Source organism: Saccostrea echinata, unplaced genomic scaffold, assembly GCF_033153115.1.
Source record: "Saccostrea echinata isolate AGI-Se365-2 ecotype Australia unplaced genomic scaffold, CSIRO_AGI_Sech_v1 ptg000009l, whole genome shotgun sequence".
Classification (NCBI taxonomy): Eukaryota; Metazoa; Mollusca; class Bivalvia; order Ostreida; family Ostreidae; genus Saccostrea; species Saccostrea echinata.
In genome coordinates this window covers 26,780,008-26,924,186 of record NW_026889758.1, presented here as the reverse complement: position 1 = coordinate 26,924,186, position 144,179 = coordinate 26,780,008, and the positions used below count along the sequence as shown (strand labels likewise).

The 144,179-nt window shown below is 35.0% G+C and overlaps 7 protein-coding genes across 7 annotated transcripts in view; 5 read left to right on the top strand and 2 right to left on the bottom strand.

Moving 5' to 3' along the window:
- The window catches only part of LOC133182600 (cyclic nucleotide-gated cation channel alpha-3-like), an 11,706-nt gene extending 4,649 nt beyond the window's left edge, over positions 1–7,057 (top strand). Inside the window, exons 8-22 of the mRNA XM_061317447.1 lie at positions 690–789; positions 872–936; positions 1,032–1,110; positions 1,621–1,739; positions 2,129–2,221; positions 2,322–2,418; positions 2,743–2,851; positions 3,150–3,187; positions 3,280–3,389; positions 3,662–3,731; positions 3,883–3,938; positions 4,037–4,185; positions 4,328–4,386; positions 5,259–5,294; positions 6,278–7,057. Of these exons, the coding sequence (XP_061173431.1) occupies positions 690–789; positions 872–936; positions 1,032–1,110; positions 1,621–1,739; positions 2,129–2,221; positions 2,322–2,418; positions 2,743–2,851; positions 3,150–3,187; positions 3,280–3,389; positions 3,662–3,731; positions 3,883–3,938; positions 4,037–4,185; positions 4,328–4,386; positions 5,259–5,294; positions 6,278–7,057 (1,960 nt within the window). The remainder of the gene's footprint in view (positions 1–689; positions 790–871; positions 937–1,031; positions 1,111–1,620; positions 1,740–2,128; positions 2,222–2,321; positions 2,419–2,742; positions 2,852–3,149; positions 3,188–3,279; positions 3,390–3,661; positions 3,732–3,882; positions 3,939–4,036; positions 4,186–4,327; positions 4,387–5,258; positions 5,295–6,277) is intronic.
- A 3,674-nt stretch (positions 7,058–10,731) lies between these two features.
- LOC133182125 (glutaredoxin-related protein 5, mitochondrial-like) lies at positions 10,732–12,977 on the bottom strand. Its single transcript, XM_061316852.1, has 2 exons — positions 12,655–12,977; positions 10,732–10,973 (listed from the first exon to the last, which is right to left on the bottom strand). The coding sequence occupies exons 1-2, from the start codon at positions 12,914–12,916 to the stop codon at positions 10,804–10,806; spliced, it is 432 nt and encodes a 143-aa protein (XP_061172836.1). The 5' UTR covers positions 12,917–12,977; the 3' UTR covers positions 10,732–10,803.
- Positions 12,978–13,156: 179 nt separating this feature from the next.
- LOC133182124 (uncharacterized) lies at positions 13,157–35,308 on the top strand. The gene is made up of 23 exons (XM_061316849.1): positions 13,157–13,332; positions 13,654–13,742; positions 15,098–15,167; positions 15,427–15,511; positions 15,676–15,806; positions 16,101–16,236; positions 16,569–16,687; positions 17,035–17,159; positions 17,361–17,526; positions 18,900–19,084; positions 19,860–19,967; positions 20,367–20,489; positions 20,593–20,657; positions 20,856–21,002; positions 21,174–21,375; positions 25,634–25,680; positions 25,849–25,890; positions 25,999–26,185; positions 27,452–27,587; positions 28,412–28,518; positions 29,021–29,145; positions 29,288–29,404; positions 32,835–35,308. The coding sequence occupies exons 1-23, from the start codon at positions 13,236–13,238 to the stop codon at positions 32,998–33,000; spliced, it is 2,775 nt and encodes a 924-aa protein (XP_061172833.1). The 5' UTR covers positions 13,157–13,235; the 3' UTR covers positions 33,001–35,308.
- Positions 35,309–39,352: 4,044 nt separating this feature from the next.
- On the top strand, positions 39,353–50,533 carry LOC133182123 (DNA replication licensing factor mcm5-like). The gene is made up of 15 exons (XM_061316848.1): positions 39,353–39,546; positions 39,688–39,814; positions 42,306–42,434; positions 42,532–42,704; positions 42,824–42,979; positions 43,267–43,348; positions 43,441–43,700; positions 44,035–44,215; positions 44,412–44,552; positions 44,781–44,957; positions 48,741–48,856; positions 48,941–49,069; positions 49,190–49,332; positions 49,578–49,705; positions 50,175–50,533. The coding sequence occupies exons 1-15, from the start codon at positions 39,392–39,394 to the stop codon at positions 50,274–50,276; spliced, it is 2,199 nt and encodes a 732-aa protein (XP_061172832.1). The 5' UTR covers positions 39,353–39,391; the 3' UTR covers positions 50,277–50,533.
- Positions 50,534–75,953: 25,420 nt separating this feature from the next.
- LOC133183532 (steryl-sulfatase-like) lies at positions 75,954–78,689 on the top strand. The gene is made up of 2 exons (XM_061318477.1): positions 75,954–76,213; positions 77,197–78,689. The coding sequence occupies exons 1-2, from the start codon at positions 75,955–75,957 to the stop codon at positions 78,654–78,656; spliced, it is 1,719 nt and encodes a 572-aa protein (XP_061174461.1). The 5' UTR covers position 75,954; the 3' UTR covers positions 78,657–78,689.
- An 897-nt stretch (positions 78,690–79,586) lies between these two features.
- On the bottom strand, positions 79,587–138,870 carry LOC133182122 (tubulin-specific chaperone E-like). Its single transcript, XM_061316847.1, has 14 exons — positions 138,865–138,870; positions 91,689–91,799; positions 91,316–91,400; positions 86,143–86,343; positions 85,692–85,883; positions 85,332–85,434; positions 84,867–85,039; positions 84,550–84,679; positions 84,287–84,436; positions 81,320–81,473; positions 80,844–80,909; positions 80,281–80,340; positions 80,059–80,147; positions 79,587–79,686 (listed from the first exon to the last, which is right to left on the bottom strand). Exons 2-14 carry the CDS (start codon positions 91,795–91,797, stop codon positions 79,591–79,593), a joined length of 1,608 nt encoding a protein of 535 aa, XP_061172831.1. The 5' UTR covers positions 91,798–91,799; positions 138,865–138,870; the 3' UTR covers positions 79,587–79,590.
- Positions 92,263–132,192, top strand: LOC133182120 (apoptosis-resistant E3 ubiquitin protein ligase 1-like). The gene is made up of 19 exons (XM_061316846.1): positions 92,263–92,518; positions 100,246–100,417; positions 104,032–104,231; positions 107,543–107,820; positions 111,233–111,467; positions 114,859–115,022; positions 115,260–115,428; positions 116,465–116,598; positions 116,686–116,763; positions 118,740–118,881; positions 119,099–119,211; positions 119,335–119,410; positions 123,637–123,749; positions 125,557–125,736; positions 126,126–126,251; positions 128,890–129,078; positions 129,292–129,378; positions 129,637–129,812; positions 131,236–132,192. Exons 1-19 carry the CDS (start codon positions 92,278–92,280, stop codon positions 131,336–131,338), a joined length of 2,976 nt encoding a protein of 991 aa, XP_061172830.1. The 5' UTR covers positions 92,263–92,277; the 3' UTR covers positions 131,339–132,192.
- Positions 138,871–144,179: the final 5,309 nt, after the last annotated feature.

The following is a 144,179-nucleotide window of genomic DNA, read 5'->3' as shown; positions in this document are numbered from 1 at the left end:
ACAAACTGTTTATACCTATGTTTTCTACGATAATTTATCTATACAACCATATATGGCATGCTTATCTTTATTTTCTTTAGTCTCCGTAAACAGCGTCAAAACTCTGCTCGTCGAGTGGAAAAATCGAATTCAACCATGAAATGGTATGTGCTAATCCCGCACAGAGAACAAAATTAAAAAATGAGTGGGTTTAAAAATTCAAATCCAGTGTTTAAATATTGCACGAGTAAATAGAACTTGTTTACGTCTGATTTTCCCTGAAAACATTACGATGTTTATCCGATGTAATTTTAGTAACAGATTTTTAGCCAATCAAAATCTCTGCGGGATTAGCACATACCATTTCATGGTTGAATTCGACTTTTCCACTCGACGAGCAGAGTTTTGACGCTGTTTACGGAGACTAAAGAAAATAAAGACAAGCATGCCATATATGGTTGTATAGATAAATTATCGTACAAAACATAGGTATAAACAGTTTGTCAGTGTATTTCCTCTGAAAGTGTAAATGAGTGCGATTCTGGGGGAGGGGAGTACTCCGTGTAATTCGGAGTTGGATACCTTGTGTTATTATTATACTATGGTTTAAAAATTTATTACCGAAACAAGTGCCTGTGTTTTGATCACTGTTCATCATCAACATCATTTTTCTATTTTTAATTGATTTTTTTTAATATATATTTTTGCAGTCGAACAAGTACCCCAAATCGAATACGAGCAATAAAACTCTCGCTGTATCTCTGGCTGGTCATACATTGGATTGGCTGTGTTTACTACATGTTATCAGAGGTAAGCTGATTCTGGTACAGAAAATGCACCAAACACTGTTGAGAATTTTAAATTGTTTTAAATGTGCTTATTGTATTTTCAGTTTGAAGGTAGAGGAAGCAATGAATGGGTCTACCCTAGTGGAGAGGAATTCGATTCCTTCATCAGGTGACAAAAATTTCTCTCACTGTGCCAAAAATAAAATAAAATCTATATATATAATTTAGACTAGTTTTATTTATACATTTTCTCATTTTCTTAAGGAAATATATCCGGTGCCTGTACTGGTCGATGTTAATCTTAACCACTATAGGAGAACGCCCCTCCCCTTGCACTGATCTGGTAAGATGATTTAGTTGTAGTAACTTCAATACATGTTCATTTTCTTGAAATCAACGATGCACCAATTTTCCGAGGAAGATATTGGAAATTAATTTTTCTATAGAATTTTGACATCTATCTATAGATGCTTTAGTGTATTTAATTAAAGTATTTAAAAGGTGATACAAGTTTGCGTGTAATTCAATAAAAAAGAATCTACATTTTATAACAATTCTAGGTTTTTCCCCTTCTCCCCTCGGGGTGATTTTTTAAATAGAAACTGACGCTAAACATTCTCCACTAAATCCTGAAAAGATTTAACGAACAAATCCAAGGAATCCGGGATCATTCCTTGATTCTTTTTTTATTCAGTCTCTTTAAAAGACGCTGTTTTACATATATTCATCATTTGCAGGATCAATCTTTTTTCTCACTTTTTGTAAATTTTGAAGGCAATGCCTATCAATATCAAATTTTTCAGCAGTTTATCTCCCTTTTGTGATTTTTAAAATAAGTATTAAATCTCACCAGGAGTACGTATTTACGGGGATGACCTTCGTGATTGGAGTTTTTGTATTTGCTGCTGTAGTTGGCAACGTTGGTGACGTCATCAGCAACATGAATGCATCAAGACAGGACTACCAGGCAAGGTAAATCGAATGTGCTCTTAAAAAGTGTAAATGATTTACAATTACAAACTTAATATAATTAGTATATGATTCTGTAAATACATGTAGTTATAGAAGAAGTAATATCTGAAGCAGTTTAAGTTAGGGTTCCGCATCAAGATGCCGGTGCCCCACCGTAATCCGTCTGTCTCTGTACCGCTAACAATTTTATGTGACGCAATAAACTTGCTTACCTTCCCAGCTACAGACTTCATATATTCAATACATAATTTTAAGGGAAAAAAAATATAGCATACTGCGGGCCCTGTACAATTTTTTAGGTTCTCCAATTAACCTAAATGTACTATAGTTTATTAAATTCGCACAGCTGTATATTATTCGAAAATAATTATCGTAGACACTTTACTTAGGATGGATCAGATAAAATTCTACATGAACCATCGACACGTTCCCGAATCTCTGCAAAACCGTGTGAAGCGATGGGCAGAATATTCCTGGACTCGGTAAGTCAGTACTGCCTTCGTGAAAGTCAGCTGAACTAAGTAGATTTTTGATAATGTGATTAACAAATCAATCTCTTTAATAATGCGTTCATGTCCACAGTACACAAGCCATAGATGAACCACACCTGCTGCAGCTTCTACCCGAGAGACTGAGGACAGAAATAGCCATACAAGTCCATCTCAAAACACTGAAAAAGGTGTTTTCTTCTTTAAATCTTCTAGAGTAATTTATTATTTAAATTTTTTTTCTTGTTTATTTTTACTTCTCATATTTAAACAGTTATTGTAACATTGATTAATGCAGTTTTATGTATATTCTTTATGAATAAAAAAAAATTAAAAAAAATCAAAATGTGTGTGCAAAGTATACTAAATTACAGTATTTTAACAACAACAAAAAAAGATTAAATACATGTACTTTTAAATTTCTCTGAAAATTGTTTGATCAGTCATCGTTCCGCTATAATATTTATGCTTTTAATAAAATCTTGATAATAAAAAAAGATATCACACCTGAGCAGGTGAAGTTGTTTGAAGAGTGTGAGGAGGGATTGTTACGTGAACTTGTCCTGAAGCTGAAGCCGCAGACTTTCTCCCCCAGGGACTACATCTGTCGCAAAGGCGAAATAGGTATCAAAGCTGTAATGGGAAACAGGTCATATTTTAGTGTACTACTTTAGGCCTGTTAGGAACATAATAGGCAGGCAACACACAAAGAAAACTGCAAGAAAAATACAACATTGTAATAATTATCAATTTCATAATCATCAAAATACAATTTTTATTTTACATGTATCAACAATTCTAGCTCGCGTTATAAATTATTTTATTAATACAAATATATACGTATATAAATAGTATAACAAAAATAAAAAGGAATAACCAGTATTGTTTCCAGAGACTACTGGTTTTTTTCTCGATTTTCTAGGAAAAGAAATGTTTATCATAAACCACGGACAAGTAGAAGTACGTACATGTAACATTTTCTCTGTTAAAGATTTCAACAAGATAAACACACACAGCATAAATATACTAATATTCAAATTTTCTCACGATAGATTTTAGTGCCCGGGCCTGAAGATGGAAAGAAAATCGTCGTGTCCAAATTAGTAACTGGAAATTATTTCGGGGAGATCAGCCTGCTGAAGCTAGATGAGGGTCACAATAGGTCAGAGAGTTATCAATACAGACTAAACCAATCACTCTTATGCTTGTGATATTTGCAAAAAAAAAAAAAAAAAAAAAAAAAAAATTAAATTCTCTCAGAAAATAAGCATCCTCTGACCTAATCTTGCTTAAATTGCGTAGTAAAGTAAAATGACCTGAAATATTCACGCCTCGTTTAACATGCTTTTGTTTATCATGTATTTAATCAAGAGATAAAATGAAACACTGTGGTTCCCTTTCTGCACATGGCTCTATCAGGTTCGTTACTTTCAGGAGAACGGCGGACGTGCGTTCGGTAGGATATTCCGAATTGTTGTGCTTATCTAGGAAAGACCTTACTGCAGTAAGTCGAATTATAAGAAAATTCCAAACACATTTTTGATCGATATGCGTCTCTCTGTTCCTTAATTAATGAAAGACAACAAGAATAGTTTGTTTTAGCATTTCTCTATATCCGAGTCAGTGGATAAGATTCTTTCATTCCTATGCTTTAGGCATTAGCAGAGTATCCTGATGCGAAAAGAATTCTGGAGAAAAGTGCTCGAGAAAGGTAATTTTTTTTATACAGCATCGCTTATATAAAAAAATCTTATAAGTACATGTTTGACCTTAACTATATTAAATCAAGTTAATTCATTTTCATGGCAGAATGCTGAAAACTAAAACAGTAACGAAAATCAAGGACTGCATTGAAGAAGAATCAAAGCGGCCCATCAGAAAGGATAAAAGCAGAAAAAGGAGGGACTTCTATGATGTTGTCAAAACCCCAGAGTTCAAAAGTTTGGCAACAAAACAAGGTACAGATGCTAAAGTTAATTTATTTTTATTCTGATGCCCCAATTAAGGAAAGAATTAGATCATTTGTACCACTTTGTATTTATACACTTAACACAATATTTGAAGAAGAGAAAAAATGAATATGTCTCCTTATTTTTCCAGTTCCTGAAATGGACGATTTGCGGAAAGTAGTTGCAGATTTGAAAAACCTTGGAGATAAGGTAACGAAGCTTTTTTTTAACCAAACTGAAAATATATTCTCAAATTTTATTTATCAATTTCTTTTGTATGTTTTAAAGGTGCTTAGACACAGATTTGAAGTTAATATTTTCTCAAATTTTCTGTATAATATCACGACTTATATATTGCAATAGCATTTCACACGAAAATATAATTAAAAACTTATTTTATCTAGAAATTATTGGAACTACGAATTCCTGGGCGCGTTTGATTAACACATCCTTGCACTTTCACAAATTTTATCTTTATCCTTAATATTTAAGAAAAGAAGCGATTTTGTTGTGTATTAATGAAAAACATTACATCGATCTATAATCCAGAAAATTCAGAGTAGAAATGTTCGAAAGCAAACCCCGTCAGCCCGTGCTCAGTGTTGTGTACAGAGTTTAACAAATTGAATACACCCGTGAAACGTAAACTGTTTTTGTGAACAGGGCACGAGCTCTGTTATTGTTAATGTTTACGATTCACCGGGTGTGTTCAATTGTTAAAGTCTGCACACACCACTGAGCACGGACTGACATACTGTGAGTGGGTTTTGCTTTCGAACATTTCTACTCTGAATTTTCTGGATTATAGTTTTGATATTTTTCATTAATACACAACAAAATTCCCACTTTTCTTAAGTATTAAGAATAAACTTAAAATTTGTGAAAGTGCAAGGATGTGTCAATCAAACGCGTCCAGAAATTCAAAGTTTCAATAACTTCGAGATGAAATAAGATTTTTATGATATTTTAGTATGAAATGCTATAGCAACATATAAGTCATGAAATTTTACAGAAATATTGAGAAAATATTAACTTCAAATCTGTGTCCAAGCACCTTTAAACATTGATATTTCTACTCATAGATTTCGAAGCTACAAGCTGAAAAGGATCGTGATAAGGTAAGTCCACATGCACTTGTATTATATTATGTAAGCATCTGGAAATGTTGCGCCACTTGTATTGATATACCATAAAGTCGAGATCAAGATGATAATATTGGCGAACAAGGCGTGTAAAATGCCTATAGCTTCAAATACCAAAATTTTCATATTCATTTTGGGAACTAATTAGTAACTATTTAGAAAGTTCTAATTTTTGAAAGGTATGAAATTATGACAAACAAAACTTTTCTGCGGAAAAATTCTCCCGGCAAAAATTAATTAAAGGAAAAAAGAATGGGATCTCTTGGATTTGAACCAAGCGATATAAAAATCCCGAGTACCAGTTTTTATCCTTTGAGACTGACACGCTTTATTTTGACCATTACATCACATAACTCATAACGGTTATTATCATACCTTTACTGATTTTTCTCATACATAAAATTAGATTGGTAGATGTGAATGATTCCCTAGAAATCGCTGTGAAAAGACTAATCGCCGTTTTACCGTTCGTTAGTCAAATCAAGTGACCTAATCCCTGCTTCGAAACGTGTATCGATATAATAAAACAGATTTAAGTTTATTATAGAGTTTATTATTAGGACTATTTCCCTCGACTTCGCCTCAGGGAACTGGGATCTTGCTAACTCCCTCAATAATATATTTTGGCATTTAAATGTTGTTTGTGATATGACCCTTGTCTTGGGCTTCAAATATTCCTTGGAAAGATACGAAATTTGTGTCATAAAAGTGTATTTTCAAGGTATAAAGTGGATCCTTGCTCCATGTTTGTGTAAAGCAAAAAAAAAAAAAAAAAGTTTTAACATTTGTGAGATTGTTGAAAATTGTGGCAATTTTACGTAAAGTATACATCAATTTTTTAATTAAAGTATGAAAGAAAATTGTATCATTATTGGGATTAAATTTTTTCACTTTCTTATTTGTCGAACCATAGTCTTTTTTCTCAGCTTGTTCGCCCACCTTCTTTAATTTTGTTTCAGATAATAAGATCACTTAAAAGAAAACTTCAACAAACTGAGAGAGAGCTACAAGAAGCATATGACAAAATCACCTGCTTGGAACTGGCCCTAAATCCTCATCAGCAAAAGAACTGTCCTTGTGATGACGAGTTCTGCATCTCACCTACAAATCAAAATCCAAATATGCGTTTGGAATCTCGCAAACACAGAGTTAACACTTGTTCTCTAGAAACATTACCAACTCAGGACTACAGGGAACCGATTGCTCGGTTACCAATATCTTGTTATAACTCGACAGGGATTCAGACCCTCCCTGCAAGCTACAGGGTACCACATATAAGTAGGGAACTTCCTAATTTGTCTTTATTTCAATTGAGACCAAGAAAAGGCACCTCTGAATCTCGTCAGCAAAATGGGTCAAAGGAATCCCATGATCCCTCTGTTGCAGAGGGATCTAGAGACGTGTCTGACCAGATCAGGACCAGTAGCGGATATTCTAGTGACACAGAAACAATGGCACTGCTTCTTCACACCAGCAGAAACACAAGACTGGAGTCATCTAGTGACCAAAGTGAAAACATTCCAATTAGTACTTCGAATTTTGAAAGTGATAGCACTAGTAGTGACAGCACAGACGACAAGCAATCTTTTTTCTCTCGGGATTTAAATGGAATTGCTTCCTTGAGACAGATTGAACACAAGGCACCGAAAGCTGGCAAAACTGTAGAAAAAATAAATTATCTTAATTCAAGTAATAAGAGAAAGTCTATTACCGTAAGAATGAGAGAGACACCAGTTTGAAGTGTTAAAGAATTAAACTTGAATTGTCATTAAATGAAGTTAACTTCCTTCTAGATCTCTTTCATTTGTCACTATAAAGGAAAGGATGCAACTCATAAGTAATGTGCTTGCTAGTGTTTCAAAGAAAAAATTTGAAGTGTCTTTATAGAGATGGAAAATATTTTCTTCAAAGTGGGAGAGAGAGGGGACAAAAAATGAGAAGCAAAAAAGTACTTGAAAAATGATAAGCGCCCCCCCCCCCCCCGTGCCATTCTTGTGAGTATGCATAGGAAATATGGCTAAGTGACAGGAATCCAAAGCTGAATATCCAAGGTGTCATATATTCCTAGCTTTGGCAGATTTTGCTGTGTATTGGGTTTTTGCCTTCTACTGTAAAGTAAGATCAGACAGTTTGTGAGGCAGCTCCCTTATTTATTGACCAATTTCTCTGAAAATTGGATGGGTTTCTTCTCAAATATGTGTTCAGAAAACCGTATTTCATATTTTTGATATCTAGCCTAGTTTTGGAATTACTGAGGGAAATGTTAAATTAGGCTAATAAATTGGTTACATTGAAGTGCGAATGGCTGTAACTTTTGAATTAGAAGATTTATTAAAAATCTGAGATACAGTTTTTAAGTTCAATCTTTAATCTACCTTGAGGAAAAATGACCACTTTGGAGGGTTAAATACAAAAAAGTTGATTAATAAAATATTTATACACTAAAATTTACGTAATATTTAAATAATTTTTACAGAAGTTATTAATTAAAGTTTAAATTAGGGTGATTAAATAGTAAATTTAACAAGCTTTCAAATGATATATACTTTTATTATGTTATCTTTGGTAATGAAAGAATTACATGCAAATTAAATTCTGGCATTTGGAAACCTTTGGTGTATCCTTGAGTATCAGTTTCATTTGAAATCGGATACAATTTTTGAAAGTGTCCTATTTCTCAATAAATCTTGTGCAATTAATATGAAAATCACATAAAATTTGTCTTCCTACTCACGTGACAGGTTTCTATCGAAATAATACAAATTCAACTTTGTTATGTACTTCCTTGAAATCGCAGACATGTGATTGAATTTAAGCCATTTTTACACTGCATTCAGTATTAATTCCATTAAGGACATAGGATACTCATGTTATAGAATTTTGTAACAGTTTGTACAAGCTTCATTAATGCTAAGACACATTTTTATCGCAAATTTTTCTTATCAACCAGCCTTTTTTTCATTCTCGCCAAAGAAAGCGTATATGGTGTGTAATCTGCAAAAATCATGTGTACGAAATTTTCCACAATTTGGTCCGCTGACCACAGCTGGACAGACTTTACAAAGTTAAGCACATAAGAAAATGTTACATTGAAATAGAATTTACAAAGTTACGCACGTAAGAAAAGATGACATTGAAATACCTTGTCAAATTGTAATATTTAAGCCCACTGATCCTAATGGTAACTTTTACCACGTTATAAATAACATAATCTTTCCTCTTGTGGAATTAGAAAATAAATAACCTGACTTTGATAGGTACCTCTTGATAAGTTTCTGAGTAAGCAGATCCATCCCCATGCGCTTTTTTGTATTTATTTTTTTTTTTAATTTTATATATTTTTATTTATTTATTATTCTTATTATTTTTTTTTTTTGCTTGTCAACTTTTCCTTGGGACGAGAATAAAGGGTCTGCCTCTAGTAATCTTGAAAATAAATCTGCTCTGCAAGGGCATGAAAATAAATAATCTGACTCGAGAAAATTTGCCACCACCCCCCGCCACCCGACAAATGACTCCCTCTTGAACGACATGAAAAAATATGGATTCTATAGGCCTAATATCGGTAGTACATGTAATACAAATACCAAAACCACCGCATGCATCCAACATCACTTAAGAATTATGATACAGTACGATTACACTCTCTTTTATTATCATCATGTATTTTGAAAGTAATACATGTAGTTATACAAGACTATAATTCACATCTAGGTAAGTTTAAGCACTGTGAATTAGTTGTGGAATGCCACTATTCAAATGGGCATCATATGAAAAATGTTTGCAACTCTTTACACAACAAATGCCTTATTCATTCTCACTTTGGACAAATATACACACAAATGTTAACAAGAGGCCCATGGGCCACGATGCTCACCTGAGTCACACTGGCCCTGCTGTATTTCAACACAATTTTAAAAATTCCCCTTTTATTCTTATGTAAAACTTCCTTCTTTCCTCATATTGTGGCCCCACTCAAAGGGCCATGAAATAACCTAACATGAATCAACACAACCTGGGCATGCTTCAATATCTTATTACTTATGTTCTCCAGAAATAAACATGCACTAGGTGAAAACAGCTCCCCGATTTTAGCCTTACTCTAAACCAGGATCTATCATTTAAATCCACAACTTTGGAATGTTTCCATATAAATGCAATTTAGAGTGGTCATGCTATTTTTAAAACATTTTTTCCACTTTATCATCCCATGAATAACTTCAATCTGCCCTTCCCTCTACAAGTAAGAGCCTCAATTAACGTCCCTACGCTCCTTATATACCTCGCCCAAGTCAAAAGTATCTTGCTGTGAACCTCTAGCATGCTGGAGTACCTTACCCCCATACTTTGATTTGAACAAACTTGTATCTACACTGAGGATGACTGTATCTTATTAGTCCCCTACCAAAGAAACCAGAAGGGACTTAAAGGTTTCCTCCTAGTCTATCCATCTGTCTTTCTGTCCCACTTGGTATTAAACACTTTTTTTTTAAATGCTTGCAGATATTGAGCTGATTTTTGCTAAGCGAGTGTATCTTGATGAGTTACAAATTAAGTTTGCATTTAATTCTGCTTTGATGGAATTGCAAACCTTTTTAATTTTTAAGGATTTTCTGCATTTTTCCTAAACGCTTGCAGATATTGACCTGATTTTTTGTATGTGAGTCTACCTCTATAAGACTGAGTTATAGATCAAGTTTGCAATTTGTTCTGCTTCGATGATTTTTGATGGAATTACAACATTTTCAATATTTAATGGTAACCAGATTACAATTGCAGATAGGAGACTAGTATTACTGATGCAATACTCCAAGAATGCTTGTTAATATTACTTATCACAGTCCTCCTGTTCTTCATTGGAAGAAAACATTTTTTACCATATATTCCTATGTAACTATGATTTGAACATAAGTATGATTCAATTGAACAAACTTGTGTTTGAATGACGTGTGGATAACTGCATGCATCTTAATATTTATATTCCTGTCCCTCCTGTTCTTCAGAAGATTTAAAACATTTTGTCCCATATTTCCCTTGTAAAACTTTGATTTCCTATGTGGTTTCACCCTATTCCCGGACTCAATGATTTGAACAAACCTGAATTTACACATGCCAAGAAGCTTCATCTTGTGTGGCCTAGTGATTCTTTGGAAGATTTTTAAATAACCCCTACACAAGTATTACTTTTTTTAAAAAAATTATCTCCCCTTGATAGAGGACATGGCCCTTCATTTGAACAAATTTGAATCCCCTTCACCAAGGATGCTTTATGGCAAATTTGGTTGAAACTGGTCCTGTGGTTCTGAAGAAGATGAAAACTTTATGACGAAAACAACAAATTTTGATGAGGAAAGCTCACTTGAGCCTTCAGCTTAGGTGAGCTAAAAAAAAAAAACTGAAAACCAATCATATCTACATTAAAACATATTTATATTTCATTTTTAATTTGTGGCAAAGCAAAAAATGGCAAAAAAAGAGATAAGAATTATGGGTCATCTTTTTTGTCTAAAAGTGCAGATCGTATTCCAACTTTTTCTAGTTCTTCAACTAATTCTCCATTTTTGTGCATTTCAAGCATAAGATCACAGCCTCCTACAAATTCGCCATCAATGAAGACCTGGGGAATTGTAGGCCAGTTACTGTATTCCTTTATTCCTAAAAAAAAATACAAAAACAAAGTAATTATCATAAATATAAAAATCAGGCATCATAAGTGATGTGTTCAAAAGAGGATAAAAAGCAAAGCATTGTCTCTGATTCAGTCATTCTGGACTGAAACCTTGTGTGACAGTTTTGCACTTTGAGAATTAGCAACATAAATTCAGAAATGGTGTAAATGTCAACTGTAGAGTTATAATAAAAAAAAACCTTTGTAGACAACTGGTTATTTGGACTGACAAAAAGGCAAGAAGGCAAAATAAGTAGGTCCTAAGTGAAAGTCCGAATCTTATATCACAAAATACAAGTGAAAAGTATATATATAAATATATATATATATATATATATATATATATATATATATATATATATATATATATATATATACATATATATATATATATATATATATATATATATATATATATATATATATATATATATACTTAAAAATATCTTTTAATAATCACCTTTATACTTCAAACTGCATGTACTAATCTCCTTCATTAAGGCAAGCAATATTATTCTTTTCAACATCCTTCATCAGTCTTAGTATACTCATTAATGAAAATGAAATGCACTGATGCAGCATTTTCATTCAGTTGCAGTAGTTTAGACAAAACAAAATTAGTGAATAGCTAAATCAAGCTACAATGTATATAGCTTAACAGGTCCAGCACAATCTCTTGATTTAGCTGGACATATAGCTTTATTAAGCTTTTCAAAATAGCTTCGTAAAGCTAAAGTTTAATAAAGTGATTGTATGCTATAGTAGCAAGATCTTCTCATTTGTGGAAAATATCCCTCATACGTGAGATAAAATACATCCTCTTGAGACACATTTTTTCTTGCTTTTTTTTTTGGTGTGAAATTTTTTTGGAATGCATAAGTCCTGCAAGATGATGCTACCAGGTCCAGCACAATCTCTTGATTTAGCTATATAGCTTGATTTAGCTATATAGCTTTATTAGGCTATTCAGAATAGCTTGATTTAGCTATTTTGTCACACTTTTTACTTAAAAATGTACAAAAAGTCGCTTAAAAATGTACAAAAAGTCGCATATTGGTGCAATAATATTCAACCTTGAACTTTTCTGAAAACAATGCATGTAAAAATCACTCATCAAATTGTGTCTCCTTGAGAGACTTTGTACTCAAAGTTCTAAAAGTTTTGGCGCTATATAACGCAATTGATTTGTGACCATACAGTTACTTCTTGAATAAAATTATAAAGGAGGTCAGTTATGGTTAACAAGATAATTGATTGATAATATTTCAGCACAATTAGAAGCAATCATACTTATTCATGCCTCAACGCACATAAGGTAGTGTACAGTTACTCAAACAATGGAAAATCATCTTTTGCTTAAAAGTATTCAAGTGCTGCAAAGTTAGAACTGAATTTGATATGGGTTGCTTTCTTGATAGTACATATATATATATGAATGGTCAAACACTTGCAACTTTTTGTCTATTTCTTACAGAAAACATTTTTGTGAAAAACTGAATATAAATAGCTTTATCAAGCTATTTTGAATAGCTTAATAAAGCTATATAGCTATTTCAAGCTATATTAGTATATAGCTAAATCAAGAGATTGTGCTGGACCTGGCTTCTACCATACAGAGAAATGTAACAAAACATTCTACTACCAGCAATCAGTAGAAAAGACACTAACCTTGTCGAAGATTAGCGTCATCGAGGACGTTATATGAATCATAATCCTTAACACCATGAAAATTGAATATCTGCACTACTGCGTTGCTGAAGCCACACTGTGGGGCTGCTGGAGTTCCCTTCATAAATACAACTAGTTTTTTATTCTTAACAAGTCCGTCAATATATTCTTTACTTCCCGTATCAACAGAAAACCGAGCTGCCAAGATTCTGGAAAATGATAAGGTACCTCTAGAAATACTTTTTCGAAATACGTTCATCATTGTGCAACCTTGCCTGCCTCCGACCTAACAACACTTCCGTATTGAACATCCGCGTTCCTTGATATAAGATAATCCCAATTAGAATCAAATTTTAAGTAGTATAAAGTAGGGTATTTCAATTCATTTTTATTTATTACTATACATTTGACCCCACTCTTCGATTTTACAAAAGAAAGATGCTTACTGCACTGTCCAGTTGGGTTTACGTAGGAATAAATGTTGCGATATGCTCTACATACGATGTAAACTTCCGGTGCCGTATGCATCGGCAAACACTTGTGTTTGCAAAAGCAATACATGATATACCAAAGTCAAAAGCATGTCTTCTAAATCAGAAATAATAGAAAAATTGAAGGAAGCGGTAACAAATGCGAGAACAGACATATTACGGTCCATCATTTCTGCAGTCGAGAAAGGTATGTACATGTGGCAGAGTTCGAATTTTCTCAGGAGTTGTCAAAGATTGTGATACGGATATGATATCTCTATCAGTAATATCGAAAAAGCAGAAAAAATGAAGTTAAAAAAAATTCATGGTAACTACAAATGAAATAAAGAAACGGATTTGTTCTGCTGACATAAATCCATGCTAAATGATTAATGGGTCAAGTCAGATAATATATTACATGAATAACTGTTAACTGTAACTTTATTTTTTTTAAGATGACTTCTCATCTTATACTTTTTATGACATTGATAAAAAAACCTTACTAATATGTTTTTAAATAATATTTTAGATAAAGATTTATACAGCCCAACATTGCTGAGAGACATTTTAAATGAAGTATGTTGTGAGGAGGGAACACTACTTCATTTATCATCAAAGGTATGATTTATCTGAGAAATACAACGGTGCTTGTCCCAACAGTTGCACTGTAAAGCATATTATATATTGTGAATTTGTAACGAAAATGGTCACATTTGCGACCAAAAAATTATTTTGTGACTAGAAATTGAAACTTACTCACAATTTCATGACTGAAAAAATTTGGGCATTATTATTAAATTATTGACAACAACCATTTGATAGGTTAGGTATGTAGAAAGCATGGCAAACAGCTGGCAGACTTCGTCTCAATACATGTAGGTGTCCACCTTATGCACATAACAATCAAACTCCAGCTTGCATTTCATTGATCAATTTTAAGAACAATTACGACAAGCTAACTTTTTTTTTTCAGAAATGAGCAATTATAACATAAATTAATATTCATATATGTAACCTGAATAATATTTGTTAGGATAATTGTGAAAATTTTGTAAGATTTTGTAATAAGGCCATCTTTAAAAAAATGTTTGGTTGCCCTCTCCTGACCAACTGGCTAAAAATGGCCAACTCAAAACTTTTTCCAACCTCCAGGAAACAATTATTTTTCTTATGAATTCTGGAAAATAAATTTTGAAAATTCAGCATTGAGGTTGAAATTTTCTGGAGAAAAAAATATTTCTCACCTACCTACCAACCCAATTTTTTCATCCTGAGTTTGGAGAGGGCAAACAAACATTATTTTAAAGTGGCCTAATGTTCAAAAATATGTACAAAATTTTGTACTGATTTACATAGAGAAGGGCATAAAGAAAACTTACAATTTCTTTATATTTTAGGGATTTATTATTTATGTCATTTCAATCAAAAGCAGTCAAAGAATATATATCAATTCATGCATCAATTTTTTGTTTGTGTTATTTATCCTTAGTTCTAGGATCAGATCGTTCTTCTGTGACCTTCTGTGACCTTTGTACAACTATAGTGGTGGTTGACCATTGTAGTTAATGACAACATTGATTTTATAAGTGGTTCCTTTAACCTAGCAAATTGTTTAGTTACAGTTATAAGTAATCTTTGATTTAATAAAGACATAATCGTGACGATACATATTTTGAGCATCTGTTCCTTGTTTTTTATAATATACTTTAATATGTTATCCACAAAATGTTTTCGCCATGGGGATCGAGTGAAATACTTGTTGATGATGACCAGAAATTCTGAAATGGCAACCCAAAAATATTTTTAGGTCGCCATTTAGTGACCTGATAGTATGTGTGACTTGGAGCACTGATTTAGTGAGAACAATGTTCCATTTATATTTAAAGTAAATTGTGAATAGACTAGTGTATATGTTAGCCAATGAACTGATGTATGCTATATTTACGTGAAAGTTTGATTAAAAAATTTTACAGCTTGGAAATGTGGATATAATACGGACACTTCTCTCAGCAAATGCAGATCCAGGGATTCATAATGAAGCTGGTATGTGGTTTGAAAATATAACCAATTAAGCAGTTGATCCTTTTAAAATGTACAGTGCTACTGTGAAAGATATACCAGTAATTGCAGATTCAAACATGTCATGTTGGATTTTTCAAAAGCATTTGTTAAAAGAGAAAAGATTAAAATTCAGCATTGGCAGGTTAAATCTATTCACACATTTAATTTTTGGAGGTAGGTCCTTTTGCTTCAGAATTATTGCTTACTTACACCAGGTTTAATGATGTTTCTTATATTTTAGGTAAAACTGCTTATGACTTGGTAGATGATGAAAATGTTCGCATGGTTTTCAGTGAAGAACTTCTTCAAGCAACAGCACAGTCAAAGTAAGCATCTAATTTTAGAAAAGTAATAAAAAATTAAACTCAGTTTTAAAGTTTAAGATTAAGCAAACTCTAGATACTTGTATTTCATAATAAAGCTTTAATATTTGAATATTACTTTGCATGTAGAGTGTAAAGTGTGAGGTGACTTATATTTCCTGTTACAGACTAGGACGGGTTTGTCAGTTGTTTGCCTCTGGTATTGATGTCAACCTGATTGACAGCGAAGAAAGTCAAAACACCCCACTCCACTGGGCAGCTTCATTTGGAAACAGAGCTGTAATACAGTGCCTTTGTAGTATGTAAAAGGGATAGAGTTTGTTATCTGTCAGTGTATAAATGAAAGGTGTACCTTGTAAAGACAATTTTCCATTTGTGTAATTTGGCTTGTATAAACATTTCTTGAGATACTTGCTTCAATGTCAATTTTGTCATGTTCAGTTCTTCAGCTACTAAGAATTAAGGGATTCACTATTTTTTGCAAGTTAAACATTTTCTTATTTGTTCTCCAGTTGTGAACTTTCATACAGTAGATTATTAAAATTCAATCAATTGGCAATACGCTTTACTATTTTTACTGGCTTTTTTGTAGCTCGTGGTGCTGATGTAAGAGCTGTGAATGCCAATGGATGTACACCACTCCATGATGCTGTGAAAAGAGGAGATGCTCAAGCTGTTACAGAGTTACTCATGCATAACTCTGACCCCATGGCAAAGGTCACATGTGGGTTAGTGAATTTCTCTTAAAAGTTTATATTTGATAAGGAATCTTAAACTTTTTACTGTCTTGGATAATTGTGCTTATACATTATAAATAACTTTTCTTTTTTTAAAAAAAAAATCTTCATATGTGAAAGAATCTTAGGCTTTTTCATTGTTTGTGATAATTGAATCTTTATTAAATTTGACTGAATTTTTCACCTTTGTAAATTTAGAGAATAAGGGGATTTGGGAAGTAAAGTTGTAGAATTCATGTGCCTCACTATGTCATTTTGGATTTAAGACAATGGCAATAAAGATAAGCATTTTCCTTTTATTCTGTTGATTTGACTTTGTTTAGGAAAGATGAGGGTAAGACAGCAATAGACCTAGCAGCTGGAAAACCTCAGGTTCTTAAGGTGTTAACTAATCCCCCCAAGCCTCTCCATGAAACTGACCACACAGCAGGGACACAATCAGGTAAGAAATGGTTCAGCGAGTTGTTAACAACCTCTCAGGTGTTACTTATGAGTAGGAGGTTGATAACAATGATTAATATGAAGAATCAAATCATGAAAAAAAAAATGTTTAATGATGGTGTTTTTTTTTTTTGAGCTAAATTTATTTCAATTTGTGTAAAGAGCTTTTTTCCCTCATTAACAAAATACATGTAATCTCTAAAATTTAAACTGTCCAGGTTGCAAATAAAAGATTAGTCATTTTTCATTGCTAATAAAGGAATGGAGAATATTTAGAAAGTTGCATTTTGAAATGAGCAATTCATTTTCTTCTTGTAAAGAAATCATACGGCAGGTGTTTTATTCCAGGACTTCAGAAGTTGACAATCAGGGCAGACAGTGCATCAGATACATCTCTACAATCCCCAGTGCCAAATGGAGATGTAAATGGACCTCTGTCACCCACACCTCAGCTTAAAACACCCACATTTACAGTATGCATAGATGAAAAATATTTTAAACAGTATAAAGTATTGGCTCCTATTGCTTTCATTACAAGAAATTTGCACTATAATGTAGAAAGTGTAAGATTTTGCTTAAATTATAAAATTCAAGATTACCTTATAATTCTTTAAAGAATGGCTTTAACTGAAAATGTCTCAGTTCTTTGTCTTACTAGTATTCCTTGTTTGTAGAAAAATATTTCATTGGATTCCACTCTTCAACCCCCTAAACCAGTAGTGACTGAAGAGAAATTAGGATTATTATGGCCTCAGCCCCAGAGCATCATTCAAAGGGATGGCAAACCATTTACACTGGACTATCAGCTACCAGTCTTTGTTTCTACAGGTCCTAATGAAAGTAAGTGATTATTAAATAAGGAAAGAGATTTTTCCACACTGATGACATATTGCATTGTATTGTCTCTTTGATATTGATAGAATTTATTTAAAGGAGTGATCCAATTTAGTTCAACAAAAGTAATATACAGGTAAACTTCGTTATCTCGACATCGACGGGACCATCGGAAAATGTCGAGATATCCGAGGTGTCGAGATATCAGAGTTGAGACTTGACGTCCAAGATTTCATTGTAAAGCAAAACAGACAAGCTTATTATATGTACATGACTTTAATATAGACTGTAACTCAACATATTTCAGAATTCCCTCTATTTTTATTAAAAATCTAAGAAGTTATTTTAAAAATCTTGTTTACGTGTTCCTTATCGAAATCTTTCTAAATTCACAAACTTTCAGCACAAAGTTACAGCATTGAGCTGCATTCGAGTGTAACTTGCCTTTTCGTCAGAACAGGATACGAAATGCGCTCTATAAACTTCGAACCGTATAAAGTCGACATCCGATATACGGTAAAAAAAAATAAATGCGGATTATATTTTTCTTATTTCATTCAGAGAGAATGTACAATAAAATTTTTTTTTTAAAGAGATTTGTGTATCTAAACTAACGCAGTGATGTTACGGATGCACGAATTACGACTGATTCTGACAATCGTGTCGTTAATTGGATTGTTTCCTGTTAAATATATTTTAACTACAAAATATCATTAAAACCTTTTTTTTAATTCCTTAGTATGAATTTTTCAGTGTGTTTTTGTTATTCATTGTAATTTAGTTATCTTTTTCAAATTTAAAAGTTATGTTACGTTTCGATATAAATAACATTCTGTACATTTACGCAGAATCGTGTAGATTTAGCAATGATATTACTCAAGCCCAATTAACTTCTCGAAGACGCCGAAGGGGCTTGGGATTCACCTACAAACACAGTCTATGAAATTAATTAAGCAGCGTGCAGTCAAAACAGGGGTGTGAAAGGTGTGAAACTTTGACGACGTCGAGATACCCGGAGTCGTCCGTGCGTGACGAGCGACCCTATCTGACAAACTGTTAGGTTCAATAGAGCAGAAAATTGCCGATGTCGACATATACCAGGTAAATTTTGCTCTTGGGACTGTAAATATACGTCGAGATAACCCGGGTTGTCGACATTACCGAGGTCGACATATCAGAGTTTTTGCAAATCATTTATATAGTAAATACTGCCGGGACCGCGGAAGGATGTCGACATATCCCAGGTTGTCGACATATCCGATGTCGAGATACCGAAGTTTACCTGTATATTTCATTTGGTAGTCATGTAATGCAAGATGTACATGTATAAGATACCAAACATCAGATATCCTGGGATTAATGAGCATATTTTTTTGTAGGTTCCAAAGATGTGCTGAAGATTTGGCAGACTAGAAAATCTGCCTTTGAGATGCTTAGTCTACATGTGACAGTAGAAGTATTTACTCTGTTATCTAACAATTCCGTTCCACACATTATGTGTTGTGTCAACAGCCGAGTGTGCCCAGGCTGTGCTCTGTATAAACTCACAATTTCATCAAATCAGGTACTTCAATGTATATAAGTAGTGTGATTACAGTATTGGTGGAAGGAAGGTGAACTAGAGATGTTAAATTGCATTTATAATGATTTTCAGCTCTTGCTTTACATGCAGTGGAAATTCGTTATCTCAAACACTGATATCTCAAATACCCTGGATATATTGAAGTGATTTGGAAGTCCCAACCTCTTATTCTTTAAGTATCTTACCTTGAATATCTTGAATCCTCAGATATCTTGAAGTTTTTTTCTCAGTTCTATTGAGTTTGAGATATCGAGGTTTGACTCTCTGTATTTATCTATAGATTTTAAATTTTATTTTTATCAAAATTGTTACCATGGCAACTAAAACTAGTATTTGAAAATGTTGCTTCATCTACAGCTTTGGGCAGATTTTAATAAAAAGAATGTGTATATCACAAAAGTCATGTAATTTTTCTGCAAATCTTATCAGTAAAAGTTCTTACACAAGATAATGATATTGTAGAATAATCATTAAAATTACAGAATTTAAAATGTACTATGTCATACATGTTTTGTGTGTAATTTTTTATTAAATAAATTTTGTATAGTTTGATACATTTTGCAACTATTTTGTAAAAAAAATATATAAATATATACATGTACATATATAATTATATATATGTAAGGAAAAAAGATAAGAAATTGCAAAACTTTCAGTATTAAAAAGAAATCAAATGATATATGCAGTAGTGACATAACAATTGCTGGAATATTGAAAATATTACTTCATGCATGTGTGTATATGTTTTACATTGCAGGTCAAGATAGTATGTAGTGATGTACCCAGCTTGCATTATGCGATAGCTACGGTCTTTCAATTATTTTCACTGTATAAGGATGAGAAAATACATGTTCCTCCTCTCCTTGTAAGTTATTTAATCATCTAGCGTTGTAAAATGTTTCTTTAATAAAAAATTAATGCTTAGCCAAAAGCTATTGTAAACCTTTTTGATTGAAATCTCTTTACATTTATCTGCTGTTTGTTTGTTGTCTGTTAACTTTTCACATTTTCAATGTCTTTAAAAAAACATCAATTTTCAATCACACTTGCTACAGAGTATTCTTGGGTAAAAGGAGTTCAATTTTTAGTTTCTACACAATAGAAAGGTTAAAAAATGATAAGAATATACTAGCATGCTTAGGTCACAAAGATGGGAAGTGTGACATCATCATTGTGATGAATAAGAAAAACTGTGACTCAGGTGAGTGTTATAACCCAGAGTATTTTGTATAGTATTAAGTTAGATTTTTGAATTTCACTTTAGATAGATGATTGGCCAGACATTCATTACAGAGGAATACTACTTGATATTTCTCAAGGGAGACTACTCATGAAGAATTCACTCAAATACGTCATAGATTCACTATCTCTGAATAAGATTAACATGGTATGTTATTTTTTTTCTCCTATCTTAAGAAATGATGGCCACCAGTTTTTCTATGTAATGTAATATAAACTGCATTTTGATACTTTTAACCATATTCTTCCAGATTCAACTTTACTGTAGATTTACAAAGAAAGATGAACCTGGGTGGCAGGCCCCTTACTCTAAAAGGTTTGTATCTAAGGGAGAAAAAAATATCTATATATCAGATCTAAGTTTAATGTAAGACTCCATTCCATTGTTTATTATAGTGTTCATAAATTTAAAACAGTGGAGTGGTTGTAAATGCCTTCATATGAATCATATTGCCAGTCAGGTATTTTCTCTTAAGTTGCATGATTTCATTTGATATTGTTTTCTGTTTTACAGCTGTATCTGTGATTTAGATAGTTACTGTAGTGACAGAGGTATCCAGGTGGTTCCTGTTCTAGATGTGGTGCCACAGATTCAGTTTGAAGACCTGGATGACCTTTATTCAACACTCCAGGATTTCATTGCCACTTTCCAATATGCTCAGTAAGCCCCTAGTAAAATTTGAATAAGATACAAGAGAAGGCAGAAGGCATCTTTTTTGTATGGCACATGTACCATGAATCTTCTAAAAGCTGTACTTGCCACTTTCTTTTTTATATCACCTATTTGTAGGTGTATCACAGAGAATTCTTTTTGACATTTTTTTTTACACAGATTTGTCAGCCTTGGTCCTAGACTGAGTAGCTTTGTCCTGGATGCAGATGATGGTAGCCTGGATACCAGTGATTCTATAAAGCTGCTCCCTCTCCAAGGAGACAGAACTATCCAGATCTGTGGCTATCCTTTACATGGACTGGACACCAAACTGTTGTTTGACATTCCACCCAATGTCCTTATCAGTGAATATGGAATAGAGGTACCTATGCATACAGATTTTTAGGTCACCTGAGTTTACTCAGGTGACCTATTGCTATCTGTTTTCGTCCGTCGGCGTGCGTCGTGCGTCGTCCGTCGTCCGTCGTGCGTTAACATTTGAACATTTTCAGCTTCTTCTCTGGAACCACTGAACCAATTTCAACCAAATTTGGCACATAGCATCTATATGTGAAGGGGAGTAAAAATTGTGAAATTCATGACCCCTACCCCCCTGGGGCCTGAGGGGTGGGGCTAAAACCATCAGAATTAATGCAATCTTTAAAAATCTTCTTCTTTACTCCTGGGCATCAAGCAGGCAAACTGTTGGCATGAATGTAATAAGCATTGAGCCCTCTACCTAAATTGTGAAATTTATGGCCCCAGGGTCAGGGGTTCTGGTGCTAGGGTGGAGCTCTGTTGAATATGTAGTGAAAAGCATTATTCTTAAAAAATCTTCTCCTCTGCTCTTGGGTATTTAGGAAACAAACAATATGTATAGTTATGATGAGGAAAGGTGTCTCTTCTAAAATTGTGAATTTCATGGCCCCCGGGTCAGGGGTTCTGGTGTTAGGGCGGGTATCTTATGATTATGTAGTGAAAATGCATTAATTATTAAAAAATCTTCTCCTCTGCTCCTGGGTATTAAGCCGATGAACTAAGTACATAATTATGATGAGAAAGAGTGCCTCTTCCAAAATTGTGAATTTCATGGCCCAAGGGTCAGGGGTTCTGGTGTTAGGGTGGGGCTCTGTTGAATATATAGTGATAATGCATTATTTCTTTAAAAAGCTTCTTCTGTGCTCTTGGATATTGTGAAAACAAAATAAATACATAGTTATGATGATGAAAGGTGCCTCTTCCAAAATTGTGAATTTCATGGCCCCAGGGTCAGGGGTTCTGGTGTGAGGGCAGCGTTCTGTTGAATATACATGTATAGTGAAAATGCATTATTTCTTCTAAAAATCTTCTCTAATCCAGGGCAAACAAACTGAAGGCATAGTTATGATGAATAAGGGTGCCTATTCCTATGTTGTGAATTTCATGGCCCCCTGGTCAGGGGTTCTGGTTTTAGGGCGGGGCTCTAATGATTACATAGTAAAAATGCAATAATTCTTTGACAATCTTCTCCTTTTCTCCTGGGTAATAAGCTGATGAACTAAGAGTATAGTTATAATATGTAAGGGTGCCTGTTCCAAAATTGTGAAATTCATGTCCCCTAGGTCAGGGGTTCTGGTGTTAGGGTGGAGCTCTGTTGAATATATAGTGATAATGCATTATTTCTTTAAAAATCTTTTTCTTTGATCCTGGGTATTTAACAAACAAACTGATGCATAGTTATGATGAGTAAAGGTGCCTCTTCCAAAATTATGAATTTCATGGCCCCTGGGTCAGGGGTTCTGGTGTTAGGGTGGGGCTCTAATGATTACATAGTAAAAATGCAATAATTCTTTGAAAATCTTCTTCTTTTCTCCTGGGTATTAAGCTGATGAACTAAGAGTATTGTTATGATATGTAAGGATGCCTCTTCCAAAATTGTGAATTTTATGGCCCCTGCATCATGGTTCTGGTGTTAGGGAGAGCTCTAATGATTACATAGTGAAAATGCATTAATTCTTTGATAATCCTCTGCTCTCTTTCTGGGTATTAAGTAAGCTTACTAAATGTAAAATTATGAGTAGCAAGTGTGCCTCTTTCGAAATTGTGAATTTCATGGCCTCTGGTTTAAAACATGAATCCATTGTGGCGAAGTTGTTGCATGATACTCAGGTGACCTATAAGGCCCGTGGGCCTCTTGTCTTTTTTGGTTTTGAAAAATTACCTTGTATTCATGTCTCTAACTTTCATAATTTACATTTGTACATGTACGTATAATAATTTTGTGTACATTAAGAGTAAAAATTAATTTGAATTTCATACTTGATGTAGAAATGTATTAAATGGAAAGAATGTGTTTATTTGTACATAGACACATACATGTAGAGGTAACGAGGCATGGTGTTATCGAGTACTGAACATCGTGTGCGATACTCCTCTAACATTATCAGAGAACTGACAAACATACTGAGAATAGTTCTCTTACAGTCTCCAAAATATGAAATAAATGTGACACAGTGTTTATCTGCATTGTTTAAAGATCTCAGTTTTAGTTTTTTAGCTCACCTGAGCTGACAGCTATAAAGTGAGTGTTTCTGATCACTATTTGTCCAACATTCATCCATCTGTAAACTTTTAACATTGTCAACTTCTTTTCAAGATCCACTAGGGCAATTTTAACCAGTTGGCACAAAGAATCCTGGGGTAAAGAGGATTCTAAATTGTTCAAATAAAGAGCCAGCCCCATTCCAAGGGAAGATAATCAAGAAAAGGCAAAATAGGGTGGGGTCATTTAAAATCTTCTCAAGAACCACTGGGCCAAAAAAGAAATGAAACTTATGTGGCTTAACTTAAGCTTAAAAGATATAAAATTTAAAGTGTGATTTATTCTGATTATCATCTAGTTAATTACTAGATGGGTAAATAATATGTTGGTGTTGTCTTTTGTTTTGACCTTGAAATAGGCAAATGAAAAATATTTATATTTGTCATGGATAATCTATCTTCCAACTCAAAGCAAAAATGTTGGTAACCCAGTCAATATTTTCTTTTAGTCATTTTGTTCTCTTTCTGTTTCTTAATGATCCAGAGAATCAGGTAGGCAGAAAATCTGGTGATGTAAATTGCCCTTTATTTACATTACTAGATCTGCAGCGTTATGGTCAAAGACTAAGATATAAAACCATAATGCTACAGTTCTGCAGCTAAGAATCAGGATATTTTGAAGACCATGTTAAGTGCTGTTAGACTTTGAGTTTGTCAATTATTTATTTTCCAAAAGCATCCTTGAGTGAGTATGATTTAATTTTGCTCAGATGAAGGGCAGAGTCTTCTTTCAAGGGGAAATAATTAATAATTAGTAAAAATTTAATGGCATCATTTGAGAGTCTTCTTCAGAAGAACCACTTGTCCAGAAAAGATGAAACATAAGAAATCTTCATTACATAGTGTATATTTTTACATAGCCTTAGGAATATATTTTGGGGAAAAAGTCTTTAAAAAGTCTTCATCTCAAGAACAACAAAGCCACAATTAGTCTCATTAATGTGGAACCATTCTCAGGTATTGTAGATTCAAATTTGTTCAAATCATGGCTCCCAAGGGTAGCGCAGAGCTTCAATATGGGGATCAAAGTTTTACATAGGAATATAGGCAAAAAATCTTTTAAAAATCTTCCTTTCAAGAAAAGTAAATCCATGATTAGTCATATTGATATGGAAGCATCCTCAGGTAGTGTAGATTCAAGTTTGTTCAAATCATGACCCTCTGGGGTAGCATGGGCCACCATAGGGGGATCAAAGTTTTACACAAGAATATATATGAAAAATGTTTTAAAAGACAAAAAAGATATGTTTAGTCATATTGATATGGAATCATACTCATGTAGTGTAGATTCAATTTTGTTCACATCATGAACCCCAGGGGTAGGAAGGGGCCACAATAGGGGATCAAATTTCACAAAGGAATATTAAGGAAAAAAATCTTTAGAAATCTTCTTCTCAAAAACAGCAAAGCCATTTGTTATATTGATATGGATGCATCCTCAGGTAGTGTAAAAGTAAAATTCAAGTGCCCCCCCCCCCCCCCCCCCCCCCCCCCCCCGTAAACTTTTAAATACTGAACTGATTTGTGCTTTTTCCTAGCCAATGTGCTCAGTTGATCAATGTGGCCCATGGGCCTCCTGTTTAAATTATGAGTCCACAGATTAGGGTTAGACCAAAATCAGGGATCCAAATTTTATATCAATAAAAAAAAACTTCTCCAGAGTGGCAGGACAATGTTGATTGTATTGATATTGAAGCATCCCAATGTTAAGTGGATTCCACTATGATTAAAGAATAGCTTACTTTGTGACTGGATTTTGATCCACATTATGAAGTCATCATTTATATGAAATTAAAGAATGAAATTTAAAAAGAAAAAATCTGGTGATGAGAACAGCAGTTTAAAGTGACTCTGGTGAGTGATGTGGCCCATGGGCCTTTCATTTTGTACAATAATATTTGGGGGGTTGATTTGCAGGTACATGTTCTTAAAATGATTACATGTACATCAATTATGAGATCATTTTATCAAATTTTGAATTTACATGTACATGTATTTCAGTTTTGGCCATATTGTCTCTAGTGGTTTGTTGTTTCAGTATATTTTAATCTTTTTTACAGGCAGATTATGAATTTAGAAGATTCTGTACACCTCTTTCAGAGAAAGGGTATTGTTGATTGTATTTTTTGCTTTTTTTATTCTTGATTGAATACCTTGAAGTTCAGATTAATTTTATATCCTTCATAGAGAAGACCACCAATTTAGATATAAAATACGGAGAAAAACATTTAAAAAAAAAATGAATACAGAATTCAACATTTGCACTTCTTTTCAGAGTGGGATTTTTCCTTTGTCCTGGAACTTCTGCATGGAACAGGTAAATTATCCATCTCATCTTCAGTTTTGCTGTGTTAGAAAAGTCTTGTGTTAAATAACTTAGTAAAAAAAACTCTTCAAATTATGATAATGGTTATTTCTTCTACAGTATTGCAGGTTGTCCAGAGGCAGCTATCAAAAATATATACAATGCTGTGAAGTGTGGGGTGACACATGGGTGTACTGGCATCGTGGCCTGTGATTGGTCAGGAAAAGGACACCTGAATAGTCATCTTTTCTCTTGGCCAGCATACATGTTAACATCTGGATTATCATGGAATTCCAACTGTCACCAGGTAGTCATTCATGCCTAGGTTATCTGAATCTCTAAGGTGATATACAGTAAAACACAGTTATAGCGAACATGCTTATAATGAATTTACAATTACGGGGAAGTGATTTTCTTTCCTTAATGATTTAAAACATATTGTATTCTTAATGAATATAATGAATTACGCTTATAACGAATTAAAATTGTTGGTCCCTGGCACTTCGCTATAAGCTTGTTTTACTGTACTGCTCTTTGTTCTCATACATTGTCACATAATATGTGTTATAAGTAAACTAATATGTCAACTTTTGATCATTTGTACATATTAGTGTACATATTTGGAGTCAAGATTATGCTGATTGAGTCCTTTTCACATAATCACTTCAATAGAAGAGCCAAAACATCTCTTGAACACATTTTTAGGTAGGGATTGCCACTTTTCAACTGAAAAAACCTTTAAAATCTTATGACGAACAGCAGGACCCTGATTAATCCAATCAATATGCAGGCATCCTTATGTTGTACAGATTTATAATAAAGGGAGAATTTTTATTGCAAAATCTTCTTTAGAAGAATAGCAGGGTAAAAGGAACTCAGGTGAGCATTGTGGCCCATGGGCCTCTTGTTTTCCTTCTTAACATGCACGAATCAGTACCCTTTAAGTTAATTAAGTGCAATCTTCCTCTTCAACTGTTTAATGCAATCATGATTCGTGAAAATGACAAATACACTGTATAAGTTTAATTCATTCATTAGCAGGTGCATAAGTTAGCGAACAAGAAGCAGCCTGAAAGGCGCTAAAATATGATTACCTTATAAATAAGTATTTTTGCAGTAGATTTTAGGGGTAGTGCAAGGATAAAATCAGGGAGGACTTTTCATCTACCGGGTAGTTTATGTTTACTTCTTCTGCGTAATAGGAAGGCAATGTTAAACATAATGATATTAAAGGATCCCCATGATGTGTTAATTCAAGTTAGGTCATTTCATTATACTTTGAGGCTAGGGTGGGGCTAAAATATGGGCTAAGAATATTTCATGTGAATAAAGATGGTTTTTTTAAAATCTTGTTATGAAGAGCAGGACAGCCAAGGGATCCAGGTGAGCATTGTGGCCCATGGGCCTCTAGTTTTATTTTAAATTGTAAATTACAGTTTTTCTGGGTCTGAGGTGGTAAATTTGTTCTGATAAATGTATATTGTTACATGTGGGTTGTTGTAGAAAGTGATTGGTACATGATTTTAGTGTTCCAAAGAATTAACTGAATTTTAATGATGATTTTTATTTACAGGACTTTCTTTTCGCCAACCTAGGAGAACTGATGAATCAACATATGTTTTGTGATAAGAAATCCATAGCAGGTCAGGTCATAGTAGAACTTGGCAGAGCAGAAACCTATCTCATCCGATGTTCCAGGGCTCAGACAGGTAAATTTAGGTTATTCTAGAACTGGACAGAACAGAAATCTATCTCATCTGATGCTCCAGGGCACAGATGGGTAAGTAAGGCAAAGACTCCTTTACAATATATGCATTACATACAAATTTTAATCTAATGTATATCAAATGAGTTGAAATATGAAGGAAATTTGTGGAATATCTGCTGGCAGACATTTATCTTTCAGACAAAGTGTTTAATTGCTTACTTCCAATACGTACTAGTAATTATACCCCCGCTCCTTTGGATACTGTTTTACCCTTGTGTGTCTGTCTGTCTGTAACAAATTTTCGTCACAGTTTTCTCAGCAACTACTCATCGCAGATGCTTGAAATTTTAGCACACACTTTGTTGAGGCATGCCATATGGTGGGATTCCGGTGTCAACTTTCTGTTTATCTGTGCATCTGTCCATACCATACATAACAAATTTTGGTCGCAGTTTTCTCAGCAACTACTGACTGCAGATGCTTGAAATTTTAGCACATTCTTTGTTTAGGCATGCCATATAATGGGATTAATTTTTTTTACAAATCCGATGTCAACTTCCTGTTTATCCATGCATCTGTCCGTACCATACATAACAAATTTTGGTCACAGTTTTCTTAGCAACTACTGATTGCAGATGCTTGAAATTTTAGCACACTCTTTGTTTAGGCATGCCATGTAGTGGGAATCATTTTTGTACGAATCCGATGTCAACTTCTTGTTCTTCCTTGGGTCTGTCCATAACTGAACTTGTGTACATTCACATCAAAGCGGGAGTATTATTAGTAAGCATTGGCTCACAGACTTCTTGATTTGGTCTGTTTTAGCTGGAGATACCCAAAGACTTCCTGATGCATTAGGATCTACCCTTTTTAAATTCCTGATGGCTCCTGACACTGTTTCTATAGAGCACCTGTCTATAGAAGCTGTACAGGTTAGTTCTAACACTCCAGCCAAACAATGTACAGTCAAACCTCCTTACCTCAAACTTGATTGGACTGTGTAAAAACTGAGAGATATCCAAGGATTCAAGATATTGAAGTTAAAATACTTGTAGAAAAGGTGGTTAGGACTTCCAACTCACTTAGACATATCCATGGTATTCGAGATACTGAAGTTTGAGATACCGAGGTTCAACTGTACATGTAGATTGTACGTTATGAAACAAATTTTCCATTTTAATCAAAAAGGGATTGCAATTCATGAATTTATTTTTTCACAAGGCAGAAAGCACTAATATAACAGAAGTATAAAGAATCTTAGATATCGTTTTAAAATGATATTTTAGCTTCTTTTTATCTCGGGTGTATTCTTTGAAAAATACTTGTACTAAATGTGTAAATTTTGTCTACAATGTATACATGTAATTGCTATACAGATTAAAACATCATTATACCACACTTTAACTGATCATTTATCATTGTATTGCTGTTTAGCGAACTGTTCGTCATGTCAAAAAGTGTCAACAAGAACTGAATAACGCAGATCTTCAGTGTCTAGACAGAGAAGAAATAATAGCTGAGATAAACATGGCATGTGAACTTATGTTACTGGCCACTAGGTGAGCTGTTGGGAGTTAATATCTAGAACGTACACTCTTTATTAAATGAACACTGAAGTGAAGTTTGACTGTTCCTACAAGTTTTATTTATCCGTTTCATCTAGCTGGATCAATAAAGATTGTTTTTTCATCATTTCTACAGAATATGCCGTTCCCTCCTGATTACTGGGAAGAATCCCAGTGGAACTGCTGGGTATGCTGCTATCAATCTTGGTATAAACAACCTTACTGCCACTGTAAAGACTGACATAGCAAACAGGTAAGTTGTGCATAAAATCTAGGCAAATACCTTCTTGTAAATTTTAATATGAGTGTTGGTAGTGTAATGATATACTGTAAACTCATAAATTAGCACACAATCTTCGTCATCACCTAATTAATGTTTAATCATTAATTTGCACATGTAGAATCAAGCTTCTAAGTATTTGTTTTAAAAACAAAGTGTTTACTAAGCATACAAAAAACAGCATGAACTGTGCAAAATATCTACTTCTAAATTACATGTACATATGTTTTCAGTACTCGAGACAACAATATATCCAGATTTATTAGGTCACCTGAGTCAGTCTGGTGACCTATTGCTATCTGTTTTCGTCTGTCGGCGTCCGTCGTGTGTCGTCCGTCGGTCATAAACTTTTGAATATTTTCAGCTTCTTCTCTTGAACCACTGAACCAATTTCAACTAAATTTGGCATATAGCATCTATGGGTGAAGGGGAACAAAAATTGTGAATTTCATGGTTCCTGCCCCCCCCCCCCCCCCCGGGGCCTGAGGGGCTGGGGCTAAAACCACCAAAATTAGTGCAGTCTTTAAAAATCTTCTTCTTTACTCCTGGACATCAAGCAGTCAAACTGTTGGCATGATTGTAGTAAGCATTGAGCCCTCTACCAAAATTGTGGAATTCATGGCCCCAGGGTCAGGGGTTCTGGTGCTAGGGTGGGGGCTATATAGATCATATAGTGAAAGTGCATTATTCCTTTGAAAATCTTCTTCTCTGCTCCTGGGTATTAAATAAAGTAACTAAGTACATAGTTATGATGAGCAAGAGTGCCTCTTCCAAAATTGTGAAATTCATGGCCCCAGGCTCAGGGGTTCTGGTGTTAGGGTGGGGCTCTATTGATTATATAGTGAAAATGCATTGATTCTTTGAAAATCTTCTTCTCTGCTACTGGAGATTATTTAAACAAACTAAGTGCATGATTATGATAGGCAAGGATGCCTCTTCCAAAATTTTCAAATATATGGCCTCAGTTTTTGGGGTTCTTGAGGAAGGGGGGGGGGCTCTATTGATTATATAGTGAAAAAGCATTAATTCTATTAATTAATCATTAATTAATCCTGTCTGCTCCTTAGCATTGAGCTGATAAATAAATTGCTTAGCTATGATGAAAATGTGAGCTTCGAACAGAATTTTTAAATCTTGTGGTCCTAGGGTCAGGGGTTCTGGCATAACTGGGGGGGGGGGGGGGGCTTTTGATAATATAGTGGAAAAGTGTTAATTCTTTGAAGTCCTTAGGTATGACGATGAGGGTAACTCTTCCAAATTTGTAAATTTCTTGACCCTTGGTCTTGGGTTCTGGTGTTAGGGTAAGGCTTTGTTGAATCTGTAGTGAAAATGCATTGTACCTGTGAAATTCTTCTCTGCTTCTGGGCATATTGGGAGAAAACTGAGTAAAAGTTTAAATGATATAAGTAAGCGTATTTCTACCAGATTTTTGAACATCTGGACCATTTGTCTAAGCATTCTAGTCCTGGGCAGGGCTCTATTAATTTGTATTCTACTGGGCGAAGTTATTCCCCTTTTCCATTCACCTTTGATAATTAATCACTGTAAATAATGTATTTGAAAGGTTAATGGAATAAGATAATTATGCAAGAATGTTTATCATATAATTCAAAAAGTATTTTCTTAGTTTTAATAATCAGGTTGACCTGTAAGTAATAGATAAATAAAAATGAGACAAAAATAACTTATCTTATTGAAAGTTCTTCAAAGACCATAAGAGAGGTCAATGCTAGAGCTCTTAATATGGGTTTAAAAATAGTACTGAAGCACTAATAGTTTGTTAATAGTCTGCATGGTGATAGTGTTAAGTGGGGGACAGATTAGAACTTAATTTATGAGTTGATATTGAATACTAGACTAATTATTTTGTTGATCCTGATCTTCCTACTTCTCTTGCTTTAGGGCAACAAAGCTTCATCTATAAGTGTATTTAACTTCTAAATTGTTGTATTATACTCAGGTGACCGTTAAGGCCCTTGGGCCTCTTGTTTTGTTTATACTAATCATTCTATTTTTCTTGATTTTGGGCAAAAAAGCTTCATTTATCAGTCTATGGATCCTCTTAATTGTTGTATTATACTCAGGTGACCGTTAAGGCCCTTGGGCCTCTTGTTACTCTTATATAACACACATGTATGATACACATTTACAAATACAATGTACCACTCTGAAATGCTTTTTGTTTTACAAGTACGGAAAATTTGGCATTAAAAAATCCCATAATTTCATTGGCAGTATGATATAAAGCTTTTGTTGAAAATGGCATCTTGTATATCTGTGTATGAGTTGTTTTACATAATTAATGTACAATCAAGGATTTTTATGCCCCACCATGAATATGGCCAGGGCATATAGTGTTTCTCATGTCCGTCTTCCGTCCTTCCGTCTGTCCTTCCGTCACACTTTGCGTTTAGCTCTGTTCAAAGCTCAGTTTCAAAGTAACTATCCAAGATATTTTTATCAAACTTCATATGCTGATAGATATTGATGAGAGCTATGCAACTGCATCAACATTTTTTGACCTTGACCTTTCCTTTGACCTTGACCTCACTTTTCTTAAATTAGTGTTTAGCTCAGTTTTAATGAAACCATTCAAGATATTTTTAAGAAACTTCATATGCTGATACATACTGATGAGAGCTATTCAACCGCATCAACATTTTTTGACCTTGACATTTCTTTTGACCTTGACCTCATTTTTCTTAAATTAGTGTTTAGCTCAGTTTTAAAGATACCATTCAAGATAGTGTAATCAAATCTCATATGTTGATACATACTGATGTAAGTTATTCAACTGCACCAACATTTTTCGACCTGAAACCATTCAAGATATTTTTAACAAACTTCATATGCTGATACATACTGATGAGAGCTATTCAACTGCATCAACATTTTTTGACCTTGACCTTTCCTTTGAACTTGACCTCACTTTTCTTAAATTAGTGTCAAACTTTATATGCTGATACATACTGATGAGAGCTTTTCAACTGCATCAATATTTTTTTACTTTGACCTTTCCTTTGACCTTGACCTCACTTTTCTTAAATTAGTGTTTAGCTCAGTTTTAAAACCATTCATAATATTTTTATCAAACTTCATGTGCTAATACATACTGATGTAACCTTTTCAACTGCATAAACAATTTTTGACCTTGACCTTTCATTTGACCTTGACCTCACTTTTCTCAATTTGTGTTAAAATGTTGCATTACAAATATACCCTCGGCGGGGCTTTCATGTCCTATGGACATATTTCTAGTTTTTTATCAATTTAAAAAATATGGTTTCTCCAAAGTTAAGCACTCAGTATCTTTGCAACTTATTTCTTCTCATTTATATTTAAATTATTTTTTTAAATCTGAAAGTTATCGGAAAAATGTATTCATTTCATTTTTTTTCCAAAGAATTTTAGAGGTAATGGAACCTTACAAGGCAGCCTGGAATAGCCGTTACATGTCCTCCATTGGTCTTCAGGAATCTCTTGGAATTTTTCAAAGTTTACTAAGGACTCTCCTGCCTAATGAAGACACAACAGAGCTGATGAATCGGGGTCATATACATCATGTATGATTTATTTATTGTCATATGTTTCCCTTGCACAACATGGAATGCTCATTCTGTGTTTGAGATTGTATTTTTTTTCAACTTTGACCCCCATCAGCAGTATATTATTTCCAACTATGTCAACCATTGGCAATAATTTTTATGTTTAAACCATGATATATATACTGCTGTTTGATATGACATTAAGGGATATATTTACATGGTGTAATTTTTGGATATGTACATGTATATTGTACCAATTTTCTTTTATATACATATGTATGTCATTAAATTTTTCTTCAGTTTGGGTGGTATTGTTAGATTTTATGGATGTTTTATCTAAATTCATCATTTACTACTCAGGTGAGCATTTGCCCATCAAATTTAATCATAAGGATATTTTACCAATGATAGATAGGTCTGCTGAGAATTCCAGTAAGAACAATTTAATGACAATAATTGTACTGTGTCTCTATACAAAAGTATCACATGATATAGAAAGCAAGTTTTCAAATGACATAAGTCTTTAATATAGAAAATATTGTACTTTATGCAAAACAAAGTTGGAAGAAAATTTTACTTGTCTACTACATATACTTGTTTTATATTTAAACCAGTTGAAGACAGTTTTATGTCTAAAAAGACTGGTTCTGTACTAGTTAAATTCCTATGATGGGAATGCAAGCTCATATGAATGTAATTACTGATGATAGAAATCAATTTCTCGGGTGATAATTGTACAAGAAAACCAAAAGTGCTGGCTATAATCTTTTTGTTTGTATTGAAGATTTATTATTTATTTTAATTTGTTTTAGTGGGGTAACATAATTTTTTTTTTTTTGTAATGCTGATTGCATTTTCTACATGTCCTTAAAGATAAACAAGTTTAAAATGATCTTGATAAATATGTGAACGCATAATATTAAAGATTAGATAATGTACATGTGTACTTTTTTGTATAGATAAAATTCCCTTCTTTTTCCAGATAAAACCGTCTACATGTATGTGAATTTTGATATAGCTACACTGCATACTATTTATACTTTAACATGTGAATTAAGTATAATTTTATTTTCCTGGCCTAACATTCACATCTTGTACATCATTGAATACATTATTATTATGCAGCAGTTAGAAGATCTGATATTTTGGAGTTTTTTTCCCTGTATATAAAGGGGAAACTGTCCACTTAAAATTTTCATTCTTCTTAATCTGTTCAGAACATAAAAATACACACAAGTATATAACCAGCATAGTCAAAAAATATAAACAGGGTGATATTGCTTACATGTAAGTAGGTGTTTCAGGGGATGATTAGAGTGAAAAGTTTAATTTCATTTTCACAGTATAGAAGGTGATTAAAATTTTGATTGCTTTCTGTTGTGATTACACCAAAAGATCCCAACTTAAAACTAGTTATTTTTTGGTTCTCTGTGCATTTGTTTTTGTCGGTACATATTTTGATTATAAGCATAAAAAATTAATAGTAATTTTTATGATTTTACAAAAAATAAATTCTTGCATGTGTACCTACCCTATGGGCGAAGCAACATGTAAAAAAGAGAAACAGACAAAATTTTAACTTATATGTTGTTCTTATTGCATTAAATTATTTTATGTACTGCTCTACCTGTACAATATGTTTGGTATGTAATGACAAGAAGCAGTTAAATAGTGATAATTTTGAGATGATTGCATTTAATAGATAAACCCTAACAAGAAAGAAATTTGTAAGTGTACCGGTAATTACCATAGTTCACAATACTTTATTTCAATCAATATGGTAGAAATGAACAATCTTTGATAACTGTATTTTATGCATGTTATAATGATGATTGATAATATCTGGTCACTCAATATATTGTTGAATAGGTTCTTAATGATTTTTTTTAAAAGGAAAATTATTTGTATGAATGAATGTCAATCTAATTGAAACCAGACTTCTTAGATCCGTGCCATTACACTCAGCGTAAGAGTGTAAACGGCGCAGATCTAAAAAGGTCTGATATTTTAATTAGATTGGAATGAATGTACTAAATTTTTAAATCTTTACAATATCTCTGAAATCATTGAGTCATTTTTTTTTTTCAAACTTTTATTCATAACTTGAATAAAGAAGTAGGTATGGAGAATATTTAAAATCTGTGGGAATTGGCATGTTAATTTATATATACATGTAAACCAAGTTTTGTTTTGTATAAGTTATACATTACAGTACAATTTGTTTTTCTTTTTCTGAATTTCTTCCCAAAATACATGCTATGGCAAAATCATACAACAAGATATACTATTTAACTTTTAAAAAACTACTGAATGAATAAAAATGATCGCTACACTAGGTTTTAATTTTTCTGTTTGAAAATCAGTAAAACAAATTTATGGTGTCTATTTTCTCGTTCTATGAAGACAAATTAGGGCCCTGTACTTCAGGCCCATGGTATCATGAAATAAGATTAACCCAAAATTTCAATCATCTATAAAATGTTCATTACCTGTAATCTGGAACTTTTCATTTGCATACAGCAGCAGTTTATTAATGCAAAGTTTAAAAAAAGAACATTTTTATTCTAGACTGCTCAATTTCTAAATCATTTCATCACAATATATATATTTTTTGACTTGATGATCCTGGGACCAGGTGCCCAATAGTGATCAGTCTGTCAACCCATCTGTCTGTCTGATATCACCTTTTAAAAATCTTCTTTACTCCTGGACATCCAGCAGTCAAACTGTTGGCATGATTGTAGTGTAAATGATTTTAAAACCTTCTCCTCTCCCTTGTATATTTAGCAGTTAGACTAGGTGCATGGTTATGATGAGCAAGGGTGCCTCTACCAAAATTGTGAAATCTGTGGCCCAGGGTCAGAGGTTCTGGTGATGATGGGGGGGGGGGGGAGTGGAGGGGCTCTTTTAATTATTTAGTGAAAATGCAGAATTTCTTTGAAAATCTTCTCTGCTCCTGGGCCCTGTTTTACAAAAGAACTTATGACTAAGACCAAAATGCAATTTTGCAAATATCTTTCCTTTTTTCGTTAATATGAAAATGGTTTTAATCTTTCTTAAAAGAATTTAGAAAAATAATATCTATGCTGGCAATTTGTAATTAAATCATTAATTGTGCAAGATTTTACAATTACCTAAAGTTTTTGGTCTTAGTCGTAAGTTCTTTTGTAAAACAGACCCCTGGTTTTTTAGCAGAAAGTATTGCATGTACAATATATTTATAATGATTTATTTGGACTCAGGATATCGGTCTGGGTAGCTCAGTTGGTAGAGCAGCGACATGACTAGTGATGCAGGGGTCCCAGGTTCGATTCCCGGTCCAACCATACATTTATCTCCTTTCCTGTTGCATAATTTGGTGCCTTGACTTAATTGGACTTGCATTGCCAAGTGAAAGTCCTAGCTGCCAGGGCATTAATTTAAGAACTTATAATTGGATTGTTTTCGAGGGTAAAGACAATTTAAAGAGGGAGGAATGTAATAGTCTGGGCTGTGGATATCAGCCTTGGTTGCTAAGTCGGTAAAGCATCTGACTAGTAATACAGGGGTTCTGGGTTCGATTCCCAGTCCAGAGCCATACATTTTCTCCTTTCCTGTTATTTAACAAAATTGAAGATTAATTAAGAAACATGTTCAAAATATAAACATGTACGCTTTGCAAATATTGAGACATGGCTTATACCAATAAAGAAATTTAGAAATAAAATAAGATATGTTTAGGTCTCGAAGCTTATACCCTTAATTATGTTCCCCAAACGAAGTTTGGGAACATATTGTTTTTACTCTGTTTCTTCTTCTTCTTATTATTATTATTCTTTTTTATTCTTATTTCTTCTCCGGTACTTTTTGTTCCGCGAGTGTTCTCGGAAACTGCTCATCCAATTGAGTTAAAACCTTTTTAGGGTTAATAGGCATGTTGTGTAGATGTGCTCGTCGAAGGTCATTTTGCGCGCACATGCATGCACGTGCGGGCGCGTGCATTGAGTGAAATGACTGACATACTTCATATAGCCGTAACTTTTACATTTTTTGATGAAATGCTTTGAAACTTATAACTTAAGGAGGTTGGATCCTGCCATCAAAAGTAATGAGAATTTTTTATCAAGTATATTTTTAGAATTTATACACATAGCTTAATTAAAAATCAAAACAAAAATTGGGGGTCAATGCGCTTCTTTTGGCGCTACAGAGCATTTGTTTGACTTCTTTGCACTGTAAATACTTCTTACACATAAATCAATTTGTAAAGTTTTTCCTCAAATATTTTTTATTCAAATAAATTATGGGAACAAACACAGTCCTATTTCATCTTGAATAGACACATTAAAATTTGTGACAATGAAAAATTTTTTGAAATTACTCCGCATGTTCAATTATTTGACCTTTTTGGACTAAAAAATTTCATTATCCTGGCATTAGAACTTTAACACCAAAAAAAGCATTTGAAAGTAATGACATTTTACTGAAATTAAGAAGAATGGTTCAAAGCATCTTATATATTCAGAAAAGAAAATAAAAAGTGGGGGTCTGTGATGTTAATTTTTAGATATTACTAAAAAAGTGCTAATTTTAAGCTTAAATTAGGGATATTTTTTTCTTGATTTTCACAATATATTTGCTATATTTATCAAATATGATGATAGAATTCATGACAGTTTATTTAATATATAATTTAGGACCAGTATAAAACAGTTCACTGCACAAAATAACTCTTTGTGTAGACTTTATGTAAAAATAGGAATCCAAACTTAACATACTTTGAATACTTCGAAAGAGAAAAAATGATCATTTTCTTCTAAAAAACCTTCCGCCACAAAATATAGTTCCTCACTTAATGCTTTTGGTATGGAATTTAATCATGGAGTTTTAACTGAGTATAGTTTAATTGGCATTGTAGAATCCAATTTTATTGCAAGAATTAAAACATCATGCAGAATTTATAAAATATAGGTTAAGATATAAATCTGCTCAAAAGCTCAGGAGCGAACCTCGTTAAGGATATATTAGTAGAGTTGACAAGATGACATGGTCAAATCAGCATGAACTCACGCGCATGCACATGCGCTTCGCTTTGATTGGCTGAAACAAAAGTCTCAGTATCTTTTTTGGTTTTTGACAAAATACTTTAAAATTTAGAACATAGTCATACATTAGGAGATTGGACAATATAATATATAAAAATTATCATGAAAACACGCGCATGCACGTGTGCTGCAATCTGATTGGCTTAAACTTTAAATGGCTATAACTTTCTTGGTTTTCAACAAAGCAGGATGAAATTTACAATATAAATAGGTATAATAGATTCCAACATTATGATACTATCAAAATTGAATGCAAGACCATGCATGCATGCGCATGCGCAATGCGTTTAATGACCAATATACTTGATGTAACCGTCACTTTTAAACGTTTTGATGAAATACTTTGAAACTCAAAAAATAGAAATATAATGAAAGGATAGAAAAGATGATATGGTCACCATGCATATACATGCACGTGCGCGCACGTGCAATGCGAAAAATGACCAATATACTTGATATAGCCGTTACTTCTATACTGTTTGATGAAATGCTTTGATTCTTATAATATAGAGAAGATTATAAAACTGTACTTAGAATGTAGAAAAGATGATATGGTCAACATGCACATGCATTCACGTGCGCGCGCGTGCAATGCTAAAATGACCTATAAAATTGATATAGCTGTAACTTTTATACTTTTTGACGAAATGCTTCAATACTTATACTATGGAGAAATATTAATGGTGTAGACACGATAGTTTTGTCAACATGCACATGCATGCACGTGCGCGCGCGTACAATGCTTATAAATGAACATTATGCTTGATATAGCCGTAACTTTTATATTTTTTTATGAAATGTTTCGATACTCAGAATTAAGATGCATTTATAGTATAGACGAGATGACATGACCATCCTGCACATGCATGCACGTTCGCACGCGTGTAATGCGTAAAAAACCCAATATACTTGATTGCCTTATTCAATGAAGCTTACAAGGAATAAGACACCAAAAGGGAGTTGGGGAGCGTTTGGGGAACATCTGTAACGGTCCCCGTTACAATTATAACTAGTTGGATAATGAAATAGACTTTGTTCAAAGTCAAAAGTTTCAATTTTACTGTAGACTGCATTAAAATATTTAGATGAATCACCAGAGAGATAAGTATTATTATTTTATTTTATGTCGATGATGCTTTTTTTCTTTTTTTTTTTTTAACAATGTTTCATTGCAATATTGTCCGCATCGAATGGCTGATTGATATATTGTACAGGCCGACTTCAGGCAAGTACAACTTATCTTTATTTTATTCGGAACACATCTGACTTTACTGAAGAAAAAAAATCCGCCAAAGTTTCGCGCCAATTGTACACACGTGAACAAAACAAAGATGGCAGGGTTTGACGAAGGTGGAGTATTCTTCAGTGATAACTTCGGATCGGAGGAGCAAACAGATGATAATCAAATCAACAGGCAACAAGTGAAGAAACGTTTAAAGGATTTCATACGTCAATTCCACGAGGGAAACTTTTCGTACACCTATAGGTGACTATCGTCTTTCGTGTCTCAGTAAAATGTAGATTACTTACGATCTATTGTCAATTTATTTACTGTAGATTAGTAAGATTCGAAGGGATTATCTTCATCTTGTTCTTACTTTTGTTTTAACCAACAATTGAATTTCAGAGACCAGTTGAAACGGAATTACAACTTGGGACAATACTGGCTTGAAGTGGAAATTGAAGATGTTTCCAGCTTTGACGAAGCGCTTGGAGAGAAGATATCAAAACTACCAACAGAACACCTACCTTTAGTAAGTGTTAATATTCGATAATTTTTTTTAAATGTTGCTGAATCTTGAGCCATTAAAAAGGATTGTTTATACAGGTCCAGCACAATACTCTGATAAAGGTATATAGCTTGATAAAGCTATATAGCTTTATCAAGGTATTACAAATACCTTGATCAAGGTATTTTATGTAATGAAAATACCAAAAAAAGTCTAAAAAAAATTAAATTTAAAAGTCGAATTATGAGTTGTGGTCAGTGTGTTCACTTGTGCATGAAAAGTACTCGAGTATCAAAAAGACAGCATAAAAATCGAACGTCTCCTCACACGACATGCTTTTAAACTGATTTTTTTGTGTTTGAGTACTTTACATGCATGCATGAATTTACTGACAACTCAGAATTTGACTTTCAGTATTTTTTTTTTAGGATTTTCTTTGTATTTTTAGGTCACCTGAGTCACTCAGGTGACCTATTGCTATCTCTTTTCGTCCGTCGTCGTGCGGGTGTGCGTCGGGCGTAAACTTTTCACATTTTCGACTTCTTCTCTAGAACCACTGGGCCAATTTTCACCAAACTTGCCACAAACTATCCTTGGGTAAAGATGATTCAAGTTTGTTGAAATGAAGGGCCATGCCTTCTTCCAAGGGGTGATAAATAAGAATTCTTGAAAAATTAATGGTATCTTTTAAAAATCTTCTTCTCAAAAACCACTGGACCAGGTAAGATGAAATTTGTATGGAAACATCCTCAAGTAGTGTAGACTCAAGTTTGTTCAAATCATAACCCCTGGGGGTAGGGTGGGGCCACAATGGAGGATCAAAGTTTTACATAGAAATATATAGGAAAAATCTTTAAAAATCTTCTTCTCAAGAACAGCTAAGCCCTGATTGCTCATATTTATGTGGAAGCATCTTCAGGTAGTGTTGATTCGATTTTGTTCAAATCATGACCCCCGAGGGTAGGATGGGGCCACAATGGATGATCAAAGTTTACAAAGAAATATATAGGAAAATCTTTTAAATTAAATCTTCTCAAGAACAGCAAAGCCATGATGAGTCATATTTATATGGAAGCATTCTCAGGTAGTGTAGATTCAAGTTTGTTCAAATCATGACCCCAGGGGTAGGGCGGGGCCACAATGGATGATCAAAGTTTACATAAAAATATATAGGAAAAATCTTTAAAAATCTTCTTCTCAAAAACAGCAAAGTTGTGATGAGTCGTATTTATATGGATGCATCCTCAGGTATTGTAGATTCAAGTTGGTGGGGCCACAATGGGGAATCAAAGTCTTACATAGGAATATATAGGAAAATTTCTTCTTCTGAAGAACTGCAAAGCCATGATTAGTCATTTTAATATAATCAAAATTTTACATAGAAGTACATAGAAAAAGTCATTAAAAATTGAAAAATTCTTTTCTCAAGAACAGCAAATCCATGATTGGTTATATTTACGTGGAAACATCCTTAGCTAGTATAGATTCAAGTTTGTTCAAATCATATGACTCTGGACTCTTGGGATAGGGTGGGGCCACAAGGGAAAATCAAAGATTTACAAAAGCTTCTTCTATCAGTTTATTTTACACTCTATGGATCTATGGATTGTTGTTTTATACTCAGGTGACCGTTAAGGCTCTTGGGCCTCGTCATTACATAAAATACCTTGATCAAGGTATTTGTAATACCTTGATAAAGCTACATAGCTTTATCAAGCTATATACCTTTATCAGGGTATTGTGCTGGACCTGTTAAAAATAAATTCAGGATTGCAAGTAGCAGTTACAAGGTTGAGCACCACACTGTGGTTTTACCAGGTCCACTCCAAAGACTATTTCTACCTACATAGCTATTAATAGCTACCTAGGTATATAAACCTATCTGAAGTAGCTATTTTAACCTACCTTTTGCATTACTTGCATTTTGTGGACAAATGGACGAACTGTGCAACATGATGGTGTCAGAGTACCAAATTTCATGATACAGTCACACTGATGATGAATACAACTAAATTTTGGCCAGAAATGATTACTTCGTAAATTAATAATTTTGCATAGCAATTAATGCAAAATTGGCAATTGACTAAGTAAACATTTTTTGGCCAAAATTTTGTCGCACATTTCTGACTGGGAACCAAAGCATCCAGATAATGAGGCTTCACTATAGCATTATTTTGCTGACATTTTAAAGAACCTGTTCTCAGCACATGATTCAAGGACTATTTAGGAGATAATTATGAGTGTTTTATGAAGCATATGAGTAACATATCCCCTGAAATATATACTGAAATGGAAAAAAAATAATAAGATGAACAGGACAGAGTTTGGCATATATACAGTGTAATATTTAATAGCCACGTGAGTTACATTTGTTTAAACTTCACTCACCAAAAGTTTAGGAGATATGTTAACTGTAAACCCGCAGTTTTGTTTTAATTGTCTTTATATACATACAAGTTTTTCATTGCTATTGCGTGTACACCACAATTATTTTTCATGCTTTATTTCTTTAAAGTTTGAAGATGCTGCAAAAGAAGTCGCTGATGAAGTGACTCGCCCTCGCCCTGAAGGTGAAGAGGATGTCCATGACATACAAGTCATGTTGTTGTCCAGTGCCAATCCCTGTGGACTACGAGATCTCAAGGTTAGGATACCATCAGTAATTTCTTATTGTATCCATTTCTGTGATACCCACTTTTGTTCATTTAAAGCACAATGAAAGCTAACATTGTGTTTTACAGTCAGAACAAATGGCCAGGTTGGTGAAAATTCCTGGTATTATTATAGCAGCATCAGCCATCAAGGCAAAAGCAACCAAACTGACTATCCAGTGCAGAAGCTGTAAAAATACACTGAATAACATTCCTGTGAATCCTGGTCTGGAAGGGTATGCTTTGCCAAGGAAATGCAACACGTAAGTACAGAATGCACTAAAAGATATCCAGAAAATGATCAGTAGTCTTTGTCAGCTGAATTCCACATGATTTATTCTCTTCTCTTTTTTAATGTAATGACCATGTTACATTTTTCAAGTGAACAGGCAGGAAGACCCAAGTGTCCAGTTGACCCATTTTACATTGTGCCAGATAAATGTAAATGTGTGGATTTCCAGGTCCTTAAACTCCAGGAAGCCCCTGAGGCTGTGCCTAATGGAGAACTGCCAAGACACATGCAGCTCTATTGTGACAGGTGAGGACAGGCATAACATTGTTGTCACGATCTGTTGAAAGTTTTCCTAGATACCCAGTTGGAAGGAAAGTTGTTCATTTCTCCTTGTCCATATACAGTTAATCACAATTACAGCAAACACATTTATAATGAATTCATGCTTACAGGGATGTGATTTTCATTCCCCATTGTTTTCAAACTTGCATGTATTATAAACTTGTCAGATATACCAAGTTAGATTTAATTTTTTCCCCTGGTCCTTCATTATTAGTGTGTTTTTTACAGTATCAACAAACTTTGTTTTTCAGGTACATGTGTGATAAAGTTGTGCCTGGTAACAGAGTAACTGTAGTAGGAATTTACTCCATCAAAAAGACCGGCAAACCAACAGTAAGTGTTTGTTTATACAGTGTAAAATGAAATAAGAATTTAAGTATGATGAATCAGATTCTAGTGAAAAGCATGCAATGTACTCTTTGTAGAAAGGAGGTGGACGAGACAAAGTAAATGTGGGAATAAGAAACCCCTACTTCAGGGTCCTGGGTATAAAAGTGGACAATGATGGATCAGGAAGAGGAGGGGCTGCCCCCATCACACCTGGAGATGAGGAAGAGTTCAGAAGAATGGCTAATGACCCAAACATATATGAAACCATAGCCAGAAGTATTGCACCCTCTATCTATGGAAGTTTGGATATTAAAAAGGCTATCTCTTGCCTTTTGTTTGGAGGATCAAGAAAGAGGTAAACATTACATGTGTCACTGAGAATTTGTGTCACTGTATTTATAGTCATTCTGTCTGTTTACCCTGCCATAATTACTGTAAAAGTATTACATTTAGCTGTGTATTCTTTATAGCGCTTTTTGCAGAGATCAACTTCCGCTAATTCAAGTACAATGATAAATGTCTTGCACATGTAGATATAAATAAGAACATAAGGAAATGCGCTAAATCAAATCTTCACTAACTTGTTCAAAAATCAGTTTCCACCAAATATTGTGCATGCTGAATATAAAACATTTACATTATTTTTATTTCTGAAAAAAAACCCTGCAGAATCATTCCATCTATTTTAGAATGCCAGATGGATTGATGAGGAGAGGTGATGTTAATATATTGATGTTGGGAGATCCAGGTACAGCCAAATCCCAGCTTCTGAAGTTTGTGGAGAGATGTTCTCCTATTGGTGTGTACACATCTGGAAAAGGGAGCAGTGCAGCTGGTTTGACAGCATCAGTTATGAGGGATCCACAAACAGTAAAATCCTTAAACTTAGCGTACCTGATATGATTTCATAATGTATAAGTTCACTATAAGCATTGGTTTTTCAAGAATTTGTAGAACAAATGATTTTTAGATAAAGTGCATTTAAACTTTAACTTGTTTCAAGTTTTTCAGCAGCTTTGTGTTTTTTGCTGTAGTTAATGTAATAAATAATTATGGTGATTTACAGAGGAACTTTGTTATGGAGGGAGGAGCTATGGTGCTAGCTGATGGTGGAGTGGTTTGTATTGACGAGTTTGACAAAATGAGAGAGGATGACAGAGTAGCCATTCATGAAGCTATGGAACAGCAGACCATATCAATTGCAAAAGCAAGAAAGCTTTATTTATTTAGTGTGTACAAAGAATTGATAATAAAATGGAAAAAAAAAAATTTAAGTCAATGTAATATTTGCAGCATCATACAGAATTTCTTGTAGCCTCTCATAAAAGATGAAATTTTGCTTCCAAATAAAGAAAGTTTCCTCATTTAGAGGTATTTTGACATAGAATTTATACTATGTAAGTTCTAATATTAATGTTAAAATTTTGTTTTTTAGGCTGGAATCACTACAACCTTGAACTCTCGGTGTTCAGTTCTAGCTGCAGCAAACAGCGTGTATGGTCGCTGGGATGAGACCAAGGGAGAAGAGAATATAGATTTCATGCCGACCATTCTGTCTAGATTTGACATGATATTTATTGTTAAGGATGAGCACAATGAATCCCGAGATGTGGTAAGTGCATGTTTGCCTTTTTAGCTCACCTGAGCTGAAAGCTCAAGTGAGCTTTTCTGATCACCCGATGTCCGTCCGTCTGTAAACTTTTCACATTTTTAGCTCACCTCGACGAAGTCGAGATGAGCTTATGCTATACCCCCGGCGTTGGCGTCGGCGTCCCGGTTAAAGTTTTAGGAGCAAGTCCCATTCCCAAGTTACTATAAGCCCTACCTGGACCAAACTTGCATGGATGATGCATCTAGAATGGACACTGCCACACTTGCTTCGGATGCTGGATCTGACCTAGATTTTCCAGATGAGTGACCAGGTTAAAGTTTTTGGAGCAGGTCCATTCCCAAGGAACTATACGCCCCACCTGAACCAAACTTGTATGGATGATGCATCTAGGGATGGACACTACCACACTTGCTTCGGATGCTGGATCTGACCTAGATTTTCCAGATGAGTGACCAGGTTAAAGTTTTTGGAGCAGATCCATTCCCAAGTAACTATAAGCCCTACCTGGACCAAACTTGCATGGATGATGCATCTAGGGATGGACACTACCACACTTGCTTCGGATGCTGGATCTGACCTAGATTTTCCAGATGAGTGACCAGGTTAAAGTTTTTGGAGCAGGTCCATTCCCAAGTAACTATACGCCCTACCTGGACCAAACTTGCATGGATGATGCATCTAGGGATGAACACTACACACTTGCTTCGGATGCTGAATCTGACCTAGATTTTCCAGATGAGTGACCAGGTTAAAGTTTTTGGAGCAGATCCATTCCCAAGTAACTATAAGCCCTACCTGGACCAAACTTGCATGGATGATGCATCTAGGGATGGACACTACCACACTTGCTTCGGATGCTGGATCTGACCTAGATTTTCCAGATGAGTGACCAGGTTAAAGTTTTTGGAGCAGGTCCATTCCCAAGTAACTATACGCCCTACCTGGACCAAACTTGCATGGATGATGCATCTAGGGATGAACACTACACACTTGCTTCGGATGCTGGATCTGACCTAGATTTTCCAGATGAGTGACCAGGTTAAAGTTTTTGGAGCAGATCCATTCCCAAGTAACTATAAGCCCTACCTGGACCAAACTTGCATGGATGATGCATCTAGGGATGGACACTACCACACTTGCTTCGGATGCTGAATCTAATCTAGATTTTCCAGATGAGTGACCAGGTTAAAGTTTTTGGAGCAGGTCCATTCCCAAGTAACTATAGGCCCTACCTGAACCAAATTTGCATGGATGATGCATCTAGGGATGGACACTACCACACTTGCTTCGGATGCTGAATCTGACCTAGATTTTCCAGATGAGTGACCAGGTTAAAGTTTTTGGAGCAGATCCATTCCCAAGTAACTATAGGCCCTACCTGAACCAAACTTGCATGGATGATGCATATAGGGATGGACACTACCACACTTGCTTCGGATGCTGGATCTGACCTAGATTTTTCCAGATGAGTGACCAGGTTAAAGTTTTTGGAGCAGGTCCATTCCCAAGTAACTATTAGCCCTACCTGGACCAAACTTGCATGCATGATGCATCTAGGGATGGACACTACCACACTTGCTTCAGATGCTGAATCTAACCTAGATTTTCCAGATGAGTGACCAGGTTAAAGTTTTTGGAGCAGATCCTTTCCCAAGTAACTATAGGCCCTACCTGAACCAAACTTGCATGGATGATGCATCTAGGGATGGACACTACCACACTTGCTTCGGATGCTGAATCTGACCTAGATTTTCCAGATGAGTGACCAGGTTAAAGTTTTTGGAGCAGATCCTTTCCCAAGTAACTATAGGCCCTACCTGAACCAAACTTGCATGGATGATGCATATAGGGATGGACACTACCACACTTGCTTCGGATGCTGGATCTGACCTAGATTTTCCAGATGAGTGACCAGGTTAAAGTTTTTGGAGCAGGTCCATTCCCAAGTAACTATACGCCCTACCTGGACCAAACTTGCATGGATGATGCATCTAGGGATGAACACTACACACTTGCTTCGGATGCTGAATCTGACCTAGATTTTCCAGATGAGTGACCAGGTTAAAGTTTTTTGAGCAGGTCTATTTCCAAGTAATTATAAGTCCTTCTTAAACCAAACTTGTATAGATATTGATCTTGGGATGTACACTAACTAGAAAAAATATGATGTGAGATTTGCCTTACTTATAGATAACCTTCGTCGAGGTGAGCTTCGTAATCTTTGATTACCTATGTTTGACTTCTTCTCAAGAACCACTGGGCCAATTTTAACCAAACTTGGTACAAAGCATCCTTGGGTGAAGGTGAGTTTAAATTGTAAAAATGAAGGGCCATGTCCCCATCAAAGGGGAGATAATCAAGATAATACAAAAATTGGGTGGGTGCATTAAAAAATCTTCTTCTCAAGAACCACTGGGCCAGAAAGGCTGAAACTTATGTGGAAGCATCCTGGGGTAATGTAGATACTAAATTGTTCAAATCATGACCCCCGGGGGTAGGCGGGTCCACAATAGGAAATCCAAGTTTTACATTGAAATATATAGTAAAAATCTTTAAAAATCTTCTCATGAACCACTTGGCCAGAAAAGCTGAAACTTATGTGGAAGCATCCTTGGGTAGTGTAGATTCTATATTTTTCAAATCATGATCCCTGGGGGTAGGGCGGGGCCACAATAGGGAATCCAAGTTTTACATTGAAACATATAGTAAAAATCTTTAAAAATCTCCTCAAGAACCACTGGGCCAGAGAAACTGAAACTTATGTGGAAGCATTCTAGGATAATGTAGATTCTAAATTGTTCAATCATGACCCCCAGGGGTAGGGTGGGGCCACAATAGGAGATCCAAGTTTTACATTGAAATATATAGTAAAAATCTTTAAAAATCTTCTTCTCATGAACCACTGGGCCAGAAAAGCTGAAACTTATGTGGAAGCATTCTGGGGTAATGTAGATTCTAAATTGTTCAAATCATGACCCCAAGGGGTAGGGCGGGGCCACAATAAGTACTGGGGGGGGGAGAAATAGGTGAAAAACAGCAAGACCAAAGTTACTCAGGGGAGCGTTGTGGCCCATGGGCCTCTTGTTTTATATCCCCACTCCAAAGGAAAGGGGGGTATACTGTTTTACCCATGTATGTGTGTCTGTCCGTAACAAATTTTCATTGCAGTTTTCTCAGCAACTACTTATTGCAGATGCTTGAAATTTTAGCACAATCTTTGTTTAGGCATGCCATATGGTGGGACTAATTTTTGTTTGAATCCTATGTCAACTTCCTGTTTATCAGTGCGTCTGTCCATAACAAATTTTCTTCACAGTTTTCTCAGTAACTGCTCAGTGCAGATGCTTGAAATTTTAGCACAATCTTTGTTTAGGTATGCCATATGGTTGGATTCATTTGTGTATGAATTTGATGTCAACATGAGTGTATATTCACATCAGAGTGGGGGTATTACTAGTGAGCATTTGCTCACAGACTTCTTGTTTCATACTAAAACAGATTATTTCTCATACTGTAGATCACTTAATTTTCGCAACACCCTATTTTTGCAAGATAGTCATTGACTCTTTATTAGTGAGACAAAATTTTCACGAATTGTTATTATTGCTTTATATAATCTTATGGCTAATACACACGAGAGTGAAATTTTCGCGAGCACGCTGTCTCGCATAATTGTGCAAAAATAAAGTTCTCGTGTGTAAATAGTGATTTACGGTAAATAAAAAATACGGTTATATGTGGTACTCTTATCTGCTGGATTGTAAGTTCTTGTATTTTTTACAGACTCTAGCAAAGCATGTAATGAATGTGCACTTAAATGCTCTTCAAATGACAGAAGAACAATCAGAAGGAGAGATTGACCTTAACACTCTGAAGAAGTATATTCAGTACTGTAGAACGTAAGTTTCTCCAGAATCATTCATAAATTTCTTTCAGCTTATATATTTAGCCTACGTTTTGTATGAGGATGTTGCTTCTTGTAGGAAATGTGGCCCTCGTCTGTCACCGGAAGCAGCTGAGAAGTTAAAGAACAGGTATGTTTTGATGAGGAATGGTGCTGGAGAATATGAAAGGGAAACTGGCAAGAAGATCACTATTCCTATTACGGTCAGGTAAGTTGTGAATTTGACAAATGAATTCCTACAGAAGTAAAATGAAAAGATGGGGACTTGATTGAACTACTCTCCTAAACTGTGGATCTTATAGATAATACACTGTATTTACTGTTGCAGGCAATTGGAAGCCATTATCAGGATGTCTGAATCGTTGGCAAAGATGAAGTTGAAGCCTTTTGCCTCGGAGAGGGAGGTGGATGAAGCATTGAGACTGTTCCAGGTGTCCACATTAGATGCTGCAATGTCAGGAAATCTTTCTGGTTAGCTTAAACATTCATTCTTTATGCACAATTAATGAGTTGCTGTGATAGTGATATTGGAATTTTTTCTAGAGGGTTATTCAGGATCAAAGACATTGTCTTATAATCATTATTAGTAAATTAAGAGATTACTTTAGATAACAGAAGGAAAAACTTTTTAAGTAAATTCTTCTGTGTGTGAAAGAATTTAACGAACTAACCTGCTACATTTATATGAGATGATCTGAACATAGAATTTATTACAGGTGTAGAAGGATTTACAACTGAAGAAGACCAAGAGCTTTTGTCACGAATAGAGAAACAGATCAAGAGACGATTCATCATAGGTTCTCAAGTGTCGGAACATGCAATCATACAGGACTTCACAAGACAGGTAAATATTCTCAAGGTCTGAACATGCAATCTTACAGGACTTCACAAGACAAGTAAACATTCTTAAGTTTCTGAACACGCAATCATACAGAACTTCACAAAGCAAACATTCTCAAGTGTCTGAACACACATGTACAATCATACAGTACTTCACAAGACAGGAAAATACTCTCAAGGTCTGAACATGTAATCATACAGGACTTCATGAGACAGGTAAACATTCTCAAGTGGCTGAACACACACAATCATACAGGACTTCACAAGGGAGGTAAGCCTTCTCATGTGTCTGAACATGCAATCATACAGGACTTCCCAAGTCGAGCAAACGTTCACAAGTGTTGAATTATGCTAAATATACAAGACTTGACAAGACATGAAAATAACAATTCTGTTACCATACAGCATCAAAGTATAGTTAAATCACTCTTCCTAAATACATGTACTGTACATTTATTATTGTATCCTTCCAGAAATATCCAGAAAGATCCATTCAGAAAGTGTTGCATTTCATGTTGAGAAGAGGGGAGATTCAGCACAGAATGCAAAGGAAAATGTTGTATCGCGTCAAATGAGGGCTTCATTTTCATCTCTGTTGAATCTGTGAAAATGTTCTAGTGTTACCAAGGAAAGACTTAAAAAACTGTTTTGTAACTGCACATTGACATTATTATGCATAGACTTTTGTTGGGAATAAGAGGGTTATGAACTGAACTTGTAGATAAATGTAATATGTGTATTTATGCATAATGTACAAATTTCATATACAATGTATTTAATTTTGTAAACATTTTGCATGACAAATAAAAATTGTTTACAGCAGTGATGAATAGACTGAGTTTTGTGTCTGATATGTTTTTTTCTAGTATCTAGATTTTTAGCTCACCTGAGCCAAAGGCTCAAGTGAGCTTTTCTGATCAAAATTTGTCCGTTGTGTGTCGTCATCGTCGTTGTTGTTGTTGTAAACTTTTCACATTTTCATCTTCTTCTCAAGAACCACTGGGCCAATTTCAACCAAACTTGCCACAAAGTATCCTTGGGTAAAGGGGATTCAAGTTTGTTCAAATGAAGGGCCACGCCTTTTTCCAAGGGGAGATAATTAAGAATTAGTGAAAAATTAATGGCATTATTAAAAAATCTTCTTCTCAAGAACCACTGTGCTTGAAAATATGAAACTTATGTGGTAGCATCCTCAGATAGTGTAGATTCAAGTTTGTTCAAATCATGACCCCCAGGGGTCGGGTGGGGCCACAATGGGCGATCTAAGTTTTACATAGGAATACATAGGTTAAATCTCTAAAAATCTTCTACTCAAGAACAGCAAAGCCATGATTGGTCATATTTAAATGGAAGCATCCTCAGATAATGTAGATTCAAATTTGTTCAATTCATGACCCCCATGACCCCCCCCCCCCCCCCCCGAACCACTTTTTTATTTAAACTTTGCAACCTTTCAAGACTGAACTGATTTCTGCTTTTTCCTAGCCATAGTGCTCAGGTGAGCGATGTGGCCCCTGGGCCTCTTGTTATGATCTGTTGAAGGCAGAGGAGACATATGACCAGAGTTTACAAACAACATGAACCAACTAATGAAAAAACATGTCCATGTTTTCCTTTTAAACTGGCTTAAGGAAATTCTGTGTTTAGCTCACCTCAATGAAGTCGAGATGAGTTTGTGCTATACCCCTGGCATCGGCGTTTGCGTCGGCGTCCCGGTTAAAGTTTTAGGAGCAAGTCCCATTCCCAAGTAACTATAAGTCCTACCAGGACCAAACTTGCATGGATGATGCATCTAGGGATGGACACTACCACACTTGCTTTATATGCTGGATCTGACCTAGATTTTCCAGATGAGTGGCCAGGTTAAAGTTTTAGGAGCAGGTCCATTTCCAAGTAACTAAGCCCTTCCTTGACCAAATTTGCATGCATGATGCATCTAGGGATGGACACTACCACACTTGCTTCGTATGCTGGACCTGACCTAGATTTGGAGCAGTCCCGTTCCCAAGTAACTATAAGCCCTACCTGGACCAAACTTTCATGGATGAAACATCTAGGGATGTACACTAAGCAACCTGCTTTGGATGCTGGATCTGACCTAGATTAACTACATGAGTGAATTTTAGCCATATTTTAACCAAATTAGCATGGATGATGTATCTAGGGATGGACACTACCAGACTTGCTTTGAATTCTGAATCTGACCTTCATTGTCCAGATGAGTGACCAACGTAATTTTTTTGGAGTAGCTATATAATATGGCCTATTATGATTAAACTTGCATAGATGGTGCGCGCATCTAAGGATGAAAACTTCCACACTTGCTTTGAATGTTGAAACTGACCAAAATTTTCTTGATTACTAAACATGCAGGTTAAAAGTTCTTTGAGCAGGTCTATTTACAAGTAACAATAAGTCCTACTTAAACCAAACTCGCATGGATATTGATCTTGGGATGAACCCTAACTAGAAAAAAAATATTGTGTGAAATTTGTCTTACTTATAGATATTATTCGTTGAGGTGAGCTTCGTAATCTTTGATTACCTATGTTTCAACTTGGCATACTTTTATTTATAGATGGCTTTATTTATAGATGGCTTAATCTTGATAAACAGAATGGAAACTGGTTGTTGGAGATCAATGAGTATGTGCTCTGCTCTGGGAAGAAGTGCTTCTTGCAATTCCGAAATAGTTAAAAAAAAATTTACACTTTAATGAAAATTTTCTGCTTTTCTTTCTGTGATTGTGACTTGAAAGTGGTTGGGAAGCACCATAGTTCTTTTTTTTAAGTATCTTGAATTGTGGGTCGTTAATAAATGTACTATAAGGTTTTGGAAAACTTTTGAGGATGATTAATCCTTGTACAAATTGTAGTATAAACCTTTCGAGATTTTAATAACAGTACACCCATCTTGTCAACAGTTTGAACTAAAAGCTAGTACCTATAAGTGTAACATTAATTTGGATACAACAAGATGGAACAAAATGGGGGCAGGCCTAGGATGACCCCTTCAATTTATTGAAATGAAAGTTTACCAGTTTTGCTTACTTGAGGGGCATGTCAGTTAAGGAACCAGTGTGGCAACTGCCTGCTTGTATACTTGCTATATCATTATACCCTCCGCAAGGAAGTTTGGGGGGGGGGGGGTATATTTCATATTTATCGTATTGCTATCTCTTTTTCATCCGTCTTCGTGCAGCCTATGTTAACATTTGTACATTTTTCAACTTTTTCTATGAAAGGGCTGAACCAATTTCAACCAATTTTGGCATATAGCATCTACTGGTAACAAAAATTGTGAAATTTCATGATCTCTGCCCCCCCCCTGAGGGGTGGAGCTAAAACCGTCAAAATTAATGCAATTTTCAAAAATCTTCTTTACTACTGGACATAAAGCAGTCAAACTATTAGCATGATTGTAATACATGTAAGCATTGAGCTCTCTGCCAAAATTATGAAATTCATGGTCCCAGGGTCAGGGGTTCTGGTGTTTAATTAGGGTTGGGGCTGTATTGAATATATAATGAAAATGCATTATTTCTTTAAAAATCTTCTCAGTTCCTGGGTATTCAGCAAACAAGTTTGATGCATAGTTATGATTAACAAGGGTGCCTCTTCAAAATATTGAATTTCATGGGCTTTGGGTCAGGGGTTTTGATGTTAAGGTGGGGCTCTAATGAATATATAGTGAAAATGCATTTAATTTTAATTCTTTGAAATTCTTCTCTGCTTCTGGTTATTAAGACGATGAACCAAATGCATAGTTATGATGAGTAAGTGTGCCTCTTCCAAAATTGTTAATTTTATGGCCCCTGGGTCAGGGGTTCTGGTGTTGGGGCGGGGCTCTAATGATGATATAGTGAAAATGCATTTATTCTTTGAAAATCTCCTCCTCTGCTCCTGGGTATTAAGACAATGAACCAAATGCATAGTTATGATGAGCAAGGGTGCCTATCCAAAATTGTGAATTTTATGGCCCCCTGGATCACGGTTCTGGTGTTTGGGTGGGACTCTAATGATTTTAAATAGTGAAAGTGTATTATTGCTTTGAAAAATCTTCTCCTCTGCCCGTGAGTATTAAGCAAACAAACTAAATGCAATAATATAAATGTAAATGTATAATTATAAATAAATGTGTCTTCTCTGCTCCTGGGTATCTTGGAGGCAAACAGAGTGCAAAATTGTATTAAGTGAAGCAAATGAGAGTTACTCCCCTTTGCTAAATTGTGTTAATTAAGAAATCTTAGTATAAAATTTAATTAACAGGTTATTTATTGATTGAAAATAGAAGAAAGAATGTTATATATATAGAAACAAAATAAAAATGAATGTTTGGTTTAAATGAGCAAAGCATGCTCAAAGGCGGATTCTTGCTTGTAAACAGTATAAAGATTGACATAAAGATTATTGATGTAGCAAAATAGCAATTTGTTCTAAGTAGTATTCTGTGGTGTCCTGTATAACAATTGTTGAGTTGTTCTCGGGTGAAATCAAAAGACCGCATAAAGATGTTGTATGCTTTATTATAGTGACCATGCAAGTGATCACAGAGAGGCAGGGAGAATAGCCTGGGACATGTTGTAGTTTTTGACAAGTGGCAAGCAACCAAATGTTTAGCCAAGTGTCTATAGTGCTGGTAACAGGTATTACCAAGCTGTTTGTAAAGCCAACAGGCAAGTGTTGGTACCAAGTGTTACCAAATGGCAAGCACTTAAGCAATCTAATTAAAATTAGACTTGTATTTTCGCTCCTCTACGATACGCTTCAATACAAGCGTATCGTAGAGGAGCGAAAATACAAGTCTAATTTTAATTAGATTGGCACTTAAGTTGTTTGTTCTAAGAGGCATCACTTCAAGTAAATATACAGGCATTAGAGATTTCTCTTTACAGGTGCTGTAATTGTAGCACTATAGGCAAGTGACAAAAATATCTGTATATATTAAATACCTTACACATTAGGCAAGTGTTCATTGTATTTGTATATTTTGCATTCATTATCATCCATGTAAGATTTGGACAAACCAAGTACGATCCCAAGGAGATCGCTCGGGTCTCTCATGTTACAATAAGCAAGTGTATTTTCACCAGATTTTTGAAATTCTTGGGCAACATAGCTTCATCTATCAGTTTGTTTTATACTTCTATGGATCCTTTACTGTGTTGTATTAAACTCAGGTGACCTTTAAGGCTCTTGGGCCTCTTTTTAGCTCACCTGAGCGGAAGGCTCAAGTGCTTTTCTGATCAAAATTTGTCCGTTGTCTGTCGTTGTCGTCGTAAACGTTTTACAATTTCATCTTCTTCTCCAGAACCACTGGGCCAATTTCAACCAGACTTGCCACAAAGTATTCTTGGGTGAATGGGATTTAAATTTGTTCAAATGAAGGGTCATGCCTTCTTCCAAGGGGAGATAATTACGAATTAGTGAAAAATTAATGGCATCTTTTAAAATCTTCTTCTCAAGAACCACTGGGCCAAGAAAGATGAAACTTAAGTGGAAGCATCCTCAGGTAGTTTAGATTCAAATGTGTTCAGATCATGACCCCCCAGGGGTAGCATGGGGCCACAATGAGTGATCAGAGTTTTACATAGGAATATATAGGGAAAATCTTCCTCTTAAGAACAGCATAGCCATGATTGGTCATATTAATATGGAAGCATCCTCAGGTAGTGTAAATTCAATTTGTTCAAACCATGACCTCCGGGGGTGGAGAGGGGCCATAATGAGTGATCAAAATTTTACTTAGGAATACATGGAAAAAATCTTAAACAATCTTCTCAAGAACAGCAAAGCCATGAATGGTCATATTTATATGAAAGCATCCTCAGGTAGTGTAGATTCAAATTTGATCAAATCATAACCCGGGGAGGGGGGGGGGGGCACAATGAGCTATCAAAGTTTTACATAGGAATACATAGGAAAAATCTTGAAAAATCTTCTTCTTAAGAACAGCAAAGCCATGCTTGATCAGATTTATATGGAAGCATCCTCAGGTAGTTTTGATTCAATTTTGTTTTAACCATGACCCCGGGATGTAGGGTGGGGCCACTGAATGAGTGATCAAAAAGAAATCTTTTAAAATCTTGTTCTCAAGAACAGTTCAAGGTCATGATGATTCATATTAACATAGAAACATCCTTGGGTAGTATAGATTCAAATTTGTTCGAATCATGACCCACGGGGATAGGGACGGGCCACAACAGGGGATCAAATTTATACTTAGGATTATATAGAAAAGATCATTAAAAATCGTTTTATCAAGAACAGCAAAGCCATGATTAGTCATATTAACAAAGAAGCAATCTCAGGTACTGTAGATTCAAGATTGTTCAAAACAACCAATGACCCTGGGGGTAGGGAGGGGCCACAATAGAAGATAAAACTTATAGGAATATAATCTTTAAAAATCTTAAGCCATGGTTAGTCAAAGAGTAAGGAAACATCATCAGTTAGTGTATATTCAAGTTTGAAAAATCATGTCCTCCTTTTTAATACTTTGGATCCATTAGATTTTGAAATTCGTGGATACCCTTCATCCACGAATTTTCATCCTCCACGAATAAATCAGGGTTTCCAAAGTCATATTCCCTTTTGTAGATATGAGTGAATGCACGAAATTACGTCCCAACGAACCTGTAAAATTTTAGCAATCCAGAACTGATTTCTGCTTTTTCCGCGCCAAAGTGCCCAGGTGAGCGATGTGGCCCATAGTCCTCTTGAACAGGTGTTTTATTTATTTATTTTTTGACTTAGTCATTTTGATTTAGATTTTAATACTATGAGGCCATCAAATTTTGTCAGCTGAGGCAGCGTGGGTAGAAAAATTTGTCACACATTAAATTAAAGTCACTCTAAGATGATATGGCACCACACAGTGGATATCCAAACTAAATCCATTCAATTCGTTCTATGGTAGGCTTAGTAATGATTATATGCAAGGAGCATTTTGATAAGTCTGTCCTGAGAAAGATTAGGTCTAATGAGTTCAATATATGGAGGCTTCTGTCGAAGCATCCCTAATCAAGCAGGTACAGTGTGTTATCCATATCTCTTGGGAATTGGACAAAACTGAAAAAAATAAAAATTAAAAAATCTGCTCTATACTTCTAGCGTGTCAAAAACAGCATATTATTATCAATATTATTGATCATTGCCGGTAATCATTTTTATAGGTAGTGTAAATTCTCATTAATTCACATCATGGCCTCTGTCGTTAGACCACAGAAGGAGTCCGAGATCAAGGTTTTACATGCACGATTTTTTGAATGTAGTCCGATCCTCGGGTTAATTCCAAAATGAAAATGCTCACGAAAATGTTTCTGAATTCTCAAAGTAATATGTATTTACCCATGGTATTTCTTCAAAGTTAATCATTATAGCTAATCATATTACAATGTATATAGTGAAAATTATCAAATCTCAAATATATTTTCAAGACCTGCGAATAAAAGCGCACCAGCTTTGCATTAATTGTAATTGAAAATTGATCAACAATTTTTTTTAAACATTATAGGTATCGAGGCATTTAGAGAAAATTGCATATATTTTATACTTAAATGGTTCTTTAGTTTTTCTGTTTACTTCAATTGTTATATAATACACAGTGTAAAACGTACTTTGTGCTATCATGATCAGTGTAAAACATCACAGATCACTTCTTGTTGCACGAAAGGATTTCACTGTTAATCTTGGGACTTTTTCAATTTTAAGAGTTATCCTTCCTGGCTGAGGAGCGGATATCCTTAATCTGAACGCCAAGGTGATTCAGGTGAACATCAATTTTATTTAAAAATACATGTAATACATCTCCACATTACCCGCTATTTCACAATACTGCAACAAAATGGGGGATCAGCCCACGGGCACTAGAAGTTAATGTAAATATTGAGTTTGTGCATGTATAAAAAATTTTATGCACATACTCAATATAAATTTACATTTATTATGAAGCACATAATGCTATTGCTGATGTGAAGGCATTGAAGGAACTTTTTGAAATAAAGTTGTTGGCTCTATGTACAGCTAATGATATGTTCACATTAAATTATTATGCCATTAAGAAGTCTTTAGAGCCCCTTGTTAAGGCAAAGGTTTTATCTTCCATGATTTCAAAGAAGTTGATTGTAAATTCTCTTAGTTTGTCTAAGTTGGTGCTAATCCACAAGAGGGATCCACAAAATGGGTTACGAAATGTTTTTAGTGAACCATTATCTGGTTCAAAGCAGCCTAGAATATCCAAGTCATCTAATGTAATCAACAAATTGGTTGAATATTTGAATAACTGTTAATGATTACTGATTGTATGTATTTTACTTTAGACAATACAATGTGTTAAAATACTATTGAACATATACTTGGATGTATTTTGACTCAGTATAATGGATTTCCATCAATCGCATCATCTCGGGTCTTTCCGTAAAAGGTCGGAAAAACAATCGCATCATCTCGGGTCTTTCCGTAAAAGGTCGGAAAAACAATCGCATCATCTCGCGTCTTTCCGTAAAAGGTCGGAAAAACAACCTCGAATGTATTAACATCACCGGATGTTAAAATTTTATACAACTTCCTATTTATTTAAATATAGGATAGACGGAGTTAAAAGTCTCTTCTATAGTATATTTTAGGTAATATCTTTACATTCAATAAAGTTAAACTCTATACTCCACAGATAAGAGGTCTTCCCACATTTATTTCAAAGTTTGTGAAAAGGGGGGTTGTCATGGCGTCTACGTAATATACATTCGAGGTTGTTTTTCTGCTAGTCGGAAAGGCCCGAGAAGTTGCGATTGGGATTTCCATTTCATCCACTCAAAAAACAGATACATGTAAAATATATGTAATTTATGGTACACAGAAAGTATTATAGGTTTTAAAATTATATGTTATTTCAAAAAATGTTGTTTTTCTTTTGCAGTAATGCATCTATGAAATGAAATAAAAGTCATCAGTAGTTCTGTATTTTTTATCTTTCCTCATCTGAAATTCCTTATCAAAAATCTAAATTTGGACAACAAAATGTTTAAATAAATAGTGGTGCTGAGAAAAAAAAATTATGCTGGGAATGTGCTGTTTTTTTAAATGTAATTTTAACAAGTAGTCATAGATGAACATAATTTGAAAATTTGATTGAAAATTCACAAGTCGAATTTTTTTTAACAATAATTTTAATAGTGTTGTATTTCCAGGTTTTTTGACTGTCCGAAGGTGGCATTTTGTTCAATTTTGTCAAAAAAAAAAAAAAAAAAAAAAAAAAAAAAAATCAAGGGAAATGAAATAACAATAAAATTTCACTTTAATTTGTTTAATTAGATGTATTTATTTGATTTTAATTGAAAAAAAAACATTATAATCAAAAAAAGCTATTTTTTGGACTTATTATGTGAAACCTTTATTGGAATCTGATATTGCTAATTGACTAATGGGTGTACCTGTTTTTGACACAGGCACTTGGGGTCTGGACCCCCCCCCCTTTTCCATTTTTTTTTCTTTTGAAATATGGGGTCGAGTCACCTTTTTCCTATTTTTGTATTCTAATATGCACTATATGTTATCAATAATGTAACTCTTTTGTCTCTATATGCTGTTTTTAAATATACCGTTTTCGACTGATACATAAAAAGAGAGAAGGCTTGCAACTCTTTTCTCGTCGTCTGCCTCACCTCGCTTAAACTTTGCCTGATTATTTATCTAAAGCATAAGAACACATGGAATGTGCATACATCAATAAATTTGTTACGCATTCTTCTTCCTTTTCATATTTCCATTTAATTTTTATGTGCCCCCGATTTGTAAATATTTCGATTAAATCAACCGCATCTAGGGTAAATTTTGTTGATGTGCACCAGCTGGGACGGAAGTGCAAGAACGGTAACTCTAACTTTACAAATGTTCTGTAATTAAATAAAAATTCCAAACTTTGTTATAAAAATATTGAGAAATTTGGTTGTCTAAGTCGTATGTTAAATGTTAATCTTCATCCATTAGAATCTGCTAGTTGGAGTTATCTTGTTATACACAGAACTTACCGTTACATATATTATGAAGAGAAAATTCGGGAATTTTTTCCTCTTTCATTTAATGTTCCGAATGACATTACACTTAATGATGACGCCCGAAAATACCGGACACTTCCGTCCCAGCTGGTGCACATCAACAAAATTTACCCTAGATGCGGTTGATTTAATCGAAATATTTACAAATCGGGGGCACATAAAAATTAAATGGAAATATGAAAAGGAAGAAGAATGCGTAACAAATTTATTGATGTATGCACATTCCATGTGTTCTTATGCTTTAGATAAATAATCAGGCAAAGTTTAAGCGAGGTGAGGCAGACGACGAGAAAAGAGTTGCAAGCCTTCTCTCTTTTTATGGGGAAAATCTATAAGCCCGTTATCTGAAACAACCGGAAGCCCGTGAAGTCAAGTACACAAAAAATGCATACGTCATTTTTACTTTCGCTTTTAACTTGCAGCCGTGCTATCGACAATCGTTCATTAGAAAGTGATCAGGCTATGTGAAAATATCTTCAATGGCAGAATCGGTAACAGGGTTTAGATTAGAAAGTAGAGACGAAAAGTGTATACGAGGTTGGGTTTTGTCAGAGGAAATCCTTCAGCAATTCATTGAAGTACGTTCAATCAGCACGGGATGTCAATTTGTGTCGTGGTAAGTAAGATTTGTTTTAAAGTATATTTTCGGACGGAAATGTTAATTTTATAAAATATGCCCATATCTTCAAAACATGTAATCTATTTAATAGACTAACTTATAGTTACATGTTATCAATAAATGACATTTTCATTAGATCTTCTATTTAACCTTTCTAAGCCCGTTGCAAATTTACTAATTATTTTCTTTAAAGAAAATTAATTACGGAGAGGAAATATAGACATAAAAAAGTTCTATGGAAAGTTTTTAACTTTTAAAAACTAATTTATAATTCAGTTTTAAAAAAGAGACCTTTATTTAAAAAATTAAACAGACATAAAAAATGCACATATTATTTTTTCAGAAATTCATATCCAAATAAGGGGGATGAATCATATTCTATCAGAAAGATAGATTCCTTATTTCCAAATCAGGGCCTGTTCAGGCATCACAAACAACAAGCATGATTTATACAATTACAAACAGCACAGACTAATTTTGTGTATATATACTAAATAATATAAACTCAGAGGAAAAAAGGGGGAGGGTTGAGAGTCACCTACTGATTTCATAGAAAATAGTTCATATTACCCTATGTATGCATGGCATTGTTCAAACCAGAAATATGACAATCTTGTTATATCAAGAGAACTGAGTAAGAGGCCCGTGATTTCACTGACACCGTATATAGAACTGAGTCTGAGGCCCGTGACTTCACCAACTCCCTATACATGTATAGAACTGAGTCTGAGGCCCGTGACTTCACCCACACCATATATAGTACTGAGTATTATGAGGCCCATGACTTCACCGACACCCCATATAGTATCGAGTCTGAGGCCCATGACTTCACCGACACCTATATAGAACTCAGTATGAGGCCCATGACTTCATCAACACCCCATATTGTACCGAGTCTGAGGCCCCTGACTTCATCGACACCCTATATACAACTGAGTCTGAGGCCCGTGACTTCACCGACACCCTATATAGTACTCAGTATGAGGCCCGTGACTTCATCGACACCCCATATAGTATTGAATCTGAGGCCCGTGACTTCACCGATACCCTATATAGAACTCAGTTTGAGGCCCGTGACTTCATCGACACCTCATATAGTATTGAGTCTGAGGCCCGTGACTTCACCGACACCCTATATAGAACTGAGTCTGAGGCCCATGACTTCACCAACATCCTATATAGAACTGAGTCTGAGGGCTGTGACTTCACCAACACCCTACATTGAACTGAGTCTGAGGCCCGTGACTTCACCTACAACCTATATAGAACTAAGTATGTTGCCCGTGACTTCATTGACACCCCATAGAGTACTGAGTCTGAGGCCCATGACTTCACCGACAACCTATATAGAACTCAGTATGTTGCCCTTGACTTCACTGACACTCTATAGAGTACTGAGTAAGAGGCCCGTGACTTCACCAACACCCTACATTGAACTGAGTCTGAGGCCCGTGACTTCACCTACAACCTATATAGAACTAAGTATGTTGCCCGTGACTTCATTGGCACCCCATAGAGTACTGAGTCTGAGGCCCATGACTTCACCGACAACCTATATAGAACTCAGTATGTTGCCCTTGACTTCACTGACACTCTATAGAGTACTGAGTAAGAGGCCCGTGACTTCACCAACACCCTATATAGAACTGAGTTTGAGGCAACTTCACCGACACCTATATAGTACTAAGTCTGAGGCACGTGACTTCTTCAACACCCTATATAGTATTGAGTCTGAGGCCTGTGACTTCACCAACACCCTATATAGTACCGAGTCTGAGGCCCGTGACTTCACCGACACCCTATATAGAACTGAGTCTGAGGCCCTTGACTTCACTGACACCCTATATCAAACTCAGTTTGAGGCCTGTGACTTCATCAACACCCAATATAGTACAGAGTCTGAGGCCTGTGACTTCACTGAATCCTATTATAAAGAACTAAGTATGAGGCCCGTGACTTCACCGACACCCTATATAGAACTAAGTATGAGGTCCGAGACTTCACCGACACCCTATATAGAACTAAGTATGAGGCCCGTGACTTCACCAACACCCTATATAGTATTGAGTCTGAGGCCCGTGACTTCACCAACACCCTATATAGTACCGAGTCTGAGGCCCGTGACTTCACCGACACCCTATATAGAACTGAGTCTGAGGCCCTTGACTTCACCGACACCCTATATAGTACTGAGTCTGAGGCCCGTGACTTCACTGACACCCTATATCAAACTCAGTTTGAGGCCTGTGACTTCATCAACACCCAATATAGTACAGAGTCTGAGGCCTGTGACTTCACTGAATCCTATTATAAAGAACTTAGTATGAGGCCTGTGACTTCACCAACACCCTATATAGAGCTGAGTCTGAGGCCCATGACTTCATCAACACCCAATATAGTACCGAGTCTGAGGCCTGTGACTTCACTGACACCCTATACAGAACTGAGTCTGAGGCCCATGACTTCAATAACACCCTATATAGTACTGAGTATGAGGCCCTTGACTTCATCAACACCCCATATAGTACTGAATCTGAGGCCCATGATTTCACCGACACCCTATATAGAACTCAGTTTGAGGCCCATGACTTCACCGACACCTCATATAGTATTGAGTCTGAGGCCCGTGACTTCACCGACACCCTATATAGAACTGAGTCTGAGGTCCGTGACTTCACCGACACCCTATGTAGAACTAAGTATGAGGCCCGTGACTTCACCAACACCCTATATAGAACTCAGTTTGAGGCTCGTGACTTCATCAACACCCAATATAGTACAGCGTCTGAGGCCTGTGACTTCACCGACACCCTATACAGAACTGAGTCTGAGGCCCATGACTTCACCAACATCCTATATAGAACTGAGTCTGAGGGCTGTGACTTCACCAACACCCTACATTGAACTGAGTCTGAGGCCCGTGACTTCACCTACAACCTATATAGAACTAAGTATGTTGCCCGTGACTTCATTGACACCCCATAGAGTACTGAGTCTGAGGCCCATGACTTCACCGACAACCTATATAGAACTCAGTATGTTGCCCTTGACTTCACTGACACTCTATAGAGTACTGAGTAAGAGGCCCGTGACTTCACCAACACCCTACATTGAACTGAGTCTGAGGCCCGTGACTTCACCTACAACCTATATAGAACTAAGTATGTTGCCCGTGACTTCATTGGCACCCCATAGAGTACTGAGTCTGAGGCCCATGACTTCACCGACAACCTATATAGAACTCAGTATGTTGCCCTTGACTTCACTGACACTCTATAGAGTACTGAGTCTGAGGCCCGTGACTTCACCAACACCCTATATAGAACTGAGTTTGAGGCAACTTCACCGACACCTATATAGTACTAAGTCTGAGGCACGTGACTTCTTCAACACCCTATATAGTATTGAGTCTGAGGCCTGTGACTTCACCAACACCCTATATAGTACCGAGTCTGAGGCCCGTGACTTCACCGACACCCTATATAGAACTGAGTCTGAGGCCCTTGACTTCACTGACACCCTATATCAAACTCAGTTTGAGGCCTGTGACTTCATCAACACCCAATATAGTACAGAGTCTGAGGCCTGTGACTTCACTGAATCCTATTATAAAGAACTAAGTATGAGGCCCGTGACTTCATCGACACCCTATATAGAACTAAGTATGAGGTCCGAGACTTCACCGACACCCTATATAGAACTAAGTATGAGGCCCGTGACTTCACCAACACCCTATATAGTATTGAGTCTGAGGCCCGTGACTTCACCAACACCCTATATAGTACCGAGTCTGAGGCCCGTGACTTCACCGACACCCTATATAGAACTGAGTCTGAGGCCCTTGACTTCACCGACACCCTATATAGTACTGAGTCTGAGGCCCGTGACTTCACTGACACCCTATATCAAACTCAGTTTGAGGCCTGTGACTTCATCAACACCCAACATAGTACAGAGTCTGAGGCCTGTGAATTCACTGAATCCTATTATAAAGAACTAAGTATGAGGCCTGTGACTTCACCAACACCCTATATAGAGCTGAGTCTGAGGCCCATGACTTCATCAACACCCAATATAGTACCGAGTCTGAGGCCTGTGACTTCACTGACACCCTATACAGAACTGAGTCTGAGGCCCATGACTTCAATAACACCCTATATAGTACTGAGTATGAGGCCTGTGACTTCATCAACACCCCATATAGTACTGAATCTGAGGCCCGTGACTTCACCGACACCCTATATAGAACTCAGTTTGAGGCCCATGACTTCACCGACACCTCATATAGTATTGAGTCTGAGGCCCGTGACTTCACCGACACCCTATATAGAACTGAGTCTGAGGCCCGTGACTTCACCGACACCCTATGTAGAACTAAGTATGAGGCCCGTGACTTCACCGACACCCTATATAGAACTCAGTTTGAGGCTCGTGACTTCATCAACACCCAATATAGTACAGCGTCTGAGGCCTGTGACTTCACCGACACCCTATACAGAACTGAGTCTGAGGCCCGTTACTTCACTGACACCCTATATAGTATTGAGTCTGAGGCCCTTGACTTCACCGACACCCTATATAGTATTGAGTCTGAGGCCCGTGACTTCACCGACACCCTATATAGAACTAAGTATGAGGCCCGTGACTTCACCGACACCCTATATAGTATTGAGTCTGAGGCCCGTGACTTCACCGACACCCTATATAGAACTAAGTATAAGGCTCGTGACTTCACCGACACCCTATATAGAACTAAGTATGAGGTCCGAGACTTCACCGACACCCTATATAGAACTAAGTATGAGGCCCGTGACTTCACCAACACCCTATATAGTATTGAGTCTGAGGCCCGTGACTTCACCAACACCCTATATAGTGCTGAGTATGAGGCCCGTGACTTCACCGACACCCTATATAGAACTAAGTATGAGGCCCGTGACTTCACCAACACCCTATATAGTATTGAGTCTGAGGCCCGTGACTTCACCAACACCCTATATAGTGCCGAGTATGAGGCCCGTGACTTCACCGACACCCTATATAGAACTAAGTATAAGGCTCGTGACTTCACCGACACCCTATATAGAACTAAGTATGAGGTCTGAGACTTCACCGACACCCTATATAGAACTAAGTATGAGGCCCGTGACTTCACCAACACCCTATATAGTATTGAGTCTGAGGCCCGTGACTTCACCAACACCCTATATAGTGCTGAGTCTGAGGCCCGTGACTTCACCGACACCCTATACAGAACTAAGTATGAGGCCCGTGACTTCACCAACACCCTATATAGTATTGAGTCTGAGGCCCGTGACTTCACCAACACCCTATATAGTGCCGAGTATGAGGCCCGTGACTTCACCGACACCCTATATAGTATTATGTCTGAGGCCCATGACTTCACCGACACCCTATATAGTATTGAGTCTGAGGCCCGTGACTTCACCAACACCCTATATAGAACTAAGTATGAGGCCCGTGACTTCACCGACACCCTATATAGTATTGAGTCTGAGGCCCGTGACTTCACCGACACCCTATACAGAACCGAGAATGAGGCCCTTGATATTACCAACACCCTATATAGAACTGAGTCTGAGGCCCGTGACTTCACTGACACCCTATAAAACCACTATGGACGGTCAAAGTTGTACATAGGAATATTTAGGAAAAATCTTCTTCTCAAGAACAGCAAAGCCATTGGTTGGTCATAATTATATGGAAGCATCATCAGATAGTTTAGAGTCATGTTTGTTCAAAGTATGAACCCCGAGGATAGGTTAAGGTCACAATGAAAGTTGAAATTTGTAGGCAAAAAGTCACAGTTATTCAAAAAAATATGTAAGCATCCTTAATGAGTGTAGATTCAATTTTGTAAAAATCATTTCCCGGCCCACCCTTATCCCTGATAGGGGTAGGTCGAGGGCACTTATACATTTAAGCTTTTTAATACTAAACTGATGTTTGCTTTTTTCCTAGCCACAGTGTTCAGGTGAGCTATGTGGCCCGTGGGCCTTTTGTTATCATTTTAGCTCACCCGAGTCAAAAGCTCAAGTGAGCTTTTCTGATCACTTTATGTCCGGCGTCTGTCTCTCTGTAAAGTTTTAACATTTTCGACTTCTTCTCAAGAACCACTGGGCCAACCAAACTTGATACAGAGTATCCTTGGGTGAAGGGGATTCAAGTTTGTTCAAATGAAGGGCCACACCCTCTTTCAAAGGGAGATGATGAAGAATTAGTGAAAAATTAATAGCATCTTTTGAAAATCTTCTTCTCTTGAACCACAGGGCCAGGAGAGATGAAACTCATGTGGAAGCATCCTCAAGTAGTGTAGATTCAAGTTTGTTCAAATCATGACCCCTGGGGGTAGGGTGGGGACAAAATGGAGGATCAAAGTTTTACATACAAATATATAGGAAAAATCTTTCAAAATCTTCTTCTCAAGAGCAGCAAAGCCATGGTGAGTCATATTTTTATGGAAGCATCCTCAGGTAGTGTAGATTCAAGTTTGTTAAAATGATGACCCCCGGGGATAGGGTCGGGCCACAATGGGGGATCAAAAATTTTACATAGGAACATAATATTGGAAAATATCTTCTCAGGAACTGAAAATCATATTTAGTGATATTGATATGAAAACATCCTCAGGTAGTGTATATTCAATTTTGTTCAAATGATGACCCCTTGGGGTAGGTAGGGGCCCAATGGGGGGTCAAAAGTTTTACATAAGAACATATAGGAAAAATATTTCTTCTCAAGAACAGAAAAGCTATGTTTAGTCATATTGATATGGAAGCATCCTCAGGTAGTGTAGATTTAAGTTTGTTCAAATGATGACCCCTGGGATAGGGAGGAGCCACAATGGGGGATCAAATTTTTACAAAGGAATATGTGGGAAAAATATTTTAAAATCTTTTCTAGTACAACAAGCCATTTGTTATATTGACATGACATCAGGTATACGTAGTTTAAAATTCAAACCCCCCGTAATCTTTTCAAAACTGAACTGATTTGTGCTTTTGCCTAGCCAATGTGCTCAGGTGAGCGATGTGGCCCATGGCCCTCTTGTTTTTAGGTCACCTGAGTCACTCAGGTGACCTGTTGCTATCTCTTTTTGTCCGTCGTCGTCCGTCGGTCGTAAACTTTTGAACATTTTCAGCTTCTTCTCTGGAACCAGTGAACCAATTTCAACCAATTTTGGCATATAGCATCTATGGGTGAAGGGGAACAAAAATTATGAAATTCGTGGCCCCTGCCCCCCTGGGGCCTGAGGGGTGGGGCCAAAACCATCAAAATTAATGCAATCTTTAAAAATCTTCTTCTTTACTCCTGGACATCAAGCAGTCAAACTGTAGGCATGATTGTAATAAGCATTGAGCCCTCTACCAAAATTGTTAAATTCATGGCCCCAGGGTCAGGGGTTCTGGTGCTAGGGCGGGGCTATATAGATCATATAGTGAAAGTGCATTATTTCTTTGAAAATCTTCTTCTCTGCTCCTGGGTATTAAATAAAGTAACTAAGTACATAGTTATGAAGAGCAAGAGTGCCTTTTCCAAAATTGTGAAATTCATGGCCCCAGGGTCAGGGGTTCTGGTGTTAGGGTGGTGTTCTATTGATTATATAGTGAAAATGCATAAATTTGATGAAAATCTTCTTCTCTGCTCCTGGGCATTAAATAAAGTAAGGCCAAACCAAAAAATATGTGTGGTTCCGGTTACATCTCCAAAAATATTAGGGTAGGTAGGTAGGGAATTTTTTTTTTTTTTTTTTTTTTTTACAAAATGATTTTCTTAATTTTTCTAAATAATACCTATCACTGCTTTGCAAGTGGCATTTAGATGTGGTGTGATAATACACTAGTCAACATTGGTAGGGGACACCTACATGCTAGCTCGATTTGGATTTAACACTATCAAAAACTTGCACTATGTGTTGAAATGATGTTTTGCAAGGAGACCGCCATCGCTGAAACTAAAACTAATACTGGAGCCGATGATGGAAGTTGGGGGAAATTCTGGAAAAAATATAAAAATTGCCGGAAAAAAGTTTAGGTCGGGGGTATAAAATAGGGACGGTCGGGTAACCGGAACCACACATATTTTTTATTTGGCCTAACTAAGTACATAGTTATGAAGAGCAAGAGTGCCTCTTTCAAAATTGTGAAATTCATGGCCCCAGGGTCAGGGGTTCTGGTGTTAGGGCGGTGCTCTATTGATTATATAGTGAAAATGCATTAATTCTTTGAAAATCTTCTTCTCTGTTCCTGGGTATTAAATAAAGTAACTAAGTACATAGTTATGAAGAGCAAGAGTGCCTCTTCCAAAATTGTGAAATTCATGGCCCCAGGGTCAGGGGTTCTGGTGTTAAGGCAGGGCTCTATCGACTATATAGTGAAAATGCATAAATTTGATGAAAATCTTCTCCTCTGCTCCTGGGCATTAAGGTGTTAAACTAAGTACATAGTTATAATGAGGAGGTGGGCCTCTTCCAGAATTGTAAAAGCCATGGCCCCTGGGTCAAGGGTTCTGATGTTAGGGTGGGGCTCTATTGATTATATAGTGAAAATGCATTAATTCTTTGAAAATCTTCTTCTCTGCTCCTGGGTATTATTTAAACAAACTAAGTGCATGGTTATGATGCATAAGGTTGCCTTTTCAAAAAATGTGAATTTCATGGCCCTAGGGTCAGGGGTTCTGGTGTTAGGGCGGGGCTCTATTGATTATATAGTGAAAATGCATTGATTCTTTGAAAATCTTCTTCTCTGCTACTGGAGATTATTTAAACAAACTAAGTGCATGATTATGATAGGCAAGGATGCCTGTCCAAAATTTTTAAATATATGTCCTCAGTTTTTGGGATTCTTGAGGAATGGGGGGGGGGGGGGGGGCTCTATTGATTATATAGTGAAAAAGCATTAATTCTATTAATTAATCATTAATTAATCCTCGGCTCCTTAGTGTTGAGCTGATAAATAAATTGCTTAGCTATGATGAAAATGGGAGCTTCAAACAGAATTTTTAAATCTTGTGGTCCTAGCATCAGGGGTTCTGGCATAACGAGGGGGGAGGGGGGGGGGGGCTTTTGATAATATAGTGGAAAAATGTTAATTCTTTGAAGTCCATAGTTATGATGATGAGGGTAATCTTCCAAATTTGTAAATTTCCTGACCCTTGGTCTTGGGTTCTGGTGTTAGGGTAAGGCTTTGTTGAATCTGTAGTGAAAATGCATTGTACCTGTGAAATTCTTCTCTGCTTCTGGCAATATCGGAAGAAAACTGAGTAAAAGTTTAAATGATATAAGTAAGCGTATTTCTACCAGATTTTTGAACATCTGGACCATTTGTCTAAGCATTCTGGTCCTGGGCAAGGCTCTATTAATTTGTATTCTACTGAGAGAAGTTATTCCCCTTTTCCATTCACCTTTGATAATTAATCACTGTAAATAATGTATTTGAAAGGTTAATAGAATAAGATAATTATGCAAGAATGTTTATCATATAATTCAAAAAGTACTTTCATAGTTTTAATAATCAGGTAGACCTGTAAGTAATAGATAAATAAAAATGAGACAAAAATAACTTATCTTATTAAAAGTTCTTCCAAGACCATAAGAGAGGTCAATGCTAGAGGTCTTAATATGGGTTTAAAAATAGTACAGAAGCACTAATAGTTTGTTAATAGTCTGCATGGTGATAGTGTTAAGTGGGGGGCAGATTAGAACTTAATTTATGAGTTGATACTGAATACTAGACTAATTATTTTGTTGATCCTGATCTTCCTACTTTTCTTGCTTTAGGGCAACAAAGCTTCATCTATCAGTGTATTTAACTTCTAAATTGTTGTATTATACTCAGGTGACCGTTAAAGCCCTTGGGCCTCTTGTTTTTTTTTTTTTTGTTTTTTGTTTTGGTCATGGGGGCCTTGATTTTGCATTAGAAAGAAAGAGGAATCCTTCATTTAGGAGTATTTAATGCGTTTTCAAATACAGTATTTGAATACCTTTTCAGGTCAATATATACCAGATACCACACTTTTACAGTTCTTGAGAATAACATACTTGAAAAGCTGTTGAGAGAATATCCAGTGTAAGTGTAAGTGTTTCTTTTTCTTTATTTGTCTATCACCATCCCCCTGGGTAAAGAATATGGTAGTTATTGGGGTCTGTTTGTCTGTCCTATCATGAGCCTGAATGATGTACATGTAATCTCCAGCAGCTTGATTTTGTAATATTAGTTTAAAACTCAGCATTGGTATTTCTTATCACTAGTAGATGACTTAAAGTGCTTTTTGTGCAATAATGAAAGTTCATTCTCAAAGAATTAATATTGAAAGTAAGGTCATTAATGATTGTCATATTGGAAATATATGTTGGGTCCACAATTGGTGATCAAAGTCACATGGGAATAATGAAAAAATCTGCTGATGAAGAACAGCAATGCCATACTGACTCAGGTGAGAGGTGAGAGTTTGGCCCATGGGCCTGTAGCTAATGTTAACAATGTAATTATTCAGGTGTCAATTTGAAAAAAAAATTGCAGACATTAATTTATTTATACCAGATAATTAATTTAATTTAATATTTACATGTATTACACATTTTTATAAACATTTTCAGTTTAGGCATGCCCATCTTAAATCAATGTCTTGATGAAGGAGGCCCTATTCCTTGGTCTGTGTTTGAGAACTGGAATGCCAATTAATAGAAGAGGCAGAGAAAAGATCAGTCAACAAACAGAAATGTCTATGAAGAGGGCCAAAAGAAAACAAAACAATTGAAATGTATACATGTATTGCATGCTGGTATTACTGTATCAGTACTTAGTCTAATTATCTGCAATCTTAATGTCACATTTAATGCATTGCTGATGCATGTAGTTACAATAAACATAACTGGTGTTATATTTGAAATTTAAGAATTTGTTTAATTGTTACCATATGTGCATTGTTAAAGTGAATTCTATATAACTATAAATTTTAAAGAATAATCTTTTCTTATATATTTTTAGGCCACCTGAGTTACTCAGGTGACCTATTGCTATCTCTTTCTATCCATTGTCGTGCGGCGTCCATCGTTAGTAAACTTTTGAACATTTTCAGCTTCTTCTCTGGAACCAGTAAACCAATTTCAACCAATTTTGGCATATAGCATCTATGGGTGAAGGGGAACAAAAATTATGAAATTTGTGGCCCCTGCCCCCCTGGGGCCTGAGGGGTGGGGCCAAAACCATCAACATTAATGCAATCTTTAAAAATCTTCTTTACTCCTGGACATCAACCAGTCAAACTGTTGGCATGATTGTAATAAGCATTGAGCCCTTTACCAAAATTGTGAAATTCATGGCCCCAGGGTCAGGGGTTCTGGTAATAGGGCGGGGCTATATAGATCATATAGTGAAAGTGCATTATTTCTTTGAAAATCTTCTTCTCTACTCCTGGGTATTATTTAAACAAATTAAATGCATAGTTATGATAAGCAAGGTTGCCTCTTCCAAAATCATTAAATTCATGGCCCCTGGATCAGGGTTCTGGTGTTAGGGCGGGGTTCTATTGATTATAACGTGAAAATGTTTCAATTCTTTAAGGAGGTTGGATCCTGCCATCGAAAGTAATGAGAAGTTTTTATCAAGTATATTTTTAGTATTTATACACATAGCTTAATTAAAAATCAAAACAAAAAATGGGGGGTCAATGCGCTTCTTTTGGCACTACAGAGCATTTACTTTGACCTTTTTGCACTGTAAACACATTAATTCTTTGAAAATCCTCTTCTCTGCTCCTGGGTATTATTTAAACAAACTAAGTGCATTGTTATGATAAGCAATGATGCCTCTTCCAAAATTGTGAAATTCATGGCCCCTGGGTCAGGGGTTCTGGTGTTACGGCAGGGCTCTATTGATTATATAGTGAAAATGCATTAATGCTTTAAAAATCTTCTTCTCTGCTCATGGGTATTATTTAAACAAACTAAATACATTGTTATGATAAGGAAGGATGCCTCTTCCAAAATTGTGAAATTCATGGCCCTAGGGACAGGGGTTCTGGTGCTAGGATGGGGCTATATAGATCCTATAGTGAAGGTGAATTATTTCTTTGAAAATCTCTGCCTCTGAGTATTATTTAAACAATTTCATGACCCCAGGTTCAAGGGTTCTGGTGAGGGGGGGGGGGGGGCTTCTATTGATTATATAAAGTGAAAAAGCAAAATTTCTTTGAAAATATTCTTTTCTGCTTCTGGTTAAAATTAAAGCAAAGAAGCTAAGTGTATACTTATGATGAGCAAGAGTGCTTCTTCCAGAGTAGTGAATTTCATGACCCCAGTGGGTCAGATGTGCTGGTGTAAGGGTGGGGCTCTTGATAATATAGTGAAAATACATTAATTCTATTAAATAATCCTGTTTGCTCCTCAATGTTAAGTAGATAAGCAAAGTGATTACTTATGATGAGCAAACTTCTGGTCCCAGGGTCAGAGGCTCTGGTGTTTCTCGGGGGGGGGGGGGGGGGGGGGGGGGCTCTATTGATAATTTAGTGAATTTGTGGTAAAAATGCATTATTTCTTTAAAAATCTTATCTGCACCTAGGCATATCTGAGGCAAACAGAGTAAAGTTTTTATAAAGAAGGGTATTTTTACCAGATTTTTGAACATCTGGACCATTTGGTCAAATGTTCTGGTCCTGGCCAGGGCTCTATTAATTTGTATTCTACTGAGAGGAGTTATTCCCTTTTGCCATTTACTTTTGATAATTAATCACTGTAAATATTGTACTTGAAAGGTAAATAGAATAAGAGAATTGTGCAAGAATTTTTTTTGTATAATACAAAAAGTATTTTAATAGTTTGAATGATCAGGTAAACTTGTAAGTAGTAGATAAATAAAAATGAGACAAAAATTACTTGTCTTATTAAATGTTCATCAAAGACCAAGAAAGGCCAATGTAAGAGATATCAACGAGGGATTAAAATAGTTCAGAAGCATTGATAATTATTTAATATACTGTATGGTGATAGTGATGAATGGGGACCAGATTAGAACCTAATTTATGAACTGTTAATGAAAATTAAGACTAATTATTTTGTTCATCCTGATCACTCTATTTTTCTTGCTTTTGGGCAACAAAGCTTTACCTTTCAGTTCATTTTATACTTGATGCATCCTTTAAATTGTTGTATTACACTCAGGTGACCGTTAAGGCCCTTGGGCCTCTTGTTTTTTAATAATGGCTAATTTCATTATACATGGATGAACATGATGAAATTGCATTGTTGTAAATTAAAAACAAAGTGAATGACTGCAAACTGACAAAAAAGTGTGAATTTGTGTGTACATTTGTTTACTATTGTAATGAATATTTCTGTTCTTATAATGTGGATTGTTATGTTTATTTCATGGAATACAGTGTAAATGAAGTCACAGGCATATTTCTTAGTACTAGTACTATATATATAGGGATGTCAATGAAGTCATGGGCCTCAAACTTAGTGGTAAATAGGGTGTCGGTGAAGTCACGGGCCTCAGACTCAATACTATATAGGGTGTCAGTGAAGTCACGGGCCTCAGACTCAATACTATATAGGGTGTCAGTGAAGTCACGGGCCTCATACTTAGCTCTATATAGGGTGTCAGTGGAGTCACGGGCCTCAGACTCAATACTATATAGGGTGTTGGTGAAGTCACGGGCCTCATACTCAGCACTATATAGGGTGTTGGTGAAGTCACGGGCCTCATACTCAATACTATATAGGGTGTTGGTGAAGTCACGGGCCTCATACTTAGTTCTATATAGGGTGTCAGTGAAGTCACGGGCCTCAGACTCAATACTATATAGGGTGTTGGTGAAGTCACGGGCCTCAGACTCAATACTATATAGGGTGTTGGTGAAGTCACGGGCCTCATACTTAGTTCTATATAGGGTGTCAGTGAAGTCACGGGCCTCATTATTAGCTCTATATAGGGTGTCGGTGAAGTCACGGGCCTCACACTCAGTTCTATTTAGGGTGTTGGTGAAGTCACGGGCCTCAGACTCAATACTATATAGGGTGTTGGTGAAGTCACGGGCCTCAGACTCAATACTATATAGGGTGTTGGTGAAGTCACGGGCCTCATACTTAGTTCTATATAGGGTGTCAGTGAAGTCACGGGCCTCATTATTAGCTCTATATAGGGTGTTGGTGAAGTCACGGGCCTCACACTCAGTTCTATTTAGGGTGTTGGTGAAGTCACGGGCCTCAGACTCAATACTATATAGGGTGTTGGTGAAGTCATGGGCCTCATACTCAGCACTATATAGGGTGTTGGTGAAGTCACGGGCCTCAGACTCAATACTATATAGGGTGTCAGTGAAGTCACGGGCCTCATTATTAGCTCTATATAGGATGTCAGTGAAGTCACGGGCCTCATTATTAGCTCTATTTAGGGTGTCGGTGAAGTCACGGGCCTCATATTCAGCACTATATAGGGTGTTGGTGAAGTCACGAGCCTCAGACTCAATACTATATAGGGTGTTGGTGAAGTCACGGGCCTCAGACTCAATACTATATAGGGTGTTGGTGAAGTCACGGGCCTCATACTCGGCACTATATAGGGTGTTGGTAAAGTCACGGGCCTCAGACTCGGCAATATATAGGGTGTTGGTGAAGTCACGGGCCTCATACACGGCTCTATATAGGATGTTGTGAAGTCACGGGCCTCATACTTAGTTCTTTATAGGGTGTCGATGAATTCACGGGCTGTATATCCATAATTACGTTGGCTCTAGACCTTACAAAATTGGGTTTACTATAAATATATACGTTCATTATTTTAGCGAATTTTAAAATTCATTAAATTCATAAAAAAGACAGTAATTTAGGCTAATGTTTTGACTGTTTACCAATACGTCAAGAAGGTACACATAAACGGCTTACGTATCAAAATGTGTGTTTACAATCGAAATCACGGGCTTCCCAACATTGAGTTCACGGGCTTATAGACTCTCCCCTTTTTATGTATCAGTCGAAAAACGGTATATTTAAAAACAGCATATAGAGACAAAAGAGTTACATTATTGATAACATATAGTGCATATTAGAATACAAAAATAGGAAAAAGGTGACTCGACCCCATATTTCAAAAGAAAAAAAAATGGAAAAGGGGGGGGGGGGGTCCAGACCCCAAGTGCCTGTGGTTTTTGAGAAACTCTCCCTCTGTAATAGTATTGACAACCCCTTTATTCTTCTTATTCATCATACCCTAGCATGAACAATCTTAATATTTTGGCACAATTTTTTGAAAAAACACAAGTAGGTCCAGTACTAGGGACCTACCTAACTTTCAGTGCCGTGGATCAGCCTTTCAATTTTTTCAACGTAAAAGGTTGGGAAAAAAGTGCACCCCCCTTCCTCTTCCGATACTACGTGCCTGGAATAATGATTATGTATTTGTAGTACGTCAAGTACGTCGCTTTCATAGTTTACTATTATTATTATTTTTTTTTTTAAATAATTTACTGTAAACACATCGGGCTCGTTATTATGTGAAAACGTAAACATCCTCTTTCATTTTAACGCCAACGTGTACTTGCTTGATAGCATTATTCAGAAATGAAGCTTGTGCTGTGGCTTTTGTTATGTTTATCTACAATTCAGGAAGCTACAAACACAACAATCGTTGATAGACATCTGCCACAACTCAATGTTTTATTATTAATTGCTGACGATTTAGGAATCGGTGACCTAAGTTGCTATGGAAACAAAAATATTAAAACCCCAAATCTTGATCTACTTGCCTCAGAAGGAATAAGGTTCAACAGAATGTATTCATTTCCATCAGATTCAGGAAGCATGTCAGCAATCCTAACGGGTACATCTCAAGATAAAATTTCAGGATGCATAAAGCAAACCAAAATTTGATGCATGAATATAGATAGTTTTCAGTAGGCCCAAATTAGCAAGAGTTATTTCCCGTTGGTCGCCATATTGGAGGTCAACATGCTCATATTCCTTCATTATTCAACTTTAACTTTATATACTGGCCATTGTGGGGTAAGAAGCATTGTTTTTCTGAAAAATATAAATTTGTTAAAGCCTCCTTTATTTCATTATTTTTATTCTATAAAGATTTTCCCCCAAATATTTCTGCTACACCCTCTTAGATTTGGTAAGACAAAGAGGAAAACTTACCAGGTTGACCACCAAGATGGCGGCCAAGGGAAATAACTCGGAGAGAAAATACGTGATATGAAAACTATCTATAGGCCTAATCTCGGCGAAGGGACACCAGACCAAAATTTTTAGTCCCTACGAATCTCGCTGAGATTAGGATAGGCCTGATACTGTATAACGTTATTTTTTGACTAAAAATGACATGAATAATAAATCCCTAAATTATATAGAATTTCGGAAGTTTTCTTTGGTGCTTAGATACACGATTTTGAGTCATTTTCTTTGTACATGTATTACAATACAATTGTATACAAACTTTTGCACACATTTTTCAACATTGTTACAAAATCTTACAAAATTCTCCCACTATACCTGGCAAACATTATTCAGGTCACCTATTTGAATATAATTCTATCAGAAATATTGTTGATTTCTGAAAAAGTATGTATTATTTATCCTTATATAGTTTTAAATTCACAATTATATATAAAGATTTGATAAAAAGAAACTGAACAGAATAAAAATTGAATTAGAGAAGCTTTTTTCAAAACATGTATTTTATTCTTATATTCTAAACAATTATTAAAGTTAAATGTCTTATACACTTTAGCATAATTAATACATTGTACATGTAAGTCATCTATGTTGTACAATATATGTGGTATATCATCTATTTTGTAGGCCAGCAGCCTCGGAAATTTGGTCTTGTGAAGGGCATTCACAAGTGGACAGACTTCTGGAGTCCTGCCCAGTCTGGAGGATTACTGCCTGGGGGAAAGAACATAGGGAGAATGTTTATTGAAAATCAAATGAATTCTTTCTACAGTGGAAGATGGGTCCTGGGATTCCAATCAGACTCGTTACCAACATCCAGTGGATTCTTGTCCTTCTTTGGTACCCTTGGATCTCACAGTATGGGCTGTTCTAAGCAGAACAATTTTTCAGACACCAGTCTCTTCTGGCATAAAATAACAGATTTTGCACCAATTATTCTCAGTCTGACTACAATGATTTTGATTTCAAAGTTTCATTCAGTGATAAAATTGAGAACTTGCATACTTCTGTTGAGTATATTATTGACCACCATTGGGCTGCTTCGTGTTTTTTGTTGGATGACTATATATAACCCAAATGCATGTATTTTTATGGAAAATAATGTTATCATGGAACAACCATATAATGAAGATAAATTGTCACTGAGATTGACTAAGAATGCTGTACATTTCTTCAATTATAGAGCCAAAAATTATGTGCCTTTTCTGTATGTAATGTCCTTTCTCCAACCAAAGTTTCCACATCTTAGAGCATCCCAATTCAAGAACAAGACTAAGTCTCCCTATTACGATGCAGTAGTTGAACTTGATTGGAGTATTGGAAAAGTTTTGCAAGCTTTAGAAAAAAACAACATGAAAAACAATACCCTTGTGATCTTTGTTTCTGACAATGCACAATCATTTACTCATCCAGTTACTAAACTTCCACTTCCCCCTCATCAGCATGGATCGAACAATTTTAAAGCAAATAAAATGACCATAAAGTTACGTGGGGAAAAGGGTTCCAATATGGAGGGTGGTTTACGAATTCCTGCAATAATAAGACTACCTGGAAAAATAAAACCTAACTCAGAAACGAATGTAGTAACCTCACTAACAGACATATATCCAACCATACTGGATTATTATAACATTGAGAAAACAATGGATGATCGATTACTGGATGGAAAAAGCTTATACCCAGTGTTTGATAATCCCAGTCTATTCCCCTCATCTTCTCTCCACGATCAGCTGTACCATTATTGTGATACAGGGCCTGTGGGGGCAGTAACTGTAGGAAACCTTAAAATTCTCTTCAGAAATGGAACAGAAACTGACTGCTCAGGACCAGTTCTTGAGGCTCCCCTGATCTTTAATATTTCCTCTGACCCAAAAGAGTTACATCCCTTGCCAATCGAAGCACATATGCCCCTGTTATATCACATTAAGGCTTCCCTCAAGAAATATGAAATGACAGCTAATCTTCACAAAATGAAGTCTGCACAGTATGATGAAATTCCGAATCCTCTAGATTTTCCATGTGTTGATATATTCGACTGCACCAAAACTTATGATGATGAAGCATTTAGTGCATTGTTTCATGAATAAGCAAAATAGGCATATATTAAAAAATTATAACAACTGTCCAGAAAGTGGTTGTAGCATAATATACCATACATTGTATTATTTGTATATGTAGGTGATACACCTTATAATTTTTTTTGTGCAATTTGAAGTATGCAAAAACATGTAACAGCAAGTAGCTTATCTGATTACCAAATCTTTGTATTTCATAATTATCATACAATTCATTTACATGTGCTTTAGAAGAATCTAATAAAAAAAAAATGTCATAGATAATGTATGTACATGTTGAAGGTTTATAATTAATCACCTATTTCACAAGACTGTCATGTCCATTGCATAAATGTATGTATCATCATCATGATACAACTTGCACTTTCAAAATGTGTGATGCATGGTTGAAATATGAGAATAATAATTCAGGGAACAGTATATTCAAGTACATGCATATGAATAATACAGTATGTATATGTAAATATGCAGTGTACAGTACATATATGCAAATATTTAGTGTTCTTTCAATACTCTCAACTTTGTTATCTTGAACTCAACGGAACCGAGAAAAAAAACTTTGAGATATCCTAGGGTTGAGATATTGAGGGTAAAATACTTAAAGTAAAAGAACTTGGGACTTCCAAATCAGTTTGACATATCCATGGTGTTCCAGATATCCTTTTTCAAGATACCAAAGTTCAGCTGTACACTATTATCTTCCGTCCATAATAACTACGATTAAGATTATATAAATTTACAGGTTGTGATGCAATTTTTGCTGTTTTTCGAATGAATATATTTTTTTTCCATATTTTATACAATATATTTTTTTTATTGTTCAATAAAAGAAAATGCATTTATATTTGTTTGCTTTATTTTTTATGATAAACATCTAATATCACAGTATAAAGAAGTGGGTCAACCATAAATTAATAGTTATAATCTTAATTAATAATAGTGTTTGTCATGACCAGCGAGCATACACTATGTCACCTGCCTCAATGGAAAAATAGTTCAGGGGTCGCAGGTCATTGTCAAAGTCTATCTCACAACCTTCCATCTAAAAAACAAATGTTCATGTTATTACACGCATTTAAGTGAAATCAAAATGTATCCAAATGTTACGTGGAGCACATAGTGTTCATGGCTTTAAAATGTTCCTGTTATTTTATTGAAATTTGAAAAATTTGAAAAAAATCATCATTGAATTAAAAATGTGTACTGGGTACATTTATATCGATATATTACAGACTGAGGTTTGATATTTCAGTTTTCTCTGCAGAGAACCAGCATTTTTCAAAGATACATATATTTTTCTGTAACATTTAGAATAAATTATCTCCCCATTCTGCATATATTTGATGATGGACCATTATAAATATATCAGGTATCAAATGGTATACTTTCATCCTACACATAACTGAAATATTACCTTCTTGCTGACATACGAGAGCTTGATTTCTGAGTCCACTTTGTACAACCTTTGAATTAAAGCCTTCAGTTTCTGCACTGTCATTGTAACTAAAAGATAACACATGTTACAGCAAAATACCCACTACATCATATATTAATTAAACTCAAATTTATTTCAATATTGGTGAAAAAAAATAACACAGAGTCTAAAACGTTATTTCATTCAGACTTTTTGAATTACCTGGCAATTTCTTCTGCAAAGTTTTGATGTTGGAATCATCTGGGTTTAAAATTTTAATTTCTGTAAAAAAAAAAAATATAATAATGCACATGTATATTAATTTCTCTATAAATTTTCAGATCCTTTCTAATCTTTATATCAAAATGTTGATATCAATAATTTGACAAAATGTCATGTAACAGAATAAGAGAAATGCAATGGATCAGTCCAGAATTACACCCTTGGCCCATTGCGCTCTAGACGTGCTCCTTTAGCTGAGCTACATTTTATACATGTACCAAAGGTAAATGAGTCTGCATGACAACTACATCCTTCCCCCCTAAAATATTTTTCTCCAAGACAACTCGGTATCATACACACTGTACATGGCAGATTTTAATCTGTTCCTTCCAAGGCATGGTCAAAATAATCAGGAAGGGAGAAAATGAATAAGACCAGGACCCTCTGCACAAGGCAGATGTCCCATCACCTGCATTACATGTATCTAGTCACCTTTGAAACATGCCTTTATCATTATAACAACATTTATTTGCTTTTGTAAGAGTTACAAACAGTAAACATACCAATCAGACTGTCCTTCAATTTCTGAGGTTTCTTACTCATTTCAGAACTTTCTGGAGCTCCATACACTAAAATAAAAAAAAAATTGATTTACTTCAAGAAGTTACAAGCAGATCTGATAACGGGAAAAAGAAAAGCTGTAAGATTGATACATGTAGATGTAGGTGAATGGATGGTAGTAATGTAATTGTACTGAACTAAAATCAAAAACAAGGTCAATGTATTTCACAAAGTAGCAAATAAAAATATGCTCCATCTCTCATAAAATATTAAAACATGTCCATGATAAACGCTGGAAAAATATACCAGTGCTTGCTATGTTATAACTAAAAATCTGTGTCTCATACAAATGAACATACAAGTTGCTAAATCTAATAGTAGTGATCTGGAGTGGCATAAAATGGAGGCAAAAAAGCTGCTGAGAGGTAAAAAAAAACAAAATCAAGTTTCTGGAATGAAATAATGCTGTTGGTCATACCTTGAACAAAATGTTGAAATCTTGGATGTTGTGTGAGGAAGTCCTCACTGGGATTATTCTGGGAGGGATCCTGGTGTCCACCTGATTTTAGCCAGTCTGGACCAAACCTCTTTAGATAATCTATTTCAGCTCCTCTTCGCTCCTCATCAGTTACCTTGAAAATGTAAAACAGCCAAACTTATGTCTGTGATCTTTCATGTGCATGTATGTGTAAGTTCATAGACAAATGCTATAATTTTCTTAACAATGACCACACTGCCAATCATGAATTGGTAAATGTATAAAAAAAATTAAAACATTTCACACTATTTTAAGAAAGTTTTAGGCATAAATAAAGTTGAGCTTCGGTATCTCAAACACCAATATCTTGAATACCATTGATATGTTGAAGTGATTTTGAAGTCCCAACCACTTATTCTTTAAGTATTTTACCCTCAATATCTCGAATCTCTGGATATCTTGAAGTTTTTTCTTGGTCCTATCAACTTCAAGAAAACAAGGTTTGACTGTAGATTGTATATGAAAGCCTCATGGCCTAGTCTGACGTTAGCTAGTTTCGCCATAACTTCACAAATACACGTATAGATTTTGAATTTTTATCTCATTTGTTGACACACGCTATTTTTTTCTTTAGTATGATACACTGCTAAGTGTGTGTGGTAATATTTATATATAGATCATAATTGAGTAAATTTTTAAATTTCAAAACAATGTTTGATAATTTATGAGTGTCATCAGTATAAACACTTTGTATACAGAGGTTGCACAATCCAGTCTGATGTTGTGCTAGATATTATATCTAGGACCACTCAGTCTGACAAAAACATCTTTACGGACTTTATGGACAACCCTCATATATTACTGTTTATACGTAAATTTACTTCCATCCGTTCATTATTTTAATGTCAGAAAAATTCACAGGATTTGCATCTGTCTCTGATAATTACAACAAGAAACTGTAAATATAATTTGTCACATACCGTATTTGGCCGAATATAATACGCATTGGTGTAAAATACGCACCCCCCTTTTTGAGCCTGAAACTGAGGGTAAAAACGCAGTTCGGTTGTATTATACGCAGCAGAAAATTTTACCAAGCGGTGTTCTGAACTTTTGTAAATCGCGGTAATTTGCTATGAAAATCGGCGCGGAGATAAAGTGCCAAAAATTTACAGAACTAAAACTTACTATTCTTTGTGGAAATAATTTTATTTCAACAAAGCACGAGATACTGTTGCAAGTTTTACAGTTGTCATATTTATTTTTAGTTTAAGGTAGTGACTAATCATATTGAAAATTATGTAAATTTAACAGGGCAAGCGATATTGCAACATCAAAGTATTCATAGACTAGGATTTTCCTCTTTTGAACTTGAAATTAATTAATTAAGTAAATAGCTGATGTTATAAAAACAAAATTAAAATTTAACAAGCATGTGAAGCGTAGTTATCAACACACCTCCAAAGCTGTGAAAAATGATGTACAAAGGTGGGATATATGTCTTCATACATCGAGGTAATCTCCCTGGATATCTTATTTTCTACAGAGCACGAGTAAATGATAACACTTAAGTTTCAACATACTTCATATTTCCTTTTTTAACTCTCAATCATTTTAACACGAGGCCGATATAAAATAAAGTAAAATTACATTTAACAAGCGTTTAACTGTTTAATGTGTCGCAATCAACACAAGCTTATACATACGAAAGATCATAAACCAACCCCCGATTTTTAACAAAGAAAATAATCAAAGCCATTAATAAGGGTAGTAAATAATCAGTGCTCTAACTGTAAAAACAGTGCTTTGGTGTCGGTAAACAATTTTATTGCCTGGAGGGGTGTTGAGGGGTAATTATCAAGTGACAAGTGCACATGTTCACAACATTGGCTTCCATTCATTGGGATGTATGGAGGGGTGTTTATGTTGAAATGAATTTTCACTGAGTTATTCAAAACCTAAAATAAATTTTATTTATTGTATCTCATTAAAAAAATACATTACTTTTTTGACCGAGTGTCCGACTGATTAGGTACATGTGTACTTTGATTACGGAAGCACGTGGCAAAGGAATGTGTCAACATCTATAAATAACATCGTTAATGGCGGCTTACATGGAGACGATGAACATGCAGCTCAAATTAATTTTAACTTGCTTTTAAATTTAATTTAACTATCAAAAGGTTATAAATATAACATTTTTATCAAGCCTACATTCCAACAATAACTTTCGAAGTTTTAAATACGGCGATAAACAGGAAGAAATTGCATAAGTCTCTAGGTACATGTAATACTTCGGTATGTGCGTATGATAGCCATGTTTCACATGAAAGAAAAACCTATCAAAATCCCATTGTGGTGTAAAATACGCACCCCTTTCTCACAGAAAATTATTTTGGGAAAAAAGTGCGTATTATATTCAGCCAAATACGGTAACTGAATTTCAATAATTGCAGGAATGCATATAGCGGCACATATAGTATTCAGTTTTAAGATAAACATTCATCACTGTGATGATAAATCACTCATGTGATTGTTTTTCTTATTGATTGATCAACATATATCTTCTCAGTTGCAGGTGTGGCAGTCAGACAGGTTCGATCGCCAGTGGCCAGATAACTAAGTTGGTAGAGCACCTGACTAAAGATTCAGGGGGCCTGGGTTCTAGTCCCATTCTTGTCCCTCGCATTTTTTCTCCTCTCCTGTTACTCTGATGACTTTTAACTTATTCTTCATGGCATAAAAGGCATCAATAGAATAAGGAAATAAACTACAGTCAAACCTCGTTATCTTGAACTCGATAGGACTCAACAGAAAAAAACTTCAAGATATCCGAGGGTTCGAGATCTTGAGGGTAAAATACTTAAGAAAAATGTGGATAGGACTTTCCAATCACTTAGACTATCCATGATATTCATGAAATATATGTTTGAGATACTGAAGTTCAACTGTATCTTTAAAATGTACCTCTGTCCTCTGACATTTTTTTAAGTTGGCAATTTTGGCAATGATGAGCTGACGGACAGTTTCTGGAGAGGCTGTTTCCTGGATAGGGTTTCCATTTATCTGTAAGTCTTCAAAACTCTTCAACTTGTCCAGTTCATTTATGCAACTCCACTGTTAAAAAAGCATAAATAAACATAATAACAACTTTTAAATTGAATATATTTTCTACATGAGTTTTTGAGTCCATAAAGTTTTAAAACACTCTCATGTTCAATCATTTTTACCTGTGAAATTTTATTGTTGTTGATATAAATATGTTTCAAGTTTGGGAAAAACTTGGTTTTACTTCCTCGGTTAGTATCAGGGAAACTGATGAACTCAATTTTATTATCATTCAAAATAAGACTCTCTAATCTGAAAAAAATATACAGTACTGTTTATTAATATTTAAAATATTTAATTATATCCGGGAGAATAAAGAGTGTCCATGTATACGTAAATGACACATTTAAACTTAGGTATTTTGAACATCGATATACTACCATGGATATGTCAAAGTGAGTTGGAAGTCTGTCTTATTAATATATAAAGCTTTCTTCACCTAAGACAAGCATCTAACTGTAGAATATGTTCCCAGGTCTGTAAACTGTTTGATTCCAGATTTAGTAGATAAACATGTTGCAGGTGATTCCCTGGATCGTGGACTGATGTTAAGGTATTAAAGCAAACATGTAGTTGTTCCAGGCGAGGAAAGACTCTGCTGCACTCCAACAACTATTTCATACAATATAATTAATATTTTTATTAAAGAAGATAATTAAAAGTAAACTAATTTCAGCACAAAAAAAAATCAGACATATATTTGTATCAATGTAATGTTAATATTTTTTTTTGGATGGATGGATGATTTTAAAGAATAGATAGACAAGATAATGCACCTCAAAACTGCATTCTATCTGGCAAAGTTAGCAAATTTCAAGTATTAGTGTACATTTATTTCTAATCTTTCTAACAAATGCATAGAATACAGACAAGACTCGAAAGGTGTTTTATGGAAGAATTTTACCTGTTGCCAGGTGTAGTTGACTCTGTTTAGTTTTAATATTTTCACACTCTGGAAACAATCTCTGCACTCCAACATGTCTTTGGGCATTTCCAATTGATTATCACTGTAAAATTTATTGATATTTAAATTGAAAGTATTTGGTCTGTAAATATTTGTTTGCTAGCAATATTAACTTCAAATCACAAATATAAAATGTAATTGGGAAAATTACTGTGCCCAAGTAATATTACACAACTGCAACATAACTTTTCATTGTACAATATACATGTACATGTTGTAGTCAAACACATTGCTCCAAAACAAATAATTTTTCTCCCAACATGTTTTAAATCAGCTTGGTTTTTTTTTTCATACCCTCACCTTGCATTTAAATCTGTGAGGTTTGGTAGACATTTACAGATCTCTGCTAATCTCTGCCATGATGGGATGAGATTGAGAGATAAGTCCAGCTCCTGTATGTTGGGTGTACACTTTCTCAGTTTTTCTGAGCTGTCCCCAACACCATACACCAAACATCCTCTAAGTACTACTTCTTGAAGAGCATCCAGTTTACTGAAAATACAGAAGCAAGTTTTATTATTCATGTATTAAAAACATTTTTTGTCTTTCATAAACAGAATAAACTGAACAAAATTGAAATTGATAATATATTGTATAGACCTAACGTTTCAAACAAAACTCAAGTATAAAGTTAAGTGGTAGTCTAAAATGTACCAAATCCTCAAATATTGTGATTCCAAGAACCAATACAGTATACAAGTACTAAACTACACTTGTAAACACATGCCCATAACTTTTGTTTCTCACAAACCTTTGTTTTTCATTTACTTTCTTGGCTCCAACCATTTCTACAACAGTTTTCTTCTGATTACTTCCAACAACAAAAAGCTCCTCAGTTATAACACCAGCATTAGGGTCCTCTTGTTTACCATATCGATCCACTATAGCCTCAAAGCAATTTATGCCTAGATCTAACTTCTTCCCTCTTACAAATGAACCAGATTTTGAGTGTCTGAAATATATGAATGAGATAACTAAAAACATATCATATAGTATGTCATTACAAATTTGTACCTCCTCATTAATTCCCTTTCCTAACCAACCCAAAATTTAAATTTGAACATTGCTAAGGTAAGAGGCACAGAAAACAAAGCTTTAAATTTCTTTAAAAATTTATTTTACAGAATAATCCAAGGAAAGCCTTTTCTTTCATCTTTACTAGTAGATCCGTCTCATTCTTCAACATCATTTATCTACATTTACTTAAAAGTACCGGGTATTTCCATTCAGCAAATCAAACCTGGGCTATCTTAAGGGACAAACTAGCCACTATATCTAGCTCTAGAATGCAGCTAAATGTAAAATTTTGTATACAGATATCTTGGCAAAAATTTTATTATTTAGGCAAGTAAAGCCAAAAAGTTTGCAACTGCAAAACAATAAGTAAGGTGATCATCTTTGATTTAAAACCTAGCATCAAATATTTAAATTTAAAAGTTTTTTTCTCCACTGGCTAGCATATTGTTCAAATAACAGCTAAACAAGCTTATATGTTAATCATTATAGCAAGCGCAGCGAGCGGCACTAAGTGCCACTAGTCACTGCGAGCTCTTAAAGCAACGCCTGGGCGAAGAGAAAATTCGGACTTTGCACTTTGATCCAAATGAAATTTTTTCCGCAGTCACCTCGAGACCCACAATGCAAAACTTATTGTTCTCGCTGCTAACTTCGTTCTCACGGCAACAACAACTAAACAAGAGGCCCATGGGCCACATTACTCACCTGAGCACATTGGCTTGGCAAAAGCACAAATCAGTTCAGTATTGAAAAGATTATTGGGGTGAGGGAGGGGGGGGGGGGCTTGAATTTTAAACTACCTGATGATGCTTCCATGTCAATGTAACAAATGGCTTTGTTGTACTTAAGAAGATTTAAAAAAATTTTCCCATATATTCCTTTGTAAAAAATTGATCCCCCATTGTGGCTCCTCCCTATCCCAGGGGTCATCATTTAAACAAACTTGAATCCACACTACCTGATGATGCTTCTATATAAATATGACCAATCCGGGCTTTGCTGTTTCTGAGAAGAAGTATTTTTCCTATATGTTCTTATGTATAATTTTTGATCCTGCATTTTGGCCCGAACCTATCCCTGGGGGTCATCATTTTAACAAACTTGAATCTACACTACCTGAAGATGCTTCCATATCAAAATGACTAATCATGGCTTTGCAGTTCTTGACAAGAAGATATTTAAGGTCTCCCGTCTTCACGGAAGACCTTATAGTGATTCTACTGTTTCTTCTTCTTCTTCTTATTTTTCCACCCATCTAATTTTGTGCAAGCGATTTCTCAAAGACTACTTGATGAAATTTAATGAAATTTGCAGGAAGAATGTGTTGTAATCTGAAGTTATTTTATTTGAGAGATTTTTTGGAAAATCACTTCCGGTGCCAAGTTACCGACCATTTTCTGAATTTAAAAAGACATTTTGTCAGCAGATAATCTCAAGAACGGTAAAAGATATCAATGTGAAACTTTCAGGGATTATAGATCGTGATAAATCCTAGCCAGGACATGACCTTTCGTTCGTCATCAATACTTCCTGTCGTTACCGGATGCGAATTTAAAAAGTTGAATTTTCTAACTTTTTTGTCTTTCAATATTTTTCTTTTATACTAGTAGGGTTAATAAAGGCATTTCCAAAAAGGCTTAATATATAATTTGTTTAAAAATTGATAAATCCAAACTCTACATATTCGCATTTTAAAATTTGAAGCGGGTCCAAAATGGCGGCTGTCTCCGTAAACTCCGATGAGCAGGTTGGCACTCGGAGCTCCTCAGGTGGCTTGTACCTTGCACACTAACCTCCAACGTCAGCGGTGTTCTATTATTTCGGGTTTAATCCCGATTATGTCTGAATTTTCTTTCTAATTTTTTTTTACCTTTAATTTACGTTTTCATCTTTATAAATGATGTTTTTTTCTGTGTGAATCCTGGGCTATTTTCATTTGTTTTAAATAAATCCTTAAAAATCCTTGCATTTTTGAAGGACCTATGTTATATTTTACGAACATTGGTAAGTCAAAGTTTTCCTGAGAAAAAAAAGGTTAAATACATGGGTTTTTTCAATTATGAAATAGTGATTGAGAGTGATCTCTCGTGTAGAATTCTCTAAGCGGTGAAAACCAATAAAGCATATGTTTACAGAGGTAAACAAAAAGCATGTGTACTTCCTTCAACGGGTAGAATCATCTATACAGCAAGAAAGAAAAGTAGTAATGGCTTCGTTGTATTCAGGAGACAAAGAGTCAAGAGGTCGTCATTTATCATAGTTATGCTTAGTATGCTGGGAAAGGCAAAGATGTGACATATGCTGAAAGGTAGACCAACTGAAATCAGTTTCTAGGTTGTATGAAGGAAGCAGCATTTAGTAACTACGAATAAAAAATTGCAATAAATCCATGCCAATATTTTATGACAATGTGTTTAAATCAATTACATGATAGAATCAATCAACCAGTCAGACTCCTTTGACCCTTATGAATAATATGTAATTATAGCTGTTAAAGGATGTAACTCAAAAATAGAGATCGGTGCCGGTATGTCCTTGTCTTGTTTCTATATTTACATTTTCAGCTAAAATATCTAGAAGTCATAGGAAATGAAAATACAATAATATATATAAAACAAAAACCATATGAAATAAGTGAGTTTTGGAGAAATATTATGGTGAAAAATTATGTAGGTCCCTTTTATCAACATTTTACATAGGAAATGCATTGAGAATTGACGAAATCTAAAAAAAAAAAAAAAAAAAAAAAAAAAAAAAAAAAAAAAAGGTTGGCTTGGTAGATTAAACAATCCATAATATATCCTGTTTATTACAATTAAAACTACTCAAGAGATCTTGAAAAGTTCTATACAAAAAGTTGTCTGAGCAAGAACTCGAAAACGGTAAGAGATTAAGACAGCAAACTTATATGAGCAACAGTCCTTAAGATGTAGGCAAAACCATTTGGGTTCAGAGCATCAGCCGTCACGTCCAGTCGTCACAGGAAGTAATAAAAGAAATAAAAATTTTAACTTTTCTTTTCTTAATTAAAGATTGCATCACTTTATTGCATCTTTTTCGCAGATTCAAAAAATGTTGGTCCCACCGGAAACAAAAACGACAACTTCTGGTTATAAGAGAAAAACTAAATAATTTGAGTATTTTACTTTCTCATAAATATTCTTTAAAGATAAAGTATTTGAAATGAATTTTAAATATGTTATTCAGAGTGCAAATGTCTAGAGTAACCTTGAAAACATCAACTTACGGTTAAAGGAGATAGCACGTTGTATTTGCACGCTGACAACCAGGGTTAAATTTCCAGAGTGTCTGAATTTCTTTTATCACTTTTTCAGCTTGAATTTTCGTTTTTATTTTCAGAATCGGATGGAAGACCTCTCATTGCTCGCAATGAGTTTCTAGTCTAGTTTTCTATATATTTCTATTTAAGACTTTGATCCTCCATTGTGGCCCCACCCTACCCCCGGGGGTCATGATTTGAACAAAATAGAATCACCTGAAGATGCTTCCCCATAAATATGATAAATCAGGGCTTTGCTGTTCTTGAGAAGAAGATTTTTAACATTTTTCCTATATATTTCTATGTAAAACTTTAATCCTCCATTGTGGCCCCACCCTACACCCAGGGGTCATGATTTGAATAAATTTGAATCTACACTACCTGAGGATGCTTCCATATAAATATGACCAATCAGGGCTTTGCTGTTTCTGAGAAGAAGATTTTTAAAGATTTTTCTTATATATTTCTATGTAAAACTTTGATAGTCCACTGTGACTCTGCCTTACCACCATGGGTCATGATTTGAACAACTTGAATCTACATTACCTGAGGATGCTTCCATATAAATATGACCAATCAGGGCTTTGCTGTTCTTGAGAAAGAAGATTATTAAAGGTTTTTCCTATATATTTCTATGTAAAACATTGATCCTCCATTGTGGCCCCGCCCTACCCCCGGGGGTCATGATTTAAACAAACTTGAATTAACACTACCTGAGGATGCTTCCATATAAATATGACTCATCCTGGCTTTGCTGTTCTTGAGAAGAAGATTTTTAAAGGTTTTTCCTATATATTTCTATGTAAAACTTTGATCCTCCATTGTGGCCCCGCCCTACCCCTGGAGGTCATGATAACAGATTTGTACAAATTTGAATTTACACTATCTGAAAATGCTTCTATATAAATATGACTCGTAATGGCTTTGCTGTTCTTGAGAAGAAGATTTTTAAAGATTTTTTCTATATATTTCTATGTAAAAATTTGATTCTCTATTGTGGCCCCGCCCTAACCCCTGAGGTCATGATTTGAACAAACTTGAATCTACACTACCTGAGGATGCTTCCACATGAGTTTCATCTTTCCTGGCCCTGTGTTTCTTGAGAAGAAGATTTTTAAAAGATGCTATTAATTTTTCACTAATTCTTTATTATCTCCCCTTGGAAGAGGGCATGGCCCTTCATTTGAACAAACTTGAATCCCCTTCACCCAAGGATACTTGTGGCAAGTTTGGTTGAAACTGGCCCAGTAGTTTTGGAGGAGAAGATGAAATTGTGAAAAGTTTACAATGACACACCGATGATGACAACAACGGACAAATTTTGTTCAGAAAAGCTCACTTGAGCCTTCGGCTCAGGTGAGCTAAAAATCACAAAAAATAAACTCACCTTAATTTAATGGATATTGCATACAGATAGTAGATTAATCGTTCCCTTGTTAAAATTTTGCACTCTTCAAACCTCGGTTATGGAAATGCAGCTAACATACGACGTCATAGTCTAGGCGTTCCAAATGTCTCGTGCAGTTTGAAGAGGCAGATCTTAAAATTAAGTGAACAACTGCACTCGCCCCAACGGTCACACCGTCAACATATTAATCATGTACTGATCTCATTCCTATAGTTATACCTTGTTGTAAAATATCTGTGACCATGGTGACTGCCATCATGTTTTCCACGGTCAGCTTCATCCCAATCTACACCTATCCAGACTCCTATATTCCAACAATAAATTGATGACATAACTCATAACTCAAATTGCACATGGCTTGAAAGAACAAACTGACGTATACTTGCACATTATGACACATAATCATAGACTTTTTGTGCATGTGTACAGTGCAGATCTAATAACTGTATATAAATCACATCAAAAAATTGATCAGCAATTTTTAATTAACAAGTTGAAAACTAGAAGTCTGATGCCTATTTGTTACAACACACTGTTCTCAATGTGCTTTCATCTTTCAACTGACAACATGCTGTTTGAAGAACTATCTTACCCTTTGTGTCAGGCAAACTACCTATGAACCTCACAGTTCCGAAGTGCCCATCAGCGGCTACTCTGTCATTAACTTCTACCTCACTTCCATCACTTCGCTGTAAATCCATAGCTTTCTGTTAAAAAGTATTGAATGGTTACATTTGTATAAAATAAACAATTAAACCTAAAATTTAATCTGTCAGTTTTCTAGACTCATTACCATGTTTGTTAATCAATGTGAAGAAAACGCTCTACTATTTTGTTGTAACTTTCGTTCTATGAAACGTTTAAGAGATTAAAGCTTCATTATATGTCCTCGTCACTAAGGCGTTTTATAAAACGGTCAAGTTAAATAAGTGATGAAATTGCACAAAGGAAATGACTCAAAACAACAATCAACCAAAAGAGTGAAATTTCAGTCTAATCTGCCACTGATTCTGTCATTTGCAAACCTTTTCCTAACTTTTATTGAAATTGATAATGTCGGGATAACGAGACTGCCTCATTATTTTGCAATTTTGCGGGAAAATGCACCTGTCTTACAATAGACTAAGAGGACAGGCAAAAAAGAATGTAAACAAGAAGACAAACTTTATGTGTACATAGCTATGGCAAGTCCTAACATAAGATACAGATATACAACTGCATATATAAGGGTTTTGGTGGCGTGTGTAGTTTTATATTTGATGACACTGATATTTGGCAGAGGTCAAACCAGTGAAGAACTTCAAAATGTTCAGCAAGTTGAGAAGAGTGCAACTAAAGAGAGTGAAACTACAATTCTAAACGTGGATCAGTGGCTTGATAAGCAGGAAAAGAATTATTTAAAGGATAAATTTGCTAAAGCAGGTATTTGGTATTTTATGTATGAATTGAGTAGGGCTGAAACGATTCACCAAAATATCGATATTGTTCAATATTACCAGGGACCTATATACTAACAGGATAGGCAACTCTCGCAAGTCTCGCGATATCTCGTAAGTTGCGAGATTTCGTAAGTCAATTTTAATTAATTATTTTTCTTTTGCTATCAAATATTTCAGAATAAAATCTATCAAAAAATTATTCAAGATTTGTTATTAGCACTGTTTTTACTCCTTATCTTAGTAGTAATTACGTTTATTTAAAAATCAGTGCGTGCCCCTAATCGGCCGTAAATTGCTGATTTTTGTGGTTGTTTACTAAATGATAACCATCATCCAATGAGTAACTCTTTAATTAACTAAGGATGACTGATACCTGAAACATATAGAAATAATATTACATTACATAAATGATTAGTTATCTCCTCCCCCGGGGACAAGTTTTTTAGGCATTAATAAAACTTAAAAGGTCTGTATAAATCAAATATCAAATTACGGAATGTTTCATATCACAACTGTACTTCAGTCACTAGTAATTAAAGATCAATTGAACTGTCCAATAATCAGTTATTCTCTGCAGAATCCATGGAATCCTGTCTAGTATTGCGGCGTGGTCTTCCAGGCGTCAACAACTCTTTCTTTCCAGGTGCATTGTGCGGCTGAAGACGAGCCAGAGCGCGGGGTAAACGTGTGACCTTCGGTTTGTCTTCATGTTCTGTCAGAGGAGCCACTTCGTCCTTGTCCGTCAATAGTCGTCTTGGCAATAAACGCGACTTAGCGGTTGATTTTGGGGTCACGACTGCAGGTGAGACCTCTCCAGATGTAGCAGGTGAACCATGGTTAACAGGTGGTGGAACAGAAGGGCCATCCACCCTGGGAGTCACATGCGAAGGTTGTGGTGTGCTACATTTCAATGGATTTAGAGTCAATGTTTTCTGAGTCGAGGATGAACCATCTGTAACAGTCTTTTCTGAAGGCTGTGGCATTCTCGGCATCGTTTCAATCGCACTGGGTGAATTGCTGTTAAACGGGGTGAATTTCCTCAGATGCTGGCGATTTCTTAGCGTAACCCTTCCTGTGCCATCTACACGTACCACATACTGGTGGTATTGGCGGACCTCAACAACAACTCCAGTGCGTTCCCATCTCCTTGGGTGGTTGCCCATTAAGTTTTGGATATACACATGGTCTCCAACCTGCAGTGGTGGTAGCTGATGGGTATGCTCATTCCATCTTTCATGCTCTCTTGAGTGGCGTTTGGCAAGAGCTAACTCTCTACTCGACATCAGTTCCTTCCATGTATCATGAGGCGAATATCTACCCATTACGATTGGTACGGCATCTCTGATCGGACGACCAAACAGGATCAAGGCTGGGGATGCCTTCGTCTCTGGATCAATGGAGTTCCTGTATATAAGTAAAGCCCTCTGAAACTTATCCACGTCTAAGGAACCATTGGCTGTGATGTTGTCCGCAAGCATACGTTTTACCATCTTCACTGCAACTTCAGCTCTGCAGTTGGCATGTGGATTTGCAACTGATGAGATTCTATGTCTGACTCCCCAGGCTTTCAGGAATTCCTGTGTCTTTCCAGCTGTATACTGAGGACCTCCATCTGATGTTAATTCCTCTGGGATACCAAATGTGACAAACGTCTCACGAAGGCGCTTCACCAGTCCATCCGCTCCAGACTCCGATCTGTATACCATGGGCCAGTTGGAGTACCTGTCCACAACGACAACATAATCCTTACTGTTGTAGGTGAAGTAGTCGCTGCAGATCTTCTGGAAAGGATATTCAGGAGGAACTATATCAGTAGGTGGCTGCATGGGGTTTGACTTAGCCATCTGGTGACAATGTCCACACTGGTCCCTCGTCCTGGCAATATCCACCGTGATATCTGGCCAATACACCGAGTCCATGGCTCTGGCACGCATCGACGAGACTCCTTGGTGTGCTGCATGAAGTGCATTGAGTACTGGTTTACGTAAGGCAGGTGGAATGACTATATGCTGTCCCAAGAGAACCACACCATCAACAGAGCATAGACTGCCAGAAAAACGATGAAATGGGCACAACTCCAGTGGCAAATCCCTATAATCCTCTGGGAACCCTTCTTCTATCTGCTGAAGCAGGCTAATATACGTAGGATCTGATGCTGTGGCTTCACGTACCATATCCCAAGTTACAACCATGATGTTGGCATTTAATGCAGTTGTAGCGGCAGCAACTGTGGAGGTATCATCAGCTTGATCTCGATCCTCAGTAGATAGGCCGAAACTGGTGGGTGTATCACGACAACTGGCAGAGCAACTGTCAAGGGACTTGTCTACTGTGGCATCACCAGGTAATACCAGTCGATCTGGGGGGCAAGCTGGATGTCTGGAAGCTGCATCCGGACCAAGGTTCTTCTTCCCAGGTACATGAACCACCGTAAACTTGTATCCAAGGGTCTTTTCTTTCAGGTTAAGGAGACGTCTGTTATCTATCTCAGTGAGTGATCGGTCGTTCAATATCTGGAGTAGTGGTTTATGGTCAGTGGCGACAATGAGATCTTCGCATCCGAGCACATAGTATCTTGTCTGGTGGAGTGCGTACACAACAGCCAAGGCTTCGCCTTCGATTGGAGCGTATCTACTTTCTGCTGGGTGGGTGAATCTACTGCCGACCAAACAAAGCTTCCATCCGTCATTACAGCATGCTGGGGTCTTACTGGCACAGCTGCAATACTTCTGCATCATGAAGAAGCCAATACCATCAATGGACCAGTCTGTGGCTAGACAGGTCATGCGTGCTGGGTCAAACAGACGAACACCTTCCTTCATCTCCTGGATAATGACCTCTTTGGACTTTGTAAATAGTTCATCTAGCTCATCCGTCCAATGGAACGGTGTAGATGGTTTCAATAGAGCTCGGAACGGTTTCATCTGTTTAGTCATGGCAAACGCGTAGGCACCTTGGTTGACCAATCCAAACCATGCTCTTGCACCAGTAATGTCGGATGGTGTGGGAAAGTTGCTGATTGCATCTAGGAACTTTGTGCTTGGTCGTATATTTGTAGGAGTAATTGTGAGTCCAGCAAAATCTACAATATCTTGAGCAAACTGGAACTTCTTCGGGTTGAGGGTAATACCATTCCGAGCACAGAGGTCTAACCATTCGCACGTCTGGAAGAATGCTGCTTTAACAGAATCTGACCACATACAAGTGTCATCCACGCATTTGACCTTGTTCTTGAAGTCCGTAATGACAGCATCAAATCGTTGGTTGTAAGCATCTCCGCTGGCCATAAATCCCTGTGGAGCTACCTTGTATCTGTACCGTCCCCATGGTGTGATAAAAGTGGTAAAGTGACGGTCCTCCTCTCGAATAGGTACAGAGTGGTATCCATTCCAAGCGTCAGTAACGGTCTTCTTCATACCTTGAGGTACCCTGTCTGCTAGATGAAACGGACTCGGTACATGATGGGTCTGGCGTACGGAGTGACGGTTTTGTGGTTGAAGATCTACCGTCCTTCTGGGCGTACCATCAGCTTTACCTGTAACTACCATCCTGGAACACCATGTTGTAGGGGTATTCTGGCTAACTTTCTCCAAGACTCCAATCCTTATGTCTCTCTCCAGGTCAGCATAGACTTTATCCTGCCAATGGATGGGTACCAGTGCTGGCTTGTGAACAGCAACTGGTCTGGCATCAGGATCTATGTGAAGCTTTAGGGGCTCACAGTTCATCAGCGGTAAAGGTTGATGTTCACATACGTTAAAAGTTGTAGCACTGTAGTAATCAAGTAGCCATTCCTTTAATGCATCCACATTTTCTTCAGTAGCGTCCAAGCCTGGTGGTAGTGTTGTTGGTAGTGGAGGTGGATTAGGCTGACGTCTGGGACAGGAGCAGGTAGTCTCATCTTCTACAGAAGCAAAACTCTCTGATGTGTCTACGGGATGGTTTGGGAAGTCTGCATGAATTATTCCAAGAGAAACCAGTGCCTCCCTGCAGATGAAAGCTTTTTCCATGACATCAGATACATAACATAATATGCGTGTAGATTTGGAACCATCTCTGACCCTCACATCAACTGCAACCGCTCCAATAACCCCAAGGTTTTCTTTGATGGCACCTCGCATAACGAGCTTTACTGGAATTAGGTCCTTTCTGGTAATTCCCAGGTTGTTGGCTGTCTGTAATGGGATTATCGTACTCTGGCATCCGGTGTCAGCTACCATGGTCAGTTGTATCGTTTTGAGCCTTGTAACATCTTTGATGGGATGTCCAAATGACGCATGGTCCTCAGCCAAAGGTGTCATATTAACCAGTAGCATCGGATGAGGTTTGGACGGCCTAGCTATCCATTTTCCTTCGAAGATGTGATGTTCAAGACGTGCTGTATTCTGATATTGTTCTGATGTGGTACATAGCTGGTCGTAGACATAACCAACCTTGTCGTCAGCATCTTTCGTCGGTTCCTGTGATGGTCCCTGATTGCGGAGTTTCTGTCCTCGTCCCTGTGTACAAGCCCTTGACGATGAATCACGATGTCCCCAGGCACCACACGTTGAACACTTGCTGCATGACTTGGTATAATGACCCTTAACTTTACACTTGACACATGTAGATGTCCAGGCCTCGCAACTTCTTTGTCTGGCTCGACGATCGTTTCTTTGTCCGTGGGCAGGTCCACCACATGCCCAGCACTTGCCTCCAGGTCCTTGTACTGATTTTTGGCTATGGGTCGTTGTCGACATCGCACCGGCTGAATCTCCAACTGCACTCCGTGTAACTTTGCCTTGTTCCTTCTGTGCTATGAAGGAAACAGTCTCTTCCAAGGTTCTGTCTGTCTTAGGATCACCAAGCAGGTCAGACAAAATTTCAGGGTCTGCAATTCCTCTAACCAGATTGTCCTTTATGATCTCATCACTGTAGTCATAAATGTGGTTACACCCTTCCTCCTTGCATGTGGCCTTGTACTGACAGAGAGACGCCTGACCTCGGAGACTGGCTAAAAACGTTCTGATGCTGGTACCAGGTGCTTGTGTCATCTTACTGAGCTTAATGCATTGTACCAATGTGCTCTCATCCTTCACAGCAAGCCGTTTAATGACATTCATCAGGTCTGCCTCTGGCATGTCTGTGATGTTACCTCGTTGGTCACGCATGACGTCGGTCCGAAGGTCTGAGTCACAGCAGTAGAACAGAGCAGTGGGTATGACGTTTTGGGCAATGGCCATACCCACCTTGTACATCTCCCATTGTCGAGTGAACGCTGACCACTGGTCTGGGTCACATCCAGCAGCTATGGTGGGTGGGTCCAACTTCAGTTTGGGAGCTGCGGCAGCTGCTGGCTGGGCCTGTGGCTGGTGAACAGTTCTATCGTGGATCTGGAGGGCTGCCGTCATCGCTGCGGCAAAAGCTGCATCCAGGTCCTGAGACTGCCACTCACATCCAAATACAGGGCACTCTAACGTTGGCATGTTGGGGAGTATAGATCGTCTTTTGTACCAAAATTGTCAAATTGTGTAGAACTGGTATCAGTCATAAATGATAACCATCATCCAATGAGTAACTCTTTAATTAACTAAGGATGACTGATACCTGAAACATATAGAAATAATATTACATTACATAAATGATTAGTTATTTACTTAATATCTAAATTATTTTATGATATGTGCTTTAAAATTTGTTAAATATCCATTCCGTTACACAAAAAGAAGAGATTACATTAATCAGCATGATCAGAAAACAAGCTTTTTACTGGGAAAAAACGTAGTTTGAAAAACTTGCAGTGTAGTGTGTGCCGTTTTGGGTAAATAAACATGGCGCTGAAGGAGTTGCCCATCCCATTAGTGTATAGGTCCCTGATATTAATGCTCGATTCAATGTTTGATTCACTATCTCGATTTTTGGTTTGGTACGTTTTTTTATAATCAGGTTTGGTTACTTCTTGAAATAGATCGGGTTCGACCTCATTTTAATAGTTTGACACACAGGAGGGAGAAAAGTGCGACGGAGAAAGTTTCAGAGCAGGCTGCCACTGCTAGTATTGACATGAACAAAGTGCCCTTTTAATCTACTGAAGCACAAGTAGTGCTCTTTATTGTATCACCACCTTTTACTTGCCTTTTGAAATCTGAATACATGTTTTCTTTAACCTTATGGTTTGTTTCTTTTTTTAAATGTATCGTATTGAAAAAATTGAATTGTGACACGATACCTGTCTTATATAATTTTAGGTTTAATTAGACCCTTTTTTTATTTCCATTTTGGGTGCTCCTATATACATAAGGGGGATTCCCCTTCCTTGATCTGTGCCAGTTGTGCCTTAAAATAAGCAATACCAGGTATATTTTGACATCAGATACAACCATTTGCAGATCACACCTGTATTTTTTTTTCTGGATAAGTGCCATTACTTAGGTACATGTATTTATCTTTAAGCTAAAATGAACTTCACTGTGATAAATGTGTTAATTAAGCGTCTTTTCTATTTTCCTTTAGGTATCTATTATTCACAGCCATACTTACAAACAGCAATGCTTAATAACAAATAAAACTACCTCAAATTGATTTTTATACCCTCACTCCAAAGGAGAGGGGGGTATACTGTTTTACCCTTGTGTGTCTGTCTGTGTGTCTGTCTGTCTGTCCGTAAAAATTTTTTTCGTCACAGTTTTCTCAGCAACTACTCATCGCAGATGCTTGAATTTTTATCACACACTTTGTTAAGGTATTGAATATGGTGGGATAAATTTTTGTACGAAACCGATGTCAACTTCCTGTTTATCTGTGCGTCTGTCCGTACCATACATAACAAATTTTGGTCGCAGTTTTCTCAGCAACTACTGATTGCAGATGCTTGAAATTTTAGCACATTCTTTGTATAGGCATGCCATATCGTGGGATTAATTTTTGTACAAATCTGATGTCAACTTCCTGTTTATCCGTGCGTCTGTCAGTTCCATACATAACAAAGTTTGGTCGCAGTTTTCTCAGCAACTACTGATTGCAGATGCTTGAAATTTTAGCACATTCTTTGTTTAGGCATGCCATATCGTGGGATTAATTTTTGTACAAATCAGCAACTACTAATTGCAGATGCTTGAAATTTTAGCACATTCTTTGTTTAGGCCTGCAATATGGTGGGGTTCATTTTTGTACGAATCTGATGTCAACTTTTTGTTCATCCTTGTGTCTGTCCATAACTGATCTTGTGTTCATTCACATCAGAATGTATATTCACATCAAAGTGGGGGTATTACTAGTGAGCATTGGCTCACAGACTTCTTGTTTTGCCTTATTAGTTGATAATTTAATGCTATTTAAGGAAAATGGGCAGACATAAGAACAATAGAATATTGTGAATATCCCACTGTGGCATTATTTATTCATAGAGTTTCATTATATTGTAATTTTAAACTGCATAGATATAAAAATTTATATGAATTAATTCACAGAAAATGCATTGAAAAGAAAACAATTGTAAATGTTTTATTTTAAAAACATCTTGACCATTGTTACAAAAAAGTTTTATGTTTTATCTATAAATGTATGTCATGCTTTGATATAATTATGATGTTTGACCTGTGTTCTACATTACTGACATTTATAAAACTGGTCAGATAAATTATAAATATCAAATAATTGAGAGAATTGTCAGTGATAAATATTTGTTTAACCAGTACATATGAAAACTGTTTTGAACACATTTTCTTGTAGGTATTCTGGAAGAGCCATTAGATTCCTTGAATTTAAAGGATGTAGACCATGTCAGAGGGGTACCTGAAACAACGATAAATGACTTGAAATCCTCCATTATAAATGCCAAAGATGTAAGAAAATTTGTGATTTGGTTAAAAGATCAAAGACTACACATCGATCTTGTAGAAAGGTAAATGTGAATGTTCTCTAAAATTCCCATGTATTTCAAAATTTCATTGATTTAAAGAAAATTTCATATGAGTATGATGAGAATCCAAGACTTGTTTTAATGGAATGAATAAAAAAAAACAAGCAAATGTTAATTTGATTAACAAAATCAGTGTGATTGACCCTGGAAAAGCTGAATGCATATATGTACCAGGGTTGTCCCTAAGACCCAGGGGCCGGGGAATTTCCCCGCCTTTAATGACTTTATCCCCCGGCTACTCTGGCATTCCCCCTCAACCGCTGTTAGGTGAGGAACCCCAGACCCCCTTCTACTTTTTTAATGTCTCCTCCTATTTCAATTCTTAGGGACAACCCTGATGTACGTACATAGACACAAGTTAAATACTAATGCTTAAGCAGTGTGTGGTTTGATTCATTTTTCATCTGCCAGTGGAATATTCAGCATGATTTTACGTATGTCATAATATTATTTTGGATGAAACATTATCAAAATGTGTAAATGAATTTACTTTGAATAGCTTTTTATATGCAGGAACTTTATATATGCATAATTTAATTCTCAAAACTGGCTAATAACAATTAAAAATAAAGAGAGAAATTTAAGAAACTTGCAAAAAAGTCAAAACACTGGAAATTTCCTGATCACTGATATGCAAAAATTATATCTTGTGAATAAATACACTATTATATTTATGCAAAAATGACATATTGCAAATAAAAGTGATTTACAATACTTTTAAATTATGGTCCAGAGGTAGTTTTTATCCATGTAGTACCTAGCACATCTATGCTTTTGGTCACTCACATACAATATATGACAATTACATGTGTATTAATAGTAACATTTTTAGCTCATCTCGACTCAAGGAAGATGGAGGAGTGCATGTAATACACTCAGTGTCCGAGTTAAACTCAGTCTCAGTGTTAAAGTGTTCGGAGTAGATTTCTTTCCAAGTACTACTATGCTGTATATTGATCAGAGTTGCATGAATGATGTCTCTAGTTTGTTTCATGGTACCAGTGAGGTTTCAGATGCTGCATGTCAGCCAAAGAATGTCTACCAGGATAATGTTTTTTTTAAGGAGGTGAAAGTTTTTGGATTTGGAGCAGGTCTCATTCCCTAGGAATTATAAGCCATATGGTGACCAAACATGCATAGATGATACATCTAGGTTGCTTAGTACCAGACTTGCTTCAAATGATGGATCTGACCTACATTTTCAGGATGAATGATGAAGTTAATTAAAGTTTTTTGAGCAGGTCCATTCCCAAACAACTATAAGCTCTTTGGTGAGTAAAGATGAATAGATGATGCATCAAGGGATACACACAGCCAGACTTGCTTAAGATGGTTGATCTGACCTACATTTTCTGGACGAGTGAGCAGGTTTTGATACAGACCCATTCCCAAATAACTGTAAGCTCTTTAAGGTGATATACTTGCATGTATGATGCATCAAGGAATGCACACTTCCAGAGTTGCTTTGAATGCTGTATTTTTCCTACTATTCTGGATAAGTGACCAGTTTAAAGTTTTTGGAGCAGAATTTTGCCAGTGAGACTTGAAGCCCTACTTAGAGTAAACTTGCATGGATGATGTATATTAGATATGACCTACATTTTCTTGATGAGTGACCAGATGAAAGTTTTTGAAGAGGCCAAGATAACTAATAAGCCCTATGCTGACCAAACTTGCATGGATGATTCAACTAAGTATGCATGCTACCGACTTGGTTCAAATGCTGAATCTATCTTAAATTTTCAGATTACTGAAAAAGAAAAAGAATTTGGAGCAAGTCCATTCCCAAGTAGCTAAAAATTCTACCCTGAGCACACTAATACATGAATGTTGCATCTAGACATGAACACTAACAGAATATTTGTTAAGTGTGAGATTTGCCTTACTTTAAGATAACATTCTTTGAGGGAACCTAATACATGTAATAAGTTTGTCTTTTTCTATACTCATGGTCTAATAAAGTATCATTTTATGGTTTTTCTGGAAACTAAATTATTTCGATGTGTTCTAATATATTTATACCCTGTTAAAAATCTATATTGCACCAGTATACATCCAGTTACCTTAAATACCAAAGCATCAGTATTAGCATAGATTATCTTTTAAGTGCCCGTAATAATGAAATAATGGTACATGTATATAAAATCATTAAGAATGGAAAAAAAGATGAAGCAGATAAGCATTGCGGTTTATGTTACGTGATCATTGTACATAAAAAAAACTCAAAGCTAAATATGTGAGAAGATTAAGAGAGGTGATGGATGTTTTGCACCTTGTTAAATATACCTTAGGGTGATATTTGTCATGACAGAGCATAGTTATACACTATAGGAGCTTTATGTTAGCTTTGGTTATGCGTAGTACATTGAATAATGACAGAATTTAGCACTAAAGGATTAAATGATGTTCTGCACTTTAAATTGCGTTCTGTTGTAAACTGAAAATATACAAAATAAGGTCATTCTATTCAAAGTTTGTTATTTTTATGTGTGTTTTAAGAAATTGATTGTAATCTTTTCCTCATGGATGTGTTTTATTTATGCTTTTTTAAGGGAAGCTATACATGTACATGATTGTATATATAAATGTAGCTGTACATATACATGTATATTAAATGTGGCTCACTGACTATACATGTACATGTATATAAAATCAGCTAAACATGTACATGATTGTACCAGTATACAAATGTATCTTTACCGTCATTTACAGTAACTGTTATGTTAATATTTTATAGCTCACCTCAATGAAGTTGAGATAACTTTATACTACTGTAAATCAACTATTATTCATGACAACTTTTATAAATGGTTTACTGGTTTGAAATCTATCTGCAAAAACTAATTTTTGGGATTGAGGAATTATCCTACATAAATACACAATAAAATAAAATGTTCTTCTCAAGAAATATTCATGAGTAAGAGAAGGTTGCAAAACATAGTCAGAATTTTTTTGCACGCAAATAAAAGTTGGTTAAACAGTATATCAATAACCTTGGTATCATCATCCCATGTAACAGTTTTTGGAGCACTTCCAAGTAGCTATAAGCTCATGCTTATGCTTGGATCAAACTTTCATGAATCATAAAGAATGTTGCATCTAGCAAGACAAACTACCAGACTTGCTTCGGATGACTTGAATGCATCATGCAGCATGTGGAAAGTTAGAAGCTATGAGTATGAGTAGGTACAACTTTCATGGATAATCCGATGGATGTTATTGTACACTAGCAGTCTTGGCTCAGATGCAGCATCAGACATATTAATTGGATGAAAATCCAGGTTCATTTAAGTTTTTGGAGCAGGTTAAATTTATTTCTAAATAACTAATGGATCTTTCTGAACTTTCATTTGATGTGACACTTTGCTTTACTGATACTTGTAGAAAATATGCATTGAGGTGAGCTTTGTAATCTTTGATTACTTGTGTTTTTCCAATTGAAAGAACAAATGGATATTGTGGCCCATGAGTCTTTGTCATTGATGTACTTGGTTTGATATGATTATTTTATCATCTTCTTGAAGATAAACTTTTTGTAGACACAATTTCACATATATTTGATGAAATAAAGTTGACTTTCAAATTTTCTGATGCAGGTTGACAACACTTGGAGTAACAGATTTTGATAAGCTGGCATTGTTAACAGATGCAGAGATATCACAGATTGGAGGAACCTGCAGCGTAGAAGAACTCCAGCATCTCAAACAACTGGTGAAGACTGCACAAAGTCTGACAGGCATCTCTAATACCAGTAACTGGTCCGCATTGTCATGGATCCTCTTCATATTCAAGATAGGTAATGATTAACTTTAAAGTGAATGGCTCTTATCACTCATTAACTTGACAGATGCATGTTGCCAAATTTTTAAAGTCAGTGGATTAGGATATGCTGTTTTATAGGTACAATTTAAAGTGTTTATTTTTGTTTCATAAACCCCCCTCATCCAACCTCCTTGAATCAGTACATGTGTGTGTGTATTTATGTTTTCATGTAGAGTAATGCATTTTTGCCCTAGACACAAGTGGAGCTATACTGGTTCTCAAGTTTTACAAAGGGGTAGATATGATAAAGAGCATGTAACTTGGGTAAAAAAAAATTGCATACTGACAGTCGGGTGACTACAAGGCCCACTGACCTCTTGGTAGCAGTTAGGTTCTATCTTTGCACTTTACATAATTTGTTATACATGTATTTGGATTGATCTGTATGTTGCTTTGAGAATAACTTGAATCATTTGTGCAGAATGAAAAATGTAAACAGAGAACTTAATTCCAGAACCTCCTAAAAGTATCCTTTTAATGTCTATAAAATATAATATATGATGTATTGATCTACTTTTAATTAAATGTGACAATGTTTTCCTAACAACATAATTTTACATTATGTATAAGATGATCAATATAGATACAATGTAGGTCTCTGCTTTAATATCTTTAATATTGCTATGTAATTTATCCCCAAACCAGAATAAGCATTCAGACAGAATCAATCAATTAGAGGACATTGTAGTTATTAATTATGTAAAGGGTCTGTATTACAGGTCAACAGACTCAACACAGAGTGCACATATACATGTACATCATATTCCAAGTATATTATATATGCTTTCTACTGTCATAGATAAGGGCTGAGCATTTCCGACATAAAACTTGATTGACCTTGTAACATGACCCTAAATCTCAAAGTCATTTGAAGATCTTAGATATTTCTTAGATAGATTCTGTTTGTTTAGTTCTGGTATGCAGTTTTTCAAAGATGTCAGTCAGTTACAGTTTATATATTTTGAAAATTATTGCAAACACATTAATTTTTAAATGCGTCTCTCATATAGTTCCTTTGAGATTTGATTAACAACCCTCATTTGGTCATATTGGTAGTATTATAATTACCTGTAGGTTTATATATAAAAACATCTTTTTTCATAATTGCAATAGAAAGATGAAATCTATAAGTTACATTTATAATGATAGCAAACTTATTTGATTGCATTTCATTCTACTATCTTAAAGAATAATAACACTACCATTTGCATTGTCTAAGCAAAAATCCTTTTGTTAATACGATGTTCAATTATAATAGGAATATTTATCTCGTACACACTGTGAATCAATAAATTAGATATTATCATGAAACTCCATTAGAAACAAAGGGAAAATCTGGAACCTGATACCATATTTTCTATTTTATATAAAACCAACAATGATTTTACGTCAGTGATTTGATGATGGGTATATTTGGTATCAACTGACTGACACCTCTCTCGATCTGTCAGCTGCACAAACCTGATCAATACTTACAGAAAGCAATTCTCTTCAGGCCACTCAAACCCATTCATCGTGTTGTTGTGGTCACAGAGCTGTTGCTTTATGGAAAATATGGTTCCTTTGTAGGATTTATTCATGTGATATATTGTCACAGTCTTTGTATTGGAACAAACATTTTTTTTGTCAAGGAAATTTACCAAACTGAGATTGGTAAGCAGTTTTATAGGGTAATTATTTTTATAATTGACTTATAATCCTTTTGGTGGACATTTAGAAGTCCGCATGGTTGAATCCATATCTGCAAGCAATTCTTTCTTTAAGGCATTTGGTAAAATTTACTGAAATTTAAATCTATTGTTTAACTTTGCAAATCAAGTGTTGATAATTGTATATACATGTCTATAATTTGTATTTGTAAAATTGATAAACATGCAGTTTGTAAAAAGGTAAATCTGCATGGTGATCTGAAAGTATGTTTGTTTATTTAAAGTAACTATATAATATTCAATTCTGTCAGTTCCATGTTGGCTCTAATTAGGCAAGGTTATACACTCTTGATGGTTAAAGTTAATCAATTTTAATTTAAACATTATTATTTAGTGCTCAAATAGCAAATCTGACTATTTGAATAGATTATAGAGAGAATGGAGAAAAGCCGTCTTCAAATGTTCGAAATGGCAGTCACTGTGTTTCTGACACTCCTGAAAAAAAGATAAAATCATGTGAAGAAAACAAAATTTATTGATTATATACAGTAATGATAAAATTCCAAGGAAAATACTACTCACATTAAAATTTTATTATGACAAAAATATTTTTTTTTCAAATATGGATTCTTACACCTCACATGGTATATCAGTTCCCACTAATAAATGTGCTGCATTTGAAGGCCAAAGTTGGCCATTTGAGGTACAATTGATAAATATTTCCATCTACAATAATCCACATTATACATATTGATGACAAATTGGAATACTTTATTATATTCCTAATGTAGTTTGACATTTGGAGCTTTACAATTTGATCCTGACAATCTGTGTTTTGGATGTGACCTGTTGTATTAGACAAGTTTCCTCAGGGATGCATAGCATCAGTACAACAACTCTTTGTAATTGAATTGTGATGTATATATTCAATTAACTTAATTGTTTTGCAGCATTAAGATACACAAGAGAAATATGAAGGAGTGAATATATGGAAGTATATGGGCATAAGTCACATGTTTTTGCTAAACAAAAATATGTAGATGATGAATTTGGAACAGCAATTAACCACTTATTTCATCCTAAACAGTTATCTATTATCAGTAGATGATCTAATGCTTTGGAACAAAATCACATGTAGCAAAAATACAAAAGCTAGATCATTGCCAAAACAAGTACATGTATTAATGTGAGATATAAAAATAAATCAAGATCTGAAATTTAACAGTACTATTTTACAGATTATGTTTAGTATGCTAATTAACCTGAGCATTTACAATTTGATATATACAGGGACTGTATAGTACAGATATATTGTGTAGATGTGACTTTCTTACATGCATGTAGCAAAAAATTCCAGGTAAGTTACACAGGTGAATTCTCAACATATCAGTACTATTTATACATGTATGTATAACACAGTATTTATACATACCAGTGTGCTGATCTGGAGGCAATACCCAATAATAAATAAAGGTTTTTTAGCAATTTTATGTTGATCCTCTGTACCTGAATAAGGCAGAAGAATTTTAGTAAATGAAAATTCTAGGTTAATTTTCTATTGAGGGTAAAGTTTACACATTGATTTCTTTGGTATACATGTATCATAATATGTGCAATTGTATTTTATGTTTGTCAGTGCTGACACTTGTGGTAGGAATATCAGTTCTGATTGTTGTGGTGGTCATGGACTGTATCCGGAGTTTTGCCACGGATGTCAGGAACATCCGGATCCCTAGATATGCCCCTGGATATACTCCTGGAGGACCCTCTGTCTCAGTGGGAGATGGAAAAAACTGGCTTTGGAAGCTGTTCTTCAGTAACTCAGCTCACTCCCTGGCCTCCCAGTTCTGTAGTGTTAAGTGGCACTGGGAGGAACCTCATCTGGTGGGGAACACAATGTCATTCACTGTCAAGGTAAAGCAAAAGGAATATCCAAATTTTGTGTTTTATGTGTGGTATGTCTTTCCATGATAGATGAAGGTATAAACATAACCACTTATGCATCATTTGTATTGATGTTTTATTAAAATCATAAAGCAGTGAACTTGTTTGACCAATATTTTTAGGTCACTTGAGTCACTCAGATGACCTATTGCTATCTATTTTTGTCTGATGTTGTATGCTGTGTATCATGGTGTGCATTAACATTTGAACATTTTTAGCTTCTTATCTGGAACAGCTGAACCACTGAACCAATTTCAACCAGTTTTGGCAGTTTTGGGTGAAGGAAACAAAAAAAATGAATTTCATGGTCCCTGCCCCCTCCCCCCTCCCCACCCCCACCAATCCTGAGGGGTGGGGCTAAAACCATAAAAAATATTGAAATCTTTAAAAATCTTCTATACATCTGGATATCAAGCAGTCAACTTTTGGCAAAGAGCTGTTTACTAATACAGAAATTCCATATTTATCCTGCATTTTTGTTTTAAAATACAAATCACTATGGATAGGCCTCTGAAAATTATGTTTCTGGGATATGCTGGGAATTTGAATTTTTTTGTATTGTTTTTATATTTTAGCAATATTAGGGATTCACTTAAAAATGTTTAGTACAATGATATATATTCATATTCCCATAAATGAATGATACATGCTGACAAAACAGATATTAACAATATACATACAAATCATTCTCATCTAGAAGTTATCAAATGTAAATGCCAACAATGAATTACAGATGAAAAACTTGAATTATGGATGGAAATTCTTTAAATAGCTGATAACTACAGGATAGGATAAACAGATCTGTAAGCATTGAACCTTCTACCAAAATTGTAAAATTCATTGCCCCAGGGTTAGGGTTCTGGAGCTGGATGGGGCTTTATTGATCATATAGAGTAAATGCTCAAATTAAAAAAAAATCGATCTTCTCTGCTACTGGATATTCACCATACAAACTAATTGCATGGTTATGTTAAGCAAGGGTGTTTCTTCCAAAATTGTGAAAGTTCGGCCTCTGGGTCAGGAGTTCTGGTAATAGGGCAGGGCTATATTCATTATATACTGTAGTGAACATTTTCTTTGAAAATCTTCCTCTCTGCTCCTGGGTATTAAGCAAACAAACTGAGTGTATGGTTAGAATGAAAAAGCTAGGATACCTTTCCCGAAATTGTGAAAGTCATGGTCCCTGTGTCACGCACTCAGGAGTTCTGGTGTTAGGGCAGGGCTCAATTGATTATATAGTGAAATGTATTCTTTAAAAACTTCTTCTCTGCTCCTAGGTAATTATAAATAAACAAAAAACATGGTTATGATGAGCAATGGTACCTTTTCCAAAATTATGAAATCCATGGCCTCTGGGTTAGGGGTTCTGGTGTTAGGTTGGGGCTATATTGATCAAAAAGTGAAATGCATAAATTCTTTAAAAATCTTCTTTTCTCCCTCATATATATTTAGCAGACAAACTAATTGCATGGATATGTTACGCAAAGGTGCCCCTTCCAAAATCTGTGAAATTCGAGGCCCCTGGGTCAAGGGTTCTGGTGTTAAGGTTAGGCTCTATTGATTATGTAGTGAAAATGCATTAATTCTTTGAAAATCTTCTCTGTTCTTGAGTATTTAGCAGATAAATTTAGTGAATATTTATGTTGAGCAAGGGTACCTCCATTATAATTTTTACATTCCTGGTCCCTGCATCAGGGATTCTGGAGGTAGGGTGGGGATCTATTGATCATAAAATGAAGATTCATTAAATCTTTGATAAATCTCCACTCAGAGTTATATATTATTCTCAGGTGGCCATTAAGGCCCTTGGGACCCTTGTTCTTCATTAGGTTTTGTTGAAGTTGTGCAGATTTCCATAATGGATGCTAAAAAAATCAAACATACAAAAAATATTGCAAACCCAAACTCCGATATATGACGTACAGCTATACATTGTTATTTCAAATTAAGCAAGAAGTCAAGTCAATGTTTATTATTAGAGTTGATATACTACCACTCAATCAGAAGCTAGGTCTATACACAAACATCTTTGTACGAGGGTTAGGAAACATATGCGAGATAGATACAAAAAGAAGCTAGATTTCTTTCATGGTTATGTTTCATTATTGTGTGTTCTGGGGCACTGCAGATTATGGGCCATTAGGGCTGCAAATAGTTTCCCAATTAATATTGCATCATAAAGACAGATTTATGAATCTGCATTGATCTATATAATGTGCAAAGGATTGTGTGCAATTCATTCATCTTGGAAGCTAGTTTTAGGTTGAGGTAGGACTGCTTTAGTTTTCCATGGAAATCTTGACAAGGTTTGTTGAATATACTGTTCATGGTAAAATACTTGGGAGGGTGGGATATGTTTTTATGATAGATATTGAATTATACCTCAAATGTTTAAAGAAAAAAATTACTGATTTAAAATCGAGACTCCTACTACTTTAATTAAAGTATGCCTTGTAAGACCAGTACCTGATGGTCAATGTGTGAACATCAGGTGATCACAGAAATTACAGTTGGATGATTTTTGTAATAATTTTTTTAAAGGGGAGATATTTTGATTAAAATGGTTTAAAAAATGTCATTTTTTTTATTGTGACACAATATATGAGTTGAGCATCTAAAGAATAAGAAATTGTTTTCAGTGGCTGTGAAATCAAATTTATATAATACTGTCTCAAATGGTGCATTGATTTTTCTGTCTGGTAAAACGTTATATGTGTGAAATTCTTAAGATTGATAATTAAATTAGTTCTAGGAATTTAGAATTTTGGCTGACATAGAGTCCTTGTGTGCCACAGTGGGAACTGCAGCAGATTTGATTACAAGTGGAAGAATGCAGCTTCCTTTCATTTAATCAATAAAGTGCTATTTCAGAAAGAAAGGAAACTGTATGTGCCAGATTTTGAAATTTTTGGCCATAATGAATCAAACCTGTATATTTGCTTTGTTTTAAGGATTGCATTTGGACAGGGATTCATTTTATGAATCAATCACGTTACACAAATGATGCAGCTATGTTAATACAGTCAAACCTCAATATCTCGAACTCAGTGGGACTAAGGAAAAAGTTCAATATATATGCAGGGTAGAATACTTAAAGAATAAGGGGTTGGGAATTCCAAATCACTTCGATATATCCATGATATTCGATATATTAGTGTTCAAGATACTGAAGTTAAACTGTAGATGTATTTGTATTCGATCTTTTTACAGTTTTTACATCCTTAGCCTTGAATGTATTGTTGAATTAGACGGGGACACAGTTCGTATTTATTAAAAAGTTAAAATCAGGATTTTATACTAGGTCAGTTTCAGATGAAATAAATATGATCACATTGGCTGTTTTTTTTTTTAAATCATAAGAGTAATATGTTTTCTTTTTTAGCTATATAGAAAAAGTGGAAAACCCTACGTAACCAGTTCTACAAACTCTGCCAGTATTGTCATCCAGTTGAAAAATGAGCAGGTCGCCTGTACAAAACAGCTGGACACTGAGGACACAGATCAAAACGCAATAAAAACCTCCTTTACTGTCCATAAATCTGGGTCATATAAAATCTCAATCATGGTATCAGGAAGGCATGTTAAAGGCAGTCCTTTTACTAAGAGATTTGAGCCAGGTGAGAATTTATCAAGCATTTGTGTTTATTAAAATACTGACAGATTTGTCAACATTGTCATGAAAGGTTTAGATTTACCACAGTAGAATTTATTCAGTAACACTTATAAAGGTTAACATAATTGAACAATCTAAATGTTTCTGTAAATGTTCCTCAGTTTGTGTTTAGGAAATCCATTCAAGATAATTTTATCAGACTCCAAACTTGTATACATGTAATTACACAGATTCAACTAATTCATAATTTTCTGAACTTTAAGAATTAGTAAAAATTGAATGGCATATTTAAAAAATCTTCTTCTCAAGAGCCATGGGCCAGAAGAAATGAAACTCATATGAAAGCTTCACTATATGATTTTGATTCAAGATTGTACAGATGAACCCCTGAAGGTAGGGTGGGGTCACAATGGGTGATCAAAGTTTTACAATGAAGAAATCTTGAAAAATTTCTTCAATTACAGCAAAGTCATAGTTACCATTCATATTTATATGGAAGCATCCTAGGTAGTGTAGATTCAAGTTTGTTCAAATCATGACCTCTGGCCAGGGTTAGGGTTGGACCACAATGGGGGCTCAAAGTTTTACATAGGAATTCATAGGACAAATCTTTAAAAACCTTCTCAAGAACAGCATTTAAGCCATGATCAGTCATATTTGAATGGAAGTATCTCAGGTGGTGTAGATTCAGTTTTGTTCAAATCATGACCCCTAGGGGTAGGATGGGGCCGCAATATGTGATCAAGGTGGTTCATAGGAATATATAGGGAATAAAATGCTGAGGGATAGCAGGGCCATAGTGACTCAGGTGAACACTGTTGCCCAAGGGCTGTTTGTTTCTTTTATTTTGCTCTTAGTTTCTCTTTTTGAATTTTTTAAAGGATTACATAATACAACTCCATATGCACTTAAATGTTGCAACACATTTGAGGCATTCATTTCTTATCATACATGTGATATGTACAGGCTGTACGCAAAATGTACAGTTTTTTGAGCCCATTCATCGTGTACTGGCGGGACACCAAAATTCACAGAATATGAAAATTTGTACAGTATTTTGAATTTCTCGCTAAATGCCACCATTTTCCTCTCATTCTCGCTCGCTAGACACTGAAAAACGTCACCTGTGTTTGACACTTGACCTTCTGATAATTGTGTAGTGTACACAAACCATCGCGTGCGAAGGTGTGAACTGCCAATTGGGATAATTATCTTGCTATAAATCCGTATCAAATATCCCTTTAGGTAGCTTTATTTTTTAAGGGGTACTTAATTACTGTTAATGTTTCGTATACGTAACTTGATTGAAAAAAATTAAGCCAACTTCGAAAGTTGATATACATGACTTAATACGTGAATCTGACCCAGATCTTCGTAGGTATAAAATATACGATGTTTATTACAATGATTACGATGGAATTGCAGAAGAATTTAAGCGATATTTTATACCATTTTTTGTACCGTTTTATGATAAGCAGTGTACAGTTTTTTCACCCAAATTCCAGTTTTTTTATGGCTCCTGTACAGTTTTGTGGTCTTTGACTTATCACATGTATGTCTTATAGTTGCACGTGTATTTTTAGTTTTCTTTTCCATTACCAATAAGTAATTGAAAGGCATTTTGTAGCATTTAATAAAAGTATATTGTTTCAATTGTAAACAGATTTTTAAGTCATCTGAAGCAATCAGGTGACCTACTGCTATCTGTTTTTATTGGATGTCATCCATTGTGCTTTGGATGTAAACTTATGAACCTTTTTCGGTTTCTTTCCTTGAATTTCTAAATCAATTTCAACCAATTTTTGCTTATGACATCAGTGGGTGGAGGTGTACAAAAATTGTGAATTTCATGGTGCCAGCCCCACTTGGGCTTGAGGGATGAGACTAAAACCATCAAAATTAGTGCAATCTTTAAAAATCTTCTTTACTACGGAGATCAAGCAGTGAAGCTGCTGTCATGATGGTAATAAGCATTGAGCCCTGTACCAGAATTGTGAAATTCATGGTCAATGGTTCTGGAGTTAGGTTGGGGCTCTAATGATCATGTAGTGAAAATGCATAAATTCTTTAAAAATCTTCTTCTCTCTCTTGTATATTTAACAGATAAACTAGGTACATAATGAGCAAGGGTGCCTCTTCCAAAATAGTGAAATCTGCGACCCCTGGATTAAGGGTTCTGTTGTTGGGGCGGGCTCTTTTGAATATATTGTGAAAATGCATTATTTCTTTGAAAATCATCTATTTTGCTCCTGGATATTAAGCAGATAAACTAAGTGCAAGATTATGATGAGCAAGGGTGCCTCTTCCAAAATTGTGAATTCCATGGCCCCAGGGTCATGGGCTCTGTTATTAGGACAGGGCTCTTCAGATCATATATTAAAAATGCAAAAAAAAAAAAATTAAATATCTTCTTCTCTGCCACCTAAGCAGATAAACTAATTGCAAATGAGCATGGAGGCTCCTTCCAAAATTATGAAATTTAAAGCATGTGGGTCAGGGTTTTAGGTGTTAGGGTAGGGCTCTGTTGAATATATTGTGAAAATGCATTATTTCTTTGAAAATTTTCCTTTCTGCTCCTAGGTATTTAGCAAACATAATTAGTGCATGGTGATGATGAGCAAGGTTGCCTCTTCCCAAATTGTGTGAATCTCTCAGCCCCAGGGTTTAGGGCCTCTGGTGCTAAGGGGGTGGGGGAAAAACATAATTCTTCGAAAATCTTCCCTGCTCCTGGATATAAAGCAAACAAACTAAGTGCATATTTATGATGAGCAAGTGTGCCTCTTACAAAATAGTGAATTTCATGGTCCCTGGATAGGGGGGTTCTAGTGTTAGGGCAAGGCTGTGTTGAATCTATAATGAAAATGCATTACTCTTTAAAAATTTTCTGCTCCTGGGCATCTAGGAAGCAACAGAGTATGAATAAGAGATTTAAGAAGAATTTCATAATTAATAATACAAAAAGTACTTTCATAGACTTTATTGGTCAAATAGAGTTGTAAATAATAGATAAATAAAGAAACAAAAATACCCTATATTCGTACATTAAATGTTCTTCAAAGAGCAAGAGAGGCCAGTCAGAGAAGGAATGAGATTGGTTTTCTAATAATGTTCAAACACTATTGTTTTGTATAGTCAGAGTGTGATAGTGACAAATGGAGGCAAGTACAGGCAAGGAAATTGATCGATTTTAAGATTTGTTACATAGTACTAGACTAATTATTTTGTTGATCCTTGATCATCGTATTTCTCTTGCTTTTGGACAACATAGCTTCATCTATCAAATTTGTTTTGTTTTATTTTATTCTTTTATGAATCCTTAATTATATCTTGTATTATACTCAGGTGACTGTTAAGGCCCCTGGGCCTCTTTTTCTATGTCTCCTCTTTTATTATAGGCCCCATAGATGCTGGGAAGTCAGGTTTTACAAATTATTGTTCTACAATTGTATGCAGTGCTGGGATGCCCTATCCCCTAACCATTGAAACTCAGGACTCATTTGGCAATCCTGCTGTCTACAAAGCTGATCAAAACAATTATTTCAAAATTAAAGTTATAGAGGTAAAAACTTGCTGTAAATACCTGTATTACTGAGTTAGAATATTTCTTGTAGGAACAGAAGATATCTATTTATTTGGGTTATTTGAAATGTATAATAATTATTGTCATGCTGTAATGTTTTAATCTTTAATGTACATTCATAGCCTTTACGCAAAATTGATGTCTGTATGCTAGTGACTAAAAGTGTTATCCTCCATATTACAAAAGAGATAACTTATTGTTCTTTGTGTCTCCTAGACAGAAAGCAGTAGGAGATATTTCCCAGCCACCCAGATGATCTATAATCCAGACAAGAAACATCTCACAATGCACATCAAAATGGAACAGGAGGGCCATTACCAAGCCACTGTAAGCTATGGTGATGCCAAGCTGAAGAATGGAGAATTTAGCATTCTGGTTATAAATGGTATTGATTTTTTTTTTGGTTGCATAAAACAGAGTGATTTTTTTCTATTTTGGTTTTTAGTCTATTAGAATTTTAGATTTTATATGCCTTTAGTAATTTGAAAGCAGTGAATTTCTATGCTGTGTAGAAAAGCATATATATTTACATATATTAGTTATAGTACCTTAGCACTACTGCATCAGAAGCATTTTGAAAAAAGGAAAAAGTGCAACATAGTTTTTTTGATTTACTAGTGCTTATCCAGGACCCGGCACCAAAATGGTGCAGTAAAAGTCTATGGTACATAAAATTAATTTTTAGATTCTAATCTTAATTTGGGTAAAAAACATAGGTCAGGTGGTTAGGTTTTATTTGCTCTTTAAAAGAAAATGTTTGCTTGACCTCTTCCGACTCGGATAAAAAAAATTGAGTCAGTATGTAGGGAATTTTTTTCAGAAATTTTCAACATTGGTGCTTAATTTTCAAAATTTATTGAATTGAAGTTAATAATGAAATTATTTGTTGACAGAATGAGACAATTCTGGAATGAATAAAACATAAATTGTTTCTTAAGTTTGTTAAAAAAAGGTTATTATTTATTTGTTAAATAATACATTTGCTATTAAACTTAGAAATATGGCCATTAAACTTAGAAATATTTTAAAAACAGATATACAACAAAAACCAATAAGAAATGCATATCTATTTTATTTTATGGGCAAATTGTGAAATTTTCAAATATATAATTAAAACAACAATACATTACAAAATCTGTATCACACCCAACCAATATCAGCCCTCTGGCCTTTTGGCTGATATTGGAGTCTCTGTTTGATATGGGATGTGATACAGATTTTGCTATGTACTGTAATTACTTTCTGTTTATCTCTCTCTCTCTCTCTCTGTCTATTGACATTATAACATTTTTAAGACTTAAAAAGGGTTCAAAGGTTAAGGTGATTGATAATAGCAAATTGCAGGCAATAGGATCAATCAGATTTTTGTTTAAGTTGTTTCACAGTTTTATATTTGAAAAATTGTCTGATTTGCATTGTAGAAGATGACATGACACATGTAAACAAAAATTTATCAAAGAAGCAGCGTAACATCTGGTACGAGGCTCGTCTCCTCTCTGGTAATGGTGATAGTGGGGAAAAGGCCAAAAAGGTCTATGTTTATATATCACCTAAGGTAGGTGAGCATGTGAAAAAAAAACACTGAAGAATTCCTTTAAAATGATGTTTTAGATATTAATTTTTTTCATATTTTATTTTGCAGCAATTAACTCTAAAAGAGTATTACCTGAAAGTTATTGGGAAAAAGTTGTACACATGGAGAGTATGTCCAGGAACTAAGGTAAATGATGTACAATATATGCACTTGAGAGATTGTTCAGGAAAAAAGATAAACTTGTACACCTGTAGTGTGATCTAAAAACAAAGATTAAAGTTTTACTCATGGAGAGTATGTCTAGGATGTAGATAAAACATTCACTCAGAGAGTGTATTTAGGCAATATATTTAGGTAGTGTGTTAGAATTTGAAAATACTGTATACATGCATGTATGTAAGAATGAAATTTTCATGAGCAGGCGGTCTCGCGTTGTTATGCAGAAACAAAGTTTTTGCCAAAAAAGTAAAAAAAGTAATTAAGTAGGTGGAACTTGCAGAGCAACCCCACATTTGTGTTGTATGGAGTCTGCTGTATTAAAGTTACATTGTATTTTCTGTAAACTGTATAGTGCAAGCTCAGGCATTTTTTCTACTGAATTTTCATAAAAGAACTTAAAGAAGCATTTTGATTAATTTAATTTCCTTTGTTTCTAATAAGGATGAATTTGATTGTTTATGCAAATGCAATATTCTGAATTACTGAATTTGGATACTGAAAAAGATTTGAAAAAAAAAAATCAAATCAAATACAGTTAAACTTTAGTATCTGGAACACGGATATCTCAATTACCATGGATATGTCAAAGTGATTTGGAAGTCCCAACTGCTTATTCTTTAAGTATTTCACCCCAGATATCCTGAATCCTCTATTATCTTGAAGTTTTTTATGCCATGAATATGGCCGGGGCATATAGCGTTTGTCATGTCCGTCTTCTGTCCTTCCGTCTGTCCTTCCGTCATGCTTTGCGCTTAGCTCTGTTCAAAGCTCAGTTTCTCAGAAACTATACAAGATATTTTTATCAAACTTCATATGTTTATAGACATTGATGAGAGCTATGCAACTGCCTCAACATTTTTTGACTTGACCTTTCCTTTGACCTTGACCTCACTTTTCTTAAATTACTGTTTAGCTCAGTTTTAAAGAAACCATTCAATATGGTGTTATCAAACTTCATATGCTGATACATACTGATGAGAGCTATTCAACTGCATCAATATTTTTTGACCTTGACCTTTCCTTTGACCTTGACCTCACTTTTCTTAAATTAGTGTTTAGCTCAGTTTTAAAGAAACCATTCAATTTAGTGTTATCAAACTTCATATGGTGATACATACTGATGTAAGCTATTCAACTGCATCAATATTCTTTTACCATGATTTTTCCTTTGACCTTGACCTCACTTTTCTCAATTTGTGTTTAATTCAGTTTTAAAGAAACCAATTATAATATTTTTATCAAACTTCATAAGCTAATACATACTTATGTAACCTTTTCAACTGCATCAACATTTTTTTACCTTGACCTTTCCTTTGACCTTAACTTTATTTATTTTAAATTAGTGTTTAGCTCAGTTTTAAATAAACCATTCAAAATATTTTTATCAAACTTAAATATGCTGATAAGCATTTGTGAGAACTATTCAACTGCATCAAAACATTTGACCTTGAAGTTTCATGTGAACTTGACCTCACTTTTCTTAAATTTGCATTTTGCTTAATTTTGAAGAAACCATTTATGATATATTTATGTAAGCTTATGCACTTATACATAATTTGGTGAGAATTTATCATCTGTATCCAACTTTCTAGATTTCAATTTCAATTTTAAAGAAACTATTCAAGATATTCTCATCAAATTTCATACACTAATACAAATTTTCATTTTGCATTACTAATATACCCTCAGTGGGGCATTCATGTCCTATGGACATATTTCTAGTTCTTGGTTCCATTGAGTTCAAGATAATGGGGTTTGACTGTACTTTCCTTTATCACCATACAGCTAGTATACATAATGTAACCAAAATAATCTGACTTTATAAAGTTTTGTTTATCATTTGGGGGGAAGGGAGTGTTAAATTTTTCATGTGTTGCCATCATGTTCCAGCATTTGTTGATAAATTAGAAAAAAAATTACTGTTTTTATGCTTTACATTCTAGTTTTACTTTAATGGTTACAACTCTCGATATGATGCTCCAGTTATGACAATATATGATTGCTCACAACCCCATGTGACACTTGCAGCCAAAGACCGAAATATTATAGCAGCTACCTTCACCTCATTTATGCAAAGAAACATAGGTACAATTGCTTAACTCTAAAGTTTATTATATGTCATATTCAGATTGACTGGTTATTCATGTACAATAAAATACAAAGAATCAAAGTCATGATTGCGATGTGATTTTTTTTTAAAGTTTGTTTAATTTGTGCTTTATAAAGATCTGATAATGGCATTTTGATATTGTTTCAAACATATAATTTTTCAATCACATTCCTTCATTGTACTGCATTTTAGGTGGATCAGAGACATTCCAAGATAAACAAACTTACTTTTGTCAGGAAGTCCGAAAATTCCAAAAGAGTTCTACTACTGTCCTAAAAATAGACAGATCCCAGCTTTTACAAAGTGTAAGTTAGAGTTCTTGATAATTTTGCTTACATTGTGTACATACATATTTAAGATTCTAATAATAGAAAGAAAGGGAGATTGCTGAACTTCAAAAAAATGAAATTGAATACATTGTTTTACAGTCATATAGAGCCACAAAGAGTTTTGATTGCAGTGATTGGTACAAGAATTTTCAAATCACTTTCACTGGGGAGCAAGGTAACGAAAAATTAACAGCTCAAATAATAATATAAAATTTCTGTTTAAGAACAAACAAGACACATTTTTAGCTCTACTGGTCAGAGACCAGAAGAGCTTATGCGATAGTAATGTGTCCGTCGTCCGTCTGTCTGTCTGTCTGTCTGTCTGTCCGTCCGTCTGTAAACAATTTTTCAAAATGCTACTCCTCCTACAGTTTTGATCTGATTTCAATATAACTTGGCACACAAGTAGACTACACTAAGATACATAATTCTGTGTATCGGTTTTTGATTTCGATGATAGATGTTGCCATGGTTACTAAAAATAGAAATTTCTGTGAAAAACATTCAAAATGCTACTCCTCCTACAGTTTTGGTCTGATTTCAATATAACTTGGCACAGAAGTAGACTATACTAAGATGCATAATTCTTTGTATCGGTTTTTGATTTCGATGAACGGTATTGCCATGGTTACTAAAAATAGAAATTTCTGTGAAATACTTTCAAAATGCTACTCCTCCTACAGTTTTTATCTGATTTCAATATAACTTGGCACAGAAGTAGACTATAATAAGATACATGATTCTGTGTGTCGGTTTTTGATTTCAATGAACGGTGTTGCCATGGTTACTAAAAATGGAAATTTCTGTGAAATACTTTCAAAATGCTACTCCTCTTACAGTTTTGGTCTGATTTCAGTATAACTTGGCAAACAAGTAGACTACACCAAGATACATAATTCTTTATATTGATTTTCTGATTTCGATGAACATTGTTGCCATGGTTACTAAAAATAGAAATTTCCTTGAAATACCTTCAAAATGCTACCCCTACAGTTTTGGTCTGATTTTAGTATTACTTAGCACACAAATAAACTACACTAAGATACATAATTCCCTGTACCAGTTTCAGATTTCGATGAACAGTGTTGCCATGGTTACTAAAAATAGAAATTTTCTTGAAATACTTTCAAAACGCTACTCCTCTTACACTTTTTGTCTGATTTCAGTATAATGTGGCATACAAGTAGACTACAGAGATACATAATTGGTGTTATTGTTTTTTGATTTTGTTGAATGATGTTGCCATGGTTACTTAAATCAAAATTTCTGTAAAATTGTTTTAAAAGGCTACTCCTCCTACAGTTTTAGTCTGATATAATAATAAATCTTGCCACAAAAGAGACTAAACCAAGGAACATCATTCTATTTATTTCTGTTGCAAAGTTTCAAGTCCAAGTGCTACTTTTATCTTCCTTTATAAATACAACCAGTAGAGCTACAGTCTCGTCAGAGACTTCTGGTTTAGCTCACCTTGACAAAGTCAAGATTTGCTTATGCTGTAGCCCTGGAATCAACTTCCTAACTAAAGTTCCAGGAGCAAGTCAGTTCCCAAGTAACTTAAAGCCCAAACTGGACCAAGCTTGTATGGGTGCTGCCTGTTAAGATGCATACTACTAGAGCTGCTTCAGAGGCTGCATCTGACCTATATTTTATAGACAATTGAATGAGTTAAAGTTTTTGGAGCACTAAGTCTGTTTGCAAGTAACTGTAAGTCTTCCCAGACCAAAGTTCCATGGATGTTGCATTTTGGGATACAGTTTACTACTTTTTTTTTTGTATAGATACCATACAAAAGGTTCACATTGTTATAAAAATTTTGCAATGTTACAATTAACTTACAAGGTTCTTACTTTATTTGATTATAACTTCAATATATAATTTTAAAATATTGTTTTAATACATACATAAAATACATATTTGAAATATTTCTTTTATGAGTTCTGGTGTTAGGAAATAATAGTTTTTAGGGATTTACAAAATCAGAACTTTCATCTGGTGTGAGAATATGCCTTTCATATAGAAGACATTTGTCGAGGTACGTTTAGTAATGAATACAGTAAGTTAAAAAGTAAATTTACAAATATCAGATATTGATTTAAACGTTAAATGTTATCTTTAAACCTTAGAAAGTAACACATAACTCTTAAAACATCCCCCTTCCGACCTCCTAACTTTTTCAGTACAGAGTTATAACCTGTATATAATTTTCCCCTTAAAATTAAGATGTTGTGTTTCTTTTGCGTTTCAGTATATAAACCTGTAACATATGTCAACAAGGTGTATATTTAAGGATGTACAACACACCCACCACCGAAAAATTCCTGTCATTTAATTTTCGCTTTTTTTTTATATTTTATACACGTCTATATATACAATAGATGCACATTTTGGACAAAATAGTCGAGTCGTATTTGGGCAGGAAGTTCCCAAAGTTACCCCCTTTGGTTGTTCACTCGCAGAATAAATTTTCAATCGGCTAGATATATATCCTTGATTTTCAAAAAAGTCCAGCTAGTCTGGCTGTCAAATTTCATCGACTCATTCATTTAACTATTAACCACACAAATAAAGTATTTTTGTAGAGGTACACATCACCAAAATATTTTTTGAAGAACTGAAACTGAAAAAGTATGGTTCATTTAAGCCTTGAACAACGCCTATTTTTCAGTTTTAATATTTTTTTTACGAAAAAACCTGTCGTTTAATTTTGGAAAAAATACTTTTTTCATGTAACTGGTTACAAAAGTAATCTTGATAATTTTTTGTAATTTTTTAAATGAGCTGTTTTGAATTTATAGCGAAAAATCACCCCTCCCCCCTTTTCTCCTTAAGTCATGTTTCTCAAGCGTCTTTCAGACGTGGGACGAAAACATTGTTAGATCTACAAATACACATGAAAAATTCCAAGCTAGAAAATATCTTTTGCTTTAAAAAAATTATTTACATTATATATCAGAGTTCTTAAACTTTTCAGTTCATTGAAATGCAGATGTATAGGTAATTTTTGATGAATCCCCCCTCTTTTTTTGGGATGCAGTCATTAGAGCTTGATGAAACATAGGTAACCCTCCAGATATATATTTAATCTTTTAAATCCCTGAAGTACCAATTAATTAATTCATTCATTCATGCAGATTTAAATTCTGGCAACTAGAATAAGAGTTAAACTATCAACTACTAGAATAAAACTTATATATATATATATATATATATATATATATATATATATATATATATATATATATATATATATATATATATATATATATATATAACTCGGACCATTTCAGTAAACAATTCTGTTACATTTTCGGTACTTACTTAGTATATATTATAGTTTTCAGTTCCTGAGTTCATCAGAATTCATTGTGTCTTCATAACTGTTCGACAAACAAGGGGAAATAACTCAACTAGGGGAGAGGGAAAATCTCCCACATTTTTAGATTTGTTCTTCTTTGATCAGTGAACTTTTGGAAAAGGGTTGAAAAACTTTTTTTTATATATGGCTTATTCTTAATTTGAAGATAGACCCATGATCTGGTAATGCGAATGTTACATAGCCAACTGTAACAAAAGAAAGTAATGTATCATAAAAAGATGAAGAATGTTGTGCTAATATTGATCATGGATACGAGTTTCATATAAAATTAAAGAAATTTAAGACATAATCTTTCTTTTCTTCCCTTTTTATGGAGGAGGGGCAGGTTTTAAATCAAAAGCGCAAATAATCAAGGATACGATTTGGTATTTCTAAAGAAACCACATCAAGCCCCTAATCCCATTTTCTTATAATTACGTCGGGATTGATTCGGTCGTCATTTTGACACTTTATTATAAACCTCAAGTTAAACGTTTAATTGAAATCACAAGAGTTATCTCCCCCAGTGTGTTATACGTCTTTAAATCAATCTGCTGATACACATGTACTAATCTAGTGACCAAGGGTCAAAATTAAAACAAAAAGAACACACTTTTAAGAAATTAAATGACTTTCTTTAAGTGACATTTCAGTTTTATTTCTCTTAAATTCAAATCTACCACATATAATATGTATCTCAAAAAGATAATGTAATGTGAAAGGAAGTGATATACCAGGTATTCATATTATAGCCTTGAGTTATTGTTTGAGAACAAACAATCAATCAGCTAGCCCATGCGTCTTTTAGGGGACTGTCTTATACTTTTAATGGAAAGAAAAACAACATTCAAGTAAAATGTTTAATACTGTGATTTTATATTTGGTTTATTCATCTCATTGAAATGGCCTTGAAATTATATGTCCATCACAACTCTCTGAATAAAGAAAGGATAAAATTACACAAGATAGATATCCTCTGTAAATTAAATGAGTACAGTTATTTATTTACCTCACATTTTTGTATTTTTATGTTGTAAATGTAGGACTAGACTGGGGTGGATTGAGAAGAGAGTGGTTTGAACTACTTTGTAGAGAGTTATTTGATCCAGCCAATTCAGATTTTTTCCATCGATTTACAAGTGATACACAGGGTCTTGTAAGTGATATTACTTTCAGCTTTGAGAAATATATATTACTAGTATCATGCAGTTTTAGATTGATAGAAAGAGTTACTGCCTTTAAACGAATATTTTTATATGCAATTTTTTTTTTTTGTACTGTAGATCACTAAATTTATGTGACACCTTATTTTTTGGTTTTTATTAGCAAGACATTTTCATGAATTCTTGTTATTTTTTTATATAATCTATACTAAAAAAAATATACATGAAAATGAAAATTTCACGAATACATGGTCTTGCATAATTACACGAAAGTGAAGTTCTCATGAATAAAAAGTGATTTAGAGTAAGTCAATTTCTGAGTATTTGTTCATCTGTCTTTATGTCTGTCTTCTTTCACATATAATGCTTTTCCGATCAGCAACTGTTCATTTACCCTCTGTCTGGTGACTAATTGTTCATATTTGTAACTACTCGTTAAGAATTGGTGGACCAATTTCAACCAAATGTGGTGCAATGCATCCACAGGTAATGAAGATTTAAGTTTATTCAAATAAGGGACCATATTAGGGGAGATGGTCAGAAAATAGCAAAAATAGGATGGGGTAATGTAAAATCTTTTTTTTTAAGATTACTGAGCCAGAAAAGACTAAACATATGTGAAAGCTTGCTTAGAGTAGACTCAACTTTGTTCAAATCATGTCCTCCTAGGGGAAGAAAGTGTCTACAATATGAGATCAAATTTTTACATGGGCATTAATAGGAAAAATATTTTAAACTATTCTTCTCAAGAACAGCAAGGCCACAATTAGAGAAGTAAATTTGCAAGCATCCCCCTGTAGTGTAGATTCAAGTTTGTTCAAATCATCCATAGGGGAAGGATGAGACCACCATAGGGGGGTCAAAAATTTTACATGGGAAAATTTAGGAAAAAATGGATCTTTTTTTTTTTAGTAGATTAACAGGACTTCGTCAAATCAATAGTAAAACATGGAGTGCAGATGCAGATTTGTTCTGATTTTGGCCCCCTGGTCAAGGACAGAACCATTAGAAGGGGCCAAAGTTTTATATGGGAATATTTGAAAATCATTTAAAATCATTTTCTCAACAAAAAATAAAGCACAGCTACAATTAGTCATATTGACATGAAGCATGTAGACTCCAGTTATTTCAAGCATAGCTTCAGAGAATAAGGTTGGGCCACAATATTAAATGAGTACAGAGTTTTATATAGAAATATGTAGATATTTGCAAGAACAAGAAGGCTACAATTTGTAATCCATAAAGTTGATAACGGGTCTCAATTTACTGTATATGAAAATTTTTGAAATTGTATTCTGTATGTATGTGTAAATGGTAGCTTATTTATCTGCATCTACATATTCATTTGCCAGGAAGAGGATGGTGATGCAGGTGAATATTGTGGTCTATAGGTTTCTTTTATTTTAGTATATGGCTATGCTTATTGAATGAAGTGAGTTAATGAATACAGTGTGATTTACACCTACCGGTATTATGGGGTTATTGAACTTGTATTGGTAAATATTTGAACAAGTTGGCTGACAGTGTACAAATGCATTCAGAATGTTTCAGGGCATACCCATATATGTATTGCAAATTTAGCATTCAATAAAATGTCAAGATATTAAATGCTAAAAATTCTCTAGGCTTCTCTTAGTTTTTAATTATAGACTATTTATTGGCTATATAATAAATATATTATTTAGTAGATCAAATTATGGTAAAAATCATGATTGATGGTTAATTTGTAAAACATTATATAGTCAATATGCATGTATGAGAGAATTCTGTTGATTAACATGTTGTATCCATTGACAATAGGTTCATCCAAATGGAAAAAGAAGTGTGACTTCCAAATTAAAGTATTTTGAATTTGCTGGTAAAATTGTTGGGAAATGCTTATTTGACTCTGCCAAAGGAAGTGGTTACAGACAACTGGTAAAGGCCACATTCTCAAGGTCGTTTTTAGCTCAGTTAATTGGATTACAAGTGAATTACAAGGTATGTTTTGTAAATGTAAGTGTTCTCAAATTACTGTAGATTCCTTATTTTTTGCGAGTACTTATTTTCGCGAAATGGCCCTTTAACGTCAAATCGCAAGAACAATAATTTGCGAGTGGACGGTTGATCAAGGGATTTTACATTGATTTCAACATCATAAAAAATAAAAGCGAGTAATTTTATTTCACGAGTGGAGCTTCTCGCGTAATTACGCGACAATTAATTCTTTGCGTATATTTAGGAATCTACAGTAATGAAATGCATTAAAATTGGTTGTATATGTAGGAACATTTTAAATAAGAAGGATGCACAAAGTGGTTCAATCTTTATCTGATAGAAAAAATGATGTATTAATAGTTTACAAAGTAATACTTGCTTTTCTTGTGTAGTATTTTGAAATGGATGACCCTGAACTATACAAAACCAAGGTGAAGTATATTCTGGAGAATGACATTGAAGACATGGATTTGACCTTTTCAGAGGAAGAGTACTCAGCTGAAGGTCATCTTATGAAGGTCAGATTTCTGTTCCATTCATTTTAAATCTCCAATTTACATACCAAATTACATTCAAGAAATAAAAAGACAATGTCAACATTCATTTATATACAAAATGTTGCAAAAGAATGATGCAGTTTGATTTTATGCAATGAGTTCATTAAGAATGGAATGGATACATGTAGCTGTCACTGTGGATAACTGTGTTCATCATTGTTTTTATAAAATGCAGATACCCTATAGTAATCTATACATTCGTCTGTCTCTCTCTTAAGAGACAAGAACATACACTGTAAGTATATGTATACCAGGTATACTGTTTATATTATATACACATGTAGGTAGAGAATGGCTAGAGAAAGACACCTACAGGTCTCTCAATTAAAGGCCATGCAAGGTTAAATGTCAAGAAAATTGCCAAACTTACCATTTCACTTCATGAATATGTCTGAATGATCAATCTTCAAGAATGTTGACAAACTTTTATGTTTTCTTCTAAAGAAGAAGTACCATAAGCCGATTTCAAGCTATGGAGTATCTTTTGGCAAAGGGATGAAAATTTGTTCAAATGAAAGTCATACCCATTTCCCATTTGAGATAATTAATAAATAGCACAAAAAATCTCCCTTTGAACCACTGGGGGAGAAAAAACAAAACTAAGCTAAAAGCTCCCATATTTTTTTTAATTTTCAGATCATGATCCATAGGGATTGAAGTCTAATGTAGGAATATATGGGGGAAAAATCTTTTAATTTGTTTCTAAGAACAAAAGGGTAATAATTAGTTAGTTTTAACGATTAATAATTCTTATATAGTGCACCATAAATTCAAATTTGTTCAATCTTGGTCTAGGGGGCTAGGAAGAGTCCACAACAGGAGCTATCAAAATATATTGGGAAATATATATATACCCGGTATTTATAAATCATTTCATCTGCAAGAAGAACACTAGAACAGGGCCAAAAATTAATATGTTAGCATCCTCACATACTGCAGGTGAAATGAGCCTTGGAGGCAAGGTAGGCCACTAATGGCCCAACTTATTGTACCTTATATACAAATTTATATAATACAGTAAAACATGCATATAATGAAATGCCAGGGACGGACAATTTTGCTTCATTATATGTGTAATTCATTATATCCCTTAAACACCCAATTTTACGTTAACGCCCCCAAAATCTACCTGATTCCAGATCAATAATATACAGCCTGTCAATCACAGAAAAAACAATAGCTACTGATTTGATTGACAGGCCAGCTACCCGTGCTACCTGATAATCTGAATTTGCAGGTTTTGAAAATGATTGCCTGGTCACGCGTCAAACACTTTCATGTACTGCGTGAAAATACCACTTTGTGTATACATTCAGGTGTAAAAAAAAAAAAAATCAAGTCGCTGTTATATTGGTTGGTCATTTTATTGATATAATTAAGAGTAGATAATTAAACCTTGACTTCATGGTATTTTTTTTCCAATCTCCACTGCTGTTTGGTACTATTTAAAAGCGATATGATGTTCATGTCCAAAAAAAATGTAACTCTTTTTTGAAGAAAAACTAGCGGCTCAATCTTTTTCAATTACTGCCTTGGACTTTGATCCGGAGAGGAACGAAGTTCCCATAGCAGCTAAGACTGATAATTCTTCCAAGCCCCTTTGCCTAGATTTTAGTAATCACCGTAATGCCCGTCGACCCTACATTTGGGTGCACAGAAACTCAACGCGAAGCCCGCCAGTTAAAATCATGACAAAATGAAATAGAATGAATACGAATAGTGATCAATCTTAATTAAAATCTTACAAACAGTACAAATCTGTGAACACGGACCTTCGGAAATGCTGAATATTTTGGACTACCGGTACATTGTTTGCACTGGGAGAAAAAATAAATACATGCATTCCGATTGTGGTAAAAATCCACACGCCGGATAAATTTGATAAATGGGATTTTTTAAATTTCAACATTCATACTTATTTAATAAATTTTATATTAAAGTTGTATTTTTTGCTCAAAATTAGACACGAAACGCGTAATATTGACCCTGATTACCAAAGACAGATTTCCTGTGTAATGCAACGTGTATAGGGATTTTTGACATCTTGAGTATTGGGGCTCTCCAGGTAAATAACAGAAGTACTACCAAGACCACTCCCCTTCCTCAGAAAACAGTACAGTAAAAAATTTGGGTGTTCAATATATTTAAAAGTCAAGGAGAATGAAAATTAATTTGTTGTAAGCATCAATTGTTAAAAGCGTGTTCACTCTAAGCATGTTTTACTATACAGAAGAAAATAGACTGAAATTTTTTTTTCAAGAACAATAGGGCCACAATCATTCAGATAAATATGCAATCATCCTTTAGGAGTGCAGGTTCAATTTTATTAAAACCATGCCCCTTTCCCTGGGGTATTGCTACTAGAGCAGGGTTAGAGATTTACATAGGCTAGGAAAAGAAGTGTGTAGAAAAATGGGCCTCAAGTGAGATTATGTTTCCTCAGCCTCTTGTCTGGTTGTATGTTCCTGTTATTAATAATTAAAGTTCTAATGAATTAATTAATTCACCTTAACAGTCTGCACTCAATTTTTAGATACATTACCAGTATATATAAAATAGAAATGAAATAGATATAATCTTGATATTTATTAATTAAAAGGTGGTGGACCTGGTACCAAATGGATATAAGATGTCTGTAACTAACGATAATAAACTTCACTACCTGAATTCCCTAGCTCAATACCGATTGGTCAGTTCCTGCCGGGAGGAAGTAGAAGCCTTCCTAAAGGGACTTAATCTGCTGATTCCAGATAATTTGCTCAGTATATTTGATGAAAATGAATTGGAGGTGATTTGCATTCATATGATTTATACCTGTACATTTCTTTGAAATCTGCATGTGCATGAAAATTCTCCTTTTTTAAAAAAAATAATTCAGTGCACAATGATAATTACATAGTTTGATTTAAAGTTCTAGAAAACCACATTGCTAATCAATTTTAATGTATCATCGAATGAGAATATGAGCAAAACCTATTAAGATGTTTTCTGCTTTGTGTAGCTGTTGATGTGTGGAACAGGAAATTATAGTGTAACGGACTTCAAAGCACATGCTGTGATAGATGGAACTTCATACTCATTCTTTAAGGTAGGCAGCGTCTTTGTCAAAAGTAATAGCTCATAGGATAGTGCTCATTATTCAAAGTAATTACTTATTTTGAATGATTTATGTAGAAATCTAATGAAAATGATTATTTTAAATGAAAATTGAAAAAAAGGACTCATAACATTGAATCATAATGAATCTGATGATTCTGTAATGAAAATATTTTTCACATCATAATATTAAAGATTAGATAAGAGAATATAATTGATAGTTTCTAATTTGACTTTTTCTGTTTGTTAGGTGTTGGATTGGTTTTGGACGGTAGTGGACAGCTTCACTGAGGAGCAGATGGCTCGCCTGCTCCAGTTTACTACAGGGTGTTCACAGCTTCCAGCTGGCGGATTTGCTGACCTCAATCCAAAATTCCAGATCTCATTTGCTCCCACCTACAACACACTTCCCACAGCTCATACATGGTATTGTGCTACAATAAGTTCTATCATGATTTCAGAGCTCCACATTAAAGTATGTCCACTTGTCTGTACCAGTGAAAAATTATGACAGACAAGTGCACTTGTCCGATTGGACAAGTGATTTTTCTGTGCAGAATCTTTTTTTTAAAGTTGAAAATGAATGCTTAAATAGTAAACTTCGATCCCTATCATAATAATGAATTTTGATCCTGGTTGTCAAACTCAATCAAGATTGAAGTCTACTACGGAGGCATTACTTTTGATTTTAAACTTCGATTAGTTGCATGGATCTGACAAAGTTTGCGTTTTCAGTATTGGGTAGGAAAGCTGTAATAAACAAAGACAAGGGTAATAACAAGAGGAGAAAAAGGCAAATTAAAGTTTGTTGACTACTTATGATACAACTGAGTTGAAAATAATCATAGAGTAGACTCAGTGAATACATAGACTAGCTCTATGTCAATTTACAATATTTTTCAAGTTGTTGAGTAGTTCTTTATAGTTCAAAAATAAAAATTATGTCCAGACAAGTTAATTTCCTAGACACTTTCCGAATAGACAAGTAAGAAAAAGATTTAATGTAGAGCTGTGGATTTAGTATACAGTTATATAATACGTAATCAGGCAATAATTTCGGAATGTATTTTCCCAAGGAGTATCAGGTAATAAATATATTTCTGATCAAGGTCTTTAAACAAACCCATGCAAAAGGATATCAAGTAACTGTCTTTTAAGGCTTTCTAGATACCAAAATGTACAGAAACTTACAGCTTTACATCTAAAAAAAGAACTTGAGTTGTAACTTAAGAAAAGTATGATAAAGTGACACAGAAGTCATTTTCTTTTTTGGCTTGAAAGATACGAGGTAAACAAAATATAAACTCAACAGCTACATTGATCTTGACTTTTGAGTTTGTAGTATGACCTTCAAAAATGGCACTCCACCTACTGTAAATCAAAACTTTTCATGACACCTTATTTTTGCAAGATAGTTATTTTCTATTTATAAGCAAGAGAGAGTTTTCACAAATTTTGGTTATTGCTGTATAATGTATAATTATATAAGGAGTTCTTGTGAGTAAATGTTTTAAAATAAAAATTATGCAAAATGATAAAAGTTCTGTTAAATGAGAAAGGAATTACATTGACATATACATTTACTTTAAGAAGTTATAGTTGGCCAGGCATAATGGTAAATCAGTTAAAGGTCAGAGATTTGAACTTGGAAGGAGCAAGACACTGGGCAAGAAAAAATTCACAAAAGGATATAAAGGATAGATTTTCAGAATTAGGAGGCAACAATATGAAAGTAATGATAGACATCCACCTGGTTGCATTAATGTTTAATCGTCAGAGACAAATCATTGTTTAGCAGCCAGTAATTAACTACATGTATTTCATTACAATATTTCAATATTTCTTGCAGCTTTAACCAGTTGTGCTTACCAGATTATGACTCAATGGAGAGCTTGCACAGATCAATTTTGATAGCCATCAATGAGGGATTTCAGGGTTTCGGCCTAGTCTGACCTATCTTCAGCACTGCTTTACTGATCTAAGCAACTACTTCAAATCCTGCCATTTCAATGCAAACTGTACAGTTTTTTGTTTAAGATATCCTTTACTTGTGTACAGAATTGTCTCCTGTACACTTTTGTTTCTGCAAATTTCAACACAAGACACAAAACATGATTTCTCTTTTAGGTCACCTGAGTCACTCAGGTGACCTATTGCTATCCGTTTTTGTCCGTCGGTGTGCGTCGTGCGACGTGCGATGTGCGTTAACATTTGAACATTTTTAGCTTCTTCTCTGAAACCGCTCAACCAATTTCAACTAAATTTGGCATATAGCATCTATGGGTGAAGGGGAACAAAAATTGTGAATTTCATGGTCCCTACCCCCCTGGGGCCTGAGGGGTGGGGCTAAAACCACCAAAATTAATGCAATCTTTAAAAATCTTCTTCTTTACTCCTGTACATCAAGCAGTCAAACTGTTGGCATCATTGTAATAAGCATTGAGTCATCTACCAAAATTGTGAAATTCATGGCCCCAGGGTCAGGGGTTCTGGTGCTAGGGCGGGGCTATATAGATCACATAGTGAAAGTGCATTATTTCTTTGAAAATCTTCTTCTCTGCTCCTGGGTATTAAATAAACTAACTAAGTATATAGTTATGATGAGTAAGAGTACCTCTTCCAAAATTGTGAAATTCATGGCCCCAGGGGCAGGGGTTCTGGTGTTAGGGCGGGGCTCTATTGATTATATAGTGAAAATGCATTATTTCTTTGGAAATCTTCTTCTCTGCTCCTGGGTATTAAATAAACTAACTAAGTACATAGTTAGGATGAGCAAGAGTGCCTCTTCCAAAATTGTGAATTTCATGGCCCCTGGGGCAGGGGTTCTGGTGTTAGGGCGGGACTCTATTGATTATATAGTGAAAATGCATTATTTCTTTGGAAATCTTCTTCTCTACTCCTGGGTATTAAATAAACTAAGTATATAGTAATGATGAGTAAGAGTACCTCTTCCAAAATTGTGAAATTCATGGCCCCAGGGGCAGGGGTTCTGGTGTTAGGGCGGGACTCTATTGATTATGTAGTGAAAATGCATTATTTCTTTGAAAATCTTCTTCTCTGCTCCTGGGTATTAAATAAACTAACTAAGTATATAGTTATGATGAATAAGAGTACCTCTTCCAAAATTGTGAAATTCATGGCCCCAGGGGCAGGGGTTCTGGTGTTAGGGCGGGGCTCTATTGATTATATAGTGAAAATGCATTATTTCTTTGGAAATCTTCTTCTCTGCTCCTGGGTATTAAATAAACTAAGTATATAGTAATGATGAGTAAGAGTACCTCTTCCAAAATTGTGAAATTCATGGCCCCAGGGGCAGGGGTTCTGGTGTTAGGGCGGGGCTCTATTGATTATATAGTGAAAATTCATTAATTCATTGAAAATCTTCTTCTCTGCTCCTGGGTATTAAATAAACTAACTAAGTATATAGTTATAATGAGTAAGAGTGCCTCTTCCAAAATTGTGAAATTCATGGCCCCAGGGGCAGGGGTTCTGGTGTTAGGGTGGGGCTCTATTGATTATATAGTGAAAATTCATTAATTCATTGAAAATCTTCTTCTCTGCTCCTGGATATTAAATAAACTAACTAAGTACATAGTTAGGATGAGCAAGAGTGCCTCTTCCAAAATTGTGAATTTCATGGCCCCTGGGTCAGGGGTTCTGGTGTTAGGGTGGGACTCTATTGATTATATAGTGAAAATGCATTAATCCTTTGAAAATCTTCTTCTCTGCTCCTGGGTATTAAATTCAGTAACTAAGTACATAGTTATGATGAGCAAGAGTGCCTCTTTCAAAATTGTGAATTTCATGGCCCCTGGGTCAGGGGTTCTGGTGTTAGGGTGGGGCTCTATTGATTATATAGTGAAAATGCATTAATTCTTTGAAAATCTTCTTCTCTACTCCTGGGTATTATTGAAACACATTAAATACATAGTTATGATAATCAAGGATGCCTCTTTCAAAATTGTGAAATTCGTGGCCCCTGGATCAGGGGTTCTGGTCTTATTAAATATTCATCAAAGACCAAGAGATGCCAATGTAAGAGATTTCAACAAAGGATTAAAATAGTACAGAAGCATTGATAATTTGTTAATATACTGTATAGTGATAGTGATAAATGGGGAACAGATTAGAACCTAATTTATGAACTGTTAATGAATATTAAGACCAATTATTTTGTTGATCATGATCACCCTATTTTTCTTGCTTTTGGGCAACAAAGCTTCACCTTTCAGTTCATTTTATACTCTATGCATCCTTGAAATTGTTGTATCATACTCAGGTGACCGTTAAGGCCCTTGGGCCTCTTGTTTATGCATACTGTACGTATCTTTTTTGATATCTAAACCATTGTTGTTTATTTTCAATGGTATTCTGCTTTAACAAGTTTTGAAAATGCCTATTTGACAATACACCTCTACCACATAGGAAGTGGGATATTATTTGAATTGAAAATTGTCCATCATCTGTCATCTGTTAATTTTGTACATTGTTTTACTTCTTTTACAACTGAAACATATATACAATGTAACTTTATTAGACATAAATTGTTCTTGAATTAATAAATTTTTATCTCTTCACATAAAATTCTCATCTCCTGCCAGGAAATATCGAGAAATAGATTTAAAGGGGGGGGGGGGGGGGGGGGGGAGGGGAGTATGGTCTTCGTAAAAAAAAATCTTTAGAATCTTTGTATCAACAAGATTGAATTTTCTTAGCTTCACTTGGTCATTGGCTATAAAAGTCATTTACCTTAAAATCCAGATAAACTACAACAGATGCACAGAGTTTTAGAATATCAATATATACAACTGTAAGTATAATTTGAGAAATAATTTTTCAAGAGTAAAATTTAAAAAATAAAGTTTGTTCAGTGCAAGCTCTTGAGCCAAAACAGCTCAATCCATACAAGATTAAGAATTACATGGGAATATATAAAAATGGCTCCAAAAATAGTGTTCTTAGATGAATGATACAATTTATTGCAATTTATTGCAAAACTGATATTCAAGTATAAATTCAAATTTATTCAAACCATGACCCAGAATGAGGACACAGAGAAGTTTATTTTTATACATTTGAAAAAAATATATTTATTAAAAGATTTAAAGTTTGACTAAGGAGTTTTTAAATAAAATATTTTTTTTTTCAGAGTGACAAGGCTAATATTAAAGAAAAATAATTAAATTTTTCAACATTTGTATTGAAATTTGTTAATTTCTTTCAAAGACAAAATTACTTAGGTGAGCTTTGCGTTCCTCTAAATAATTGGTTGGTTTATTATTGTTTTTAGCTGACCTGAGCCAAAGGCTCAGGTGACCTTTTCTGATCGAAGGGTGTCTGGCATCTGATTGTCATCTGTTGTCTGTAAACTTTTAACATTTTCAACTTCTTCTTAAGAACCACTGGGTCAGTTTTAACCAAACTTGCCACAAGGCATCCTTGGGTGAAGGGAATTCAGATTTGTTCAATTTAAGGGCCATGTACTTCACCCTCTTTCAAAGGGAGATAATTAAGAATTAGTTAAAATTTAATGGCATCTATTAAAACACTTTGTCTAAAAAATAACTGAGTCAGAAAGGATGAAACTTTTGTGCAGCTTCATTACGTAGTTTATATTCAAATTTATTCAAATCTTGACCCCCAGGGCTAGGGCGTGGCCACAATAGGTGATCAAAGTTTTACATATGAATGTATAGGAAAAAATCAACATGGAGTCAAATTAAATATGAAATTACAGAGCAAATTATTTTTTTTTAAATCTGCTGGGCAAAAATGATTAAGGTGAGCATTGTGGCCCATTGGCCTCTTTTTTCAGCCCCTAATTGTCAGGAAATAAAGGCATTTCTGCATGACAAAGAGTCAGTTTATCTATGAGTGTTAATAATTCATTTTTCCAAAAGTTACTCCCCCAAACACTTCATTTCAATAAAACTTAACACTAGTACAAACTTTCAAGATAACTTTATTGAATTTTGATTACTTGTACAATTTAATGTCATTGTCACTTTTATAAAAATGGGAAAATCTTTGAAACCCATTGAAAATGCTAATCTTCTCAGTTTTTTGTTATTTTTTTAAATTAATTTGAGTATAGATAACACTGTGTAAAGTCATCATTTAAGGTACATATTTTACTGTAATAGATTTTTTTCTTGGAAGAATGACTTATTAAACATGCTGTTTTCTTTGACTTGATTTTAAAAATGGGTCAATTGTTCTACTCTAGAAAAAAAATAACTAAAGATTTAAAAATAAATGTTACAAGTTCAGAAGGAACATTTTTCTCTAAGCTTGTGAGTATATATGTAAACATGTAATACATGCTATTCTGTTCTGTTGTAGTTATTGAATGCTAAAATCTCGTTAAAGACTTCTGGAAATCAGTTAATTTTTTGTTCAGAAACTGTGCAATATATTTTTATTATTCAACAGATTTTTAACAGTTATACATTTTGTAGATGTAATTGTTATTTGCTTCAGGTTTATTTAAAAACCCAAAATATTCGGAGTTTATAAAAATTTCCTGTGATGTGTTGTACATCAAAGGTGCAATATATCTTTATGTTCTCAAAGCATTAACCTGGGAGAGAAGGGAACAGATGTGAACTAGGAGAAATTAAGGAAGTTTAGAGGGAGAGAGATAGAGTGTGTGCATGGGGTGGGATGGAGGCGTTGGTCTCAGTAATGTATGTAAATAAATTCTGTTTAAATGTGGGACTTGCATGATCTCCTCTTGGATATCTTAAATATTTCCATTTTTTAAATATTATAATTTTACAGTTATATTAACAAATGGAAGGGGAAAAAATGTTTCCGATGTATTTATCACTAAATTATAATACATTATATATATATATATATATATATATATATATAATATATATATATATATATATACACACCTGGTTAGAATTTTTTCTCCTATATAAAATGTTGACATAATTTCTAATTTGTGTAAATACTCCACTATCATAGATAGATATTAATTATTTAGCTTCATTTGTATGTATTATTTAAATTAAATAAAATACTGTTTTGAGTTTATGTTGTTAATATCTTTTATAAGTACAAGATAAAATTGCAAGACAGAGATGTCCTGTATCATAAGTTATTTGTTATCCAATGTCATACAGTCAAACTTCATCAAGAACTCAATGAACTTCCAACTCACTTCAACATATTGATACTTTTGTTCGAGATACTGAAGTTCGACTGTAATTCATTGAAACCTGTGATATTTTGAACTTTGGTTCAAACCCCTGTGTTCATATATCCATAATAGTTTAATCCCCCTTCAAGACTTGCACATTCTGGCTCTGAAATGATATGATAACTCCTTAAGATTTATTGCTCTAATGTATATAAAGTTGGTCATAAGTATGAAGGGTGTAAATAATACAGAGGCAAAATGTTTTGGTCTCACCACATTTTTTCTGAATCTTGTCACTATTTGGAACTTCTCTAGCCGATCACAATTTAGACTTTGACGCATTTGTATATGACCATCTTGTGAATGAAAATAAAACTCTAAAAGATAACAGAGAACATGATGCTCTTTGCACTGAATAACATGAAATATGTGGAGGTAACGAACAGTATTCAAGCTGAAAAGTCCATTAAACATTACAAAATAGGAGCATAGCAAACACAGACCTCTAAGACATCAGAGGTGAGATCAGGTGCTATGGAGGAGTGAGCATCCCCTGCCGACTGGTCACACCCACCTTGTGTTCCTTATCATGATCCGGAAATAACGGAAATTCTGTCAACAAATCAGTGTGTAAATAATGCCTAACAATTACATGTAGTAGGAAAAAAAGTCAGTCAGCATTTGACTTGATGAAAGATTGTATTTGCTGACAAGGTCATTGTAATGACCATAGAAATTACGAAATGTCGACTTTAAACGAGACTGGTGATATTCTTGTTTCATCAACTTGTTTGTCAATAATTTACCTCGTTTTAGAAATTGTTCATACGTAGAGCATGCTCTTGCATATCGAATCAACTGAGAGATATCAACCCCGTATGCAGGTGATAAGGGTATATTGCTGCATAAGTAAGGGAAGTTGACGATTGAAGGTAAACTTCATCACGTTTATCATAAAGCTATGTTGTTAGATTACCATTAACGTCTTTTTCTAATAAAATATCCAAATATGAAACAGGTGTGTCAGACTCTGTGGTATCTTTTATCTCAAGCTCACCGGGATATATCGTGTTGACATAAGAATAGAAATGACCATTGTTAATTGACAATACGTCGTCGATATATCTAAATGTCGAGTTGAAGGCCACAGCAAGTGTTTTCTTCTTTTCACGTAAAAGATTTTGAACAAATTCTGCTTCATTTGAATACAAAAATAGGTCTGCTAATAACGGGGCGCAACTGGTACCCAATGGGAATTCCAATAAATTGTTGGAAGACCTGTCTCCAAAAACCACATAGATATTGTCAATCAGAAACTCGAGCATCTTTTAAGGAGGCTGGGGGGTCAACAAATTAACCATCAGATATAACTTATTTTTTTAGATATGATATCTTAAGCTGTCAACTATCATTTGGCAAAGAAAAAATTCATACATTTTAGTTTTAAAATTTGATCATTTTTGTATATCTTTATATGGAGCTCTTCTTCTAAAGGAGATCAATATAGTCTAGAAATGGTCACGACCACCCGTTTCAGAGTACTTGTGTGTACAATCAAATTGTTATTTAACAAAGTAATTTTGCAAATGACCAATGACAAGGTAAGTAAATTTATGAGTTCCATTTTTATTGAAAAAGCAGCTGTCAACGATGTCAGAAAGTCTGGACTTTAATTTATCGTGGGTAATAGTTGTATATAATTAAAGTTGAAAAGTCGTAAGTTTTTATGTTGTTGATTTTGGTAAAATTTTGTGATTTTTAAATGTTCCAAAAATTCCTTGGAATTGTTTTAGTATCCACATCTGATTTACACCACTTTTCGAATATATTGTTGCACAGTACTCTTGAAGTTTCTCCTGCACTATACTGTTAATATCTTAGTGAGGAGTAAAGAAAGAGGCTTGGTAGAACATTTACTGGAAACCGTTATGTATCTTTGTTTGTAAGGATTTTTATGAAGTTTCGGAATCCAATATGAATATAGATATGGTAATTCAAATTCATTTTGGTTGTTGGGAATATTAAAAATATTCAAAACTGACATATGATTTTGAAGAATTTCCTTCTCAGAAAGGGGGCTATGGGTATAAGTTGGATTACCACTTGTAGAATTAAATACCAGTTCCTCTAAAATACAATTAAAATATAATGAGCCTTACAAACAAACACAATGTTCTTACCTGCTTTGTCAGCAGGAACCAGTACATACTGATCGTATAATCTATCTAATTGTTTTTTCACTTCTGCTTTATTGAATACAGAAGGATAGATGGTTTTCATACTGCCCCTCAATCGTTTAATGCGAAATTTTAGTGTCAATTAAGTTCTTTTTCATGTTTGACCCAACGCCTGGCGTAATCCTCTACAGAATCCATAATATGTATGAAATTACTACGCCAGTTGAAGGATCGGGGTTCCCTAAATTTTGGCCGTTTTAAAATTAGTGATCTAAGGTCCTCATTATTTACGTCACCAGTAATAATTAACGTGTCCAGCAGGATTATAAGGGCGAAGAAGAACATGAACACGAAGGATGATTATGTTTCAGATATTCGATATCCAGGCCCTGTAAAGTTTTCTTGTAATTAAAAAGTTTGGAAGCAATAGTCGATGTGTATTTGTAGGGAATACAAGGGGTATTCTTCAACTTGAAATATGGTGGAATACAAGTCTGGACCCTTTTGTGATTAAGAATATTACTTAGGCATATATTAACCGCGTCAATTCCTTTGTTGCCATATTGGAGGTTAAGGGAAAATAACGGGTTATTTAACTGCATTTTCTTCTGTACAACGTGGCGGTTTAAAAAGCCTATGATTTGCAATATCCATAATCACAGATCCGAGCTTGTATTTTAAAAGGAATTGAGCTCTGGCGAGTACTTATGCTAAGATTTCATTTCAACAGTGGAGTCTGTCAAATCAATTTCTTTTATACAATCTAAAATCCCTGTCACACCAGGGCTGCGTCCTCACGGCGATCCCACAACGTCCACAAAAAAAGCAGAGCACCGAGGTATGCGCAATAGAGTCTCGTATAGCGCTGAAAGAACTCGGTGGGATTTCAAAGTGAAGCGGTTGGGTTGCCTAGAACGCCATGCGACGGCGTGCACTTTGAGCATGCACAAAGTATGCGCCATGCATGGCTCTGCGTTCTGATAAAGACGCAGTAATGGTCACCGTAACAGCGCTGTAAGGTCTCAAACAGCGCCACAAGAACTCCGTTAGCGCGCTCCAGTGACGCACATGATCGCAGTATGGACGCAGTGGCATAGTTGACGGCGCTTGCACAGAAACCTCTCGGTGTCGAAAGAACGTCTTGGAACGCAGTTAGGGCTTTATAAACGCTTAGTGTTAACTCCTTCCACGTCATGAGCACTCAGCGGGAGCGCAATCAATCGTCAGTAAGAACTACGAAGGAAATTGCTTATATATTATAGCACGCCGCTTGAGCTCCGTATAACCGCCTTGGTCGCCGTCAAGACGCCGTGACATCATATATTAACATGATTAATCTTTCGAAAATTTAAATTGAATTTTCCTGACATTCCACGGCGATACCAGAAATTCAACAACGCCGTGCCAACATTGTGGGAACGCAGCCCTGCTGTTACAAGGGCTTTGCAAACAATCTCTCCCTTGCAACGTCATTTTGGATTTGTGTAAAAATATGGAACAAGAAACAAAAGAAAGACAAACAAACGAACAAACAAAACTAATGACCTTTAAATGTCACAAAGAGGAGCACCTATTTTTTTTTAAAAGACATTTTCATGACGTCTAAAATAGGCTCAGATATATGACCTGCAATTCTATTCCAAACAGACGAACATGGTAAGGAGTGTTGACAGCTATCAAACAGATAAAATGGTCAAATGACAAAAAAAAAAGTAATGTTTTTAGTTCTTTAAAGAATAAAATAAAAGGGATCGAACGAGATAGCATATACATATTGAAATTAAAGCTAGGAATATTTCAGAAGGGTACAATCCAAGCATAGAGATAAATAAAAAATGTATTTTTTTAATATAGAAAATTGGTATCAAAATACAGTCTTGTATCAAAATTGTTGGAGATTTATGTCTGATGAGTGTATTTTTCTTTCAAAGTTTGCTTTACAGCAAAATTTCAATCTTAACTCCAAGTACATAATTGTTATTTGTACTATCTTCAATTGCTTTAAAAAATATACCAATCCAGGCGCGGAATTTTGGATTTTTTTTCCAGGGGGGGGGGGGGGGTCCATCCCAGTCAAAAAAAAATTCCAACCAAAAATACAAAAAAAAAATAAAAAATAATAATAATAATACCAACTTCTTCACAGAATTCTTCCTGTAGGCTATTACTTAACAAAATAATATTAAAACTGATATGTGTAGCTTCTGTAAAAAGGATATTGAAACTATTCAACAAGTCATTGTAAGCTGCAATGATATATATAGAGGATATTCAATGTTTTGTAGATGAATATGGAATTTATTTCACGAGTGGTACAGGATTTTTTGATATTTTCACGAGTGCGAAGCACGAGTGAAAATATCAAAAAATCCTGTACCACTCGTGAAATAAATTCCATATTCATCTACAAAACATTGAATTTTCTGTTTATTACATTTTCTTTGATTTTCCCTTTGCCTCTGTCTTTTTTTAACACAGTGTCATAGGCCTGACGTCATAGTTGAGCGGTTGAGACGTCACAGCTTAGAAGTTGTGTGTCAGATTGAAAACATTACATAGCATGGATTTTAGCAACATATTTAGGAAGAAATTTGCAGTTTTAGCTCTATCAAGATGCTTAGTTACTATCTCTATCTTATGACAGGCCAGAAATTATTTTTTTTATTTACTTTGATATCCTTTCACACTGTGAGAGAATATCATTTTTGGTATCCTTTCACACTGTGAGAGAATATCACTTTTATTCAATGAATAAATCACAGTATTTCACTGTTGAAAATGTAATAAATAAAATTTATTGAGAAACTGATACATTTGAGCATGCATACAGAAAACTCAACATGCTCAAAGAATGGGCAAATTTAATGTTTAAACACTTATTTATGGAATTACATACCCTTCCATCTCATGTTCCTGCTAAGAACTGTGTATGATGTACTACCAACACCAATAAACCTGTTACAAGGATCTGGGAAATGACAGAAGACCCGATATATGCCAAGGCCTTCCAGTAATGTGAGATAGTACATTTCATTGATACATTTATTGTAAATAAAGGTTTAGATTTGAATGTGTGATTGATTTTAGATGGCATTCATGTTTATTTGACCCACAACACAGGCATTAATTATTATCTGTGGTTATATGGACAGTGGGAGTTACTAGTGGAAATAAACAGAAAGATTGGCTTCCGTGGATGAAATTCCATAGTTAACAACAAATTAGGCCTAAAGCACTTTCAATAACATTTTCGACACTTTAAAAACCAGGAAAACCGTGCCTTGAATCTAAAACAAAGAACTGAAAGGAAATCATTGGTTGGTAGAAAGTTTCATCTATTTCTAAAAAGTATTTAGTCAAACACACTGAAAAAAGTTGTTTATGAAGTGAAGAATTTCCGCTTTAGAATAAGAAAAATTACATGGGTAGATTGTTGCCATTTTTCTGAATATCAACATTTGAAAAAAAGAGTTCACTCTTTTGAGTCATTAAGGGACACAGACTCAAAGAGTTCATTCGGTGCCCCTCGGATAATCCTCAGGGATAATTAATAAACATTTGTCATTTGTGCAGTCTCCAGATTTCCAGTTTTGGTATATAAAACCAATAGTTAATACAAAAAATCGAAAGTATGTAAAGTTTCTATTAGACATATATTTAATGATTCCTTTTCCGATCTCATGTCTTCTATTTCTTAATGTTCTGTGAAAAACTGCAAAAACTATGACGTTTTGATTACTAACACCTCTTTTACTAATAATTTTACTGGACAGACCTTCTATACCAAAACTTCGGAAAATCTGAACTGCAAATCTTCTAATGTTGTCTACGGAATAAAATGTAATCTTTGTGGACTTTTTTATGTTGGTGAAACCAAGGGTTCTCTTAATAGAAGAATGTCAGGACATAGATTTCAAATTAACAATGGGGGCCAGCAGCTTCTATACAAACACTTCAATTTACCTGATCATTCCATTTTATCAATGAAAATTACAATTCTAGAAAAGATTTATCATCACAGATAGTACATCATTGAGTACACCTTTCAGTAGAATAAGAGAAGAATATTGGATTAGAAAACTAGAAACGGCCTTTCCATATGGATGCAATGACAATGTCGATAGTGTTGGGAATCTTTCCAGTCAACAGTGTAGCAATGTAAATGTGATGGGACTTTTAACCATACATAGAGACGTAAGCGTAGTCATGGGTATCGGTCATACAATAAACTTTTATACACGATGTCTCCTAAGTTGATTTATTATTACCTTATGTAAATCAAAAAGTTAGGTCTTAATCACATTCGCACCAAACTTTACTCTTTACCTTGAAACTTTTAAATCGTCTACTTGAAAAGGTTAAGGAAAGTCCATATTTGGATTTCTTGACACCAGAACACATGCTCAGATCTGTGGTTATGGATATTGCAAATCATACTAGGCTTTTTAAACCGCCACGTTTTACGGAAGTAAATATAGCTAAAACAACCCGTTTTTTCCTTAGACTTCAATATGCCAACAAAGGAATTGACGGGGTTAATATAAGTGTTATTCTTAATCACAAAAGGATCATTGTATTCCACCAGTTTTGAAATTGAAGACTACACCCTGTATTTCCTACATCGACTATTGCTTCCAAATTTTTAATTACAAGAAAACTTTACAGAGCCTTGATATTGAGCATCTGAAACATAATCCTCGTAAATTTACTTACCTTGTCACTGATCATTTGCAAAATTATTTTGTTAAAAACATTCCCATTGTACACAAAAGTACTCGGAAGGTGATATTAAAAAGATGCTTGAGTTTCTGATTGACAATATTTTTGTAGTTTTTGGAGATCAGGTATTTCAACAATCTGTTGGAATTCCCATGGGTACCGTTTGCGCCCCGTTATTAGCAGACCTATTTTTGTATTCATATGAAGCAGAATTTATTCAAAATCTTATGCATGAGAAAAAGAGAACTCTTGCTGTGGCCTTCAACTCGATATTTAGAAATATCGACGACGTATGATCAATTAGCAATAGTTATTTTCATTCACAAGTCGACACGATCTATCCCAGTGAGCTTGAGATAAAAGATACTACAGAGTCTGACACATCTGTTTCATATTTGGATATTTTACTAGAAAAAGACTTTAATGGTAATCTAACAACAAAGCTTTATGATAAACGTGATGACATAAACTTTTCAATCGTCAACTTTCCTTACTTATGCAGCAATATACCCTTATCACCTGCATACGGGGTTTATATCTCTCAGTTGATTCGATACGCAATGACATGCTCTATGTATGAACAATTTCTAAAACGAGGTAAATTATTGACAAACAAGTTGATGAAACAATGATATCAACAGTCTCGTTTAAAGTCATCATTTTGTAATTTCTATGGTCGATAAAATGACCTTGTCAGCAAATACAATCTATCATTAAGTCAAATGCTGACTGACGTTTTTTCATACT

Excerpts from the sequence above, each read along its gene's own strand:
- LOC133182125 (XM_061316852.1), bottom strand. The coding sequence starts at position 12,916 with ATGATGAACGTATTTCGAAAAAGTATTTCTAGAGGTACCTTATCATTT. Across the intron at positions 10,974-12,654 it reads TGACGCTAATCTTCGACAAG|GAATAAAGGAATACAGTAAC; the intron begins GTTAGTGTCTTT and ends ATTTTTTTTTAG.
- LOC133182124 (XM_061316849.1), top strand. The coding sequence starts at position 13,236 with ATGTCTTCTAAATCAGAAATAATAGAAAAATTGAAGGAAGCGGTAACA. Across the intron at positions 20,490-20,592 it reads CTCTGAATAAGATTAACATG|ATTCAACTTTACTGTAGATT; the intron begins GTATGTTATTTT and ends ATATTCTTCCAG. Across the intron at positions 29,146-29,287 it reads CTTATGTTACTGGCCACTAG|AATATGCCGTTCCCTCCTGA; the intron begins GTGAGCTGTTGG and ends TCATTTCTACAG.
- LOC133182123 (XM_061316848.1), top strand. The coding sequence starts at position 39,392 with ATGGCAGGGTTTGACGAAGGTGGAGTATTCTTCAGTGATAACTTCGGA. Across the intron at positions 39,547-39,687 it reads AACTTTTCGTACACCTATAG|AGACCAGTTGAAACGGAATT; the intron begins GTGACTATCGTC and ends ATTGAATTTCAG. Across the intron at positions 43,349-43,440 it reads AAAAGACCGGCAAACCAACA|AAAGGAGGTGGACGAGACAA; the intron begins GTAAGTGTTTGT and ends TACTCTTTGTAG.
- LOC133183532 (XM_061318477.1), top strand. The coding sequence starts at position 75,955 with ATGAAGCTTGTGCTGTGGCTTTTGTTATGTTTATCTACAATTCAGGAA. Across the intron at positions 76,214-77,196 it reads CATGTCAGCAATCCTAACGG|GCCAGCAGCCTCGGAAATTT; the intron begins GTACATCTCAAG and ends TCTATTTTGTAG.
- LOC133182122 (XM_061316847.1), bottom strand. The coding sequence starts at position 91,797 with ATGGATTTACAGCGAAGTGATGGAAGTGAGGTAGAAGTTAATGACAGA. Across the intron at positions 85,040-85,331 it reads TCAACTACACCTGGCAACAG|TTGTTGGAGTGCAGCAGAGT; the intron begins GTAAAATTCTTC and ends TGTATGAAATAG. Across the intron at positions 79,687-80,058 it reads TCTCGTATGTCAGCAAGAAG|ATGGAAGGTTGTGAGATAGA; the intron begins GTAATATTTCAG and ends TTTGTTTTTTAG.
- LOC133182120 (XM_061316846.1), top strand. The coding sequence starts at position 92,278 with ATGGCAAGTCCTAACATAAGATACAGATATACAACTGCATATATAAGG. Across the intron at positions 129,379-129,636 it reads CTTCATACTCATTCTTTAAG|GTGTTGGATTGGTTTTGGAC; the intron begins GTAGGCAGCGTC and ends TCTGTTTGTTAG. Across the intron at positions 129,813-131,235 it reads CTTCCCACAGCTCATACATG|CTTTAACCAGTTGTGCTTAC; the intron begins GTATTGTGCTAC and ends TATTTCTTGCAG.